The 124383-nt window shown below is 47.3% G+C and overlaps 3 protein-coding genes and 1 long non-coding RNA gene across 16 annotated transcripts; 2 read left to right on the top strand and 2 right to left on the bottom strand.

The window, feature by feature from the left end:
• Positions 1-5617: 5617 nt before the first annotated feature.
• On the bottom strand, positions 5618-41119 carry PTP4A2 (protein tyrosine phosphatase 4A2). 10 transcript variants are annotated; one of them, XM_039511695.1, is made up of 7 exons: positions 40937-41119; positions 35379-35481; positions 18990-19665; positions 16867-16959; positions 12700-12830; positions 9359-9433; positions 5618-8247 (listed from the first exon to the last, which is right to left on the bottom strand). In XM_039511695.1, exons 3-7 carry the CDS (start codon positions 19083-19085, stop codon positions 8139-8141), a joined length of 504 nt encoding a protein of 167 aa, XP_039367629.1. In that variant the 5' UTR covers positions 19086-19665; positions 35379-35481; positions 40937-41119; the 3' UTR covers positions 5618-8138. The 10 variants fall into 10 exon arrangements, with proteins under 10 accessions (XP_039367629.1, XP_039367635.1, XP_039367634.1 ...); XM_039511701.1 differs by lacking the exons at positions 35379-35481; positions 40937-41119 and adding an exon at positions 32223-32261 and having other exon boundaries at positions 18990-19072; positions 19574-19665; XM_039511700.1 differs by lacking the exons at positions 35379-35481; positions 40937-41119 and adding an exon at positions 31768-32031 and having other exon boundaries at positions 18990-19072; positions 19574-19665.
• Positions 41120-41260: 141 nt separating this feature from the next.
• KHDRBS1 (KH RNA binding domain containing, signal transduction associated 1) lies at positions 41261-68979 on the top strand. Of its 3 annotated transcripts, XR_005590843.1 has the most exons (12): positions 41261-41719; positions 50002-50126; positions 50721-50837; positions 55100-55246; positions 57151-57284; positions 58251-58455; positions 59570-59637; positions 60005-60063; positions 62781-62970; positions 65519-65574; positions 66982-67161; positions 68497-68979. XR_005590843.1 is itself a non-coding variant. In XM_039511691.1 (9 exons), the coding sequence occupies exons 1-9, from the start codon at positions 41410-41412 to the stop codon at positions 62876-62878; spliced, it is 1263 nt and encodes a 420-aa protein (XP_039367625.1). In that variant the 5' UTR covers positions 41261-41409; the 3' UTR covers positions 62879-64061. The 3 variants fall into 3 exon arrangements, 1 of the variants encoding a protein (XP_039367625.1); XR_005590842.1 differs by lacking the exon at positions 66982-67161; XM_039511691.1 differs by lacking the exons at positions 65519-65574; positions 66982-67161; positions 68497-68979 and having other exon boundaries at positions 62781-64061.
• A 1123-nt stretch (positions 68980-70102) lies between these two features.
• Positions 70103-72660, bottom strand: LOC120389259. Its single transcript, XR_005590844.1, has 4 exons — positions 72602-72660; positions 72476-72528; positions 71816-71948; positions 70103-70403 (listed from the first exon to the last, which is right to left on the bottom strand). It is a non-coding gene; the product is annotated as an uncharacterized LOC120389259 (long non-coding RNA).
• A 493-nt stretch (positions 72661-73153) lies between these two features.
• TMEM39B (transmembrane protein 39B) lies at positions 73154-86802 on the top strand. Of its 2 annotated transcripts, none has more exons than XM_039511690.1 (9): positions 73154-73291; positions 75136-75256; positions 78297-78516; positions 79549-79632; positions 80700-80854; positions 82364-82700; positions 85078-85265; positions 85784-85904; positions 86406-86802. In XM_039511690.1, exons 1-9 carry the CDS (start codon positions 73288-73290, stop codon positions 86640-86642), a joined length of 1467 nt encoding a protein of 488 aa, XP_039367624.1. In that variant the 5' UTR covers positions 73154-73287; the 3' UTR covers positions 86643-86802. The 2 variants fall into 2 exon arrangements, with proteins under 2 accessions (XP_039367624.1, XP_039367623.1); XM_039511689.1 differs by having other exon boundaries at positions 73171-73291; positions 75053-75256.
• Positions 86803-124383: the final 37581 nt, after the last annotated feature.

The following is a 124383-nucleotide window of genomic DNA, read 5'->3' as shown; positions in this document are numbered from 1 at the left end:
TTCTGGGAAGATGCAATCTTTTAATTTGTGTTTGTACAGTGCCTAACACACTCGGGGCCCTAATTTGGATTGAGACCTCCAGGTGCTATTGTAATGCAAATAATAAATCACCACCACCCCATCAAATACACATTTTACTCAGGATCTGTAGATGAAAAAGTTTTTTGTTTTTTTTTGTAAAGTAATTTACAGTTATCCAGAACTCTGATTCTGGAAACTGGATTTTTTTTTGTTTGTTCAATAGCTTTGAGTAGTGCTATAAAGAATCAGCCAAAATCCATCAGCACCAAGATTCTCAACAGATAGGACTAATCAGACATCTTTCCTACATAGAATCATAGGACTGGAGGGGACCTCAAGAGGCCATCTAGTCCAGTCCCCTGCACTCATGGTAGGACTAAGTATTATCTAGATCATCCCTAACACGTGTTTCTCTAAGCTGCTCTTAAAAATCTCCAATGATGGAGATTCCACAACCTCCCTAGGCAATTTATTCCAGTGATTAACCACCCTGACACTTAGGAAGTTTTTCCTAATGTCCAACCTAAACCTCCCTTCTACATGTAATGATAGAATTTTTGCTAGTCATATGGGAGAGAGCCAACATAGAAGATTATGCTTAAGACTCCTGCTTGCATAGGATAGGGCTTTGCTGCTGATAAACCTGGGCTGAGCCACCTGGATGAGATTAAGCATGAGAAGTTTTAATCTTTTGGCTAATATTTTAGTTAAGTCTGGGCCTGAACTGAGCAGAGAAATAGCTGCAAGAAGAGGGCATTGACATCTTACTGAAACACCTCTTATGAGAACCAGTTGCCCAAAATCAGAGGTTTTCTATTTAAGCAGGTGACTGCATCCAGCCCACGATCTCCAGGAAGGGCTGTTAAAAATGCCATTAACTGTCCAGAGCAGTAGCTTTTTGTTATGTTCTAAACAATCTTACCCTGCTGGTTGTTTTATCAAGGATGTTGGCAGCAGCTGAGAGTGTCTTTACCCACTCAGAGAAGAAAGTTTCAGGACGTTTTCTGTTTTTAAAAGCAATCATAAGATCACCTAGAATCTTTCATCCGTAGTATAGAATTTTTGGTAAATGTCAGAGGAAGAAGTGGTGATTCTCCAGCCCAAATCCCCACATTTGGTTTGATTTTAGCAACAGGTCTTGTTTGCTAGCTGCATCGCGAGATGGAAACAGAAGTTCTGCTGCATTTTCCTTGGTGGTTTTCTCTCCCACTCCATTTGTCTGCAACAGTCATCACTGTTCCAAGCAAAGGGCCATATTCCACCCTCAGTGTCCTTGTCCACAGCCGGAGTTTTCTTCCCCCGAGCCATAATTCCCAACAGGTGCAGCCCCACGAATGGAAGCTGTAGTATAGACAAGGCTCCAGCAAGGTCCAGCATTTCAACTCTTGTGTCACCTAACCTGAAGCACCTACGTTTTATCTTTGCTACGACCGACACATCTACTTTTGGCAGATTAGACAATTGATTGGACAATGCCAGAAAGTCATAACCAAAGTGTTGCTTATGTCATTTAATTCTCTCTTGGCAGAATTTTAAATGTAGTTGGAAACACATGTCCAGTAGACAGAGCAGGAAATGGGGAGGCAGGACTCTTGGGTTCCAATTCCACACACCACACACACAAAGTTGTGGGGGGACGTTGGCCAAGGCATATAATCACTGTGCCTCCATTTCCCCTTTTGTAAAATGGGGGTAAGAATATTTACCTAGTCCACAGTGCTATCATGAAAACTGGAGGAGGGCTGGGAACAAAAGCTGCTATAGACACAGATGCAAAACATTGCTAATTACTTCTCTTTCAGGGCTGAAGCATAAAGGGGGAGGAAATAAATCCAGTTCTAGAGAAGACTGCTCAGCTTTCACAAGCGTGTCAAGGGATTCCTGAATGCCATCAGTTCCACACACACAGTCAAGCCAACTTAAAGAAATCAGGCAAGGAGGCCTTTAATTGAACTCATGCTGGTGTGACATGGAGTAGCTTTGCAGAATCCTGCAAGGTGCTGAGTGCCCTCTTTCTTTATCAATTCAAGAGGGGAGGAGGGCATTAGAATGAATTAGAACTGAAGAGAAAAGAGCCTCAGACTCACATAATTTATGTCCTTAATACCCACCAAGGTGATGAGCAGCTGTCGGGAGCCCTTCACACTAACCCCATTAGCTTTCTGGGGCTAATTATCACTCCCCAGTGGCATCTGGGGTAGGTAGCTAGAAATGACATTTAAAAGATTCAAAATGGGATTTGGGAGGAAAGCAAGCAATGTATTGATGGCAGCAGAGTGCATAGCAGGCAGGATGGAAGGAAATAAAGGGCTTGAAAATGGAGATTAAGCAGTTGATTACAGCTGGTCAAACACATTCCAACCGAACACTTTTCTGTTGGAAAATGCAGTTTTGTCAAAATTGAGCCATTTCTGAATGAGTCAGAAACCTGGGGAGGGAGACCAGGACTAGGACCCAATGGCAAGGGGGATTAGGACTCAAACAGCAACAAAAAGCCGGAGACTAGGCTAGCTGGGTGAAGAGACTGGCATAAGAAGCCTGAGTATAGACAAGAATGTGGAGCCAGGGAAAGACACTACTGGGACAGGGAAAAAAAAAGAGGTCAAGCTGAGTGAAACAGACAGAAGTGTCTATGCCCACAAGAGAACACCCCCCTTCAGAGCCTGGAACAGCCTCAAGATTCTTGAGTCCGAGCATTCCTCTACTGTCAGCAAAGAGTAGCATGTGTCATGCCCCTCCCTGTGCATGTACTGCTGTCAGTCACTCCATTAGCTCAAGTGGCAGAGGTCAGGGAGTGCTGATGAAGCTTGGGGTGTCAATCAGATTGTCTTTTTAAAAAAAAAAACAAAAAAAGTAAAAGAAATTACAAACAAAAACCATGAATGTTGCAAAGTCAAGCACTCAGTTAGGAAACACACGAATTGTTTGTCTGTGTCATCTTAATTCAGCCCCCTTGTGTCTACAGCAATAGTATATAAAAGTGTTTTTCCAAGCAGACGTGGCGCTAATGATCTCAAGTAGCGTAGAGAAAAGTTGCATTCCAGTCCCCTAGGTTAGTACTCCTAGACCAGTGGTTCTCAAATTTTTTTTTTTTTTGCAGACCACTTGAAAATTGCTGAGGGTCTTGGCAGACCACTTGATCTTTCCAAATGTTGTGTGTACCATTAGCTAACTATTGTAAAGCACTTTGGATAAAAGCACTATATTAAAAGGATATATAACTTTTTTGGTTCTACAAATAAAAGCGCACAACTCATATTTTAATCTCAGTAGTCTTACCTTTCTAATGTGATGGATGAGCCCTCTCTGCCCTGCCATGGCAGCCCCCGAACTGGGGCTGGGAAGGAGGGAGGTCTCTCCCCCACCATGGCAGCCCCTGAGCTGGGGATGGGAATGAGAGACAACTCTCCCCAGCAGCAGCAGCCCTGGAGCTAGGGAAAGTCGCTTCTTTCTCTGGTTGCCGGAGCACTGCACATCCCAAATTCCCCCCACCCCTTCTCACCGCACTGCCCCCTCCCACCTACCCTCTATTCGCCCCCAAGGCCACCATCTCACCTTATATGTGTGTCTTCTCCAGGGTCCAGGCCCCTAATTAGTGGAGCCACACCTGCGCAGTTCCACTAATTAGGTGGGTGGCCTTTCATTCTCTTCTGTGCAGCCGCCCAGGTGCGCACCTTAGAGGGAACTATCCATGGACCACCTGAATGGAGCTCACAGACCACTGGTGGTCTACAAACCCATTTGAGAACTTCTGTCCTAGACTACAAAATGCAGTGACCTCTGCAGTCACTCAGGTATCACTACTTGTTTGGAAGGGAATTATGCCTAATGTAAGGAGAGTGACTAGAACAGAAACATTATGAGTTAGGAATTCTCACAACACTCCAAGCAGAAGCTTGGCAGGTCCAGGTAGTTGCTTTACAGACAGGGTGTGAGAGGACTGGTCTCTCATTTTCTTCATTTTGAGGCCAGCATTCACTCTGAGGCCATACCAGCAACAGGAAAAATTCATCCCAGGGAATGTAAATGGCAAGTAACATAGCTAGGGCGCAAACTTTTTACTAGCATGTCACAGACCCAAAGATGAGACAACTAAGCCTAAATTCTGCCAGTGCAGATGCCTCTCTACAGTGGCAGCAATCCTGATACTAGTGTACACGGGTGTGAAAAGAGCAGTATTAGATGTGAAGACCACGATTCAGGTAATAGTGTGTACTATTCAACATAAATATTTTATGTGCAGCTGGCACCTCATTGCTGTTGACTAGAATGTGCAAACCAGCCCTATTTCTAGGGTTATGTACATTTTGACAGGTTTGACAAACAATCTTACATTCAACATTTTACTTCAAATTCTGTAAGTAACAAATTAGTCAAGCGCTGTAGCTATGTATAAAGTCCTTACTGAGATCAGTCTTGGGGTTGCATGTATTAATGGTAAGTCTAATATAAAATCCTTTGACTAAAAGCATTAGAAAGTGAGACTTTCATAAAATTGTGAAGTATTTGAAATCTACTGCTTAATTAAGAATATTTACATATGCAAACTGACCTTAAACTGCATACCATCCCCATTCCAAGTGCATTACCTTAAATGGTATAAATACTCAAGCAATTAAATGTTAATCTCCAGCTAAAGAAAATATCCGTGTTTGATTTTTCAGAAATTGTTGTGTAAATATCTGGAAACAGGTTAACTTATACTGCCACAAAGAGGAAGTTCATATAACTAATTTGCAATTAAATCTATCTTTTTCTGCTGATTAAGCTTTGGTTAATGATGTGTTCCACTTTCATGCACAGTAACCAAAGGTAGAGTCCTTCAGAAACAAGTGACAGGATTTTGCATTAAAACCCATTATATAAAAAGACATTTATCTACACAGGAATAGGAGATGAACCTTCACAGACACAGCTTCCAGTATTATCATGGCTAGAGTCATTTATTATCTGATCTCCACTGGGGATTGAAACCTTGCATTAATGCACTGGTGAGAAAAATCTGATAAAAATTAGAAATCTAATACTGATTTGAGAGTAATTATCTTCTTTGATGGCAACAAAGCAAAGCTGACTAGAATTTCTATCTGTGGAGCTTTGAAAATAGCACTCTTGTTACGTAAGTAAATTATACATCTCTTCTATGGCTCTCCACTGCAAATGAAATGAAACCGATTAGGACCCAAGGCTCTAGAAATTCCCCCATGTAGCCCAAGACAATGTTTTAATTCACACACTGCCAAGTGGCACATTGTCTAGTCTTGTCCAGGAGACAAGAAGAGATTTGCAACACATCTTACAGTACTTGGAAAGGCTGAACAGAGATTTCATGTTTTTTAAAAACCAGGTGATTTAGGGGAAAAGAAACAGCTGATGTCTGCAGCAATTCTTCCTCTTTTCAGGATGGAACTGTGCCTCCCAAATACTCACTGAGCCACAAGCAAGCTCACACTGTTCACTGCTGAACTGTGGTCATCAGACCATCTACGAAGGAGTGTCTGTAGACAGATTGGTCTGAATCCGTTTAGGAACCAGGGTAAAGAACAGAATTTAACATCTATGCAATGAGTAAATTCATTGAGAACCAGAGGTAAGAGCCATTTACAGTAAGAACTTTATTGCACTATGTCCAAGTGCTGAACCAGCTATTGTGCCTATTGAGCCCCTCACACTCCATGTCTACACTGTATACGCGTCTGTGCACCCATGTGACTTTATCCTGTTTTCTCAATTCAGTTAAGGTTGCAGGGTCATAGTACAAGCTACTACAGTATATTGTTATAAATCAAAGTAAAACTAGGAGGAATGCAGTTATACACAGAGTATGTAAATAGGGTTTTTTATTGTTCTTTTAAAGGGTCTGGGCTTTGGTTTTCAATCTGGCTACAACCCTTTTCCCCTCCAGTCCAACATCTCTCTCATTTGTCAAGCCGACGTCAGCTATCAATACTTTATTCAGTTCAAAATCAAATGTTTTAATTTTGCAGAAACAAAAATCCAACTATGAGAATAATTAAAATGTTGGTTTGTTGTTTGGGGAGGGGGCAATATTAGATGCTTCCAGCCTTATGTACCCCTGCGCAGAATCAAACATTACCAATTATTTTCCTAACATGTAGGAATTAGCCTCGTGCACAAGTGTGCACCCCCTTTATCTACAACACACACACAAAAATTGAGCACATTACACATTTTAAGGCAGGAAGGAGTTTGTTACTACATTAATAGAGCTTGAGTCAAGGTACAGTATCTGAGCTTTGGGGGGGTGCAGTGTTTTATAGCTTTGAACCTACAAAGGGATCTTTTGGCATGTCCTTAAGTGGGAAGGTTTGAGTAGTACCATCATTTTTTGTTTGAACTTAAACACACTTCTAGAAATAGAATTTTAAAATCCATTATATGTTTTCTGAAAGTGTTTATGCAGTTTTGTGAGGTTACAAATTAAAACAAAACTTTGGAATAGGAAAATATTGTATAGAGGCAGTTCACATAACCAGTATCTGAGGTATTACTAAAGAGGGGGGTACCAGTCTGCACTTGCTGACACTGCTGCTGGGACAGACAAATGAAAGCCTTTGGTGCTGCACAGCAAGAGACCACAGGACAAGACGATCCTAAACCTGTGTTCAAAGTCCTCAGTGGCTGACCAATATTACGAACACAATGTTGAGTTGAAAGCACACAAGATCACTAATGTGGCAGAACACTAAGCTGGCATTACAATTAATTTGGTAAAACCAGTTTTACTGAAACTACCTCTCAGAGGCAGTGCAAATGACTAGTTTTGATCAGTGCACTGAACCCAGCAATGACTCTGCAAGGAAAATACTGCACTGGTCCACAAACAATACATCCTTGCCCCCCCAAAATCAGCATTTTCCCCACCCCGTAAGTTATGGCCTGCTGACAGTGTATGAATATTAGGCATTGTTGGTGTGTAACCAGTGATTCTCTCTCAGAAAGAGCCTGGTAAAGAAAAAAAGAACAAGGCAATCAGTGGTTAAACTGAACTGTACATGAGGACCAGTCCGGGAAAATACCCATAACCAGGCATTTATTCAGAGACCAAACTGCATATACACTACCTGAGCCTCACATGCAGTACCAATGAGACCCTTCCAGTCCTGGTTTATGTTCAAAGAGGCAGAGATAATCTGGACAATGACCACAACAGCCTTTGTTTCTTAGGACAGAGGAGTTAAAAACTCCCTGCCTGGAATCTCCTTTAGTTGACTAGGACACTTTTGCATTATGGATGTCTGAATCTTCCTCCACCAGGATATAATTTTTCTACCCAAGTAGCAGAAAGTTAACTTCTCAGCCAAGTTTTTTGGAGATGTACGATTTAGTCAAGCGTGCGCGCGCACACACACACGTGCCCACACGCACACAGAGCATTATTTGTAAAAATACTACCTCTACCAATTAGAAAAGGCCTTTAGCAGGTTCACCAAGTGTATTAGAGAGTCTTCAGTTAAAGAAAACTACCAAAAACATCCCATCATTTGCAAAGTCTAAATACCACATAGAGACACAACACAACCACCACTATATTTCTAGAAGAGTGCCCAGTTGGACTTAAGGCTATCACACTGCTCACCTACAGCAACAAAGGCTCATCCTTATTTCTGTCTGCCAGCTCCCAGCAAGGAAAGAGGCAGGGGTGGGAGGGACTATTAAAAAATAATAATAATAATAATAATTAAAAAAGGAAGTCCCAAAGGAAATTCCACATGCCAGGACCTAACTATGAAGCACTGTCCCCGAACCAAGAAAATGGTTTCTGCAAAACCCAATGCTCTGCTGGTTTTCCTTAGACATAAACTTCACTTTATTTTATTTTTTTAAAAAAAGTTAAAAATACAGAAGGTTCAGAAACTGATTTTCTCCTGGCAGATATTCAAACTGCACCTTGAGGAGAAAACAATCCTTCACTGAAATGTTGCTTTTTTTAATTTTATTATTTTTTTAAATCATCACCACCATTAGGACAGAGGCTGAGGAGCACTAACTCCACCACTAATTTGATGACATAGTTTGATTCCAGATTCACATTTCCAGGTGACAAGAGTCCAGAAAACAGCCATGATAACTTCAGCCTTCGTTTAAGGTTTCTTTTACTGAACACAGCAGTGACCATTGGTATCTTTGAAGCGTAATCGCATCTTAGGTCGGTATTTCTCAAGGTAAAGCAGCTGTTTGGAATTGAAAGCTCCCCTCCTTTTCCTAAAATAAACAGAATGAAGGCGTCATATCAATTGCAAAAGTACGGCTTCAGTTATTGTGTATATTTCAAAATAGATAGCCGCTCGCCGCACTGCAAGGTTTTTCCAACCCCACAGAACTGCCATCTGGCTCGCTTCATTATCCACTGCCTCCTCTAGGAAAGGAGATCTCAACGGGGACCTGAAACTCGGGATCTGTAGAGCTGAATTAGTCAAATCTATGGATTATAAAACGCTTCCATCCCTCATCTTACTGAGCAGACTACAGCATGCCTTTGGGCTGGGAGATTTAGTTTCCCTGGAGTCCACTGCCTCTCCTACAAGCAGAAGTGGTTGCTGAATGACATAAGGGGCATTCCACCCTCCCCTTAAAGATTAATGTGATGTCTACATGTGTAGTATTAGCTAAGTGAAGACATGACAACCAAATACAAATATTTGAAGGGAGTTAAAGAGGATTATTTAACTTAAGAAAGAGGTAAAGCTAGGAGTAGTGAGAGGAAAAATCAAGGAATGAAAATTTAGGACCAAGGACGTCCTCTTGACAGTGAGATGGGTTAGGGAGGCAGCTGAAGACCCTGGAGCTCCAATAGCAACACAAAACATGTTTTTGGCACGTGGTTGTATAGGATCTTCCTACCTGGTGGGCTTCAGTTAAAGATCTGGTGCTATTACAAAACCCCCAGAACTTTATGCTCTCTCTCATTCAAGCACCACTTTTGCTGTTTTCCATGTTGGATGGCTGCCACCAGTTCCTGAGTAGACTATGTCCCTTCCACACATGACACAGTCAGGATTCCTGATCTTTGGGCTCCTGCTGTAGATTGATCATGCTGCTTGACCCAAGAGCTATAGAACGTCATGCTGCTATGGTACCTGGCCAGGCTACATTTGTTTTCGGTTCTTTAGTAATTTGTCAGTGTCCACCTCAAGCAGGAATTTTATTAACTGCTTCTGTAAGTTCTTTTGTTAGCATTTTACTTTCACTCTAAATGCACTGCGGCACAAACCAGTGCCTTCATTCTACATTGCTCTTAAAACACAAAGATAAAATTGCATAGCCAGCCATAGGAGAGGGGAAGCATGCTGGAGAGCTAGCTACTTTTACTTACTGCCTTATGAACTGAACTGCATCCTCGTACTTCATTCCACATTCAATGAGAGCCAGTGCAACTAGGACAGGAGCCCTGCGAAGAGAAATCAGTATTTATTTTAACAGTCTAGAGAATCAATGTATTGAACCCCTCAAAATAGATCATATTAGTCTATAAACAAACAGCTTAAGTATCCTGTCTTTAAATATTTTTCCTACAGCAAGCCATTTGCCTGCAGCATCTAATGTAAAATTCTCTTCAGCAGACAGCTCTGCTTCCAGCACCAAAATCAATAGCTCCTTCAGTGTCTGCCATGAAATAGTAATAATGGATTTTTATTCTTTACTTTTTTACTATAAAATAATTTTGTACTTTGCTGGCCATAAATAAATTTGAGGTTAATCTTTGGTACATTTAACTTCTTGTTACAACACAGCTTTAATCCCATACAGACTAAAGAGATGAACTGCTTTTGAAATGACAACATTGACATTTATTCCTTTTGCTAGGTTATATGTGGGACTTAAGGGGCAATGAAATAAGATTTTTGCCTGCAGGTTGCTGTTCTGAAACCAGCCCAGCTGAGTAGGGAGTATATGTGGATGGCTGGTTCAGGGGTGTTTTGTGAATGGAGATGATGCTCTGAGTCCACTTCCTAGTGCTCAGTTTATATTATCACTAGCACACAATTTACACTAGCACCTTGCTGGCAAAGGAGAGGTCAAGGATTGAACAGAGGTTGTAAACTGAACGACTTGACTTTACAGTTAATCAGGAACAAAACTGAGCAACTCTGGCAGGGCAGCTTGCACCGTCACTGCTGTGCAGTACCTGGATAAACACAACTTCAGTTTTCACTGCTGTCAGTCTGAAACCCCACAAGCACTAAATGCAAGTAGTAGAACAGACAACATTTGAGGTTCGATTCCCCAGCAGCATAAATTCCCAGGGCCTAAACAAAACTTGAGAAGTTCTTCCTTTTCTTTCTACAAAAAAGGGAACCCAAGAGGAAAACCAGAAAGGTCATTCTGAATGAATAAATCTAAAAACTCGTGTCTGTAATAACAGTAGATGTCAAACTGTCAGCCCACTTTGACTTAATGCTGGGCAAGAAACAGGAGGGTTTTAAATCATTTAATTGAGCTACAATATATGGTCATCTTCTACCCTGCTCCCCCTCCCAAAAAAATCCTCATAGAAACAAGACAAAGAACGGAGTAGCAAATCATGTTAATTGCCATGTTTTTGCATTGCTCAGGTTTTTCCCTGCTTTAGCATTTCACCTCTCCCCCAGAGGAAGAAATGGATTTAAGAACCAAGTTAAGACCAGCCAACCCAACTTACATGCCTCTTCTTGATTTTTCTTTATCCCACCTTTCTGGGTTTTCATTATACCTATTTAAGGATTTACAGGTCACCCACTCCCTATCACAAAAGCATCTCAAGTATTTATCTCTTCGTTCCCAGCATGTTGGACAAGTAGCCATTTGTTTACAGAACTTATTTGTTTACATTTGTGAGACTGGATGTTCTATTATTTAGCTTTCTCAATTAACTGAAGAATTGAATTTTCTTTTTAGTCGCAATCATGGTGACTCCTTCCTGGAGAAGGAGAAAATTGCATTTCAGACCCACAAAGAAATCATATGCGAGAGAGATCTCTCTTTACCCACCACTTGGGTGAAACAGATCAACTTTTAAATAGCACATAGCACTAATGTACAACAGTTTAGAGGAGGTGGTGAACAGCATAATAGGTTGAAAACAAAGGAGGAAATTTAGGACACAATATATGATTACTAAAATTGGATTATGTCCAGGAAGACACCTGGATTGAATACTCCACCAGGAAGTACTGGGGGGCCTCAGGCACAATGGACCTTGGTTTTGGGTCTTTATCAAAAAATGGAAACTCCTACAGAACAGTGCCCCTAGAATTATGCTGGGATGGTAGCCAATACTAACACAGGAGTTACACCCATTGAATTAGTTATATTCCACTGCATCTCAGAGTTCCCTCATGCAAGTACTGAACTAGCCTGATCCTAATTACCTTATGAAATCTAATTAAATGATTCAAAAGACTAATTTTAAATGACAGTCCAATCTATCCAAAACCACCTTCCACAAGTTTATTCTACATAATCAACTGGAGCTTTTACATTTTGAAAGAGGTCATTAATAACCTTGTCAGCTGTCCTAGTAATTAGATGCTGTAGAAATCCACAAATCAGGAACAATCTTGGGGCACTCCCTTCCCAGGCTGGGAGGGAAGGAGATGTGATTTGTACAGGTTGTGGAGTAATGGGAGGTAGGAAAATAGAGGGGGAAATGGCACACACATGACAATTTGCTTAGCTTTCAGTAACAAAACAACACTACAATCTCAAACAATACCTGTCCTAGTCTTAGGATGAATATGAAATCTGTGGCTCCTGTGGAAATAGATGTATGAATTGTATATTGGGGGTAGGCAATACAGCCAAGAATTAAGGGATTTAAAAAGAGAGACAGAACCAATATTCTGAGTTACCAATTTGAGGAAAGGCAGTTTAGGGCTGATGGAGCAAATTACAATTCACTGGGTCCCCTAACCACCAAAAAGGCTATTTAACCTGCTGTTTATTAATGTATTATTATTCCAGCATTCACACTGCTGCAGGAATGTGAACCTCTTTTTTTAGGTGCTTATAAATGAAAAAAAATTGCTCTGGTCTGCTTTCAAATGTCTCAACCTCAAAACTAAAGTTTAAAAACTAGTTTGGGACTTTCATACATTAATAGATACAAGATAGTTGTTTTTTTTTAAATTAAATTTTGCATGCCAATTGTTCGTAACATTATTCAATGGCTTTGAATATTTGGAAGGCAACAAAAAAGAATCCAACCATATAAGGTGCTTATAGAATCTCAAACTCCCACTGAAGTCAATGGAATAGAAGGCATTCAGAACCTTGTTTGCTCTGGGCTTAAGCTACAATGTATTTGGCTTATACTACATATATACATTAGGTTTGTCAAAAAGCACAAGAGATTTTTAGCAGAAAGATGCAATGCATTTTTCATTGAGTAGATTCTCTAATTCTTCTGGCACCATTATGACCTGTCAGATCAACTATTGTGAACAAACAATCCAAAACGAAACGAGAGCTTTGAGATACAGTTGCCACCTACCATTTTAAAATTGTAGTAAGCTTCTTTGATTGTGATGGTGTGAAGTTGTTGATGTTACTTAAACATGGTGTGTTTGGTTTTTTGTAACTGAATAAATGCAGCTATCTTCCAGAATGAAATCTTCAACTAGTTAATGTATGTGCTAAAGTGAATCCCTTACAAAACCAAAACAGCAGAACACTTACCTTCCCAATCCTGCAACACAATGCACAGCAACACAGCATCCAGGCTCTTCACGAAATTTGGTTTTCAACAGGTTTAGCCAGTCATCAACTATTTGATTTGGGGGTGGCGCTCCATCATCAAATGGCCAGTCCTTTGGGGGAAGAAAAGATTAGCTATAATTTTTGTGCAGGAATTACACATTGATAGAGAATGCAATCCACAATCAATAGTAGGGCTAGCGGGAGAGGAGCAAGGGGCGGCACAAGCTTTTATTCAGTCAACATCCAAACTCTACACTGTAGCTATTAAACATGTAATTTCCTAGGATTCCAGATATGGATTCAATTATACCATAATATAATACTCAACAAAATTAAAGTGTCCTTAAACATTTTAAATTAAAAGCTAATTCACTAAAAATCAGCTAATTCGGTCTAGTGGAAATTGCTGACTAACAACTCAGTTGTCAAATAGACTTTGTGGAAAAACTAAACAACTGTCTTTGAAATATCACTGACACTTTGTAATTAAACAAATCTGAATAAATTGTAATTCAATTTAATACTTAAAGAAGGAGGAAGCAAGTTCGATATAATGCGGTTTCACCTATAATGCAGTAAGATTTTTTGGCTCCCAAGGACAGCATAATATCGGGGTAGAGGTGTACTTGATTCTCCCTGATGAACCGGAACATTTCAAAGAACAGAATTCAGCCTTAACTCTTGATGTTCTTGCTTTGGATTTCCCTCATGTTACTTACACATAACTATTTAAAACCACATTAACTTACAGTTTAAAGAATTGACATAAGAACTTAAGAACGGCCATACTGGGACAGACCAATGGTCCATCTAGCCCAGTATCCTGTCTTCCAACAGTGGCCAACGTCAGATGCTTCAGAGGGAATGAACAAAGCAAGTAATCAAGCGAGCCATCCCGTTGCCCCATTCTCAGCTTTTGGAAAACTGAGGCTAGGTACACTTCAGAGCTTGGTTTTGCATCCCTACCCATCCTGGCTAATAGCTATTGATGGACCTATCCTCCATGAACTTATCTAGTTCTTTATTTAACCCTGTTCTCGTCTTGGCCTTCACAATACCATCTGGCAAAGAGTTCTCAGGTTGACTGTGCATTGTGTAAAGAAATACGTCCTTTTGTTTGTTTTAAACCTGCTAGCTATTAATTTCATTTGGTGACCCCTAGTTCTTGTGTTATGAAGAGTAAATAACACCCTTTATTCACTTTCTCTACACCAGTCATGATTTTACAGACCTCTATCATATCCTCCTTAATCTCTTTTCTAAGCTGAAAGGTCCAAGTAATATGAAAGCTGTTCCAGACGCCTTATAATTTTTGTTGCCCTTTTCTGTACCTTTTCCAATTCCAATATATCTTTTTTGATATGGTGCAAACCGATCTGCATGCAATATTCAAGATGTGAACATACCATGGATTTATATAGAGGTAATATGATAATTTCTATCTTATCTATCCCTTTCGTAAGGCTTCCCAACATTTTGTTAGCTTTTTTGACCGCCACTGCACATTGAGTGGATGTTTTCAGAGAACTATCCACCATTACTCCAAGATCTCTTTCTTGAGTGGTAACAGCTAATTTAGGCCCCATCATTTTATATGTATAGCTGGGATTTTGTTTTCCAATGTGCATTACTTTGAATTTATCAACATTGAATTTCATCTGCCATTTTCTTGCCCAGTCACCCAGGTTTGAGAGATCCATTTGTAATTCTTTGCAGTCTGCTTTGGACTTAACTATCTTGAGTAGTTTTGCATCATCTGCAAGTTTTGCCACCTCACTGTTTACCTCTTTTTCCAGATCATTTATGAATATGTTGAATAGCACTGGTCCCAGTACAGACCCATGGGGGACCCACTATTTACCTCTCTCCATTCAGAAAACTGACCATTCATTCCTACCCTTTGTTTCGTACCTTTTAACCAGCTACTGATGCATGAGAGGACCTGTCCTCTTATCCCATGACAACTTACTTTGCTTAGAAAGCTTTTGACAAGGTCCCTCACCAAAGGCTTCTGAAAATCTACTTACACTATATCCACTGGATCATCCTTGTTGACCCCTTCAAAAAATTCTAGTAGATTGGTCAGGTATGATTACCCTTAATGAAAACCATGCAGACTTCTTCCCCAACAATCATGTTTGTCTCTGTGTCTGATAATTCTATTCTTTACTATAGTTTCAGTAAATTTGCCTGGTATTGAAGTTAGGCTTACCGGTCTGCTATTGTCAGGATTGCCTCTGGAGCCTTTTTTAAAAATTGGCATCACATTAGCTATCCTCTGGTCATCTGGTACATTAATCCCAAAGATACTATTATCCATTCCAGCCTCCTATTTCCCTAGCTTAATCTCTTTATTGCATACTCTTGTTTACCAACACGTATAGTTCAAACAGGCTACATCTAATTCTCCAATTCCCTGCTTTCTCACTATGCCATCTGTCAAAGCAGGCTCACTAGCTGCCACATTCCACCATCTTTGTCTTTCTTACTAGTATATCACATATCATGGCGAGAACTCAAGATTTGCTAAAATGCTGTTTCAAGAGTTTCATAAGGCTTTTGACCTCAACAGTTTTAAATAACAGATGCTAATCTCTGTCAGGCTGTGGTTTTAAACTTCATTGGTTTTGTAAACAAATGTTAGCTTTAAATAGTGGCATGTCATTTTCTCAACCAGCTGGTAATATAACACCATTTCTGAATGGTGACAGCAGCCTGTTTTGACAGAGCTGGTTTCAAGAGGGACAAGTGGTTGTGGGTCATGCTGTTGAATATTCAGAGCCACTCTTAAATGCCAGAACACCACTGTGATCTATTAAGTAATGAAGATACTATCATGGCCGGAATCATCTGGCTCAAGTATGACATTAGCAGCAAATCTTCTCTGTCACCTCCTGTTTTCTGTTATCCTTGTCTGATGTCTAGAGGACTTGTTCCCTCTGCTGTTTTGCTCTCCTGCAACAAGAGTATACTAGGAGCTGTTACATACTGAATGCAGAGAGAAGGCTAGTTATCAAGGACAAGTGTGGCAAACATACCGGATCCCGTGTATATAACTTAGAATTTGTAAGGCACTCAAATATCATGGTGCTGAGGAAAATACAAGTTCCCAAATGGATATTTGGTCATCGTTGCAGAAGTAAATTGGTTCTTCTGCACCATAATTGACATTGGCCCATTTTCCAGTCAGCATGGTGTATGCACCTCACCTGTAAACAAGTCATTTTGACCAAAACACTGTCACACTCTTAAGGAATTTTATGACAGCTATACATATGTATTTCAACAGAAATGTGGAGGTAGAAGGAAAGAAACTGCATCTCTGGTAGAAATAGGATTGTTCATGAGCCTGTGCTGTTCCTGGGCAGTTTGCTTTCCTAGCAGAGCAAACTGACTGCTATAATTCATTCATTTTGATGATGCTCTGGAAACACTATGACTAATGGGTGTGCTGGAGCAGGGAAGATCATCCAGCAGAGAAACAATGCTGCAGTGAGGCAGGAGGCTCCCCACAAGCTAGTGCTGAAATCAGAGCGTGACAGTACCCATTTCTAAATAACTCTGAGCCTTTTCTCTTGAAGTCATATATAAGTTTAAGAGTAGGATCAAGCAGAACAGAACGTATTCCACAAATACAAGTTCTGCAGAGTTGTGTGGATTTTCCTCCAAATTGCCCATGGTCTCTAGCCACAAAAATGAGAGGCAATAGAAGACTACCACAACTAACTGTTAAGCGAGGTGCAGCTTCTGGGATCACAGTGGAGAGACTGATGCGTCACTTTAGCCTTTTTATTATATAGAAAAGTCACATCTGACATACTATGCAGTGCCTCAAAAGTTCATGTCTGCCTTCATCCCTAATGCCTTCATGCAGCTAACGAAAAATCTACCTAGAGACACCAAGCAATACCAGATTTCATTGTGCAAATCTAACCATAAACAGCACAGTCACAATATCTCAAATGTATTTCACCAAGTTACAAGCAGTTTACTGAACAAGCATATCAAAGTGAACTCTCAATTGTTATAGTAGTAACACAGTCCTGGGTCATTATCAGGCAGAAGCATGAATGCAAAACAGTGCTGGAACATCTGATTCATATTTAATGATTTTTCAGTTCAGAAAGAATTTTAAGAGAGACTCACTAGAACTTGGATTCCTTCTTTCTCAACAGGAGCTTTATCATACGTGGCATCACAAACTCGCACCAAGGTTGTCACTCCATACTTCTTAAGCTCCTTTAAGAACAAGAAGAAAAGCAAACACATGAAGCACACTCCCAGAATGGGGAATTAGAGCATTTTCTCAACTTTAACAAAGCCAAACAAACATGCTATGCTGAATCAATGACAGTGTACATTGCTCTACAGTTCCATGGAGGAGATTAGATAATTGCGGAGCAAGGATAGCTCCAAGAGCCTCATCCAGTTCTAAGCTGGAAGGATGTGGTCTTGACGGACATTATGATGAGGGTTAAAAGGCCGGGGGAAGAAGAGGAATAGGAAATACCTCTGTGTCAGTCTCACCTAGGGTGGAAGGTCAGAGTGGGAAAACTGCCTTATAGGTATGCATATGTAACAGCAAAATTAAAAGAGTTACTTATACCCTGCATGCAGATTATTTTTCTCTTTAAATAGAAGCATGGATCTGTCTGCCTCAGGCAATGCTGAGACATTTTGAAACAGAGAGGAACAGAACACACACACAACCATATTCTAGCTTCCTTGTAACACACTAGAAGTAGCACATCGTGCTAGATAAACAATGAGATCAAACTAAAGCTGCCCCAGTTCATTTTGAAAGATCAAACAGCAAGCAGCATTTCCTCCTGTGCCTGTACCAGGATTGGCTCTTCAAAGTTTTAGTTTTACACTTTAATACCCCACATGCACTGTCTAGCCCAGGCTCTAGGCCCCTGGACAAGGTATTAGAAATATAATCCATAACAATAAAATGAAAACATCACACCAGTGGAAAAAATTAGGGTTTCAGTCCAAATTAACCATTAGTATCTGAGCTGACTGCTGACAAAAAGAACATCTTCCTGAAAGGTGGAATCATGTTGATATGAAAGCTCAATATCGGATCACAAGATCTTACCAGAATGGAAGAGATCTATTTGATCAAATCTTCCCCCTGCAAGGGCATGATCTAGTCCCCCTAAAGGACTTAAGAAGATATACCATGGTTTGCAACAAGATGGGATCTAGTAGTAGGCTGTACCAGTATTTCTCTGGTGATGCCATCTATTACTGCAAAATTTAAGCTTCAGTTTTAAAAAGTGTTTAAGCCCTTATCATTTCAATTACAGTAATTTGGATATGACCCAATGTACAGAGGAAGTGACTCCATTCATCTCAGTTTAGTCTAAAGATGTAATTTTAAAATGTTGTCATTACTAATTCCATTACCAGAAATGGTTAACTATTCTGGGATTAGAAGGGGAGTTTGATAATGACTTTTTTTTTTTAAAATTAAAGTCTGACCTCTCTCTCTATATATATAATATTACACTTGATCTTAGTCAAAAGGCCAAACAGAGAGCGATTAATCAACCACTTATTCAAAAGTCAGAAGGTGAGACATGGCTCTCTGGGGTTAGTACATTTTATTACATCAGACAACAAAGGTAAAGACAACATGCTAAGTCACCTGGCAAGTTATGGGGATGGCAGAGTATAACGGCTTGTCTACACCTGAAATGCCACAGCTGCACAGCTGCTGCGCCATGATAGTATTTCTGCATAGACACTATCTATGCAAACGGAAGGAGTTTTTCCATTAGCATAGGTAACCGATCTCCCCGAGAGGCAGTAGTTCTGTCAATGGAAGAATTCTTCTGCCAACCTAGTGCTGTCTACATGAGAAGTTAGGGTGGCTTAACTATGTCGGTCAGGCCATAGATTTTTCACACCGTCTGATCCATGTAGCTGGGTCAACCTAACTTTTGATTGTAGACTGAGCCTAAGAGGAGTCACCTTTATGAGCTCCAAAAGGAGTCCCACCCAGCCTCTCTCAGTCAAAAGATGTAGACTTTGAAGAAAGGAAATCACCAAAAGCTTCCTTCTTACAGAGTCAGGAGAACTTTAAACAGTTTAATGAAACAAAGTACCTGATTTTTTTTTTAAATGCTTTAACTAAGTATAAAGGGTATTTCTGATGGCATCACCCATGGTAGATCTGGGAGATGTCTCTCTAGTGCTGCTTTAGAAATTTCAAAACACAAGAAATGGAAAAAAAAAACTACTACTGTATGTGGCTACCTTACCTCTGTGAACTTGTTGAGGGTTGCATTGGTTGGGTTGTGAGTGATCAGGAAACGCATACTCTCATAAGTAATCTCCACTGGGGCTGGACGGTTCATAATGGCAAACAAAAAAAAATATATGTGGGGGCAAAAACAAAAAACAAAAACAAAACAAAAATCAATAACCCTTGAAACGTTTCACAGCAGAAAACATTAAAAAGACCACTAAAATGCCTGGGCTTAATCAGAACTATCTTTATTGACTTGTTTGTTCTTTAAGATTTTTCACTTCAAGAAAACCAGGTTTGCTTTAGAATCCACTTGAATTCAATTTAGGCCTCAATAACTGCAGATGGTATCCTTCAGACTCTAAAAATTCTGACTACATGCAAGACTAGGCAGCCTGTACTACATTTAGGCACTGGTGAGGCAAAAAAAATAAGGACAGATCTTCTCTCCACTTTGTTTTCTTGATGCTTAGTTTTGCTTGAGTCAGTAAAAGGAATATGCTTCCAATATGCAGAAGATATCCCATATATTTGAGGGTGACCGCTGTGTCTGGAGTCTTCAAGGCAAAGTAATTATGGTACGTAGGACACGCTCACTTGTCAGCTAGGGTGCTGTGCTGGGCCTGGCAGAAGTCTGCCCTGATGCTCAGAATCGCCATAAATGTGTGACGTATATTCCAACAGAAAACCTAAGAAGAAGAAAAATGTCATTTAAAAGGGATTGTTGCTTCTGATTGTACAGTGCTATTGACGAAAGTGCACCCAGAAACCTCAACATAATTAAAGCATTAAGCATTAAACAAACAAACAAGCCTGCTTTTGAAAGTACTTTGATGTACACTGAACCACATCTTTTACTGTAGTACCAAGAAGCATTCCTGTCTGATGTTCTATCTTTTAGCATGATGGATGACAAATATTCTACAAAATCTCAGTTAATCAAAAATACCAGAACTAAAGATGAAACAGCATCCTCATACACTCAAGTAGCTCATAATTAAACATTTACAATAGAAAGCAGCAGACGTTCTCCACAGCAAAATTCTATGATTAATCTGTATGGAACTAGATAAGTTCATGGAGGATAAGTCCATCAATGGCTACTAGCCAAGAGGGTCCTGGATACAACCCTATTCTCTGGGTGTCCCTAAACCTCTGACTGCATGAAGCTGGGACTGGATGACAGAGGATGGACCACTAAATAATTGCCTTGTTCTGTTCATTCCCACTGAAGCATCTGGCACTGGCCTCTGTTGGAAGACAGAATACTAGGCTACGTGGACCAGTGGTGTGACCTAGTATGGTCAGTCTTATGTTCTTAATCTGTAAATCAGCCTACCTTTCGTAAGCTATTTATGTAAATTCAGTTTCAACACAAAATGGCTAGATAACAGAGTTTCACTAATCAGATCACCACTTCCCTCAAGTAAATATGAATAGCATGAAAAGGAAGCAGAACAACTGCACTGCTAACATTTTGTAAAGCAGTATTCAGAACACACAACATAATGGAATACAGCAAAATTCTAATTCTACTTTGGATCAAGGCTGATTTTACCAAAGTTACAACATTCATCAGCTAAGGCTATGTCTACACTTAAACAGCTGCAGCACTGCAACTGCGCCATTGTAGTGCTTCCAGGGTGGATAAAAATCAATGATTAAAAAAAATAATGGATTTTTTTAATTTAATTTGGATTTTTTTGATAAAATTCTTTGAGGAAAAAACCTAAAGATAGTTTTACTTAAGATACATTAAAGCTCAAAGATATCTCATCATGGAATAGGGATTAGAAATTCTAATTCTATCATATGAGACAATATATTCATGTAATGTTTAAGAAAAAAATTGTAAATGAGTTCCAATAGTTCATGGATTAGGGACCCATTCTTATGGGGTTTCACAGGCTTCTGTATAGATTATTTAGGTTAACCTTTCTATCTACCCAATGGGACTCGGGGCTCAGTCTAGAAGATACCATCAGAGATGCTTAGTTTTGCAGTTCTCAAACTGTGGATTTGTGTTTCCAGAGGTAACATGCTTGTTAACAGCAAAAATGTTTTTAAATAAACAAACAATATATAGAGGTGAGAAATAACAGACCTCAATCCTATTGTCCCTCTGCAAATTTGTGTACACAGAGTCAATCCCTTACCTCTCTAAAAGTGCACAAGTTTCAAAAAGTTCAATGAATAGAAGATTGTTGGGGGCAGTATAGATCTGGACAAGGAGAAGAAGTCTGGAGAAAAATGTGAGAAGCGAGGGACATATGCTTGTTTTGTTAACATATTATATGTTTCCTGTTGAAGAAAAAAAATCCAGAATACTTAACGTTGTTTTAGTTAAATAAAACAATTTAAATGTCTGTCTCCTAATACAGCATAGCAAGAAACTCCTCTAAATACTAATGATTAACCTGTTGAATTGGAGATAGTTCACCTCCCAATGACGTCATAAATATCTGCTTCAATTACCTTTGGTAAATGAAATAACCAAACAATCATTCATTTTCTGATATAGCTGTAAAACTAATCTGAAAAGTATTCAAAATAAATCACTGTTTAAAAATGTATCACGTGTACCTTCTAAAAATGAAACCTACATCTATCTCTGAGTTGTGAAAAATATGCATTAAGGTTATAACAATCAACAAGAATGCACTTATGTAGAAAACCATGATTAAATTGAGTCTTCCTGACTAGTGATTTAAATCAAATCCACCCTGAGTGCTTCAGTGTAGACAAATCACTACAGTGACAGGAGGGGTTCTCCTATCATTGAAGTTAATCCACCTCAGTGAGAGGCAGTATCTAGGTAGACAGAAGATTTCTTCCTTTGACCTTGCACTGTCTACACCTGGTGTTAGCCAGCCAGGGGTGAAAGTAACTTACAAGACTTACTGGTACTGTCGGAGTCCTGAGGGGGGCATGGCCTCAAGTGGAAGAGGCGGGGCCTCTCAAGATTTAAAGGCCCTGGGGCACTGGCTATGCCTGGGAGCCCCAGGGCCTTTAACTCAACCAGGGGCTCCCAGCTGCAGAGGTGGGTGGGAGCCCCCCGGGGCTCAGGGGCAAATTAAAGGGCCCAGATCTCTGGCCGCCACGGGGAACCCCAAGCTTTGCTGGGCTGGGGCTGGGATTTAAAGGGCCCGGAGCTCCTGCAGCTGCGGGGAGCCCCGAGTCCTTTAAATCCTGGCCCCAGCCCGGCCGCCGGAGCCACAGGCAGAATTTAAAGGGCTCTGGGCTGCCTGCAGCCCAGAGCCCTTTAAATCCCTGCGGCGGAAGCCGGTACGGCCAGCACAGTGTACTGGCTCTTGCCGGTATGCCGGACCAGACGGGCTTACTTTCACCTCTGTAGCCGGCTTAACTACGTCTCCCATGGGTGTGGATTTTTCAAACCCCTGAGAGACATAGCTATGGCAATGTAAGTTTTCAGTGTGGAGCAGCCTTAAAACAATGGAGTAAGAGAATGGAATTATTATAGGCTGAACTGGTAATGCCACCATTACGATTGCTCAATAGTTCTAAGACCCTGCTTTCAGTTGCTTATAACTTTGCCAAACTTCAGCCATTTGGGCTGACATTTTCCATGCTGGCCTCCTGCCTACCTCAGGCTGATTTTTTTTTTTTTTTTTTGGTGTGGGGGGAGGGAAGGTGTGAGGGAAGTTTCAGATAAAATGATTCAGTCATTTCTGAGAAAGATTAGGGGAAAATATGGTTTGTTCATGCTAGAAAAACTGTATAGCCATTTTGCTGAGAAGCTCTTGCACCTCATACTTTGGAGCAGGGTCTTGACATTTGGCAAGGAGGTTGCCTTCATGTAACGAAGATACCTTTTGCCATCCCCGTGAAAATTTACCAAAATTAGGCCAAGTTATACAACTATGAAAATTCTCAGTTCATACACACACAGCAGAGATTTTAGAGTTTGGCATCTAAATTCACTGAAGACTGTCTGCACTGATCATGATCCAGTACATGGCTGCAAGGGCAGAGAAGACTTCCCTGCAATTGCTGCTCCTCCCAGCCAGAACTACTATGGTGCCAGGCATCAGAAAGAGTGGTTTTGCTGGCAGAACTATGTTAGTTTCCATGGCAAAAGAAGATACTGGCAAAAGCACTTTTGTGCCAGTATCATCTCCATCCTCATTAGGGCTTTTGTCAGTATAGAAATGTTGTTAAAAACCTCACACCTGTAACCAACATGGATAAACCAGCAGAAGTTTCTAGCATAGATCTGACTGAAATGCAGAGGGGTAAGGAGCCAGGCCAGGCTGCAGATAGGACATAATCCAGTAGGAACTAGTCTGAAACCACAAGCTCATTTCAAAGGCAACCAAACATTTAACGGTAAGAACTTTTAGTCACTGCCAACCTTATCCAAGTTCGCAGTAATGAGGGATGTACCATCCACTCCTGCCACATAAAAGATGTTTTATACTACACCAATAAGATGTAACAAGTTTAAGTCTGCCATGAAGTATATAGACACAGACCCACCCCACTGCTGGAAGCAAACTAGATGGGCACACTTAAGGGTGAAATGCTAAACAAAAACAGGAAGTGTGCTTTTTACTGCTCTACATTAGCACTAGTGTCTTTTTTTCTGCTTGTTTTTAAGCAGAGAAAAGTCAGGTTGATGCTTCCTTTCCTGGAGAATTTTAACAAGGTCTTTGGAGGAGTGTGATGACTGTAGGCAGAAATCTGAACTGGGACAGTTACTACTCAGATTTTGGGCTTCCTGATATCACCATGACAGTCAAAGATTTTGCCAAGTTGTCTAGCACACAAAAAGTCAGTCAGTAACATATTCCTCGTGTAAAAATGACAGAAAAGAAGTTCTGAATAATAAACTTCATTAACCAATCTTTGTACAAGGAGTAAAGACAAGGAATTCAGCTTTACCTAGGCAAAGCTCACCAGCACGGTCTTATCCACTACGAATAATTTCAGATAAAATAGACCCTTAAGCTAAAGGGGAAAAGAGATACATTAAAAATAAGAGCACTTAAAGCTACAGAAATATGTGACAGGAACTTCTTTTTTAAAGAAGTAGCCTTAACCAATGGCAGAAAATATAAGAAATGCAAAACTGACATTTTATAGTCACTAGCCTAACATGAACTAAAACATCAAAATGGCCCACACAATCAATTACCCTTTCTCTGACATCAAGTCAAAAATCAACTGCAGAACAGCAATTATTTCCTTAAAGAGTTGCTTTCAAAGCCAAAAAAATACATTTTTAATTAGGATGCCAGAGGCAAGAACAGGGTTAGTCACCTTACCCAACCCTAACACAGTTTTTATTCTAAGTGATTGAAATTCAGATTTCTAGAATGAACCTTGAAATATTTATCAGTTTAATAATTACAAGATTACATTATAAGTTCTCTCCCCAGAAGGAAGAGTTCCAGCTAATATATCACAGTTAAGTCCTTGCATCTGTCAATTCATGAGAACTAGTCACAACTTTATCTTGTACACATTTCAAGAATTCAAAGCAAACAGATTAGTTGTGATGTCTTACAGTCCGCTACAGCTCTGATGTACTCAGTAAAAAAATTTACTAAAGTCATGGCATATGCATGTGTTCAGCACCTGTAAACTCTTGAGCAAGAGCAATGTGGTCCTCTTTCAGGCAGAAACAGTGTTTTCCATTTAAGCATAAACAGAGTCAACTGATTCTTCAGGCCACTGTCTAAAAAGTAAGAATAGTTATATCAAAAAGGAAAATTATAAAGTTAACTTACTCTTGAGGACCTGATAAAGCTGTTTAAATAGATAGGACAGTTCAGCAGTTTAGTGATCATGCAATACATGAGAGGAGAGTCCCTAACATCCTGACAGCACTATGGAAGCATAACAATCTCTGGTGAAGAGAATATTTTATTTTATTGTTCTAAAACTACCCGTTCTGACATTCTTCAAGCAAATGACTGCTCTGAAAGGAAGGAGCCTCCTCCAACTCTATTCAACTATACTGGGAGTTGCAGCAACATCTGGTCACAGAGGTTATACTTCTCCCATTCAACAGCAAATCAAAGAGTTACACTCTACCCAAGTTTCTTTTCCCAGGATAAGAGAAACATCCACAAAGTTTGATGTCTTTATTACAGTACACAAAGGAGACAATATGTTCTAGTGAATTAGGTGTGGGACTGAGAGTCAGAAACTCAGAGTCTTAGTAATGGCTCTACAACAGCTCACTGGGTGGCCTCCAGTGAGTCATTTAGACCATGTCTATACTACTGGCGCTTCAGCAGCAGAGGTACAGTGCTGTAGCTATGCTGCTATAGCACCATAGCATAGATGCTTCCCACAGCAATGGGAAGGGGTTTGCCTATTGCAGTAGGTAATCCACCTCTCCGAGCAGCAGTAGCTAGGCTGACAGAAGAATTCTTCCATCAACCTAGATGTGTCTACACAGATGGATTTTTCACACCTGAGCACTGTAACTATGCCAACCTAACTTTTTAGCATAGACTAGGCCCTATTTTTGGTATCAATTCATCATCTGCAAAATGGGGCTAATAATCCTATAATACTCCCATGGGGGCAGTAATTGTTTATTTAGTTAATATCTGAAGAATGATTTGAAGATGGAAAGCAGGGGTAAGTCAACTTTGTGTGTGTCAAGGTCCAAATTTCTTGTTCAAAGTATAGTCAAGGACAAGACTCCAGAGAAAATCATAAAAACTCAAACGATAATAAGATGTTGTGAGGGAAGGACTCTGTTTCCTCCTTCTCCCCAGGGGAAACCAAGTGGGGCCAGGTTTCTCCGCCCCCCCCAGGTCAGGATCGCTGGGGAGCTATGTGGGGGACAGGTCTCTCTGCTATTCCTCCCCACTGGGTCAGATTATTTGGGGGAGAAGTCTGTCTGCATCTCCTTCTCCATCAGTGTCTCTGGAGAGCCAAGGTTATGGAGCCAGAAGGTTCTCTCCCCCTCCCCCCCCCCCCCCATCTCTTCCTAATTTCTCACCATCACCTAAATTTCCTTCTCTTTTCTGGAGGGGAGGGGATAGTGCTTCAGGTTTCCTCAGTTCCTCCAAGGAGGTGAGGTAACATCTTCAGGGCTGAAGCAGCAAGCCCCAGCACACCCTGAGTCCTGGCGTGCCTGCGGTGGGGCTTCAGCCTTAAGTCCCAGTGTGCCAGGACACAGGGCTTCAGCCCCATGGGACGTGCCCCAGACTGAAGCACACCCCCCCCCAGTAAAAAAAAAGTTTGAGACCCATTGTGCTACGTGTTAAATATATGAATATTTTGAGAAACTATACTGTATGCCAAGTTAAATAAGCATCTAAAGACTATTTGGTTGTCTATATGCACATTTGCCCCCAAACTCTTAAATACCATAATGTAACAGAACAATTTATATCAGTGAAATAACCTTTTTTTAAGGAGTTAAGGAAAACCCTATTATCCGGATCAAAAAGTCCCTAAATCCAGACAGTAAATTTAAACATCTTTCACTTTGCCAGTCAAGATATCAACAGGCACTTAATCCTGGGAGCACTGACTGGCCATTATGATTGATCAGAATGAAAATATAACCAAGCTTCAACCTCAATGAATGCCACAAAATGAACAATTCTGAGGTAGTTTTGATTCCCAGTTTCTGTTCTTCAGAAAGAGGGAAGATGAACGTGAATGGCTACCAAAACATTGCAACTAGGTTGTCTTCTTATGGATAATTTCATTAAGTATTACGTGACAGAGGCAAGAAGGCATCCAACACCTCAGTACTACAGTGAGCTGTGACTGGTCTGTTACAAACCAGAGTAGGCCTTGCACTGACATGATTAATTTTGCTATTTAGACACCTTTATAATAGCCTCATAGCACTTGATATGATCTAAAAAGACATCTTTATTAGCTAAATTACATGCAAAAATACTGTACAGCTTGCAAGAGTTATGCTTAAAAACAAACAGATGGAAGAAGACCCCTATATTAGCCTCTAAAGTTTTATTTAAAAAAATGCTACATCAGTCACTTTTTTAGATGAACCAAAAACAGTCAAATATGATTTCTGACTTGACAGACAGAAGGCAATGTTAAATGTGTGAACTTTAGCAATGGCATTTAAGTTTGATTTTATACTTAGAGATTACCTACTTTACTATGGATTGATACCTAAATCAAGTCCTTCAACTGTGCAAAATCCTTGTACTTCTGTATTTATCCTGCACAAGATTAGCAGAACAGTCCTCCTGACAAGCAAGTATCAACAATCATAAGTTTCAGAGTAGCAACCGTGTTAGTCTGTATCCACAAAAAGAACAGGAGTACTTGTGGCACTAAGGTGCTCCCTAGCTTCACCACCCCTTCCAAAACCTACATTTACAAGTGTTTCCCTTGCTACATCAAGGCAGTTAAACAGATTGCAACAGCTGCAGCTTCCCAGGATTGCAAGATACAGATACTTTGGGAAAGGTTAGTTGTATCACCTTTCAAAATAACCTAGTGCACAGGATGCAAAGCAAAACCTGCTAATTTGCAGTCTATATTAAAAAAATACCTTCAGTATTTGTGAGAACAGCATCTTGCAATCCAGTTTATGTTAACTCATTTTGTTCTCAGTTGAATACTACATTTGATATTCTTTTAATGAGATTACTTAATAGTCATGAACTGCTGAACTTGCTTTCTTTCCTTCCCTCTCATAAAAATCTTAATTCCTGTGTTTTATACCTACATACCTGCAATAAGTGACATGGAGTTTTGTTCTGGGTTTATTGGGGGGGGGGGGGGAGGAAGAGTGCTACAAGACTTGTGTCCTAGAAAAAATCCAATTCTCTTTATATTATGGCCTAACTAGACTTTCCTTGTAATTTAACTTGACTGCATTACACTCCACTTCCTGTTCCGATGTAGGGCTGCTACATTCTACCTCGTATGTGGTGGAAGTGAGAAATGTTACTACTACACAGTTTGCATGCAATGTAGTTGTAGCCATGTTGGACCCAGGAAGAAGAGCTCTGTCTGGCTTGAAAGCTTGTCTCTCTCACCAACAGAAGTTGGTCCAATAAAAAAAAAAAAAAAAATTACCTCATCTACCTTGTCTCCCTAATACCACAGGTACATTCAGAAGTGCCTTGAGGGTTCTGCTGGATTCAAAAGGTGCTTTGTAAGCAAAAGATTTTATCAGGATTCTAAGAGTTCTCCAATCTAGTCAAGTTTAGCAAAATGGACAAACATGCAACACTGAAGCGTCAGGAACTCAATTCAATGACAATTCTTTTCTAGAATACACTGTCTAACTGTATAGAGAACAAAATGCTAGTTCTATAGTTTCTTGGAAACAATTCTTAAACTTAATCTCTAAAGGCAGCTTGTTCGTAATGACACATGCCTGGAGAGGGGAGAAGTCAAGAAATTCTACAGTTCCTTATTACCCACCCCTGTGAGTTCCCTACCAATTTGCTGACAAGCTCTGCTGATGACTCACTCATTTCCTTTTGCTTGAGCCAAGTCACTCTGTTCTCTGCCCTAAAACAAGGCAGGTTTACCTCAATTTTCTGCTTGATAAGACAGACAAATATCAAATATTCAGTCTGAGGAATCAATTTAGCAAGAGAAAATAAAAGCAGTCAGGTGTTTTTCACAAGACAACTCTCTTTCCAATCTGGCACTGACCCTGCATCAAAACTTCAATGAAGATGGGAGAAAACACTTGCCTTTTCCAAACGTGAGAGAGCTCAAACAACTAATATAACCAACAGCATAGGCACTGTTTAACACAAGAAAGCAAAAACATCTCTATGCCTAGATCAGCAGTGGGAAATGAGCAGATACTCCATTTGGATTTCCAAAGATAATCTACTGGGTATGTGCTTTATACCAAAGAAGTTTCTGTTTGCTGAGAGGCAGAAGCAGCTGTGAACCTGGAAATATTTTTTAATTTTTTGTTTTTAACAATCCTCATGTTTAAAACCAGCTCAGAGAGGAGCCATATTTGAATATTATTTAAGCATAGTTCCCAAACAACTCCATCTGGGCTCCTAAAAGTGAAAACAACTTCAAAATAATCAAAAACAATGGGCTCACCTAATGAAGCATGATGAGCTTAAAAGCTCTTTTGTTCAAAATATAGAACTGTGTTTAAATTGCAAAGAAAAAAATTAAAATGACCTTAAATGACATTTTAAATAGTCATCTTATATATAAGTAAGATTTGTGTTATGTTTTAACAGCCCATTCCAAAATAAGTTGTGTGAAATTTTTTTGCATCAAGTGCCATATTTTGGAAAACCAGGAAATTAACTTCCCTGGCAACACACAAGCCAAATATATATATATATATTTTTAAGATTCAAAATGCCAAACAACACAAATCAAAAATACTAACCCATCAAACCAGAAGCATACTGGTGTTTTCACAGCATTAAAGCAAAAGAGGGTAAAGATATTATTCAGTAAATAAAGTCAGAGTAGGAAAACTCCATTTCTTGTACCATTCATCTCACTTTAGTTTGTCTACACTTGAAACACCACTGTAGCACTTCAGCATAGACACTATCTACACTGATAGGAGGCGATCTCCTGTTAGCGTAGGTAATCCACCTCCCCTGTCTACACCTATGGGTTAGGTTGACTTAACCACATCGCTCAGGGGTGTGGATTTTCCACATCCCTGAATGACGTAGCTGGGTTGACCTAACTTTTTAGCATAGACCAGGCCTATGAGTTTACCATGTCTCTACTGGAAAATTGATAATGTATAGTGGAAAGTTAAAGGCCAATGGTGCACATACTAAGAGCCATGTTCAATCGCCACTGAAATTTGTAAGTAAATATAAAATGAGCTTTTAATAGGCAATTGTTAAAATTCAAAGAGATGAGCAACACAGTGCTTTCAGGCATAGCCAGATTTTCTGTATACAAGACCTAAAAGAATGTGTGTTCAGAGTAGAAATAATGGAAACAAGAAAACATGACAGAGGTATATAAAACAATTATCAGAGCGAAAAAGCCAGTACTCCTACTGATATACGCTCTCAAATCACAGAGACACACCAATGAAACTGAGGGGGTAACAAATTTAATACTGATAAAATGAAACTTTTTTTAAAAAACACCCAGCACAATTATCCTATGGAGCTCATTGCCAAAAGATATGATATTGACACCAGAGCTTAGTATGCTTAAAAACATTTTAAAATTAGGATATATATTAAAACAATCATGCTTCAGGCCTTAAATCATCCACTAAGATGGGGATAAGAAAAAAAAATTTCCTCTATGGTTACAATATTTTAAATTGTCTATTATGAGGTTCTTTATACCCCTGTCTGAAATATCTGCCTAGGCAGATCTCTGGTCTTACCTAGCATAGCAACTCCTATGTTCCTATGTGTTAAAAACCCTGAATCTCCAAGCCCTAAGGTGCTGCACTTTCAGTGTTCAAACAGTAATATTTACATGGAGACATTCTGCACTTACTTCAACTCTTTAACAAGTGACTAAAGTACCAGACTAATCTGATTATAATAGGGAATACATTTATACATAACAAAGAAAGCTAATTCACTAGTTAGCGTGGCTTACAACTGACAACGTGCTTCCCCCTCAAAAGCAATCAAAAAGTGCCACCCCTAAAGTTTGCAGAAACCATCAGATGCTAAAATATTATAGTACCTTATGAATCATTCTGCTCATCTACAGACTCTCTCATTTTAACCCAATAAAAAAAATTGCCTTTATATGAACAGTCTACAGTACTGGTTCTCTCTAGAAGAGGGAGTCTCCAGAATTGTACTTTAGTAAGTCCTCTCCCAAAGGCCTCACAATAGTTAACCAATGCAGCATTCCACAACAGGGCAAAGTACAGAGGCAAGAACTGAGAGACAAACTATGTTCACAGTTCTGATATAGAAAACGTAAGTTCCCACTTTCTGAATTGAAAACTGACACTTACAATTAGAGGTTATCGAGAATTATGAAGTTGACCCTCTATTTCTATTTAGAGGCACACAGAAGATTTGCAGCTAGAGCCACGTCTCATTAAAAGACATGCACGTTCATAGAAATGCATTCCAGCATAGCATTCCCAGATATTTATATTCCTACCTCAAGCTCTCAGTCTATACAACGAATAATTTCTTTCCATCAATTGGGCTTATAGAAGTCAAACATTTCTATACTTTGACTCACAGAGGGTTTTTTTTTTTACACTACTACTGCAGTTGTGAGTCAGAACCTCTGCTGTTCATTCAGGGGGTTCACAATCCACTTTCCATTTACACGGGAGCTTTTGAAAAAGGCAACCTCACCTTCCCACCCCCAACTGAAAATGCCCTGAGAGAAAAAGCAGCTTGTGACTAATCATGCTAACGAGGCACAGGAGGAGTCACCAGCACAACTCAGCAAGGCGCAACCCACCCCATAGCTTAGACACAAACCACTTCTCGCAGCACCTCAATCCCCACATCTGCCCCCCCCCTCCAGGCCAGCCTCCCCTTCCCTCCAGGGCCCATGTGGGCTGTGCAACCCTCCACCTCCCCTAGGACATACTGCCCCAGCACCCCCCCACCCCCGACACACCTGTGCAATCTGCCCCCCACGTCATCCCCCTCCCACCGGCCCATCCCCCCACCTCACACCCACCCAGGCACCTCAGCCCCACCAGCAACTGCTCAGAGCCCCCCGGCCTGGGCCCGGCTCCGGCTCCTTCCAGCCCCACAGGCGGGAGGGTGGGCAGGACACCGAGGGCCTAAGGTCCCCGGGGCCTCACCAGCCCTCACCCCCCCACACCTCACACCAGCCCGCCAATGCCCCCGGCCCCTCCTCACCTGGGTGCGCCCCCCTCCCCGCGGCCCGACCCCGGCTCCTCACCCTGGGCATTGAGCGCGGCTGTGTCCGTCGGAGCGGGCCCGGCGCCTCCCACACACCGGGCAGGGAGGGGGCGCGGCGTCGGCGGCAGCCGCTCTGCCGGCGGAGGGGGAAGGACGAACGAGCCCGGCCGGTTGGAGCCGCAGAGACCGTGAATGAGCCCGCCCCGTCCGCCGGCTCCCCCGCGGGAAACGGCTCCTCCTCACACAGACAACCCCCCCCGCGCAGCGCCGCGCGATGGCCTGGCCCGCGCACACTCCCCGTCAGCATTGGTACGGTCCACCCCCCCAAAGCCGCCATTGGTATGGCCCGCCCTCCCCCCAGTCCTGGCATTGGAATGACCTAGTCAGTCACTTCCCATCAGCGTTGGTACGGGCCTTCCCCCCAAAAAACGGCAGGATGTGGCCGCTCTTACCCCCTGATCAGCGTTGGTACGGCTCATGTCCCCCAAACTGGCAATGGTATGGCTGCCCTAGTATTGGTATAGTCCCTCCTAAATATAGCATTGGCATAACCCATCCCACATTGGAATAACCAGTTCCCGGCCAATTACCGTCTCTCACCCCCCTCTCAAGTCAGCAGTGGTTTGGTCCAGGCCCCCCACCAGAAATAAAATCAGTATTGGAATGGCCCATTTCCCCCAAAACATCATTGGCCTGGCCTGGGTGCCTTCCCCCCTCTCAGTCGCGTCAGGGTGGCCCCTTCCACTTCATAGTCACAATCGGAATGCCCCATTGCACCCCAACAATAGTGGTGGTATGGTCCACATCCCTGGTATAGATACCCCCCCACACACATCTTGGTTTGCCCTACTCTGCTCCTCACATTGCCCCTCCCTCCACCACTTCCACTTTCTTTCCCTTTCTTTGTCAGGGCCAGGTGGACCTGCACCTGCCCTCTGCTGGAAGGGGCTGGAACTGCTCAGCTGGGTATCAAAAGCCCTATACTGCTAATGGTGATTCTCCTCTAGACTCCTGGGCTAGGCTCCTGTGCTTTGGAAACAGGAGGGACCAAGTTCTATACCTGCTTGCTGTGAAAGTTGTAGTGACAGCCAGGAAATTCCTAGCTGACCATGGATTTGTTGCAATATTGATAAACAGACATTGAGAGCGGGGGCAGTGAACAAAAAGCCCTGGGTGTTGCATAGATGTTATTTCCCATGGAAAGCAAGAGGTAAATGCTGGTTGTAAAGTATAGGCCTTTGCAGAACGGTCTGAATATCTATATCCTAACATGCATCACAAATTTCCAGGAAGCATCTTTTAATCTTGATTCTGCAGCCCTCAGCCATGCACAGTGAGATTTCTCTTGTGCAAGTAATAATAATACTACTCTGCACTTGCATAGCATTTTGTACCCATAGATCTCAAAGCTTTTCACAAAGGCAGGTAAATATCAACCCCATTGTATAGAAGATGGAAGTGACTTCTCCGAGACCATGTATCAAGTCATTGGCACTGTAGAATAGGATCCTGATGTCCTGCCTCCCCAGCTGCTGATGGTATATCCCTTAGATTGTAGTCCCCTTGGGGCAGATACTTTGTCTTTCTATTCCCCTGTAAAGCGCCATACATACCTGTGGCACTATGTAAAATAATAAAAGATGCAGGATGGATGGGCATTTATGCCCAAAATGTAGCCAAAGTTGAAGGTTGCCACTGTCCAAGGATGCAGTTGTTAGACATTCCCTGCAGGTGAGGTTATCAGTATAAAAGGTGGATCACTTGGGAAGAATTGCTCCACCTCAGATGCCACAAACCCTGAAATCTTTACCATCAAATGCAGGTAACTCGCCAGGTGAGAACTGCTGCATTCCTGCCCATGAGAACAAACTAACAGGCAAAAAAATGGGGCATTCTCAGGTGAAGTGTAAACGCTGAGAATGACATGATAAGCCTAGCCCATGCCAAAGAAGGTACCGAGCAGGGTGAAGAGAATGTCATGACTAAGCAACCACTGTTGAAACTCTGCCATCGGCACTGGCCACAGATGAGAGGGGAATGATTTCAGGTTCAGGTGCCAGAAGCAGGTCACCCTAACCCTGTCTATAATACCATGTGCAGGGGTGACAGAGAGCTGGGAGATCAGCCCAAGGATTCGGTTTTGCTGGGAGAGGACAAGAAGCAGAACAAGAACTGGGTGTAAAGGGAGCTAGTGTTTGACTAGAAGTGATTCTCAAACTTTTGTACTGGTGACCCCTTTCACATAGCAAGCCTCTGAGAGCGACCCCCCTTATACATTTAAAACACTTTTTTATATCTAACACCATTTATATATGCTGGAGGCAAGCAGGGTTTGGGGTGGAGGCTGACAGCTCACGACCCTCCATGTAATAACCTTGCGACCCCCTGAAGGTTCTGACCCCCAGTTTGAGAACCCCTGGACCAGAGCAATATGCAAGGAAGCAAGCCCTTTTGGAGGGGGTATTTTCAGGAAAGATAAAGCTCTTGTAACAAGTTGTATGGTTATTTAGAGAGGAGAAAGGCCTTTGTAGGAGAGGGACTATCCTTCCCTGGGAAAAGCACTGAGTGAGGCTGGGAAATCCCCACCCTCTGGAACCTGAGTACAGTAGAGAGATTTCTGGTTCTCTAGCTCCCTTCTCCTCTATAATGAAATCACATTCATCCCACACTAACTCATCCCACTGTGTGCCACCCCGTTTCTCCTTCATAGCTCAGAGACAGTTATGCCTCTCCATCAAGGTAGCATTTCCTGGGTAGCACTAGGGATGTATTTAGGCTATTATGAACAACGAGCAAAGGGCGAGCGTTTTAGTACGTAAGTTTAGTGGTGCTGGAGTAAGACATCAGGATGACTGTCCCTGGGAACAAAGTCCCCTGCTTATTATCTACACAACAGGGATAGCACAGGCAGCAGCAAGACCATTTAAATGATTCCGCAGTTGTCTAGTAACCCACTTACTTTCACTGCGCAGGACTGCAAGTTGACTGCAGGAGAGTTCAGGACCCCTGGCTCTGAAAACACAGGGTCCAAGTTCCTGGCCAAATTCCAATTTAAGTAATTACATTCTGCCTCTCTAAATCCTCCTCGCAGTTCCAATTGAAGATGCTGCTCGTCCTCACTTCCTGTCCTAAACTGCTGGGTGATGTTACTGTGCAATTTTACCCAGCAGCCACTTTCCACCCAGGAAGGGACCACACCTAAGAGTCATGCTTTGGCATATCATGAAAAGCAGCAGAGATCATGCACTTTCTTACAATACAAGTTGTGTATTTAGTTCCATTCTGTTCAGTGATTAGGGATCTTGGCAGATCTTACTAGATAACAGGAAGTTATGTTCTTGATGGACAGTTTAAGGTCTTAAAGGCCTAGTGCCAATACCTTAAAGACTGTTTAGAACACTACATCCTTCAGTACTGATTCAAGTTATCTCATTCCTGGCCCATCTCACAGCACGTGTCCTACATAATGTTCTCTGAGATCCCATGTGCATTTCAGAGGAGATTCCATAGGGCAGGCAGGCAGGCTAGACATTCCCTACCCTGTTTTGAATCAAATATATATTGATCTTTACTCGCTAATCTAAATTATTTCTAAGAGGCATCGGTACCTGTCACAGTTGCATCTGACATGTAGGGCAGGTCAGGAAGGGACTGTCAGTTCCGTATCTTGCGATAAAAACATGAAACCACATGTTGGCCAACCCAAAACAACTGCAAGACAGAAACCAAAGATAACATAGTGGTCACTGCCCTCCGGAACTTGTGCCAGTAAGAAGGAAAAACAAATGACCATAAACCCTGGAGAAAAGTATAGTTGTGTTGTTCTCCGAGCGGAGAAGTTTGATTTGTGCTAGAAGTCAGCAGCTAGTAATTACAGAAGGTGGAAAGCACTGGAAAGAGCAGGATACAAAGAGGGCAAATAGACTTGTCATGCTGCTTCTTTCGGTTCATGAACAGAACTGTAGAGATACATTAGAAGGGATAAATGATTTGGGGTGGCACAAGGGGTCATAACACTGGCCCTCATGTATCCCACAGCTGTGGAGTTAGCCATGGAAATCCACCTCTTATGCACAATTGTGCTCCTGAATCCCAGTTTTCATCTTCAAAAAATGTGTCTAGCCCTTATGGTTGCAAAGGAAACCCTGAAGACATGACAAATGTAACCAAGCATAAGTATACAGGCAGCCTGAAATAATAACTCTGAGAAAGCCGAACAGTCTCACTTCTTCCCTTGGCATTTACCAAAGCACTGATTCAAAGAGAAAGCTTAGATGGCTGGAGTAAGGGGTTGAGATCGGGGGGACTGAGGCCTGATCCAAAGCCCACTGACATCAGTGACTCCAGCTGACTACACTGGGCTTCGGATCAGGCCCCAGATCCTGATCTCCGTTATTCTAGTGTATCTCGTTGGAATTCCACAGGGGGTTACTCCAGTGAGATGAGTGGAGCCAGACCTGGGGTGTTTACATACCTTACTGCCATTGGTGATTTATTATGATGTCAGTTCCCAATGCCAGACAAACACCCAACAAAAACAATGTACTATGTATTCTGGGAATGGAAATAGTTCTCAAGCTTCATCCTGACAAGATGAGAGCAGGGAGGTAGAAGGGAATTGGGAGAAGGCCCAAGAGCATGGGTAGAGGTGAGCAACAGGCACACAAAGGGGAGAACAGGTTGAGTAGACTGATTCATCTGGCCGGGCTCCAGGTAAGGAAGTGAAAGGTATGAATGACCCATTGATCTGCTTCCTTGTAGAAGGGGTGGAAGGAACACCGGATACAGCTGACTCAGAGCCTGGGCTCAGCAAGACCCTGCCCCTTCTTACAGCTATGACTCCACTTCTGGCTGGACTCCATCTAGAACAAGGAAGAGAAACCTGTGAGCTGGATGAGAGTTTCAGTCCTGGCCCCGTGGCTGTAACCTGCCAAAACGCGTTTGTGCGCACACACACACACACCTGTACAACAGTGCTGACTTATAGCATGCCACATGCTTTCCTTTCCTGGTGTCATGTGGGATTATTGTCCTGGGCACGACATCAAGCAGGCACACTGTCTGGGTGTGACATTTATATAATGGGAGGGTGCTGCAGGGCCGCAGTTGTGTTCGTAAGGCGCTCCAGAGGGCAAGCAGAAGGCCTATGCAGCACTTAAAACCCACGTATGTCCTAATTTGGGGGATTCAGTGGCGTATAGACCTTGTGCTGAGCCCCTGAACAGGGGTATATTTCACTCTATGAAGGCCTTGCACAGAAGGCACTGTAGACACGGAAAGTTCTGAAGAGGGCTTATGCGCCGTATGAGCTGGTGTTTTGATGTGCTTGGTTCTATTCTGAAAATTGGATTATTTTTCCTCTCCAAAGTTCCTGTTGTCTCATCTTTGCCTATTTGGGTATGTTTACACTGCAATTAGGCACCACAGTTGGCCTGTGCCAGGTGACTCGGGCTCATGGGGCTCGGGTTAAGGGGATATTTAATTGTGGTGTACATGTTCAGGCCTGGGCTGCACCTCCCATCTTGCAGGGTCCTAGAGCCTAGGCTCCAGCCCAAGCCCGAACGTCTACACCACAGTTAAACAGTCCCTTAGCCCGAGGATCCCAAGTCAGCTGGCACAGGCCAGGCACCAATATTGAATTGCAGTGTAGACACACCCACTGTGTGCAGAGTGCACACCACGTGTTGGTCTATGTCAATACCCCACACTCACCACCAGAGGGCAGCAGAGCACAGCATTCAATACACAGGGTGGGGTCTCTGAGACCAAAGGGGCTACAGACATAGACGCTATTAACCTGTAATACTAATGAACGACGATGATCTCTTTGATCTGAGCCCATGAACCAAAACTTCCTTTTTTTAGCAGAAGAGATAAAGAGAGGGTTGCAAAGGAGAGAAAGACTCAGGACTCCCCTTCCAGGCCCCCTCTCAAGAGGAGCCCCCTAGAACCGCCACTGCTGCTTAGCTAAAGCGGGCAGCTGCAGGAGGAATTACACCGACGAAAACTGGAACAAGAGTTCCTCTATTCTCCAATCCAGCACGAAAACCCTCCCCGTCCCAAGCTGCAGATGGGCATCTCTGTGGCACACATCCATTTGTGAAGTCTGCAATAGCTAGGGCCTGAAGCCCAGAGCTGTCACCCCAATTTCAGGGGATAACTCTGATAGCACAGAAGCCAGCACATCCACCCAGGCAGTCCTCTGCTTCCTTATTACACCCCTGTAGAACGGGGCAGAGGGCAGGAAGTGCAGGGAGGACCACACGCTCGGCACTGGAATTGATTGACTTCCCAATTCCATCCAGAGGAAAAGAATATCCACCCTGTAGCTTTGCCTCGGGGATGGACGGATGCTGCAGCCAGTTAAACCACCAACAATTAATGATTATTAATTTGTATTTCAGTAAACACAGAGGCCCCAACTAAGATTGGAGCCCTATTGTGCTAGGCGCTGTACATAGTAAGAGAGCATCTCATCCCCAAAGAGCAAACTCAAAAGACAAGAAAAAGGGTGAGAGAAGGGAAGTATTATCCCCACTTTACAGATGGAGAACTGAGGGTGATTAAGTGACTTGCCCAGAGTCTGTGGCAGAGCCAGGAACTGAAGCCAGATCTCTTGAGTCCCAGCACAGAACCTTAACCAGACAACCTTCCCTCCCCTAAAATGACTCCTGATGCTTAGCCTGGGTTAGCTAAAAAGGACTTATAGAGCTTGCATATCACAGCAGCTTCTGTTACTCTTTGGAACTTAAGACTCATTTGTGTATGTTTACTTGCTTTAACCTTGTAAATAACTCTCTCATTTCTTCTTCTTAGTTAATAAATCTTTAGTTGGTTTATTATAGGATTGGCTAGAAGCATTGTCTTTGGTGAAGGTTTAAAAGAGCTGGAGTAAGTGACTGGTCCTTTGAGACTGGGAGTAACCTGAATATTGTTGTGATTTTTGGTGTAAGGGACCATCTATCACAAAGGCAAGAGTATGAGGGTGGCAAGATAGATTGGAGTACCCCATGGGACTGTCTGTGACTCCATGTTAAGGCTACTGTAGTGCCTGTGGAGTTCACACTTGCTACTTAGTTGGTGAAATCTAAGTTTAGAACTCGCAACCAATTTGGGGTGTGTGCCCTGCTCCTTCCCGAGGTTGGCACTGACGCTCCTGAGTCACTCCAGACTCAAGCTGTCAAACTCAGCAACATTACTGGATTTCATGAGGATTTGCAGGGAGAGAGTTCTTTCCGCATTAGCTCAGCCTTGAGCCTCCTGTCACCACCACCTTATGTGTGGGATTTATAAACTCCGAACAGATTCATCTGCTTCCTGTAGTATCTCTTTTTCCTCCCTTGCATTCAAAATCAGCTCATCTCCAACAGCTCACTATGGTGCTCTGCAAAGCCTTTGTAGCCGGACCCTATTGGGACTGGATCAACCTCTAACAACATCTCTTCCAAGAATCTTAGATCTGCTTCCAAAACTACATTACTCCACCACCTGGAATCTACGAGAACACAAGACACTGCAGTGCCTTCTGGCAAGAGTGCCAAGGGGTCATGTTTGTACCTACCATAGTGTCCTTAGAAGGCAACATCTGGCTCAATATGTGTTACAAGTGCTTAGGCAGGACAGAACGAGTTCAGGACTAGACCACCAGCCCTCCAGCTGTGGTTTTCTTTTCTTTGGTTGGTTTGCTGTAAATGTCGTAGCCCAGGGTTTCTCCAACAGGGGTTGCCACTTCTGTAGGGAAAGCCCCTGGCGGGCCGGGCCAGTGTGTTTACCTGCCCCGTCCGCAGGCTCCCACTGGCAGCGTGGGCCGAGGGACGTACTGGGCGCCGCTTCCAGCAACTCCCATTGGCCCGGAGCAGCGATCCGCAGCCAGTGGGAGCCGCGATCAGCCGGACCTGCGGACGGGGCAGGTAAACAAGCCAGCCCGGCCCGCCAGGGGCTTTCCCTACACAAGTGGCGACCGCTGTTTGAGAAACCCTGTCATAGCCTGTGTGTGTTGTCCAGCCTTCACACTCCTGTCCCATCCTGCACTCTGCTCGCTGTGTCCCCAGAACACTTCCCATACCCACAACCCAAAGTCCACACCCACATACCTGCAACCCATGTCCCCATAATACCCCCACATCCACCACCCCAATGTCCCCATAACACCCCTCATACCTGCCGCCCCAGTATCCCCATAACACCCTGATACCCACCACCCCAATGTCCCCATAACACGCCTCATACCTGCCACCCCAGTATCCCCATAACAGCCTGATACCCACCACCCCAATGTCCCCATAACACGCCTCGTACCTGCCATCCCAGTATCCCCATAACACCCTGATACCCACCACCCCAATGTCCCCATAACACCCCTCGTACCTGCCACCCCAGTATCCCCATAACACCCTGATACCCACCACCCCAATGTCCCCATAACACGCCTCGTACCTGCCATCCCAGTATCCCCATAACACCCTGATACCCACCACCCCAATGTCCCCATAACACCCCTCATACCTGCCGCCCCAGTATCCCCATAACACCCTGATACCCACCACCCCAATGTCCCCATAACACCCCTCATACCTGTGCCCCCATCCCAGTATCCCCGATACCCACCACCCCAATGTCCCCATAACACCCCTCATACCTGCCACCCCAGTATCCCCATAACACCCCCATACCCACCACCCCAATGTCCCCATAACACCCCTCGTACCCGCAATCCCTGTGCCCCCACAACACCCCCATACCCATCACCCCAGTATCCCCACAACACCCCCATAGCCGTAACCCCCGCCGCCGGGGTCTAGGCCGGGCCCCTCCACCCCATGCCCTGGGGCTCCAGCAGTGTCTGCGGGGCTGTTTGTCTCCCACTGGCTCATCTCATGCCTTGTCCCCGCCCTGGCTCCCCTTCCCCCGACCACGTGCCGCCATCAGCCCCCTGACGCCGGACATGCGCACAGCAGCACGTTCGGAGATCGCGCAGCGACTCGCGAGCACACGCCACAGGGACGGGAGAAGGTGAAGGAAGCTGCACATGCGCACTGAGGCCACCATGCTACGCCTTGAGTTTTCGGCCATGGAGGCGGAGAGAGAATACAATACGCATGCGCGCTGAGGTGTGGCCGACGCTTTGTTCTCTGCTCAAGGCGTTGGTTGCGCACGCGCAATGTACCTTGTTATCGGGCTGCGCAGGCGCATTGAGTTCCCTTGGTACTTTGTTGTCGGCGGAGCTGTGACTTAATAAGGCGCCGCTAAGCGCCACGCGTGCGCAACGAGAGTCTCGCGCGCTTGTCTTCGCGGGCTGAAGGTTGCGCGTGCGCACGGACGGCACCGGGCGACGGTTGGGCATGCGCATCAGTTCCCTTCGGCGCTTTGTTCTCGACGGAGGAGGCAGCGCATGCTTAGTGCCTGAGCCGTCTGTGACGGGGGTGGTGTGCGAACGTCCACGCCGCACGGGAGCGGGCGGCGGCGGCGGGAGCGCAGGCGCAGTGGGCGAGGAGCTGTTGGCGGCGGCGGCGGAGGGGGTGCTGTTTCCGGCCCTTCACTTCCTGTCTTGGGAGCCCCGGCGGTCGGTGCGCGGCAACCCTGTTCGCCCTCTCGGTCCCCCCGCTCGTTCGGCCGCCCCCCCGCCCCCTCTTCCCGCGGATGCAGCGCCGCGAGGACCCCGCCCCCCCGCGGGGCCGCGCCCCCGGCCCCCCCGCCCGCCAACGGGCGCCCGGGCCTCGCCGGGCGCCCCCAGGCGGAGCCCGAGGGGCCGGGGCCCAGCCGCCGCCGCTTCTCCCGCCGGCCGCGACCGCCGCCGCCGCCTCCCAGACACCCACCGCCGAGCCCACCCCGCTCCTGCCCGGGGCCACCGTCAAGATGGAGCCCGAGAACAAGTACCTGCCTGAGCTCATGGCCGAGAAGGACAGTCTGGACCCGTCCTTCACCCACGCCATGCAGCTGCTGACGGCAGGTAGCGCCGGGGGGGAAATAGGCCCGGGCGGGGGGGGGGAGATCGGGACTCGGGGTGGGGGGCTGGGAGGAGACGGTCTTTGTTCGACGCTCAGAGCTGCGCCCCGGGGGAGCGGGCTGAGCGCAGACGGTGCCCCAGTGCCCCGCCCCTCGGAATGTGGCCCCGGGAGGTGACTGCGTTTCCCCGGTTGGCCGGAGCCTCGTGGAGCGGGGAAGCCCGGAGACTGGCTGCCATGAGGCCGTCCTGCCTGACGCTTCCCTGCCTTCGGGCCCTTCTCACAAACGATTGGTCTTCGTGCGGGGAGGAGGGGCAGAGGCCAGGGTCTGGGCAGGTTATGGAGAGAGGCTGAGCTGCGGAGGGGGGGCTGTCGCCTTTTTGTCCTGGGCTTGGTACTGTTTGCTGTGTAAACTGCCCCGTCTGCAGGGTTTAAGCAGTGCATGGGGAAGTTAAATTGCCAAGGCGGAGGGGGGCAGTTTTATAGTTCAGCTTGCCTCCTGCTGAGATGTACTTTGGACGGGCTGGTAGTTTTAAGATACACACATCTAGAATTGTTTAGACGGCATCCAGCCCCAATGGTTAATTCGTGGATTGAGAGGGATTAAACACGAACCTAGAACTAACTTCTTTAGGAAAGTGTGATTATCTTGGCCCTTTTCATCTTTGGGGGAGAGGAGACTAAAGAGAATGGTAGTAAACTGTTTGTTTGTTTGTTTTTTATGCGGTCTCTATTCGGATTCCTTTGAAACATGGGATTGTGGGTTTTTTTATTCACCACTGTGAAAATCTGTATTAGAGCTTGTTTCATGCCTCTGATGAAACTAAATGGAAATGGCACGGCGGCAGTCTTTGTTCTGTGACTAGGCTAGCACTCTCTTTCCCCTGATCATCACTATCCAATCGCCTGGCGGCTTGGATTTCTCCACATCACTACAGCGCAGCTGCACTGTAGTCACATTCAGTATCTGCATCAAGTAGACAGGGCTGTGTTGAAACACAGTTGTTGGTTTAAAAATTAGAACAAGTTAAAACACTAACAGCTTCCTGTGTGTAACAAAGCAGAGAGGCCGTGCAAGCTAACAGATAAAGGATGCCATATTTATTTTAGACAAGAAGAGTAGAATTTAGCCTCTTGTTAGGTCTATTGCATTTAAAAGTATATGTTTGATACTAATGCAATTCTTCATGAACTGCATTATTAGAAAGCAGTTATAATATGGTATTGCCAATATTAATACAGTAGATACATGACATCACTCCTTTCAACTCTTCATGTAAAACTAGGAAACTGCTATTTAAAGCCAAAACAATGAGGAGTCCTTGTGGCACCTTACCACAAGGACTTCTCGTTGTTTTCACTAATACAGACTAACACAGCTACCACTTTGAAGCCTGCTATTTAAAGCTGTAATCTTCATTGTACACGTGATTTGATGTGGCTCACTTCTGAATTTGTATCTTGGTGCCACTGGAATACGGCTTGGTTTTGATAAATTAGGTATGTATTATTCCCAAGATAATTAAGTGGTCTTCTTACAAAAAGACCATGTTTTTCTGAAAACAATATTTAAAGATGAGTCTTGTAATATTTTAGCCTATAACAATACTTCCACTAATGTGCCCTTCAACCAACTGGTGTGCTTTAACAGCAGAGGAAATATCTTTGAGTTGTATTAGTGAAGTGAAACCTTGTGGGTGCAGTACAAATTTGCAAATTCTTGTACTGAGAATGGCGTTCTCACCACGCATAACTCTTTAATTGCTGAGTGGTGCAATGAAATATTTAATATAAACCCTCAGTACATTTACAAAATATCTTTCAGTGTATTACAGCAAAGTGCCAGATCTGCTATGGGTTGAGCTTTTCTTTCTGTTTAAAGCTTAATTACCCTAAGTGCTCTAAAATCCTCATGCTTCACTCAGTTTGTCTTGACATTTGCTGTGCCTCATGGATGCAAGGTAGTGTTAGTGGTCCAAATTTGGGGTCATTTGAGCAAGGGACTCTCCTGAGTTAAGGTTGCTCTGTGTGACTTGTGCCCTTCCAGAATGTGGAGAGTGGCTAAATTTCTGAAATCCAGGAAGTGAAGAGTTAAAGTACACACTATGCAGTGACACACTGTTAATGCTGTCCTCTTTGAGCGGTGCCCCAGTTTGGCTTTATGTTTGAATGACTTTCTCAAAAATATTTACCATACAGAATTTGCAGTCCATACTCTAAAATTCTGTTCAATTCATCTAAGTATATCTGCACACTCATAACTGAAATTTAGGTATCCTACTATTCATAGTTTGGTTTGGATTACATGAGCAGATTACTAGATTGGATAATGTATAAAGGGTCTGACATTCCAGTCAGTCAAAGCTCTGAGCATAGAAACTAAATTAAATCTCATCCTGAAGCATGTCTCTTCTGATACCATCTGAAGTCACTAGGAAAATTTAAATACTGCAGCTGCGTTCTTGAAACCTAGTTAGTGAATAAACAAAGGTCTTCAGTTTCAGTGCTGTCTTGCAACTTTCACAAGATTACCCCCAGTCCTAAATATATACAGTTGTCATGCTGTTGCCAAGAGACTTGAAAAAAGAGAGCTTGTGTTCAGAGCAGTTTTTACCTTGTGAAAGGATATTTATAGTCTTAAGAGTTGTGCTTGTACAATTTCTTCAGCCAATGTAACATCTAAGGACTCATTCTCTTGTAAAGTCATCCAGTAACTTACTCTTGATGGTTTGATGGCGAAGGATCTGAATTCTTCATATGGATCGGGGAAAGCACATTTTACACTTCCAAAGCAGCAAAGAATCCTGTGGCACCTTATAGACTAACAGACGTTTTGCAGCATGAGCTTTCATGGGTGAATACCCACTTCTTCGGATGCAAGTGGTGGAAATTTCCTGGGGCAGGTATATATAAGCAAGCAAGAAGCAAGCTAGAGATAACGAGGTTAGATCAATCAGGGAGGATGAGGCCCTGTTCTAGCAGTTGAAGTGTGAAAACCAAGGGAGGAGAAACTGGTTCTGTAATTGGCAAGCCATATTGTCAAAGTTAGACTCAGGACTCACAGTTTGTCAGACCACTCTGTTTTATTAGCACAGCGCTCTCTGTTAATAACACCCAGATAATGTGAGCACCATGCAAGACACAAACTATCTTATTTATACAGATAAAAGGGTGAGAACTTAACAAGATAACAAAGGAAGCAGAATCAGAGAAGTTTACCTGGGCTAGGCATGCATATCTTATTTCCTTACTTAACTATTACCCATCTTTTGTTAATGTTTCGCCATTAGCACCATTGTTTATGCCTAGTGTTTCTTTTCCTGGCACCTGTATTTCAACATTTCTTATTTCTGCTTAAAGGTACATACAACATTTCTTGAATGGCTTGCCAATTACAGAACCAGTTTCTCCTCCCTTGGTTTTCACACTTCAACTGCTAGAACAGGGCCTCATCCTCCCTGATTGATCTAACCTCGTTATCTCTAGCTTGCTTCTTGCTTGCTTATATATACCTGCCCCAGGAAATTTCCACCACTTGCATCCGAAGAAGTGGGTATTCACCCACGAAAGCTCATGCTGCAAAACGTCTGTTAGTCTATAAGGTGCCACAGGATTCTTTGCTGCTTTTACAGAACCAGACAAACACGGCTACCCCTCTGATACTTTACACTTCCAGAGGCTGTGGAAGATTGTGTCCTAGGAGTCCTACAAAGGATAAGACATTTTAGATTTGGTCCATTTAGATCAGTCATTTCCATTGAGGCAGATATTACTCCTTTTGGCAAAGTGCCTATTGGACGTTTGATCAGTCAAATATTGTCAAAAATGATCAAATTCTAAAGCACTAATTTTTTAGAACAGTAACAAAAGAAGAGTAAGACTTTATGGTCTCCAGTTAGCTTAGCCTTAAATGCTTATGCCTTACTACAAAAAATGTTAAAATAACAGTTAAGTAACTCAGAAAAATGTGGAACAATGAACTGAAGTTCTGTGGCACCATGATGCAATCAAAAAGTTAGGCTGCCACCTACATCAGGGCATTCTTGCTAAAATACTTAACAATGTTTCACTGTGGTCAAATAATACGCAGTCGACAGGTCAGTTGAAGAGTTCAGAAGACTGAACATCAGGTGCATTTCCCAGATAACCCCCAACTATTCAGTTGGATCAGTTCCTCCATTTCTCCTTATCCTTCAGCACTGTGGGTTAGCGACTTGGTACCATAAGGCCCAGAGTTCCTCAGAATCTATGTCCAGTGCCATTTTCTTCTCAGTTTCAAGATAAGTGGGTACTATTGCATTGTAACGTCATCTCATGGAGTCTGGTTCAGACAGTGTTTGGAGTCTTTAATGTGCCCAACTCCACAGCTCTTATGTCTTACACAGCAGTTACTCAGTATGGGTCCTGTGAACTTTGACAAGAGACCCATGACTGCTGCTTCCTTTCCATCCTACATGTCTTCAAAGAAAAGCATATTTCTCTGGAGATGCCAGTTGCCTCCATCCAAGTAGCTGAGAATCAGTAGTACTACCTGATGTGGAGTCAGTCTCTTTCTCAGGAGCTGGTAGCACAGTGCTTGGAGGTGCCCCTTTTATTCTCATCCCCAGCTGATGCTGTGTTGATTATTTTATCCTCCCTCCAAGTGATGCAAGGGCCTTTCACGGTTTGATGGGCAGAATGGCCCATTCTAATGCATACCATATTGCACGCTGATTGGCCTGTATAGACCCTGCTGGCACACAGTAGGCCAGTTAGTGCACGATGTGTTGATGTGCCCCTAAGTAAACCTTTTGAGTTGCTATTTCTGCTGACAGTGTCCATTTGAAAATAATTATGGTGTTTCACCATCGCCTGATTAAATGTTTCTTTAAAGGGTACAAATTTGTATCCTCCCATTTGAAAACCTGCTGATTCTCTGGACTTTAATTTGGTGTTTCCAAAGCTTATGGAAAGACCCATTGAACCTTTGAATTCTGTTTTGTTAAGTTCTTGTACTGGGCCCATCACAGTGGTATGAGGGCCTTCCAGAATGAGATGTTAATCTTTTGTTTAGTTTCCTATTGCATGCGATTTCCTATTGAAGTGTACCCCTTGGGCGCTCTCTCTCTCTCTCTGTGACACCTTTCACTGAAAGTATCTCTGTCCACAGTTAGGAGGATGTCAGGGTTTTAGACCAGGGGTCTCAAACACGCGGCCAGCCTGCGGAGTTATTTCCTGCGACCCACCATAGTTCCTCTCACCCCCCCACCCCCCCACCCCCCCCGCTCTTCTGAGCACGCTGCGTCCCTGCTCCTTTGCCTACCTCCCAGTGCTGCCCGCTGCCAAACAGCGCTTAGGACTTTCCAGGAGGGATGGGGGAGGAGCAGGAATGTGGCATGCTCAGGGGAGGAAGATGGGCTGGGCCTGGGATTTGGGGAAGGGGTTGGGAGGGGGCAGAGTTGGGACAGAGACTTTGGGGGAAAGGGTGGGAAGGGGCAGGGCCTCATGGAAAGAGTGGAGTGGGGGCTTTCCCCACCACACTATAATTGGCTAGCTATAAAATCTACAAATTAAGACTAAAAGCTAGGGTCATGTGTTGAAAGCCAAAAAAGTTTTTCCCAGCTGTGCTGACTTGACACGATTGAAAAGCCCTGTTGACTCTTGAGGTGCAGGTTAAAGTGTTTGAAGATTTTTACTTGGCGATGTTGTAGCTCAGGCTTCCCCCCAGGGTACAACAGTCAATTAATGTGCCTACAAATGTAATGGTCTGCATTTTAACAAGTGTCAAATTGGCTTTTCAGTCCTGTTAAGACAACTCGATTGAGCTAATACAATTAAAAGTCACATATTTAGGGCTTCTGAAAGTTGCACTGGTTTAATTAAAGATGTAATTGGAAACCAATTTAATTAAACCAGTACAAACTCCTTTGTAGACACATTAATTTTGGTTTAATTAGGGATTAGTTTAGGATAGACTGAAATAAGCATCTATTAAACCAAAATAAGTTTAGCTAAATTGGATTAAAATGGTGCAACTTTGGTGCAACTTTCATGTACAGACAAGGCCTTAAACAGACTTGACCTAATTCCCAGATGGTTGCCTCCTTGAAATGGGAGTGTTCTAAGAATTAGTAAGTTTTGGGACTGGTTCGTCTGGGCAGTAGGAGGTTGCAGATGGGTGGTTTGTTTGACTCAGAGACAAAGTTTGTATTATGGCAGAGTGACAGCCCTGCTATGGTTAAGATGAGGTTTCTGTTTAAATATCTGCTCTTCAAAGGCAATGTCTAAACTTAAAACACTGCAACAGCCCAGATACAGTTGCACCTCTGTAGCGCTTTAGTGTAGACACTCATCACAGAAACGGGGGTTTTCCCATTGCTGTGGTTAATCCACCTTCCCGAGAGGCAGTAGCTAGATTGATGGAAGAATTCTTCCATTGGCCTGGTGCTTTCTACACTGGGGGTTAGGTTGGCTTAACTGTATTGCTCAGGGGTGTCAATTTTTCACACTCCTGCACAGTGTAACTTGGTTGACCTAACTTTTCATTGTAGAACAGCCTTTAGTCTTCTAAAGTTTGATTGCTCAGATTGCCTTGAGATTTGGTGTGCTTCATGAGGGTGCAGGAGTTCTGTTAGGGGTCCAAACTTAGGGCTATTTGACCAAAGGGTTCACAAGAACTTTATTTGGAAAAGATTTTGCTTCTCTAGTTTAGCATGGCACAAGCCTCTTGCTCTAAACCATTCTAGCCAGTCACTCCTGAATTATATTCCAGAGGGACACCAGCAAATTTCAAGTCCCGGGCTTGTCCGCACAAATGTGCATCTTGTACTGCCCATCACTTTCCTGGACAATACAAGCTCATATCATTTATTAATAGAAAAGTACATGCACAGTCTAAAAGGCATTACACTGAGCATGCATGTTACAGAGGAGTTACAGGATTGTTAACCTTCCAAGTTTCACACTAGCTTGATAGCTCATGGGTATAAGCAGTTGTCCTTTGAATCTGACTCACCCAGCCAGTCAGTTCAGATCCCGCCAGAAATTTGGAAAAGGTTGGAAGGCATATTGATCATATGTCAGGTTTTTTTATTTTGAGAGAATATAATCAATTTTTTTTTTAAGGATGCAAATATTTACTTGCGGGGGAGAGGGGTATTTTAGGGGATGGGGTGGTCTGAGCTCCTCTGCCTACCCCACCTCATGTGAATTGAGTTCAGAGGTTCCAGCCTCCCCCCACCCCCCCGCCACACACACTTCTTGCCTTCATGAGTATATGTTTGTATGTATCAGGTTGGGTGGGGACTTTTCCATCTATGAGGGTCTGACTCCTTCCACTTATCTGCACTTGTCCTCTGCTCAAACACTAAGACTGCTCCCCTGACAGAATACCACATTTGTCAAGTTTAACAACCACTTCATTCCTTTTTATAGCCCCTTCATACTTGAAACAGGGTACCATTTAAACCTGTATTTTCCCCTACCCTTCATTAAATCCACAAACTGCTTTCATATCCCACCTCACTACTGACAGTACCCATGGCAAGAAGATCCCACTGCTCTGCTACTGATATGACTTATGCAATTCTGTATTGAAATGATGCAGACTGGAACCTCAAGGTACATATTCACCTCTTTCCTTTGATCACACACGTGGGGACTCAGACCCTAATTTCCTCATGACAGTCAGAGCTTTTAACCTACTCTAGTTTAGTCTTCCATCATTTAATACAACTACATGTAACACAGTGAAAGCTGCTGGAATCCATGCAGATAATTCCCAGTGGCTACTGCCTGCTCCAGGGGGGCAGAGCTAAGGTTGTGTGGGCGTTTACTGTAAATCTGTATTTCCTGGTTTTCAGAGGTTTGTTTTGTGAAACTCAGCATTCTGGAAGGGCACAAACTATTACCAGGCAACCGTAGCCCTTCACTGACTAAGTTCTTTACCATATTAATTCATGAGGTTTGGAAGAAAGGTAGGGAACAGCACAGATCGCGTATTGCATTTTATGGGTTCATGTTCACTGTCAAATGAGGTGACTCGTGTCGTAATCCACCATTCCATTTGCTTATTATGAACCAACAACGTCCGTGGTCCTTCTAGAGTCCTAGATTTTGTGTAGAGAGACAGGCAAGACTAGATGGGCTGTCCTTTTTTTTACACATCCAAGTTTTGTTGCCACATAGTCATAAATGTACATATATTTACAGAGAATTTAGGGCGCTATAGCCTGTCATGATGCAACTGAATCTAAAGTGTCATTTCCATTTTGTGGAACGTAAATTATACTATTTTTATCTTGTCTAGAAATTGAAAAAATTCAGAAGGGTGAGACAAAGAAGGATGAGGAAGAGAACTACTTGGATTTGTTTTCCCACAAGAACATGAAACTGAAGGAACGTGTTCTGATACCTGTCAAACAGTATCCCAAGGTGAGGGCCAGAAAATAACTGACCAAGTTTCTCTGATCTTCCTGTAAACCTAATAAGATCTTAGATGCTATGCTTACTGAGTAGCATCTTTCTCTAAATCTCATTATGAATTATGCTAGAGTGGGGCTCTATTGCTGTGGAGTTTCTTCTATGCAAATTTGCAGTATCTTATTTCTAACGTTTTGGATTTCTAGAATGTCAGGATAAAAATGCAAGTGTCAATGAGTAATTCTGCTCTTTCATTACCAGGGTAGAGTTTCTTCTTTAGCTCTCTTTTCATGCTTAAAAATTAAGACTCCCTCTAACTCTTAAGAATTGGTGTCCATAAAATGGTTAGAGTCTAGTAATTAGAATTAAATAGACTAAGTGAGTTAATTTAGCATGAATTGCTGGCAAAATAAAACCTCTAAAAAGAGCACGCCAAACAGTTGCTAATATTTTCTACAAATATTATTTAAAGTATATCTCCGTGAGACTTTCTGGATGACTTTGGTTAAACTTCCAGTGTTACTGTGTCTGCCAGTGCAGTTTTAACAGCAATTGTTATTAACTTCATTCAGCTTCAGGACTAAATCTGTTTATCTCCCTTGTCAGTTTAATTTTGTTGGGAAGATTTTGGGACCCCAAGGCAACACCATTAAAAGACTGCAGGAAGAAACTGGGGCCAAGATCTCTGTACTTGGAAAAGGTTCAATGAGAGACAAAGCAAAGGTAAGAGCTTGAAAATCCATATATGCAGATTGCCTTTCACCTGAGGATCTCAAAGCATTTTACAAAGATGAAAATCACTAGAACTCAGGGGTGCTGACTTCTCTCTTGCTCTAACAATATTGACCTCCATGTATATGTTACCTTGTGAAAAATTATTATGGTTGAGCTAAACTCTTTGCAGAAAATATGGCCTACAGTAACGAGTCATCTTTTAAACATTCTGTGCATTTGGATGCAAAGGCTAACTATTTTTTTCTTTTGAAAGCTTAACTGCAAAATTAAAGAATTGAGTGCAATTCCAGCTTTCTTTACTCTGGCCAGGTACACACTACATGGTTAGGTTGACATAAACTGCCTTGCGTTGACCTAGTTGTGGAAGTGTCTTCACTTATATTTGACTCCTGCCGACATAAGTGCTTCTCTACACTGATTTAGTAACACTGCCTCTCTGAGCAGCACAGAGTCACAGCCAATGTAATTTGGACAACACAGTGTCAGTGTAGACGCTGCATTGCTTACTTCGACTGTTACTGGCTTTGTGGAGCCATCCCACAATGCCCCACACTGACAATACAGTCCAAACAAGCACTCCTGATGAGGAGCCAAGTGTGTACACACAAGCGATTCACATAACTGGTGACCGGATCCTGACATAAGTTAGGTCGACATAATTTTGTAGCGTAGACATGGCCTTAGTGCCTTCTTTAACCAGGCTATGGGAGGGCATTGAGACAAGGAATAATTATTTTAATCTTTTCCCCATGTGAAATCCTCTAGGCACTTACAGGTTCACTGGCAGTATCAACCTAGAATGTACCAGTCTTTATCTTCAGAGAATAGCAAAGTGCCAGGAGGATTTCTGAATGGAGAAACTACAGTAATTGATTTCTGTACTGAATGCTCCCCTCCTCCTTGCCCCTAAAGCTTGGTTAAATGGGGTAGTCAGTGCAGAGCTAGGATTTCACTCAGTTTTTACGTTAACGTTGCAAGTCACCTTTACGTTTTTAGATTTTTTTTTCCAATTTAGTAAGAATCTGTTGAATTTATTTAGACACTTAACATTAAAGCTGAACTGGCACTGTCTAAGGTGTTACCACAATTTTTCATTGCAAACCGTGCCTGGAAGGAAGGAGTGTGCCGTTGAAAGGGAATGATGTTACTTGTATCTGCCAAAAATCTTCTGAAGAAGCAGTTACAACAGTGCATTAATACAAGTACCAACACCTCTTTCACACTGATATAAAAAGGTGGAAGCTGTGGGGGAATAGGCTAACTGCTCTTGGTAAATCATTGGATAAGAATGTTGCTGCTGACATGTGACTTTAGTCCAGCTGTGCATTTGAGAGCAGGAAGCAGTTACAGGGGAAGTGATAAAAAGCACTTACACAGAAGAAATATGACTAGCTGTTAATGGCAAACCAGTTTAGTACCACTGACTTGTATACCAAACATGATAAAGTATATACTACTGAAAGCTGCAGTAAAGTTCACCCAGGCCAAATCACAGTGAAATCATTAACAGCCTCTTAAAACTTTATGGTCTGACTTTTCAGAGGTATTGTGCACACTCACAATTTCCACTGAAGTTAATGGGAGCTGCAGGTGTTCAGCAATCAGTCCATTGCTGTCTTTGGAGACCACTTCTTTTATATGTCCATCTATGACATTTCTCAAGGTACAGTCTGGACTGCTGTTCCCTGAATGCTCCTTTTACACTGCTTTGCTGTGAGCAACCATTCCTGATCTGCTCTAATATAGCTTCCAGCATGCAAATTACTCCCCGTTGTATTATGAATGCTCTAGCCCAGTGGTCTCCAACCTTTTTTCGCACAAGATCACTTTTTGAATTTTAGTGCAACCCAGGATCTGCCCCACCCCACTCACTCCATCCCTCCCCCTTCTCTCCGTCACTCACTCTCCTCCACCCTCAATCACTTTCACCGTCAGGGGTGGGGGTGGGTTGTAGGCTCTGGGCTGGGGCCGAGGGGTTTGGAGTGTGGGAGGGGGCTCCGGGCTGAGCCTGGGACAGGGGGTTAGGGTGCAGGAGGGGGTGGAGGGTGCAAGCTCTGGGAGGGAGTTTGGTTGCAGGAGAGGGTGCAGGCTCTGCGAGGGAGTTTGGGCGTAGGAGGGGGCTCCAGGCTGGGGCAGTATTGGGGTTCAGGGTGCAGGAGGGGATTATGAGGTGCTGACTTTGGGTGGGGGTTGGGGAGCGGGAGGGATACGGGCTCCCACCGGGCAGCACTTACCTTGGGCGGCTGCCAGTCAGTGGTGCAGCGGGGCTAAGGCAGGCTCCCTGCCTGCCCTGGCCCCATGCCGCTCCCAGAAGGGGCCAATGCACTGGGGGATGGGGGGCATGTGGCTCTGCATGCTGCCCTTCTTTGCAGGCACCAGCCCTGCAGCTACCTTTTGCCACAGTTCCCTGTTCCCAGCCAATGGGAGCTGCGGAGGCGGTGCTTGCAGGCAGGAGCAGCATGCGGAGACCACTTCCTTCTGCAGGGGCATGCTGGCCGCTTCTGGGAGTGGCGTGGGGCCAGGGCAGGCAGGGAGCCTGCCTTAGTGACAGCCCCGCTGCACCACTGGACTTTTAGCGGCCGGAGATCACGATCAGCTGGGAGAGTTTCCAGGATTGACCAGTCGATCGCAATCGACCAGTTGGTGACCACTGTTCTAGCTAGTCACTCCTGAATTATACTGCAGAGGGATACCAGCAAATTCCCAGTCCTGGACTTGTCCCCAGAAATGTGCATCTTGTACTGCCCATCACTTTCCTGGACAATACAAGCTCATATAAATAAAGTACATCATTTATTAATAGAAAAGTACATGCACAATCCTGTTGTCCCAAATACTTCAATCCAAACACACTGGTTTAGATAAAATAGTAAAACAAACTTATTAACTACAGAAAGATGGTTTTTAAATTATTGCAAGTAATGAGGCACAAAAGTCAGAATCAGTTACAAGGAAACAAAAGGTAAAACACCACTAATATCTAACTTAACAAGCTAAGTGAATTCAAAGCAAAGGACTCTCGCCATAAGTTCCATCATTTTTACTGCCTGAATCTTTCAGTAAGGATCTCCCCAGGGCTTGTCTACACTCACTGGAGGATCAACACTGTGGCGATCGATGCATTGGCAGCGGTCAATTTAGCGGGTCTAGTGAAGACCCGCTAAATCGACTGCTGATTGCTCTCCCTCGGCTCCTGTACTCCACCTGATCAAGAAGAGTAAGGGGAGTTGACGGGAGAGCATCTCCCATCGACGTTGCATAGTGTGGACCCCATGGTAAGTAGATCTAATCTACATCGATTTGAGTTGCACTATTCACGTAATTCAAATTGCGTAGTTTAGATCGACTTTTCCCTTTAGTGTAGACAAGGCCTCAGTCTAGTGCAGCTTCCTTTCTTCATCCAGTGTTGTTGACGCCATTGGTAGAGAGAAGAGAGATGATTTGTGCTGATTTCTTTCTCTTCTTAAAGCCCTCTCTCTCTTGTGCAAGAGTCATCTCAGCTGGTAAGAATCACCTCCAGTGTCTGGGGAGGGAGGAAGGAACTCTCAGCTGTTTTGTGAAGCCCACACCCTCTTTCCTGCCAAAGAATGGCCACTTAACTAGTTGGTGGCCCATTTGACTTTGTTGACACATAGCTTTTTGTCTGTGGGGAACTGGTTTGTCCTTGCCCCCACAGACTTGGAACCTGTCTTAGTAATATCATACAATAAAACTGTACATCGTTACATACAATGTTGCTGCACATATTTCACCAGAACAATAACGATCAGGAAATTGTGTTTACAAATTTTACTTCACAAGGCATACTTTGTACAAACTTATCATAATTCTGAAAGTGATGAACATGGGGTAGAAACTGTCACATCATCCTTACTAAATTACGGATATTTTCTGGTGGAGAATTGGCCTGTTTCTGTTTAAAGAAGTCTCTCACATTCTTACCTTACAGTACTGTCACCTGTTTCCTTTTTTCTTTCCATTTACTCTTGGTACTGGAGACTGTGCTTCCTTCCTGTGGCACAACTTAATTTTTCTATAGCCCCATTCACAAAACAATCATTACTTATGCCAGAAACCTATTTTGAAGTCTTGAGGGAGTTACCGTTTGACAGCCATGGTCAAACATGGTTGAAAATTTTAGGGTAGACAGCCTTGTCCTGCTAATCAATGCTTAGAAATATGATTAAGGATGAAAATGATTTCTTTGCACCTTGTTTGGCTTTAGGAAGTTGAATCATGCTTTATTTCAGGAGGAAGAACTGCGCAAAGGAGGAGATCCCAAATATGCTCATTTAAATATGGATCTGCATGTCTTCATTGAAGTCTTTGGACCACCTTGCGAGGCCTATGCTCTCATGGCTCATGCCATGGAAGAAGTCAAGAAGTTCCTTGTTCCGGTATGCAAATTTGTTTCTTGATGCTTTTTAGAACAGAGCCTTGGCTTTGGTACCCTTCCTTGGGGAACATACAGTAGCTGTTTATTAGTTAACTTGTGCCCTGAAGGAAGAGATTTTAGACCACTAACTGAGACAAGGTGGGTGAAGTAATACCTTTTATTGGATCAACATGCTTTCGAGCTTTCATAGAGCTCTTTTTCAGGTCTGGGTACTGGTGTCACAGCTAAATACAAGGTGGAACAAATTGATTAGCATACATAGTTAACATATTAGTTAACTGGCTGCTTCACCTTGAATGGCCTCTGACAATGTGTTAGATACTTATACTAAACAATCTGTTCCATCTTGTATTTAGCTCTGATGCTGGAGCTCTGTGTAAGCTTAAAAGCTAGTCTCTTTCACCAGCAGAAGTTGGTCCAATAAAAGATGTTACCTCACTCAGCTTGTCAAGCTTAGGAAGAAGCTTCTTCTAGAGGCACTTTACTTCATAATTGCCACTTTGGGGTTTCCTGTACCAACTAGGAAACATCTGTTACTGGCTGATATGACAGGGTATTGGACTAGGTATATGAAACTGGTCTGAGTTTGTATGGCAGCTCTTCTGTCGGGAGCAATCTTAGCTATGCCCTGTAGGGTAATAAGTTTCTTGAATGGGTTCCATTCATCACTTGAAATTGCCTTGTAGATCCCTAGCAGGAAAAAGTCCTGGTAGCTCTTAAATCAGTGTTCTCACCGCTTTTAATGGGTTTGACTTGAAGCAGCCTATTTCAGCTGATACCCGGGCATGTTATATTAACACTTAATGCCTTTTTTAAATTTGGAGATGGTTTTCATTGACTGAGCTTACAAGGCCCTTACATGCAACTTTACGGCATTGCTTTGGATGTAAAACAGTAAGTTTTGAATGCCATGTCTGATCAATTCCAATATTTCAGGGAATGTTTTTGGTGTCAGTAAGCAGAACCCTGTGGATTTTGGTGAAAACCAGAAAAATAAAAAGAAGAGAAATGGGAGACATGCAGAGCCCATGCCTTTTGGTTAGCAGAACCACAGCTTCAGCCACCTCTGTAATTCTCTATAGATAAAAGAATTGATTGAGGGAGGGGAAATAACACATTCCAGCATAACAATACCCCTTATTTGAGTTCTTCCTTTGTCCCAGTTGATCTTAAAATGTTACCACCCCAAAGGGGAGAGAGAAGAAAAGAGAATGAATGGTGTGGCTGGGGTGGGTGGGGCAGAGTGGTGAGCACACAGGGCTCCTGGCATTGGGAGGGCTGGGGTTTGCAACATGTCTCTGAAATAGAGGATGGAAGGGAGTGGTGCACGGGGAGCTTGGGGACGAGAATGGAGGTATGCCAGGAGCCCCTGGTGTGTGCAATAAGCTTAGTTTGCAGAAGCAGTGTTGCTGTGGCAGCTCTGGAATCCTGACAGGCAGGCTAGTATTGGTAACCTGATCTGTGTGCGTGTCTGGGGAGGAAGTGGGTTGGAATGGCTTCTTCTGAGTTACCAGAATCTTCTGCTGATTCCCTAAGCTATATCCCCTGGGGAGATGATAAAGCATGGAGCTGAGAGATGTGCTGTGTTCATGGGACTGTGAAAAGACGGCTTGGGTTTGCAAATGGGCATTTACTCTTCAGCAGGCTGCATCCAGCTCCTGCTGTTGTGTGGGTGCAGTGATCAGTTTCCAGTGTGCCTTTGGAGGAGAGCATGGCATTTTCTGTCAAAAGCATTTGGCTGGCAGTGAACCACGTGTTTCAAAAGGGGACTGTAGATGTTTTGTGACAGCTGCTGTAGCTTGAGGTGTGACTCATACAGATTTCAGCAACTGATGCTCTAACATGTTAATCTCTGACACCTCAGAGCACAGGGTGGCTAGCTACTAGTGTCCCTTTTCTTATCAGGATATGATGGATGACATCTGCCAGGAACAGTTTTTGGAGCTGTCTTATCTGAATGGGGTACCAGAACCAGCACGTGGCCGAGGGGTCCCTGTGCGAGGAAGAGGAGCAGCTCCCCCTCCTCCACCTGTTCCTAGGTAACTTTCAAAAGTATTGATGTTGGAAATGGAAACTCTACTACATAAACAACAAAACAGGTTAAATTAGTGTGTGTGTGTGCGTGTGCCTGAACTCCAAATATTGGAACTTCCAGTATTGCAGGGCTGCTTTTATTAAATTGGGAGTTATGGTCTTGTATGCTGTAGCAGTGTGTGTGCTAGAAAAGGGGTAATAAGACTTTTAATGGGGGTTGGTGAATGTTTTGTAATCTGAATTCCATTAGCTTTAGAAAACCACCTTGCTGAAATTGCATCTGATTTCTAGAACTACTTAAAGTTGAAACCTATAGCTCATTGGTTCATCATCTCCGGTCAGTGGGTCCTCCACTGCACTGAGAATCTGCAGCTTGTGCGTAACTTTGCTACTGTCCTGACACTGATGCTTTGCTCAGTGCATTGGACTAAATCAGTGATGAACCTATGCTACACAGTGCCAGTATAGCTAGCTAGCATTTATCCCAAATGAAGGATAAAAAGAGAAGCCTCTTGCTGGTGTCTAAATGTGTTTAGTACTCAAGGGTGGTTAGTCATCTCCTCATTGGACTTTGTAAGACCCCGACCCCAGGGTTCCCTTTCTCCTTAGCAAACCTACTCATCTGATCAGCTATGATAAATTTGTAGAAAAGGTCTGGACTACTTTTGTAGTAACCAGACAGCCTCTGCAGATCCACACCTTTAAGATGTTTAGCAGTGGTGACTACTTGGGTATTCAGCTGGTGTCTCTGCATTTTCCTTTGGTAATGTTTCGTATTTGTAGTTTTTATGCAGCATTAATCTCTTACCAGAGTTGCATTATAATCCTATTTATGCATCCAGTTATCAATTTTATAGCACCCGTAATGAATAACTGTTGATCTGTCAGTAAATTGTCTTAGATATTTAGAACGTCACTGTGGCTTTTGCAGCGTACGTATATGGTTATTTCTAATCCTTTTTCTTTTCTAGGGGGCGTGGTGTGGTGGGTCCTCCTCGTGGGGCCCTGGTGCGAGGAGCACCAGTGAGAGGTGCCATAGCTAGAGGAGCTACTGTGGCCCGTGGTGTACCCCCTCCTCCAGCAGTAAGGGGCGCTCCCGTACCAAGAGCTCGTGCAGCAGGCATTCAGAGAATACCGCTTCCTCCTCCACCCGCACCAGAAACTTATGAAGATTATGTAAGAAACTTTAATACATATTCTTTCCAAGTAGCTAGAAGCCAATTACTTACAGATCCTCAGGGCATGTCTACACTGAAATTAAAAACCTGTGACTGGCCCGTGCCAGCTGGCTCAGGCTAAGGGGCTGTTTAATTAGGTGCTCTGGCTGGAGCCCAAGCCCAAACATCTACACTGCAATTAAACATTCCTGCAAGTCCAGGTCGGCTGGCACGGACCAGCCATGGGTGTCTCATTGCAGCGTAGGCATACCCTAAATGTTGGGTATTAACAAAGCAATTGCACTAATGGCCCTTGCTTAGTAGCAAATGCTAGCACTAGGCTGAATGGTTGAACTGAGAGGTGAGGTTATTGTTTTCTGTTAATAAGTTTCCGTGTGCGCCATAATGAAACACTTTTTTGGAGGGGAATAATTACAATGCAACTGAAGTGTGGCCAAGATTATATTTTAACACGAGTACTGGTGCCCAGCAAAAAAACAATCAAAACACTTCTGTGGAAAGCTTCTTGTAGAAGCAGGGAGCACTGGAGTCTTCCGATCATGTAACCGCAGTAAGAACTTACTTTAACATGTGAATAAACTTGGTTAAAATGTTGTTGTCACTACAGACACATACCCCTGAGTGTTTTCTTTGCTAAGCTAAGAATATTTGCTCTTGCCAGCACAATGACTTACTTTAGATGAGCACCAGAGTAAATATTTGAAGAACCATCACAGTGAGATTTGTCTTATTTTCCTCTCCTCTCCCCCCCCCCACCACACACACAATGCTTCCATCTCCTGGCAAAAGTTCCTTCAGTTTTCCATTGGCTCTGATTAAAACTAGTGGGTTCTGTCTACTTGTAAATCCTATGTTGGAGAACCCACTTATGAGACTTCTGACATAGCATGGACATAATGCAGCCTTGGACACTTTACAGGACTCTGTCATGCCTTGTGAACATGATTAACATTCTCACCTTCACTGCAAGACAAAAGTTCCCCTGGGACATGCTAGGATTTATAAGTTCATCTGAAAAGGACTGCTGAGTAAATTCAGTTTTGCTCTTTCCCTTAGTCAGAATGAATGACACCTTCCACATGTATCCATCCTTATGTCATTGTCTGTTTCAGGGTTATGATGATACATATGCGGAGCAGAGTTATGAGGGATATGAAGGCTACTACAGCCAGGGCCAAGGGTAAGTGTCATTTTTCAGTCCCCTGAAAAGTTCTGCAGAATTTTCAGGTAAAATTAAACATGTTTCCATTATTTTAATAATATTTTGAGACCAGTTGTGCCTTGTTCTGTTGGCTTCTAATGTGTTTGAAACAAGCAGCATGTGTGGAATGTTCCCGCTAGTCTTTAGCTCTGCCTTTAAAAGGAATGGTCATACTTACCCAAGGTGGTAGGGAGGTTTTGGGTGTCCTAATTCAAGCACTACAAAGTAAGTCTTGAATTATTCTTGAGGGTCTTAAGACTTTGAATGCTCCAGCTCTTGGGGTTTGTGAATAAATTTTTTCACCTCTACACAACTAACTTAAATGCGTCCTGTCTTCCTCTTTCAGGGACACAGAATATTATGATTATGGACATGGGGAGGCACAAGAATCCTATGAAGCTTATGGTATGTCTGGAGACACTTCTTGTGTGATGGGAAGAGAAGGGGCTATAAGTCAGTTGGGAATTGCTTGAAGTTTCAGATTTTTTGCTTTAAATTTTCTGTCTTAAAGTAAGAAAATGCTGATGATATAGTTCCAAAAAGTGACCAAGGGGCCTTTATGGGGAAAAATATTTACATTCCACAGATAACACAGGTCTACGTGGCAGTCAAACTGAGGTCATACATCATGGCTTTGTTAGGCTCATATCTAGTTTGACTCTTGCAGAAGTGACCTTACCTAAAGACCTGCAGTAGAATGCCATGTTGGAGTTCTTGCCACTGTGTGCCCCCTACTTTTTTTCTTCAGAAGTGGGGTGTTTCTCAGCATTGGTCAGTTTTGTGCATGGAATGCTGCACAGCTGGAGGTCTGAATTCCCACCTACAGTAGTTTGGCTTGCAGAGGTTATATTTTGTTGAGTTGGATGAATGCACAACTCCAGCTGCTTCCTTGTAATCCTCAAACCCTTCCAGTTGAGACTGACTCTGCAATAAATACGTGCTTGAAAAATGGATTTTAATCTAGCATTAAATTTTCTCTTTAACTCGATAGAGCTCTGTAGCAACTGTATATATGGCCTGTGTTTGGCTAATGAAAATACTCAATTTGTAATTTCCCAAAATCTGCACTGGTCGTATAGAACAAGAAATTTGATCTAACAAATGCTGTTGTTTAAATCATATATAGGAGACAACACTTTGAGAAGCCATAGTAAAATATTGATTTATTACTATTGCATTGCATCATGAAGAATTTAGGAGGATTGAGTAAACTGAGGCAGTTCTGGCTTGCTAGTTGTGAATTCACTGCCATGTATCAAAGAGCGAGATTTCTGGTCTTCTGTTCAGACCAGCAGAAGTTGAAAGTGCTGCAAAAGCTGTGCAGTCAGCCACTTGATGTATTAGAAGCACACTTTCAGCAGCCTCTACAGTCAGTTAAGGCACAGAATTAGTTCTAGTGGGAATCCCATTACGTACTCCTGCTGAGGCATGGGACTCAAGTATGTTGAAGGGGAGAAAGGTGGCTAGCATGGGGTATATGAGATTTTCGGGGCTCAGAGAAGCAGAGGGAGGCCTCTAGCTGTCCCATGATTAAGCATATGAAATGTTAAGATGGCATTACATCTCCTGCTTTGGGAGCAAGCAGAAAGTGAGGCTTAACTTTGTGGTGGCATACTGGTCCATACTTGCGTTGTATGGAGTTTAAATTCAACTGCCTAACCGAAGATTTTCTCATCCGTCTGAGTTAAATATGAATAGACACTTGCTGTCAGTAATGCTGGATATCTTCCTTGCTTCCATTTAGAATGGCTGTTAAATGCCTTGTTTTGTTTCGTTTCCTGTATTGGTTATGAAACATAAAAGCCTCTTTGTGTTTCTACTTGGTAAGAGAGCAGTGCTGTTGTCTGAGATTTGAAGGCCAAACTGCTCGTACACTTGGCATGAAGTTACCACAGTTAATCTGTGTATCCACAGTAATTTCCTTTGGCCTCTGCTTTCATGAAAACAAAATTAGAAAAATAAATTGTGCAGCCAGTGTGGAGGCCACTTTGAGGAAAATCAAAATGCATTTCACGATGGTGGAATGGAGTGTTACGCTTGCCTCTCAGTGCTTGGTGTATATTTATTCCTCTGAAACCGGTGACGTGTGGAGAGAGTGGCAGATGTGCAAAATAAGAATATTGCAAGCGCAAGCCATAATAAAAGCTGATCTTGGATATTTGGGACTTGAGCTAGCTCTAGGAGAATGGGATTTGAACTTTGCTTGTTTCAATAGTTATTTATATGGCAAAAGGATTTTGAGAGTATTCAGCTGTCCTACTGAAAGCTTTTTACCATAATCAGTTATACATGTTGGTGCAGGTACCATGTTTAGGGAGTAGTAAAAGCCTGATCTCAGGAGACAGGCATTGAGTGCTGAGGCATCTTCTAGAATGTAATCCCTAAGTAGTCACTGTCCCACCCTTCTGCTACTAACTGGCAGAAAACACTGTTATATCTCTGAGTTCAGTATGAGACTGCCATCCCAGAGCAGTGGTCGTGATTTAGTCATTTTGGCGCAAGGAGACTTCCTTGCTTTTATTTTTAAAAAGGAGAAAAATGCTTCTTGTAGCAGTATCCTGCACAGCTGAATCAGAGTTTATGGATTATAAAATGCTGCCTGCTTACAGACTGAAAGAGCTTTAATGGCTGTGACCTTAGCTGAGGCTGACTGCCAAAGCTGCTTCAGGAATTGGAGTCCATTTCAGATCTACTGAAATTAATTGGTTGTTATTCATAGATGAAAGGTATCAGGTTTGTTCAAGTATGAGCCTAGTGGGGGTATCATATCTGCAGACTTCCAAAGGGATTCCCATACAAGTAACCTTTGTTAAATGTTTGCAAAGTTAGAGATGCTCTTGGTAGAGATTTTAATATTTGTGGAATTTGAAGCTATGTGACACTGGGATCTTGTAGATAAACAGTAGTCTTATAAAAGCTTAAAGGGTGGCCTATAAAGGCCTGTGAGCCAATAGAGTTGTAGGAATATTAATGCCATTGGTCTTCACAAAGCCGTGATATTGAAACTGGAGGCAGGTGTTCTGACTGGTGCACAGTGCAGTCATGCTGCTGCCCTTGTCTGCATGCGTCTCATGCTGTTAGTATGCTGTGCACTTTGACGTTTATTGCTCTCTCTTTTGCAGGCCAAGATGACTGGAATGGAACAAGGCCCTCCCTGAAGGCCCCACCAGCTAGGCCAGTGAAGGGGGCCTACAGAGAGCACCCTTACGGACGCTATTAAAAACATGAGGGAAAAATATCAGTTATGAGCAAACAGTTGTTACTGATTCTTGTATCTCCCAGGATTCCTGTTGCTTTACCCACATCAGACAAGTAATTGTCTAACTGTTTTTCTTCGTGGCCCCCTTTTCTCCCACTCCATCCTCACCTTGCATTCTGGCTTCTGTACGTAGTATTTTAAAATGAGTTAAATAGATTTAGAAGAACAACTTTAATTTTTTTAAGTGTGTAGATTGCTTTTCTTTGTTGTTTAGATATAAACACAACTGTACTTTTTTTAATAAAAGTTGAGTTAAAAAAAAAGTTAGTTTCAAAAGTGACATGCTTGCTTAACAGTTATGAAATTAAGGTTTTGTTAACCTTTAAGTTTGGTTTTTAAGATACCCGTAAAAGTTATAGTTGCAGAATCCCAAAAGTAGGCTACATTTCAAAATTCAGGGCTGTTTTTAAGAATTAAAATCATAATGTAACGGTAGTGGCTGCCACCGTTTAAAAGTAAGCTCAGTTGTCAAACTTTCCTTAAAAGCAGATTGCTGATGAATCTTAAGTTTAAATTTTAATACAAAGATCCTCATAACAAATTAAATAGTTTTTTTTAAAGTTAATTGATTTAAAAAAAAATTAGGTTTGTAAAATTGACTTTTATGTGGGTTTTGAAATCTAGCCCCGAACACGCGGTGTTGAGAGATGCTTGGGAAGCAGATTTTCCAGTGTAAAGGGGTTATTAACTTGGTTCTGTGCGGAGAACTTTTAAGAGAAGAACAAATTTAAACTACTACACGGCTCTGTCTAATTGCCCAAGGTTTGAAATCAGAAAGTATTAAATGGATAGTAGGTTTGCAGTCTGTAAAACTACAGATTTCTCGTTTTAGGATATTTGGGGCAGATAATACAGTGCGAGTTGAAAATTGGCAAAGGTGTCAATATTTAGCAATCCCGGTGACTTGTTCAAGTGTGTCTCAACACTAGCTTTATATAAAAAGGGACACTGCAGCTGAAAAAATGAGAAATTTCACTTTGTACATAGGTTAAAGTCCTAATTGGATTTGTACGCTGTCCTCCCACTTTGTTCTTGAAGATTAAATGCTACGTGTGTAAAGTCTGCCTAAATAGGTAGCTAAAATTTGTCAAAATGTCTGCAGCAGTTTGTCAATAAAGTTTAGTCCTTTTTTAATCAAAGTAAATGTGATGAATTGTCATTTTTTTTGTTGAACAATAAAATAGCTTTTCTCTTTCAAATAAACTTAAATTAATGCTAAAGTTAATGGTCTTTTTAAAATATGGAGACATTCTAAAAATGGTGTTTTTCTGTAACCTTTACAAAAAGCTATCAAGCTGGTGAGTGAGCTTAATTTAAAAAGGAGGGAAAAAAACTTTTTTTTTTTTTTTCACCCCCTGGAAGTTGTTGAAAGCAGTTTGAACCAGTACTAGAGTAGAAATCTGACTTCTGCAAGTGGAAGGAGTGTTTATGGGCTGGACGGAATTAGTTTAATGATTCAGATTTCAGATAGCCTCAGCTTCTGCAGACTCCAGATGGAGTCTGAAATGGCTGGTTCTAAAAGTAGAATAACAAAATGAAGATTGACAAATCCAAGACCTAGCTACCAACAGGAGGAAAAAAGAAGCTTTATTTTGTTTGTGAACACAACTAACCCTTGTCTAAAGGTGATGCCTACCTGCTTTAAGGTAGCCTGCATTTGGGAAGCCAGTTACAAACCCACAGTTGTTTTGAGAAGGGGGCAGGTGATTACTTTTAATATCCTTCTGGGAAAGCATAATAGGTTAAAGTAAAATGCTGCTTAGAGAAACTCGAGATGGTTTGTTGTATTACCCTTCTCTGCAAAATATAAATCTGACATCGTAGGGGGGAGAAATAAACTGCTCGGGGGTGAAAAATGCACTAGAACATTAGGAACCAAACTGCCTGTAGCAGTGCATGATTGAGGGGAATACTTTAAAACAAAAAGTTGTATTTGTAGATTGTTATTAAAATGTAAATAACAATTTTCAACAATGGTTTGGAGTCAGCTTTCAGGGCATAATGTCTTGCTTGATGAAAAGATCACCCTATACCCCCCTTTTAAAGGAAAATTATCGCAGGAGAATAAGGATGTGTAAAGCTAACATGCATCGCAAAAAACAAAAGGTAACCTAAATGTCTGCTTTTAATAGCACATTTCTCTTTTACATAAACTGTGACGGCAACTTGCATAAACTTTATTGAAACAATTCTTCAAATGTTAATGTAAAATTTGAAAAAAAAAATGTTTAAAAGTAGATGTTTTTAAAAAAAGACCACATGCTTTTGCATAAATTAGCAATAATTTCAATAATCGTGCACTTTGTACATGCACTGTAATGTAACCTGGGCAAAAAAAGGAATCTGAAAGCTTAAATTTCAAAAATGTAAAATGACACCGAATATAGATAGTCCTGCTACTGCCAAAAAAAATTCTACTCAGTTATTTAAAATGTAAAATGATGACCCTTATAGACCCCAACATTGATATTCACTATGAAATGTTCAGAGCTCAGCTTAAGTTGCATGTTTTCCTTCCTGTGTAATTTGCATGCAGGATCTTTTTTCTTTAAATCTCTGTTTTTCCATTAAGGAAACTCACAATCTCATCTCAATTTGCAGGAGTCAAGAACGTCGCCGCAAATCATCTGGATGAAGATGTTTTTGTCAAACACTGGGTAGGTTATTATTCAGTTTTGCATCACATGGCTAGTTGTTAACATCTTCTGTGTGGGAGGTGGAGGCGTTGCCATCTGATGTGCTAAATAGAAGCAGCTCTTCATATGCACACAGATAAATTAGATTGTTCTAAAAGGCTAATTATGTGACCGCTTTTGTAGCGGTCACTGGAGGAGGCGCGGGTTGTGTGGGTGAATGTGCACCTGCTTAAGAGCTCTCCCACAGATCAACCTGCAGAATGAAGCTGAGTGATGGGTCTGGGGAGAGGTGGAAGTGTGGCAAAGCAAGAGCAAGGCGATCTTTTCAGCTGTGATGTGGAGAGAGGATTCACTTCAAAGCCAACATAAGGCATTGTTTGGAGGTGCTACCCCACCTTCCGGCAATGGAGCAGTTATATCTAGTAACATTCTTCACATGTCCTCTGCATACTCCCACTCTTAAGGAGCACGGGCTGGTGCAGTTTGCATGGAGGCACCTTCTGGTAACAGTGCCTTTTAGTGATCGCATGCCTCTCCCCTCTCCATAGCTAGCATTTGAACACATTCTGAAGGAGGCGTAGCAAAGAGCTGCAGCCCCAGTTCCTTCCAACCACAGCCTTGAAAGGATGTGGATCACAAGGATCCATAGCTATCGATAAAATGCCTTCTATTTTGTTAGATTAGTTGATGTTAGTAGTTTTAGGATAAGTTAGTATAGCTAAGGGTATGATAATTACCTGGTAATGACTGTCATGGAGAAGCCAAACATCAAGAAGCATGGATTTTAAAGGTGTCACCCAGCAGTCTTCCTGGCCTCCAGCCTTCATGTTCGGTGCCTGAAATGCTTAGGAGAGAAGAATTCTCCTTCATGCTGTGCTATGTGCCACACACTTACTTCTTGGGCCTGTAAAAAGAGACAGACTAGCCTTTTGTTACACAGCACTTGTCAGCCAAGCCTGTGAGATTAGATGCAGCTAGAGGATCCTAGTGAAAGGATAGGAGACCTGAATCCACTCCCAGGAAGGCTTCAATAGTGAAGGCTCTGGCTTTGGCAGAGAGCTCCAGTTCCAAGTTGACTCAGCTTGTGGTTGCCAAATCCTCTGATCCAACACCACAGATATTCCCTCCATAAGAGCTGGTTCCAGATAAGGAACATAAAGCTCAAGAGAGACTACTGGAAACAAGCACTTAGATTACAAGGGAAAGGAAGGGCAAATTGGAGCATATCTTAAATGGTTCTTAGGACCATTTTGAGTTTAGTGTGGCTTCAAGATCTAAAGATAAAATGCCAGATCAGTGGGGGGGGACCCAAAAGAGACCAGTGGAACCCATATGTCGACTACTAAGGTTCCTAATTCTACAGTTGCAGTGTAGATTCATGTGGTTCCACAAGAGAGGACAGGTTGACTGCATCTCTTTTCCCCCCAGAACAAGCAACCAAGATGGGAGCTTGAATAACGTAGCTGGAGTGGACATAGCTTAGGTCAACCTTACTCTTCTCGTTCTGGTGGAGTACCAGAGTCAACTGGAGAGCACTCTGCAGTTGATTTAGCGGGTCTTCACTAGACCCACTAAATTGACCCCTGCTACATCAATAGTAGCAGCCTGGTAAGTGAAGACATGACCTTAGGCAATGTATAGAAGGGAGTTATAGAAATTCTTCACTCTCCCCTCTTATTCTTGTACCCCATTCCACTAGGATGGTTGCTGTGGCTGTAGTGTGTGCTAAACATGTCTCCTCTATTGAATTAGGTAGACGTGCCACATGCAGTTCAGTTCACACATTCATGAAATGCTGTATTAGATTTGGCAGCCAGATCTGACATTCAGTTTGGCAGGACAGTTTTTCAATTGTTGTTTAATTAGGGCTCCATTTCCCTCCCTCCCATCTTTCATGTTCTGCTTGCCAAACTATCCGAAGAGTGGGAATGTGCAGAAGTCTAAGGAGAAATGAACGTTGTTTGTATGTAAACAGACCACAAAACCTTGGTGCGTTTCTGAGGTTTAAGCTAGCTACAGGCTGTTTGTTTTTGTTTTGTTTTCTTAAAGATACAGACACAGGCTTCTCACTCTTAAGTTTTCAAGCCTGACAACAGCTTGCTTAGCTAAGAGTTTTGAAGGGCTGCACGCACCCTCCATCAGCTGATGGAACAACTTGAGCCTAGTGGGTTAGAGAGAGTCTCATGATTCCTTTGGCTGTCATTTACTTTCAACACTGACAGCTGACATGCTCCCTCTGGTGGATACTCTGATTATCATTCATTTGCTTACCCTGTGGAAGCATTTTATTGTCTCCGCCCACCTGCCCTCCTTGCAAACCTAGCGATACATTGGACAACAGCCCAACCTTCACTCAAAAGGAATTGACAGTTGAAAGCATCAGTGGACTGAACTGCTTATAAGCTGGGGTCGGAAGAGTCCACTGGGGCCCAAAGGCAGCCCTCTAAAGCTTGTAGTTTTCAGGCTTCTGATCAGTTTCTCACTGGATCTTTGAGACCCAGGAGTGAGAAACTTGAGACTTCCAAAGGAACAGAATGGCAAAGTAATAGTCCCTTATTAATTACATTGCCCGTAAAGCACTACAGCTTTGCAAAACAAACAAAAAACCCTGATATGTAGGGACTGCATAAGCACATAGAAGCAGATCTATCTTACATGGAACTGTAAGGACACAAGCAAGTATCTCTAATCGTATTCCTCTGCAATAGGAAAGGAATGTTGGGAATGACGGTGGTGTTGAAATGTTACATTACACATCACTCTCTTCGGAAGTCTCTGCTATCTAAAAGTATTAGTCCATTGGTGTAAATAGATTAGGGAAACAATTTATATATGGGTGATTTCCATGGTCCATTTATTCTATACATGTTTTTGGCAATGTAATTAGTTATAGTATCCATTTCCATTGTTATACCAATTCTTTTCCCATTTCTTTCCTACTAGGCACAACCTTTATATCCTGTGGAAAAGATGTGATAAAGATCATCCATTATGGTGCAGATTTTTATCCAGTGGAAGTGAATCTTGTGGCACTGCCATTTGGAATGTATACAGCTTGCCTCTGCATTACACTTCCTGCCTATGTTGGGTGTTTATATAAAAGATGCTAGTGTTCTGGAGGAATGTAAATCTTATTGTAAATAATTGTATTTGCCAAAACTGGTTTGAGAACATACTGCTTGAAGCATTTTCCTCTATTGGAAATAATCTGATCTTTTTTGGTCTAGTGTATGTACTGATTGTAGAATTATTAACATGAAAATCAGATTGATGATTTTCTGAAAGATGTTTTGACAAATTATGGGCTTGACTTGGGACCGAGCCAAATTTTCTGGCTTGTGTTATGCTGGAGGTCAGACTAAATGATCATAATGGTTCCTTCTGGTCTTTATCTTTTGAATCTATTAAAAGTAAATTTTCTCTTTATACCGTCACACTTTTCCATTGGGTGTGGTTCGGATCAAACAAATGCCTCTGTGTTTTACCTGTAAGTAATAGAATCCTTGAGGTCCAAAAGTCAACTGTACCAAAGGGAGCTCCTCTGAGGGGATTACAGGTTTGATATTACAATACCACCTAGAGGTCCCAGTCAAGATCACAACCCCCTTATGACGTACTAAAAGTCAGCCCCTGCTTCAAAGTTTGCTGTCGTTGTCAACGTGTAATAGATGTGGGAAACTGAGGTGGGAGGAGGAAGTGGTAACAGTAGTTAAGAGCGTGTTTTTACAAAGACTAGCAGTCTGCCTCTTTTTCCTATCTGTTGGGATTACTAAAGTGAATATCTATCTTATTTTACAACTTCACTGTGAGAGCTTTTCATATTTGTGAATGCCCCTGCATAAGAGGGGATCTAATCTTCAGTAGTGTATGTTCAGTAGGACAAAAGAGTAAATCACCTAGATAGCTAATTGTGGATTTTGGGGGGCTTTCTGGATTTTGAGGCCATCTTGGTTTTTAAGAATAAAGTTGGGCTCTTATTTGACCACAAAAGCAAATGGGGGTTCTATTTAATACAGAATGTGCCATCTGTTATACAGCAGAGCCGAGGACAGTTGATAATTACTTCTTGAACAGGAATACACTAAGCCACGCCCTTGCCTTCCAAAAGAACAAATGGGCATGGGATGATCTGCAAGGTGTCTGAGCAGGAATCTAGGAGTGACCAGCTGGGGCACCTTCCTCCCTGGGCCTCTGAACATTGAGTGCCTAGTAAGGATTGCAATACCTTGGTTGGGGAATGCAGGCAAGAAGAGGAAGTACTGATAACGAAAGACTTCTGTAGGTTGGTTGGTTTAATACCCTACTCTGTCTTGAGGGAGAACATTCAATCTCATTAACTAACCTAGCCTGTCTTTCAGAAGGGGTCTCTTTGTATGTAAAGAGAACACTGAAGTCTGCTGCTTCACTCACTCCAGAACCTGGAATGGAAGTGGTAACTGTCAGCATTGAAATGGAAAGTACGCCTCTTTCCCAGTTAAGCTGCTATTTCCTTTTCTAGCTTTAGAAGCAAACCCAGTAGTTTGCTCTAAAAATGCACAGGTTGCTACCTTAAACCTCAATGTTTGATGTGCAGTCAGTAATTGTAACGCACGATCTTTGCAATTACATATAGAACAGAACATTTCAATGAGTTAAGAAATGTGCTCTTGTGGATGTCTGAATAGTCATTTTCTGTGCATGGCCATCATAAAGGAACACTGTAGGCTGGAAAAGCGGATCCCTTTCACCATCTGGTATTGTCTTGTTTATAAACTGTGTTGCCTCCAGCCAGGACATAGCTGATCCTCTGTCGGATTGTGTAGTATCCCATCATCTGCACTGTAGCATTAGAAACACCCACAAGTTAGGAGCTGAAATTTAAAATAAAATAAAAGGGGAGGGGGCCGTTATTGGGGAAGACGGTCAAAATGGATCAAGGCAAATCTTAGTTTTATTATTGCATGGGTAGGAGCTAGGTTACTTAGCAAGCCTGCTTGGGCTAATATTTAGCAATACGTTAACCATATTAACGTAAGTTTATAGTTATTCCCTGTAGATAAAGGCCTTGACTGAATTTCCTTGCTTTCAAATGTGAGATTTTTAACATAGTTTATCCTCCTGCAATTACTACTTATCTGAAGCCATAAATCATGGAGTCTCTATCCAGTCCAGTGCTAGATGGGATGGGGATCCTGGATGTAGAGAACAGAAGCTGTGCTACAGAGAACAATCTATTTACTGCATTTCCTTCCAGGTTGTACACCTGAACATTTGACACATGGTTGAAATGCCTATAATGTAATTCCTGGTGCGATGACATCCATCACAAGTTGAATGTCAGAAATAGTCCGACTATAGAGGAATGCAACGTGACGGAGAGATTTTACGAGATCAGAAAGCTCAGGGATGAGAGACCAACGGGGTGCTGTGGAGGTGAATGGGATAAGAACCCTCAAAAATAGAGACATTTTAAGTCACTGTATCTGGAAGAGCTTTGCGGAGATTGAATGTGTTACGTAGGCAGTTGGTCTTGTTTTAATCTCATCCTAATACATTTTTAATTATACGGGTCGAATGTTAGACTGTTGGGCATTTCACACAGACAGTCCTGGAGAGGCTCCTCATTCTTCAGAAATTCATGTACCTTTTAAGGCGCAGTTTTGACAGGAGCTAGTCAAATCTGCATTGTCCTTTCCTGTTCCATAAGAATAGAAACAGTCAAAGCTTTACTGCATTTCTGTCCATTAGACAGATTTAATCAGCTGGGTAGCTTTGTTTTTTATGGCATGCTGTTAATTTAATAATTAACTACAGATTAGTGTTAGAAGTATACTGAAGAGTTTCAGGTTACTTGGATAGTCTAATAACACAGGCTCAGGTCTCCCCCACCATGTTTGTCAGAGCATCAGCATTTTCTGTTCTCCCTCTACAGTAAGTCGAGTCCTGGATCACAGACAGCTCCCTGCTAGTGTCATGAGTTATACTCAACTATGGGGATTAATCTATGTCCCATAGATTCAAGCACAGGAAAGAGTGCATGCTTAGAAGGGTAGGGACTGAGACCTCTGTTTTGGATGACAGATACTTGAAAGACCAAAATGCTATTACTGGGAGGCAGCTGACCCTGCGGTGGCACCATTAGAAGGATGATCCATTGAGAGACATCTAAGCACAAGAGTGTTGGGGGTTAGTAATGAAGAAAAAGTAAGGTAATGAGAGGGTTCTGTTGAGAATTTGTCCCAAAATTCTTTCTTGTTTATTTACACTTAAAAGTGCAGTTTACCTGTTACAAATGGCACTAAATGTACCTCATCTCCCCAATCATATGGATGTTGCTTTAGTCTGGAGCCCCTTAGCCACCACTTGCAGGTGAAAGGTTGCAGCCAGTGTTCCATTAAGTCCCATTTTCAGATTGCCTAGAAAAAAGGATTAACTTGTTTCTCTAAACATTGGAGTTCTTTCCAGCCCAGTGGACTCTTCTTCCCAGCCTGGATTGAAATTGCAGTAATTTTAGAGTTAAAGGGCCATTGAACTACACCTTTTTTGTCATTTTGACATGGGCTGTTTGGTTCCCTATAGCTCTGAAATGGCCTGTTTTTATTATTTGTAACTTTACAAAAAAGGCTACTGCCTAGCATCCCCCCCACATCCTGGCTACAGTACTTATTCACCTTTTACAACCCCTATTCCATCAATTTACAGCTGCCTTACATATATCTGATACACCTTGTCCACTACTTGGACAAATGAAACAGTTTAATATAAATCCTGCAGCAACATCTTATGGAGTTCTTCAAGCCCTGAAGGGACTTCTGCACAGAGCCTGACCACAGCTGTTTTTATAAACTATATATTAAATGTTTTTAATTTATAAGGGGGGTTGCACTCAGGCTTGCTATGTGCAAGGGGGCACTAGTACAAAAGTTTGAGAACTGCCTTATACCATTCCTGGCTGCTTTCCACTCCTGATTCTGTGCTGTACCCCTCCTCTTTCCCCTGAAATGAAAGATCCAATGAAAAAAGGGAAAGGAGGGGCCTTATAACACATTTTGCCAGCATGTGTCCTCACCTGTGCTGTGGTTATTAATATAAATGACATAGTGCAGTAGGAGACAGGCCTGCCCCATCAGAAATCCCCAGCCTCAAGGGTGGATACCACCATGGTGTAGCTGGAGGATGGCGATGCATCACCTGGCTGTCTGACACCTCACGAGTTATTTCAGATGCCACTGCCTCAGGTCCACATACAAACGGGGTTAAAATGTACGTTCCGATGACTGTGTGGCCTAGTGGTTACAGCTAAGCCGCCTGGTTCTGTTCACAAGCAGGGGTAAGGGAGCGTCTGGTGATTGTAGCAGAGGGGACGGGGACCCCAGGACTCCTAGGAGGGGAGTCGGGTGTCGTGGCTGTAGCAGGGGGCGTGGGGGACAGAGCCAGGACCGCCTGGGTTCTACCTTTTGCCGCGGCGCGTTGAGGAAGCCGCTGCCGTACCCCGTGCCTCAGTTTCCCCATCCGTGCAGCGGTGGGGGGCGAGGCGCCGCGTTCTGCGCCCGCCCCCCGACTCCGCCGCCGGGCGACGGCCCAGGGGCGGAGCCAGCTCCTCCGCCCTCCCCGGGGCCTCTGCCGCTTTAAGGGGCGGGTCCCGCTCGCGCGCGCTGAGGAAGTTTGTCCGCTCCTCGCCGCCGTCTCTCCCCTGGCGGCCCCGCCCGCCATATTGTCCCCGCCGCAGGCCGAGCTGCTGCAGCCGGAGCGGCGATGGGTGAGGGGGTGACGGGTGGGAGCGGCTCCGAGCCCCGGGCTCGCGGCACCCGCCCCTCGGTGTGATGGGGGGGGCGGTTCGCACAGGGGTCGGGCTGCAGATCCGGAGCCCCAGGGACCCCCCCCCCGCCCCGCTCTGTCCCCGGGCAGCCCCGCACATCACCCCCGTGCACGCGCCACGCCTCGGGCCCAGCCCCCCCGCGTGCCCCACGCACGCGCCTCTCCGCTGCGCCCTGCCCCCATACACCCCCCGGGGCCCGGGTGCGCCCAGCTTCAGCGGGGCCCTTCTGCTGCAGCAGCGTCGGGCCTGGGCTCTTCCTTGCTGCCGGGGGGTGGGGAAGGGGGGCGGGGAAGCGCTTTTTAATTTTATTTTTCACATCTGAGAGGCGTTTACTGCGGGTCTTGTCTGCTCTCCAGCGTAGCCTTCCCTAGTTTGCTGGAGGGTGTTTATTGGGAGCCCTGACACCTTCATTCATGAACAGGCAGCAGGGGTAAAACAAACAAAGGGAAGTGGTTCTTCTCGCAACCCACCGGCAACCTGTGGCACTCGGAGGATGTTGTGAAGGCCAAGAGCATAACAGGGTTAAAAAAAACCTAGATCAGTTCCTGGAGGACAGGTCCATCAATGGATCAGTTCCTGGAGGACAGGTCCATCAATGGATCAGTTCCTGGAGGACAGGTCCAGGACGGGCAGGGATGCAAAACAATGCTCTGAAGTGTCCTTAGAAGTGGTGCCAGAAGCTGGGAATGGGTGACACGGGATGGATCACTTGCTGATTCCCTGTTCTGTTCATTCCCCCTGGGGCACCTGGCACTGGCCTCTGTTGGAAGACAGGAGACTGGGCTGGATGGACCTTTGGTCTTACCTGCTATTGCCGTTCTTATATTCTAATTGAGGGACATGCCTGTTAATCCTTAACAAAGTTCTGTTAATTGGGAGGTTACGGGATAATTAAAGACAAATAACACAACAGAGTTTTAAGCAGTCAAGGCCCTCAAAAAACAAACAAAAACCCTCCCCTTTTAATAGTTCAATTTGTGCTCTGATGTTGCCATCTTACTACTTCTATAGGCGTTGAATAGTCTTCCGGCCAAGATAGGATTTAAACGTCCAGCATAAAAGAACAAGCAGATTTTTGTTGTTGTAAAAAAGATTCAGATTATTATTGTTTATACTGTGGTAGTATGTAGGAGCCCCAGGCACGGACAGGATGGACAGTCCTGCCCCCAAAGAGTTTACAGTCTTTGTCCATCGGAAAGAAGCAAAATGGCAGAAGCCCAACTTTTTTCTTCTGCAAGGCCTCTTTAAGAGAGGAAAAATGGATTTGTGGTTAAGGCATAAAACTGTGATTAAGGAGACCTGGACCTTCAGGCAAGCCATTTAACCTCTCTGGCCAGATTCTCAGAAGTATTTAGGCTCCTAACTTCCATTTATTTCAGTGAAATCCAAATACCTTTGAGGATCTGTTTTTTACGGAATTGTTGTAGTCACGTTGATCCCAAGATATGAGAGAGACAAGGTGGGTGCTGTAGTAATTTTTATTGAACCACCTCCTTCTCTTGGTGAAAGAGACAAGCTTTTAAGCAACATGGAGTTGTTCTTCAGGGCTTTGAGGGTCTGGGCCCCTGTACCTACATTGTCCCATCTGTAAAATAGGGATAACACTGTAGAGGTGCTGTGAAGTTAGGTGCAAGAGGTGTATGAAAGTTACCTACCTACTCTGCTCCAAATCCACGTGTGTTATAAATCTTTCCTTTTCAGTTTTAAGGATTGAAGAAATAGTCAAACAGTGAGCAGCAGTCCACCTCTCAGGGCAGTCTCCATACCCTTTGTTGTTATGGCAGGGGGAAGGCGGGGCCCTAACCGGACATCCTACTGCCGAAATCCTCTTTGTGAAACGGGGGCTACTGGGGGTTCTGGACATTCCACGAGTTCATCGGTCACTGGTGTGCGCTCACGTACCAGGTAAATATGCATCCCCTTTATTCCCTTATGTGCTGTGACAGTTCCTCCTCTGTGAAACACGTAGTTTGACAATGAGGCTGGTTCATGTTTTTCCATCCCTTACCCTGGCCGTTTTGTCAGTGATTCGGTGACTTTTTGGTTGGTATTTTGATGTCGGGTCGCAACAGTCTTGCTTATCCATGACAACTTCCCTGGAGCATGTTTTTGTCACTAAAGCAAAGAAGGGCGATTGAGAAGTGTGGGTTCCGATACACCCAGGACTGCCAAGTGCTTGGCATGTGATGCTTAGCTACCTGACGGGAGTGTTCTAAAGGACTTGGAAATTGGGGTGCTATAGACAAAGTTTTATTTTAAAAATGGCTCCAGAGTCCTGCTTGGTGGATCAACCATATCCAGCAGAGTATGGCAGTTGATGCGCTTCTGGGGCAGCGGTTGGTTAGTGCAGATGGATGCAGTCTGCTTTTCTTTCACAAATCCTAAACTGGTTGAATGGTAGCAGCTCAGCCTTGGATTATATGCTTTCACTTTCAATCTGACTTCTGTGGGGAAAGCACTGAAGTGTAGGGGAGGAGAGGGGAAGTTGTGCTGAGTGAGAAATTGAGGGAAATCAGCACTTTAGTATCCACATGATGAGCATTTCAAAAATACCTTGGATAGAACATCCTTGACGTGGCAGGTGAATATCCCTTAATATACTCCCTGCTTGTGTGGCTCTAGGCTGAGATGTTTCTTTAATATTACTCATTTATATAGCAGTTCATCCCAAGGGGTCCAGAGCACCTTATAATCCACATACATACAGCAGCCCTGATCTGCATGAGGCCTCCTTGGAGATGGAGGGCAAGCCACTGTGATGAGCAGGGAAAGGCTTGTCAGGGTGAGAATCTTACTCTATAAAAAGTGCCATTAGATCTCTAGTGTCCACACAGAGCCTGTGAGGCCTCGTGTCTCTGTCTTCTGGACACCTGTATTATAGAAGTGTTGTTTCCAGCAGGAGTTCCAAAGGTCAAAGGGTTGACTCAATCCTGTGAGTTTTGGGGCTTCTGGGATTTCAGAGCTAATGCTGCGAATGCTAAGTTATGCCTTCAGTGACACACCTGAGCCTCTGCATATGTCTACACTGCAATTAGAGGTGTGATTGCAGCATGTGTAGACATCCCTGAGCTAGCTTTGATCTAGCTAGCTCCAGTAACAATAGCAGTAAGGCCACGGCAGAACCGGTTAGCCCTGAGTACATACCCCAGGTCCTGGACGGCAGAGTACAGCCTGTGCTGCTGCCCATGTTGCTGCAATCTCCTTGCAGTTGTTGGAGCTGGTGAGATCAAAGTTAGTGTGTGTAAGACACTGTCACGTAGTCACAGACTCTGGCATGCTCTGAATGAAGTCAGTCAGGACTCTAGTGCAGTGTCTCCCCCCCCTCAGGGCACACTCTCATCAGGGCAAGCCTCCTTGGCTCCAGCACCTCCTGGGTCTGATCTGGGAGCATTCAGCACCGCTGTGCACAACATGAGCTCCCAGCGGTGAGTCCACCTGGATGGGACACCTGGGGAAACCTTCCATGCCGCCCCAAAGGAGCCATGCACCCCACCTCTGTAGTCAGCAGTGACGCTCAGCCAGCGAAGTACAACAGAAGGGTTTATTAGTCGTCGGAAACACAGTGTAGAACATACTTTGTTAGCACAATAAGCAGGAACATTCGGCAGAGTCCCTCGTAGGGGGGTCCAGAGCACATGGCCCCCAGCTGCCCCCAGTCCCAAACCAGGGACTGACCAGCATGCAGGCAACCCAGCCTCAGTCACCCCCAGCTGTCCCGCCTTCATGCTTTGTCTCTTTTCTGAGCAAACAGGTCACCTTATCTCCCCCTCTCTCTCTGTTCTCCAGCACCTTTGGCTGGCTCCTTGCAGAGGGCAGGCTCTGGCCATCGGTTGCGGGTGTCGGCCATTCTTACACCTGCCCTTTAGAGTGTGTGTGTGTGGGGAGGGGGGGCGATACACCTGTCCTCTAGGGGTCTCTGCAACAACAACGCACCTTTATCCCTAGATACTTGAGTAATACATAGGGGAAACTGAGGCGCGCACACGGTGTTGAGAGAAAACATTAAGACCATTCCCACTTCGTCAGTCACACCTCTGATAGCACTGTAGACAGACCTTCTGTTTAAGGCTTTCACAGTCTTATATTTTTAAAAAGCCCAGATTGCACCTCTTGTTTCCATTCACTTGACTGGAAGCTTTTCTGCCATCACTATAGCAGTGACTTTTATGGTTCTATGCTGGGATTTTTAATGGAAGTTTGGCATCTAATGCTCTGAAGCCCCTTTGGAAATCCAAGGCCTAATTACTGAGTGTTGTTGCTTAGGGACCATTCACTGGATGCACCTTGCTTGACTTGCATTTATACCCTTCTCTTTGAGTAAATGGTCGGTAGCCGGAGTTGCGCTTGTAAACAGGAATACAAACCTGTGACTAAACCTCATGGTTCCTCTGTGGCTTTAAATAGGCTTTGGGAGAATAAGAAATCTCATAATTTATTTTATTTACTTGAATTTTATGGCACCAAATCTTTCGTGCGTACATGTTACACAATGTAAGTAGTATGAGGCAGAAACACTTGCAACTAGCTTAAAAGGCCGCTCGGTGGCCCTGCTGGGCTGTGTGTGTACAAGCACTGCTCTCAGACCTTGCTCAAAGTAGGGGAATCTGATGTCATGGTGCTGCAGACTGGCCTGATCCCAAATCTAGTTCTTGCTATACAAACCAAATGCCATGCCTGTATCAGGCAAAAAGGTATCGGCACATCCTGAGCATGCAATGCTACTTCTGCATGTTGTCTCGCAGCTCCATGCAACAGGTGTCCTTTAAGCATTGGCTGTGCCAGTTCATTGCAGCCTCTGGGTGTAGTGTTTAGCTTGGGCTCCTCATTTAGCATAGACCCATCCAGCCTCTGCAGTCTGAGTGTTGCCTGGGGGTGGGCATTGTTGTTGTTTTTTCCTCAGCATATCTCAGGGGAGTAACTGGTGGGTTTTGGTTTATCTTGGTAGGAGCGGTTCAGGTACAGGCCTCTCCAGCCCTCCTCTGGCAACCCAGACAGTGGTTCCCCTCCGGCACTGTAAGATTCCAGAGCTGCCTGTGGAGAGGAGTGTCTTGTTTGAACTTCAGCTCTTCTTCTGTCATCTCATTGCTCTCTTTGTCCACTACATCAATATCTACAAAACTGTGTGGTGGTACCCGCCCTCCCACCCTCCATCACACACATCACTGGTAGGTACCCGGGTGTGTGCTGCTGTAGTCCCATAGATCCCTGCCCCAGTTTACCTCCAATCCCACTCCCATGTGCATGGCAGCTCTCTCCAGATTGCTGAGCACCCAAACCCATTCCCTCCCCAACAACTATCCCTGTTCCTCCTGCTCTTTGACAGCAACTGGGTAGATGCTCTGTTAGGACAGTACGTTAGTCTAAGAGCCAGCAGCCAATCTAGCCCATCTCTTGTGACAGTGGCATTTTTATAGTGCTAGGCAAAACAGCCGCCTTCCCAGCATCCTGTCACTGTAGGGAGCGCAGGGGTATGTGTTGATTCACTGAGCAGTGATATAACAAACATTGAGGGGGAAAAATGATATTTAAATTGAATGAACAAACCCCCTGGCTCCTACCAGCTCGTATGTTGAATGTATCTGTAATGTTAAGAATCATGAGATCTGGGATTCCATCCCAGCGCTGACTTTCCTTCTCGGAATAGAGTTGATCCTCTTAAATTGAATCCTTGGCGGAGTGGGGAGAAAGTGAGTAGCATACAGGAGAGGCGATGAGTAGAGGTGGGGATCCAGCATTTTAAGAGAAGCCTCTTTCATGACTGGAAGAAGCCGTGGCTCCATCTGACTGATGTTATTGTTCTGGGCTGAGCAGTAGAGCTCTCCTGTGGCTTCAAATGCATCACACAGGGAATTCTGCCTTGGACCATAACACAAAAGTATGGCTTATTGCGACTAGGTCCCAGCAGGCACTGCTCCGTCTTTGTTTGAGTAGCCTGGCCACATTGCATCCTAGGACTTAGTCTCCATAGGCTTCACTTTTTTTGTTAAAGACTAAGTGGCTATAATCAGCTCCACTTCATGGAAACTAGATGTGGCTCTGAGGCCCCAGGTAAATTGTCAAGTGACTCTAATTTGGGCAAAGTTTGGACACCCTGGCACAGTGCACACTGGCATTCTCCTGATAATCCAGGAGGAGAGAGGTAGGAGTGGCTCTGCTGCCTGGAGCAAAATAGAAGTGTTTCCTTTTTGTCATTGCAGAACTTTCATCTCATTGACTTCAACGTGCTGACGGTGACGACAATCGTCTTAGCGCGCAGGCTGATCGGTGCCATTGTGAAGGAGGTAAAGCCGCAGGCCAAACTCAGAAGTGTTCTCTCCTTCCCAACCTTCTCTGACTAGCATCTGTGTTTGCCTTTCTGTATTGTGGGTGCATTAGATAAAAGAATGCAGAGAAGTGCATTTCAACTCAATAGAGAGCCTTATCGACTCAAAACACCAGCCTCCTTAATTGTGTGCACTAGCTGTTATTGCTGAAGAGCCATCAGTAAAGCAACAGTTTCTGTAGGACCTGCATAATAGTGCTACAGAGAGATCTGCAGGTACTCTAAGCACTTAGTGCCGTGTGTTTTCAAAGGGATGTGCTGACATGAACTCAGTATAGAAGGTTCTTAGACTGGAATGATAAGTTTAAAAGCAAAAACTAGATGATAGATAGTACCTGGCAGCTTAAACATAGGGTGAAGTTTGGACCTACTGGAAGCTGAATGTAAACTCAAGTGTCCCTTTTAAACATCAGCCTTTTTCCTTCCCTGTTCTGAAGGGTTTTGAATTGACTGGAACATAAAACCTCAATGTGGTTTCCTACTGGAAAACTGATTTTACAGAGATGTCTCAATCCATTACTCATATGAGTTTCACTGTATTTATGTATATTTGATGGTTGCTGAATTCCTAGCATTTCAAACTGTAGTGAGTTTACTAAAGAATGATGTATGGCTCCTTTCACTTTCTCTTCCTCTTATTTCTTTCCACTGTGTTCAGAAAAGCAATCTGCTCCTTGCGTGAGCAGCCTTCTAGGCTGCAGACAGGTGACACACCAGGGCTAGACAAGACATCACAGGAGCTCTCCTCTCCCCCAGCGAAATGGGAAGTGTATTTGAAATCTGTGCCCAAGGTTCAGCTTCGTGATCTTGGGGGAATCCAAATGCAGATTCTGATCTAAACCAGGCCCATCTCATCTGGCTGCAGCCACATGGCACCTGGCGGTCACTCTGCCTCCATTACTGTGTGGTGCTGGTTTAGTGGGACTGAGTAGAGCTCATTCACTAGTTACGCTGCTAGTTTTTCCTGTTTGCTTTCCAGAAGGAAATAAGTTGTCTAACTCCTGCCCTGCTCTCTCCCCTCTGCAGGCTTCACAAAGCAGCAAAGTCTCCCTGCCCCGCTCCATTTTCCTTGTGATTACTCGGTTTGCGGTCCTCACTGGGACAGGCTGGAGCCTGTGCCGGTCAATAATTCACCTCTTCAGGACCTACTCGTTCCTCAATCTCTTGTTCCTGTGTTACCCGTAAGTACCTCTCTTCTCCCATCTGTGTTTAGATGAAGAATTTCTAAAGCTGCCTGTCCAATCAAATGCTGTTATTCCAATGCCATATGGGGCAAGATGTGGCTTGAAAGTAAATGATCACTTGACTTCCTTGCAACAGAACTTAACCTTTCACTCTCTTGGTAGATCATAAAGACTATATTAGGTTAGATCTCTTGGGGCAGGTATATGTCTCTTCCATTCTACTTGAATGACCTGCCCGGTGAAGGAGTTAACCACAGTTTGCAGGTTGCCCAGGGTTTCACAAAAGGACTGTCCACTTTGAGACTTCTCATGCTGTATAAATAATCCATTTCTCAAACTTGTCCTTGGCTGTTCAGTTTCCAGAACTTCCCACTTCCTTGTGTTGGTCCACAAATATCCTGTGCAAGATGGATAGAATCAAACACTTTTCCCCTGCCACTTGTTGACCAAATCTGAGGAACAAGGTTCTCTTTCTAGGCAGACAGCAGAATTATGCCCCCCTTCTGGGAAAGGTTTCTCTGCCAAGCGTGAATAGGTAAAGATTCAGTGTTGTAAGCAAATGTGGTTCGGATGTTAGAATCATTCTGCGCCAGTGAACTACGAAGCAGCTCATAAAGGTATGGGGCCATGCTCCGCCCGTCTTTAAGGTGACCAGGGTAAATGAGACGGGTACGTGGTTTCGGGTCAGCTAGCTGAGTTCCGTGACCCTGTAGGTGGGCAGATGTGAGGGTCACCATTGGTGGCGCTGGTATGGACAGTGCAGAGATGGTGTGATCTCACATGAATGACTGTGGTACAAGCGATGAGGACTGGCTCCTTGCCAGCTGTGATTAACAGAAGGAATCCTTCAAGGAGGAGAACCTAGCTGCTGGAACAGTATACAATAAAATCATGAGTAAGGCTATGATTATGTCAGGGAGGTCATGGAATCTGTGACTTCCATTGACCTCCGTGACATTTTCTGCCCTGGGGCTGGAGCTCCCAGCCAGCCCCATGCGCACAGCTCCCAGCCCCCAACCTGGTGGACGGGACCCTGCAGCTGCCCAGCAGGCAGCTGGCGGACTCTGCAGCTGCCCAATCACGGCGGGGGGCTGGCAGAACTGCATCTGCCCAGCTATGGCGGACAGCCAGTGGGACCCCACGCAGCTGTCCATGAGCTTTACTACAAATATCGGCGACAAAATTTAGCCTTAATCATGAGCAAGCTGTATTAATATTAACCGGCCACCTTCGGCAATGCACATCCAAAACCCACAGTGCATATTAGGTGGACCTAATTGTGTTGTCTCTCTAGCTTCCAGTAGGTATGTGGCCGGAGCCCTCTCACTGTCCCATTCTAGAGTGTGTGTGGGAAGTGGCTCCCATGATCCTAAACACCATTCACAAGGGGCTGTTGGGTGCTAACACTTCTTCACTGTCATGGGAATGGCAGTCAGACTCGGGAGGAATGGGGGGCGGGACTGGGGACGTTGATGTTACAGCCTTCCTGCCCATTTGCTTTTCCAGGTTCGGCATGTACATTCCTTTTCTCCAGCTGAACTGTGACTTCCGGAAGACAGCCCTCTTCTCCCAAGTGGCTAACATTGGCCCCCGAGAGACCGGGGAAGTGAACTCCAGGGGTAAAGACTATTTAACAGTTTTAAAGGAGACCTGGAAGCAGCACACCAGGCAAATGTATGGCATGGAGGCCATGCCCACCCATGCGTGCTGCCTCTCTCCAGACCTGATCCGCAACGAGGTGGAGTATTTGAAGATGAACTTTAACTGGAGGATGAAAGAGGTGCTGGTGAGCTCCATGCTCAGTGCCTATTATGTGGCCTTTGTGCCTGTCTGGTTTGTGAAGGTGAGTGCCCTGCACCCGTTCGTGCTCACTGCTCTAGCACGTGCTTCATGTCGCTCCTCCCACTAATGGGTCAAGTGAGGCAGGTTTGTTTGCGTCACTAGCAAAATCGGATGCCTGGCTGGGTATGGCTGCAGTCCGGTTAGTTCTCATCCGATGTATGGAAAGTGGGTGCAGTAAGTCTAAAGGCTGGTCTACACACACGTTCTGCAGAGACGCCCGTGTAGACAATCGTAAATCAATTTACATCTGGCTTGTTTGGGTTCGCTTAATTCTGAATTGTCCCGTGATGTGGTTAGTTTTGTGGAGTAGAAGGGGTCTGAATGTTGAGATGCTTTAAAGAAATAGATAAGTTTGAATTTAACTTATAATGCAATACAAAATCCTACTGTGTGTTTCAGCCACTGAACTCTGATTACCTTGAGTTACCCAAACTTCTGTATTCCTGTCATCCAAGGCAAAGTGTCATGTGCTTGTTCCATCCATTGGGGTGAAACTATTTTCCCCCATGGACTTACAGAATTTCTTCTTTGGTTATGGCCAAGCCAACTTTTTATGAACTGTAATGTCTTGTTGGGCCAGATTCAAGACAAGAATAAAACTGATTTTCTTTTCTATCCTACCTCTCTTTAGGGAGGGGGGTAAATTGTAATAGAGGGGACTCTCCCCCATCTATTTTATTGGATTTTCACAGTAGGTTGTACTGTGCAGCAAATGTATTTGGATGAGTATAAAACGAGACTGGAGACTTCAGGGACCTATCGTAATCTGCCATGCATCTGGCTTCATGGTTGTCACTTTTGGGACTAGAATTCAAAGCCACCTGCTCTAAAAGTGCAGGCCTCCTGCCATTTGAGCTAAAGGAGGATCATTGTTAGCGTCTATTCCTTGACTTTAGCAAAGCTTTTGTTACGGTCTCCCATAGTATTCTTGCCAACTAGTTAAAGTAGTATGGGCTGGATGAATGGACTATAAGGTGGATAGAAAGATGGCTAGATCGTTGGGCTCAATGGGTAGTGATCAATGGCTCCATGTCTAGTTGGCAGCCAGTATCAAGCCGAGTGCCCCAAGGGTCGGTCCTGGGGCCGGTTTTGTTCAGTATCTTCATTAATGATCTGGAGGATGGTGTGGACTGTACCCTCAGCAAGTTTGCAGATGACACTAAATTGGAGGAGTGGTAGATATGCTGGGAGGGTAGGGATAGGATACAGAGGGACCTAAACAAGGGCAAGTGCAAAGTCCTGCACTTAAGATGGAAGAATCCCGTGCACTGCTGCAGACTAGGGACCGAATGGCTGGGCAGCAGTTCTGCAGAAAAGGACCTAGGGGTTACAGTGGACGAGAAGCTGGATATGAGTCAAAAGTTTGCCCTTGTTCCCAAGAAGACTAATGGCATTTTGGGCTGTATAAGTAGGGGCATTTCCAGCAGATCGAGGGACGTGATCATTCCCCTCTCTTTGACATTGGTGAGGCCTCATCTGAAGTACTGTGTCCAGTTTTGGGTGCCACACTACAAGAAGGATGTGGAAAAATTGGAAAGAGTTCAGTGGAGGGCAACAAAAATGATTAAGGGGCTGGAGCACATGATTTATGAGGAGAGGCTGAGGGAACTGGGATTATTTAGTCTGCAGAAGAGAAGAATGAGAGGGGATTTGATAGCTGCTTTCAACTACCTGAAAGGGGGTTTCAAAGAGGATGGATCTAGACTGTTCTCATGGTACCAGATGACAGAACAAGGAGTAATGGTCTCAAGTTGCAGTGGGGGAGGTTTAGGTTGGATATTAGAAAAAACTTTTTCACTAGGAGGGTGTTGAAGCACTGGAATGGGTTCCCTAGGGAGATGGTGGAATCTCCTTCCTTAGAGGTTTTTAAGGCCCGGCTTGACAAAGCCCTGGCTGGGATGATTTCGTTGGGGTTGGTCCTGCTTTGAGCAGGGGTTGGACTAGATGTCCTCTTAAGGTCCCTTCCAACCCAGATAGTCTATGATTCTAGCAGTATGGGGTCTATGAGCAGTAGTGATTCTCCCAGTGGCATAGGGACAGAGTATTGCAGCATACGTGTCAGTTGTGGAATTCATGCTCAGTCACTGTGCCCCTTGTATGCAGAAGAGCGACTGTTGCCCGAATAGGACCCCTTCACCCAGCTGGTCGTAGATTTTGATTCTGAAGTGTTCAGAAGCTTAACCTTTTCTTGGTTGGCCAATTACTGCTGAGTGCAGGGCTGGTACAGCTGCTGCGCTGCTCTGCCTCTGATTTCTCAAGCAGCAATAATTGCTGCCGTGAAAAGGCGCTGGTTCGCTTGAGTGCCTCGTGGTCTGACTCTGCTTTGTTGGGTCAGGGTGTCCGAACGCATTTTTACACTGTATTCCTGCCCCCCCCAGAACACTCAGTATTACGACAAACGGTGGTCATGTGAGCTGTTCCTGCTGGTGTCCATCAGTACGTCTGTGATTCTGATGCAGCATCTCCTGCCTGCCCGCTACTGTGACCTCCTCCACAAAGCTGCGGCACACCTGGGCTGCTGGCAGAAGGTCGATCCTGCCCTATGCTCCAATGTGCTACAGCATCAGTAAGGACCTCTCCCACTGGCTAGCACTGGTTTGTTCTCTCTTGTATGCTGGGGTGGGGAGCTAATCTGCCAGGCTGCTATTCGCCCTGGGGGAGAGAGATCTCGCTCAGTTCAGCAACGGGAAACATGAAACCAGACTTGCTCCGTGTGTCTGCTAATCAGCCTAACGCTGTATGGGCACGATCTAGCCATCCCCCACCAAATGCAGCAAGCAAATCTCTGGTTTGTTGGTAAGCAGCGACACTGGCTATTAAACGCTTAGTTGTACAGCTCGACGAGCCAAATTCTGCCCTCGCAAATAACCGCAACTTGACATCTTAGCAAACAGTTACAAGAGTCCTTAGTGACAGGCTCAAGGATTAGGACTGTAGGTGGTGGCATCGGTGTAGCGCCCCCAGCTAATTGGGGGAATGCCATTGACTCCTCTGCAGAAGCTCTGTTCAGAGCCGCAGCCAGCTGCCATGTGACTGATCCTGCCATTCTGGAGGTGGGACTAAGGGAGTTGGTTTCTCTTGCAGGTGGACAGAGGAATGCATGTGGCCACAGGGGGTGCTGGTGAAACACAGCAAGAACGTGTACAAAGCCGTGGGCCATTACAATGTGGCTGTGCCATCTGATGTCTCACACTTCCGCTTTCATGTAAGCTGGCGTTGTTCCTCCTTCATTATTAGAATTATTTATAATAGTGCCTAGACAGGATCAGGGCCCCATTGTCTGGGGCACCGCACAGAGAGTCCCTGCCCCAAAGAACTTACAGTCTAAATAGACAAGAGAGACACAAAGTTGGAAGGCCAGGAGGCACCGAGAGGTGAAGTGACTTCCTCACGATCACACAGCAGGGCAGTGACCGAGCCAGGAATAGCCCCTGGTCTGAGTCTTACTCCTGGGCTTTCTTTCTCCCTATCCCAGGCCTCCTGAGCACTACCAATGGGGGAGCTTTCTGAAAAGGACCTCTGTGCGCTTGCTCTGGGGATGAGAGCACCAAAGTTCTTTTCATTTGTGAGTGAGAAGGGAATGTGCTGCTAGGTCTGAAATCTTAGTGCGTTAGCTCATGGAGCATTCATTCCTCGTGTGTTCCGTATTTTCTGTGGAGCGTCTGACTCCCATGCAGCACCTTACCCTGGGCTCTTTGTCCTCCAGTTCTTTTTCAGCAAACCGCTGAGGATCTTGAACATTTTAATTCTGCTGGAAGGAGCTGTCATCTTCTACCAGCTCTACTCACTGATCTCGTCAGAGAAGTGGCACCAGACCATCTCGCTGGCTCTCATCCTCTTCAGCAATTATTACGCCTTCTTCAAGCTGCTGCGTGACCGGCTGGTACTGGGAAAAGCTTACACATACTCTGCCAGCAGAGACTCAGAGCAGAAGTTCAATTAAATCGCACTGCTGCTCAGCTTGTATTACGGATAAAACCTTAAAAAAAAAAAAAAAAAAAACCACACAAACAACCTCAGAGCTTTGTATTTTTGTTACCACTGCTTTTTTCTTTGATAACTGATGTAATTAAAAGGAAAAAAACATATTTTTGTACTCCCAACAGCTGTTTGTGTGTTTGTTATTTAGCTGCATCAAACAATCAGCCTTCCACATCCTATCTTTACTTAGAGGGCATCTCCGCATTAACAAATGACTCTGAACCTCCGTTCTTGACAGGTGCAAATGTTGTTTATCTGTGGGGGAGGAGGATGTTGGAGGTCTGCCTGTGGAGTTGGGGAGGAATGAATAGATCAGTGTGATCACGTTTAAAAGCTGCTTGTTGGTTGGGAGCAGTCGAGCCAAAGGCCTTGTCTACAGGAGGAGGTTGTACTGACTCGGTGAAAGTGGCGTGGACACGTAGTCCGAGTGCCTTCATGTGATTTAGCTTAAATCAAAATAAACGCCCATAGAAGGGGGTCGTGCCACTTTAACTTCATCTATTTAGAACCAGATGATTCAGATCAGTGAAATTTCTTCTCTCTTAGGCCTTGACTGCACCATCTGGTTTAAAAATCGTATTTTAAAAACCAACAAAACCTGCTTCCCCTCCTTCTAACTGGCACTCCCTGAGACGATTAGAGTAAGGCTGTGTTTACCCTACAGACGTCTTCTGGCGTAGCTGTGATGGTCAGGAGCGTGACAAGACGTGATCTCTGACTGACAGAACTGCTGGCAGAAGCCCCTAGTGTAGACACAGCTATACTGGCGAAACTGCTGTTACACATATGGCTTGTTTTGCTTGGGGGTATGTGGTTTTACCACCGTGGTGCAAAGTGCAGCTTTGCTGATATTGCTGCAGCCACACTGGGAGTTCTTTGCTACTGTAGCACACCAGTAAAGCAATCCTGGTGTAGACAGCCTAACGGGGAATTAATACTTTTCCTGTCTCCCTTTGAGGCTGGGTTTACACTGCAATTCAAATAGCCTGGCCAGATTTACTCTGGGGGGTCTCAGGTACATGGCAGCCCTGTGCTCGGGGAGTTTCTGGGGCCACCGCCTTTGCAGGGGGAGGGTTGCAAACACTGCATTCTAAACCCCAAACTCTGGTATTTTACCAAATGGAAATATTTGGGGTTGTCTTTTTTTTGTCCTGTTTTATACTAAACGCCTCTGAAAGGAGAGTTGCTGGGCGGGAGGGAAAGGTTCTGTAAAGGTCCAAAGGCTTTGAACACAAAGAACCAGCTGGGTGACTGACACGTGTATTTCTAACTGGCTCATTGCTGTGAGTTTATATTGTGCGATTCACACCTCTCAACTTCCTATGTTTGCCCTGGAGCAAGGACAGCTGGTGGGGAGCTGCTTTCAGTTAATGCCTAACTATGTTTTTGCAGCAGGTTAAGTTATTGATTAAAGACATTTTGTAAGTACCCGTGATCTGGCGTATTCTGTCATTCAAGCCACTCTCCTACGTTTTGGCAATTTCTAAAAAAAAAATCTTCGTAAACAGTTGCCTTTAAAGTATTCTTTGCAAGGCAAACCATGTGGAAGTTATGACTGGGATAAACTAAGCTTTGAAACTGCTTCCCACCCCGCTCCAGTCATTTCATAGTGACCTGTACTGGAAAAATAAATTGCACGTGTGTCCTTTCTTTGTTTTGTTTTTTTTAAACCAAGTGTCTCCCTCTCCCTCCAGCTTCCTTCATTTATTTTATTCTTCTGCACTAGAAGTTCAGGTCGTGTCTAGGCTGGAATCTTCTGTGGCATTGGAGAACTAGTGTAACAAAGGACATTACAAAAGTACAGTTGGAGTAATGAGGCAGGGGACAGATTGTTGCTGGTAGCTGCTATTTGTTTAGCTGCAGTGGCCAGTACTTCAGTGAAGGGAAAACAACCCTGCCCTTTCAAGGAAGGGATTCACAAACCTTGGGAGCTAGACGCCTTTCTGAGAAGAGCAGCCTTGGCCTTTCTGCTTTGAAAATGAAAAGAAAGCAGCTGGTTTTTTTTAAATCCAAGCCTGATCCAGCATCAAGAAGCAAAAAAGGGCACAAATCTCATTTTTATCATACTCTTAGCCTCTTACCTTTAAAAAAACAGGCCTGAGGCTTGTCCCAAATGCCCAGAACCAAATGCCTTTCCCCAGCTGGGTGCAGCCACTACAGGCAAAACGTGTATAAGTGCCACGACCACCTCCAAAGCAGCTGTCTGTGGATGGTGCAGGCAGGGGCCATCTGCAATACACCCTTTGGGATCATGACTCTTCAGCGGGCACACTACACACGAGAGGCCGTTGTCAGAGGACGTGATGCAGGCTGTACATCCTGCAGAGTTCGGCCCTTCTGATTCAGGGTGGGGGAGAAGCTGGAATTGTGGCGGTTTAGCCCTGCAAATGTGTGCAAGGGCACTCTTCAGCCCAACCCCCTGTGGTGGGGAGTGCCTGGTGCTGGCACTAGTGGGCAGCAGAGAGCTGCTCCTCCCTTAGTTGTTCATCATTGAGCAATGATGGCAGGCTGGTGTCATTCTGTCAAACCCAGCCTGCTCTTCTGCTCAAGGGTTCAGCTGGCTACAGTTAGGAGCAGGGGAAAGCGACTGGGGCCATGCAAACGGCCTGGAACAAAGTGACCAGGGAGAACTGGTTTGTAAGGGGGAGGGGAGGCCTCCAGAAAGTCAAACCCGCCAGCGCTGCAGTCTGGAGGAAGGATGGGACCAGGGCTGGAACAGCCCAAGACAAGGCAGGTCCGGTTCAGACACGTCCCTGGAATGGCCGCAGCAGGAGCGGTTACCCTGACACGGCGGGAGGGAGCCACTACTGACCCAAGTAACGGCAGAGATGGCTGCAACTGAAGGCCACGACATCTACCCAGTAATGAGGGCAGGCCTCCATCCCACATCCCCTGCCAGCTGCACCCCAGCAACCCTTAGTGATGAGAGCACTGAAAACAAACGCGAAGAAGAAGGAAACGCTGCCTGCTGCCCAGCGTGAAAGCGGCCGCATTGGCTTGGCAGACAGGAAGGGAGGGGAGAGGGGTGGCGCTGCAAGGTGGCATGTCAAGTGCACAGTGACCCTGGGTTCCTCCCAGTGCTCCACCTGCCTGAGCAGCATTTGACGGCCATGTGCCCCGTAAGGCTGGGTGCATGGCAGCTGTCCCAGAACTTTTCCAGGCTAATGGCCTGGTGCCCTGCCTTGTCCCTCATCTGGGGAGGAAACGCCACCTCAGCAGGTGGCCAGGCAGACTCAGTGCTGAGACACCACCAGCCCGGCCCCCAGGGGAGCGTGTGGAGCAGGGGCTGAAGAGTTCTCGGTTGGAAAGAAACTGTAACATACTGGCTGAAAGCCCCCCACACCAACCACCTTGGAGCCCATCACTCATCTCTAGCCAGCCAGGAGTTAGAGGAACAAGCGGTGCCACCGTCTCCAATGGGCAGGGAAGAGCAGCCAGCAACTAGGGACAGAAAATGAGCTAATCAGAAAACACAGGGCTCCAGTGGCTGTAGGATGGCTGGATCGCTTCAGCATGTGCCAAGCCGCCATATTAGCTAAGAGCCGCTCAAAATGGACAAGCGCACGCCTGAGAGCCCCTCGGGGCCGGGCCTGGCTTTGGGGTCTACGTCTGCATAGACCAGGGGTCAGCAGCCTTTCAGAAGTGCTGTGCCGAGTCTTCATTTATTCACTCTCATTTAAGGTTTCGTGCGCCGGTAACACATTTTAATGTTTTTAGAAGGTCTCTTTCTATAAGTCTCTAATATAGAACTAAACTATTGTTGGATGTAAAGTAAATAAGGGTTTTTAAATGTTTAAGAAGCTTCAATTAAAGTTAAAATGCAGAGCCCCCCTGGACTTGTGGCCAGGACCCGGGCAGTGTGAGTGCCCCTGAAAATCAGCTCGTGTGCCGCCTTCGGCACGAGTGCCATAGGTGCCTACCCCCGGCATAGACCCTAGTGCAGCGTGGGCCTCGGGCCTGACTAGGGCCCTCCCTAGGTGCTACCGGCCTGCAAATAATCCTGCTTCACCACTTCCAGAGGGAAGCCCCTTGCAGGCCCGGCCTCATACCCAGGGGCAAGCAGGGACGTGACACACGTGCGTGGGAAATGCATGTCATCGTGCGCGGCTGCAATTTCTGTCCCCTGCAGTCCCGCCAAGTGCCCAGCTCCTGGCATAGCCGGGGGTCTTATTCTAGAGGCACTTGTTTAGTCTACGCCTCTTGCTTTTTTACCTGTCGGTGCTGCTTGCATACCCGACCACTAGGCGGCCCTCCTGCCATGCACTGGGCGCAGTCGCTGCAACAGATGGCATTTTGTTTTTCCAGCCTCTAGATGCAGAGGTGACACTAACCCTAAGGCTGCCCCCCCCCCTCTGCCCCCCCAATCCCCAGGATGCATGTGCTTTACTTTGGCTGCGCTGCCAAGCTCGTGCTGCAGCACCAGGCCCCTCCTGGCCTAGGGCAGAGCGGCGTGTCTGACACACACAGCTTTGGGGGTGTAGGGCGCGAGCCATGCACGGCTAAAGCGCTGGGCTCAACTTTAACTTGGGTCACAAGTGCAGCGAGCCAGGCAGGCTCAGCCCTCATCCCGAGCGCCCAGTTTCCTACACTGGGCTGTGCAGCACAGCCTGGGCGCACAGTGCTGGGTCGCCTCCCGCTTCCAGTTGCTCCACTGAGAAGACACTAAATACACCCTCAGGTAAGTACGGCCCTGCAGGCATTTCGTCACAGCAGCAATGGTTGGTGCTGCCACGGGGAGACAGCGGTGCCCCTGTCGCCCCCGCCCAGGACAATGTTTGTGGCTCCCTGCCCCAGGGCATGTTTAGCCTCAGCACGAGTTGGGAAGCCCAGACGTCTCAGCTGTCCATCCGGAGCCAGGTGCAGGGAAGGACAGTGTGGCCTTAGCGCCGTCTGGGCCCACAGGGAGCCTTGAACCACCACGTGCCTCCTGCACAGCATGCGAAGAGTTGGGGCTTGCAGAAAAGCAAGCAGCCTCTGCCGCCGGGGAGGGCCTGGGCCGCAGCTGCATGCACTCCAGCACAGCATGCACGCCAGGTCAAGGCCTCCGGGGGCGGGGGTGTCAGTGTGCCCCTTTGTACCCGCAGAAGGAACCAGGCTCAGCACCATGCACGGCTGAATGACTCCGTGAAGCACTGTGCCAGTGCCACCCTGCTAGTTAGTACCAGCCAGGCCCAGCGCATGCCCTGCTGGTGTTCCGGTGGGATCTGATGCCAGAAAAAGGGCAGCAGTGCTGAGCGGCCTCATGCAGACGTGGCAGGACACCACCACAGCCATGAGAACTGAGCATCGGCCAGCAATTTACTCACCATTTCCCCAAGGGCGGCTGCCCTAGGTGGGCGGGAAGGGCCTGGTCGCTTTACCACTGTTCCTTCCCTGCTCAGGGCCAGCTAGCTGAGACAGTGGGGTAAACCCGGTGGCCCCCGGACACGCCTGTTCCCCCTACAGGAGTTTGAGCAGTAAGCCAACGCCCAAGGCAGGTGAGGCCACAGAGCCCAGCTGGGCTTTGCAGCCACTGGCCTGGTGTGATTCCTCCCTGCCTGCTGGAACGTGACGGGGAGGGGAGGTGACGCTTTGGGCAGCCAGTGACCCACGGAGGGGGAAATGGGGGGGAGGGGTTGCAGGCGCTCCAGCCACTGGCCCCAGTATGCTTCGCTCTTGCTGCAGCTCCGAGGGCTCCCGCTGGCTATCTAGGCCACCCAAGCACCATCTGTGCCAGCAAGATTATTGCAAATGAACTAAGAAAGGTCTTAGCCCAGAGATTAAATATTTAATAGCCGTGTTTATTCCACGGAGAAGAACAGGCCTCCGTGACGGGAGCCAGCCGGGCAGGGCAGGCACCTGCAGAATTGGCTTTTCACAGCCCCCCTGCCCCAGTTCCAGCTGCAAACCCAGGGAAGCTGAGGGGTGTATCTCCAGCCCTGACCCTTTGCGGTCACTGCACTCACACTCACGGGCGCAAGCAGGTCTCGCCCTAGCCAGCTACCCCAGGCCTCATTGCTCTGGCCAGGCCTGTGCATGGAGCACGTTGCCAGTACGAGCCTGGCGGAGCCGTCCCAGCATGGCCACAGCGTGTGCTGGCAAAACGGCCCCTCCCCGCCAGAGAAACGCTCGAACAGACCAGTGTAACTGCGTCTGCCCACGGGGCTCCTGCCAGCACAGCTCTGTCCCTCAGGGCCCCCCCGCGTCACAGGGCTGGCCCCTGCCTCGCCCGCGGGTTATACAGCGGTTCCACCCAGCTCTCGCCGCTTGTTCGGCCTGCCGAGCGCTAGCCATGGGGCAGGCCCAGCCGGCATGAGTCAGTCTCCCCCCCACCCCGCCCCCGCCCCATAGGGCAGTCTCCCCCCTGCCCCATGGCAGCGCTCACATGCCCTCCCCTCTCCCAAGAGCTGCCCGTGGCTTCTGGGAGGTGAATGAAACAGAGCGGCTGAGGGATGCAGCAAAGCCAAGCCATTGGCTGTTTCCACAGCAACAGCTGAGCGCTGATTTATTTCCAGGGTAATTAAAAATGCCTAGAGCAAAGCAGCAGTGCCCCCCCCGCAACCACCCCTGCATTGGGCCACCTCCCCCACACACCCTTCAGCCCTTGGCCGTGCCACCCCAGAGTCTGCCCAGGACATGCAGGCTTGCCAGGGCCTCCCCAGAGCAGGCCTGGGCAGATGGGGGCCCACAGGGAGAGGAAATGAAGGGAGCGTGTCCCACCCGGGGGGCTCGCTCCAGTCCTGCCCCCCACCCAGCCCCCTTGGCATCCCCTTGTCTCCAAAGCGGCCTGCAATTTGCATTGGGCTGCAGGTCAGGGAACATGCAGCTGGTGGGGTGTGTGACCCCCACCTCCCTCCAACCCTCATCCCACCAGAATGGCCCCCGGGGCCCGGGAGCTGCCCTAAGCCAAGTGCTGCAAAGGGTTCTTGTCCTGGAGTCGCCCCTCCTGCAGCTAGGCCTCGAATTCAACTCCGTGCAGCTTAGGAGCCAGCCCCCCTACCTGTCTCTGTGACGGTGCCCTCGCCCGCTGGAGGGCAGCTGCCAGTCAGGGCCCAGTAGGGACAGTATGGAATTAAGGCTGGCTTGCTGAGGGAGAGCGGAGGGCATGTGAGCGCAGCCATGGGGCTGGGGGGGAGACCCAGACGGAGGGCGAGAGACACAGGCAGGGGGCCAGCAGGGCTCCACAGGCGAAACAAATGGGCCAGTGGGCAGGGACAGCCAGCAACTACCAGCACGCATGCGCCTCGCCAGCAGGCAGGTAAGATCACGTCATCGGCCCGCATGGCAGGGAACATGCAGATGTTTACCAGTGTCCGGCGACCTCCCCCTGTCCCCACCCTGCAGCCATTGGGGAAAGCAGAGGAAAGTGCGGGAGGCAGAGGGTCTCAGGCCAGGGCACACCCCATTCTGCCTGTGAGACGCGTGTTGGGATCTGTCACGACCACAAGTAGCCGGGACCTCAACTTTCCATCATCTCACAGGCCAGGCCAGAGGGCTGCTCTGAGAGCCGGAAATAAATGGCCCGTCCCCAGCCGCGTGGTCCCATCGCCAAGTACAGATGCAGCCAGATCGGCTCAATGACAGGAAGGGCTTTCGGATGCAGGCGCCACGGTAACATCCATCGCAGCTGCTCCCAGAACGGGGCTTGTGACTCCCCCAGAGCCGCCACTGGGGATCCTTGCAACGCTGTGTGCCCGGAGCTTTCAGGATTAGCTCCCAGGATCCCCCCCACCCCGAAGGAGTTAGCTCCTGGCGATCCTTTTGGGGTGTGTGAGGAAAGGCTGCCCTGCAGATGTGTGAAAGGACTCGCTGCAACCCAAATCCCTGCCAGCTGGGCGTTCCAGCTCCCGGCACTAGTGGGCAGCAGAGAGCTGCTCCTCTCCCAGCGCCAGCTCAAGCATGGGGGCTCCCTGGAGTCAGGAATGGGGACAGTGACTGGGGCCCTGAGAACCCGGCAGAGCTGGGGTGTAACGGGGAGGGGAGAAAGGTGGGGGATGGGGCGGGGACAACAAACCTGCAGAAATTCAAACCCGCCAGTGCTGCAGCCTGGAAGGATGGGACAGGGGCTGGCACAGCCTGAGACAAGGCAGGTCCAAGTCAGACACTTCTCTGGACCCACCTTGGGGGGACGGTTACATGGGGAAAGGGTCACCGCGGACCCGAGTAACTACAGAGGCGATGGCAGGCCAGGACACCTACGCCCCACAGACACTTATTAAGGAGCACCCAGAAAACAAAAGTGAAGGAGAAGGAAACAGGGTGAAGGCGGATGTGTAGGGCTGCCAGGCTCTGAAGTCCTGCAGTCCGTGGCCCCGCCTGTCCATGGCAGGATGTAAACAGACTTTGTGCAAACCAGCCTCTTCAAACAAGAGAGGGGAGACGAGCAGGGCCGCAGCTTCTTCCTCACCCCTTTAGTGCAGCCAGCGGTGACAGGCCTGTGCTATCCCCGTCTGCGCCCCAAATCCGGGATTGTCGCCTCTAGGCAGATGACTTAATTGTGTTGTTACCCACTGAGCATGGCACCTCCTGCTGGAGATGAGCTGAAGCACACGGGCCCCAGGAGACAACATGGAAAAGAACAGCAACAGGTCAAGCCCTCAAACAAAAATCAAAGGACCCTTCACAGGAGCAGAGCTAGGCCTCAGAGTGACTCTGCATCCCTCCACCTCACAGCTTCAGAGTGGTTGTGAGAACAGTCCAAGAGAAAAGCACTGTGTGTTTTCTACACCATGACAGCAACAACCTGGGATTATACTTTGGTGGAGGTTTATAACATAATCCCACCCAAGATCAGACACTGCACACCTCAAGTTTCTTGAGCAGGCTATCCTGAACAAGACAAACCTGCAGTCTAGGCAGACAGGATTCTGCAAACCACGGGAGAACTTGGTTGAGACCCCTGGATTAGCAATGTACAGTGCAAAAAAAACTGGTGGTGCCAACTCCAACCCAAATCACAAAGCACTAGAGGATCAAAAATTAATGCTAGACAAATGCACTCCCTGTTCATACAAAACAGTGCTCCTAGGCTTTCCTAGTGTCAACCTCCAGGCCAGCAGAGCAAACAGCCCCACCCAACAAGGGAACAAAGACAGAAGCCTAGCGAGACAAAACAGTCACCAGGTAAAACAATCAGCCTGGAAAAAAATCTAATCATGAGATCCAGGTTCTGTTTACAGACCTGCAAACTACCTTGCTCTACAGTAAAGTATACAAAACAGAGACAGGCCCTTGTCAAACATAGAATCCCTGATCGCCAACTGAAAATAGGAGATCAAAGCAGAGTGGGGGAACTCAGACGTTAAGGCCAGATGGGACCATCAAACTCTCAAGAGGAAAGACCAGTGTGACACAAGGCATCAGAACCAAGAGGCGTTTTTTTACTCCATCGTCCAAGGGCCCAAGGAGTGGGAGATGGTAGCGCTGAGGATCTGAGAGACTTTCCATTACAAAGTGAGGTGGAAAAAGATCTGTGTGGCCCTAGCAGAATGGCACGAGACAACTGGAAGAGCGCCTCTCGGCCCATCATCCTGCCCTCCATCCGGAAGGCTACAAAAGGCTACGAAGACTGCAACGTTGTTTAGTCCAATAGGAAGCCCTGGCCTGGCTTGACATGGGTGGTGTCCAAGCAGACTGGCCTTGGTGGAGCCAAGAATATAGGGGGTTTGGATTTGATTTTTGGAAGAAGGAAGGGGGAGGAGACAGGGGCTGGCAGGGAAGGGGAGGAGCAGAAAGTTGGATGGGAAGGAAGGAAGGGGGGGAGTGCTGTGCTTTGGCTGTATTTAGTGACAGTCCGTAGCAGGAGAGCAGATTCCATTCAAGGAGATTCAAAGCCTGCCAGTCACCCCAGTTTTTATTCCTCTCTGCTCTGGCCAATCCCCGCAAGCGCCCTCCGGGCACCCTAGTGCGTGCTGGGCGTTCTCACTTTGCTCTTGTGAAGAACACCAGAAGGGACTGACTTGGACCTTTGTGACAATGCCAAAAAGGTACCTGGTAGCCGGCCCCGGGCCAGGCATTGGTCCCCGGGTGCTGTTCCCTTCTGCAGCTAAGAGCCTGGGTAAGGAATGCTACAGCATGAATGAGGAGAGGCCCCGCTGTTTAGGACAGCCAGCAATGGACCCAAGAGTGGCAGAAGGTCCCTAAAAGTGTGTGTGTGGGGGGGGAGCACTGATGCCTTAACCATGGCCCCACCCCCCCACGCCATCCCTCCCCCCAAGGCCCCACTCCCGCACTGCCTCCACCTCTTAAGCTGGTGAAAAGTGGGAAGGCCATGGTCTCCTGCCCTCCCCCGTTCTGGTGACCCTGAATGGGCCCCATGGACCTCTGGACTCTAGAAGTCCCACAGCTCTCCTTGGTAGCAGTAGTCCGATTGGAGTGGGGAGGAGAGCTCCTGAGTTCCTCTCAAGCCCAGGGGCATGGTTAATACCCCCTGGTTTAAATGGGCTGGTCTTTGCACCCTAACACCAATGCTGTGACATGGGGAGATGATGGGCACCATTGTGACCCAGTAGGTTTTGGACTGAGGACTCCAAACCACTCACAGTTCAGTGCACCGTGGCCTTTGCCCAGGAATTGCTCAGGATGGGGAAGAAACAGGCTGAGAGCTGTATTGCAACAGAGACACTAGGAGGAGGGCCTGAGGGCTGGAATAGCCAGGGAAGCTGCAGATCAGGATTGAGCTGCCAAGCAATTGTGGTTGAATGCGTTCGAAGCCAGAGGAGCTTCTCCATCCGTGATGGTGGAACCATCTCTCAATAATGCTCTGTGCAGTGGTGCTGACAACAGGTTCTTCTGACCTTCACCAGACGTTCAGCTGTTTCCAGCAGCAGGTAGCAGAAAAATGGACAGCACTGAGAGAGTTGGCTAGAGTTGCTGGGGCTCCAGGTGTCCCCGGAGAGGAATCCAGCATCCCAGGCCATCCATGATTTTCCCGTCTAATCCAGCACGCAATGCAGCCCACAGAGGTGCTGTGTGAACCAATGGGGTGTGCTTTGCCACGGCCGGCTGGAATGGGCTTTTGATCACGGTGGTTGTACAGTCTCACTCATACTTGGCAGTGCACGAGCCCTTGCTCTGACACGCTCCCGACAACAGGGAAAACCACAGGTGATCAAAGACGCTGCCGAGTTCTTCCAGGGCTTTCACCTCTCGCGCTCGGCCGCCTTTCCCAGATGCCGGTCTTTGGATTTATAATTAAAGTTTGACCAGAATTCCTGGCACCACGCCAGCGAAAGGGGGCTGTCTCCTGTCAACTGAGAAAGCCGGCCTGTTTTTCCACTCCCCTCCTGCTCACCTGGTGTGTGTGATCCTGCTCCAGTACACACACGCACAAACACAGAGAGGAGTGGAATTCCCCCATCAGTGGGCTGTAATGTCAACCATTAAAGACAGGGAGGGACACACACACACACACACAGGAGTGGAATTCCCCCATCAGTGGGCTGTAATGTCAACCATTAAGGACAAGGAGGGACACACACACACACACACACACACACACACACACACGAGTGGAATTCCCCCATCAGCGGGCTGCAAATAGATGCAAATACATTAGCCCAGAGACACAACCTCCAATGAGCGATTCCCCCCACCACCCCCCGTTTCCTTGGCAGACACAATGCTGGCCAGCCAAGGATGCTCTGGAGCCTGATCTCAGGAAGCAGGAGAAGTGTCGGAGTAACACAGACGCCTCCTCCCCCAGGTCTGTCTGGCCTGCCCCTGCACTGAGCCAGGCGGCTGACTCTAGATCAAAAGACCTGCAATTAGCTGAGCATGGGGGTCCAATGTTAATTTTGCTCTTTAGCTGCCCGGCAAGTGAAAATCCAGGGCCACAAAGTCAGGGGCAGGCTCTGGCCCAGAGGCAGAAAAGGGGAGAGGTCAGGCCCATTTGACGATTGTATGCCAGGCTGGCTGATGAGCCCTGAGGGCATCTCTCCAGCCTGTGTATTGGAGGGGGTGGTTCTCTGGGTCCAGCCCCATTCAGCTCCCCTCAGGAGCCAGCGATGGTTGGAGGGAGCTGATTAGCCAGCTAGGCCCAATGTCTCGCCAGACTTCGCTTTCTCTTTTCCCTCTGTTTCCAAGTGATCGGCCAGTCCGGGGTTTATGGTGCGGCCAGGGAGAGGCCTAGCTGGGAGCGTCCAGAACTGGGTTTGCTGCTCATCTGCAGTGGGCTGCTCCTCCAGGCTTATTAGGCTGCTTAGCAGGGGCAAAGGGGTGGGTAGGTCATAGGGACGGGCCGTGGTGCCATGCTGCTGGAATCCAGACCCTGCCGCCTGACAGGAGCAGGGGATGCAGGATCACATATCCAGGGATGGGGGTGCATAGAAACAAACCCTGTGGCTGTTGCCGTGAGCTTCCTCAAAAACAGTGCCAGCCACATCTTCCATCCCCCCAGCGGTGCCCTGGGACTCCCGGGGCTCCAGGCTTCTTCACAGCAGTGCCCTGATACTGCGGGCAGGGACCCCCAGGCCTGCGAGCTGCCTCGCGCGGTGCCCTGTGTATGCTCTCTCCGTACAGTGCTGTAAAGGAAGAGAACGTGACGCGTTCGCGACTTAGGCCCCGGCTGGATGAGGGAAACAGGCATTTTAGCAAACGTGCTTTAAACGAGCACAGTTCTAAACAGAACGGGGCACCTGGCGCTTAACAAGGCATTAGCTGGGGGTGGTCCACCCTCGGGTTAACTGCGCCCAGGTCACAGGTCTTGACACCTCCCTGCTCCTCATCCCGCCCCGTCTGCACGGAATCCCTCTGCCGGAACTTTGCTCCGCTTCTCCAGCCGAGTGGAGGGAGGAACAATGGCCCCGGCTGGCCTTGTCCCTGCTCAGTCCCCATTTCCTGGCTATTGACACCCGACTGGGGGGGATGAGGAAACTTTCCAACCTCCTGAATGGCTGCCATGGAAACCACAGGAGAGGCTGGAACGTACCCATGGGAACAGCTGTCGTCACCCCCCCCCCCAATTTCACACAGATTGGAGGGGGCGATGGCTGGAGAACAAAATGATTCCCTCTTTAAAGGAGGGGAAAAAAGATCTGGGGCTGTAATGGGAAATTGGGGGCTTCGCTGTTCAGCATTCAGCCCCTTCGGGATGGGCTGGGGGAGATGTGACCTACTAGGAAGATGGGAGGGAGAATCCCCAGGCAGGGCACCGGGACAGCAGAGGGGAGGCTGCCAGGCTTGGAGAGGTCAGCACCACCACCACGGGCCAGGCATGTGGGGCAAAACCACACACCCCCCATGTGCCTCGTATGTCGGCCACAGGCCTCTGTGGGGAGGTGCAATGCAGAACGTATTGGACCACGCACCCCTCCCATGACACAGAGTCTAGGGACAGGCCTGGAGAGAAGGGCTGGGGTCTCTGACCAACAGTCCCTGATTCATGGTGGCCCTTCAGCTCAGGGTAACTGTGGGCTCACAACCCGTCTGTGCGTTGGCTTCCCCCAGGGATAATCGCTCCCCTGGAGTCCTGCTTCGCTGAAGACCCCATAGTGACTGGGTTCCTACTCTTAGGTTGTGACCCGCTAGCATGAGACAGGCAAGGACCCTGCCAACTCTCCAGGATTTCTAGCCCTGGGAAGGACAAGGACAGCCCAGCCCCTACCGCCACACCACCCTCATCACCGCCCTGGAGCAGTGCACCAAAGAGCCCCTCAAACTCCAAGGGTCATAGACGCCCCCAAAATACTGACAAGGTCACCAAGAAAGCCACAGAGCTTGAAATGTTCCCCCGTCACCCCACTGTGAGGGGAGGTGAGTGGGCGAGGGGGATTCCAGCCCCGTGAGCTGCGAAGCAGGATTATGGGTAGAGCAATTAGCCCAGCCTATTGGCTGGATTCCTGCTCCGTGTCACTTGGGGAGTGGCAGAGGAATCTCCACAAACCCACCAGTCCCCCGACGAAAGGAACCGGGACTGTATGAGGCAGTTTCGTGCATGATGCAGGGCAATCGCAGGGACTTCCCAGATCCTCCATCCACAACAGGAGGCGGGAACAACCGGTGCCAACAGCTGGGCAGCCACACGGCCCTCCAGGTGGGGACAAAACAAGGTTTTTACCAGGAGGGAGGATGCAGGAATGCTGAAAGAAACAGATTCCCTCCTGTTAGCACCAGTTAGAGCACCGGCTTGCATCACAAGCAATGGTTGTTAAAGGAGGGTGCTGAAAACCTCCGTTCTGTAGGACACAGACCCCCAGCCAGCCTGGATCAGGCCCCCCCATGACTCCAGCCACAGAACCTGGGTTCAGTGCACACTGCACTGAGGGAGCTGGTAACCCTGTGCCCCATGTCACACCAGTGTCACTGACCCACACGAGCCGGGGCAGCTGGAAACCCCTCACTTGCTGAGGTGTCGACAAGCCGAAGGTGACATCAGCCCCACTGCTAAAAGCATCAAGAGAAACCGGTGCTGCGAGGAGCTGCTCCAGGGGCAGAGGGGAACTCCGAGGATGTAGAAACACCGTCCAATCTGAAGTCCAGCTGGGGGCGGCTGTGACACCGCTCCACCACTGGCCCCTGGCAGAAAGCGCCGGAAGCGGAGTGTTCTAGAGGGGGGCACTGAGGTGCTGGGAGGGGGCTTGGAGAACCAGGGGGCTCCCGTCAGTTTCGCAATAGGGCGCTGAGGAGGAAATCCAGTCGGCGTGGGTTCCTCAGAGAACAATATTGACGCACCACGGTGAAGTGCTTTGAGATCCTTGGATGGAAGGCGCTCGACCTTTCGAGTGTGGCATGGGTCATTCTGAAGCCGCCCTGGCTCTAGGAGGCTGGAAAGGTGGCACCGATCAAGGACTGGAGCGGCAAGGCTGTGGCCCCTCAGCACAGGTTCCTGAATTCAAGAAGCCCACCAGTTTCCCAAGTAGAGCCAGGCTGAGCAAGGGGCTAACTTGAATCCTGTACCATGGCCCCCCTTAACTGTGGAGCACAGACAGTTCTGTCAGCCCTTCCAAGGTTCAAACCACCGAGGTGGGAGCCAGTGGTTTGAGCATTGGCCTGCTAAACCCAGGGCTGTGAGTTCAGTCCTTGAGGGGGCCATTTGGGGAACTGAGGTAAAAATCTGTCCGGGGATGGGTCCTGCTTTGAGCAGGGGGTTAGATCCCTCCTGAGGTGCCTTCCAACCCTGATATTCTCTGATTAATGGCACAATCTCATGGCTCAGACCGATGAGTGGAATTGACTGACGAGCCCCCAGACTGCCCTGGGAGAAGCAGGAACGCCAGGCCCCAGTGTCTCTCAGTAAAGGCCTGATGCTTTATCCATCCCGATGCAGAAGGGCTGGAAACCCAAAGAGCTGAACACCTTCTCCCTTTCCCGCGACCGAGTCTAGAAAGACCCTCCTGCCCATAGCCTCAGCTCCTCAGTGTCACTCCCTCCCCCTGCCCAGGGCTTCTACCTGCAACCAGAATGAGCAGCTGTGCTGGGCTGGCACCTTCCCTGCCCTGCACCCTGGCCAGTCCTGCCCACCCCTGCACAATCCTCCCTGAGTCTATTTACCGCCAGGGAGCTGGAAATCAGAGAGTCTCCAGCCGCCCTGCCCCTCCCCGACCCCTAGCCAGTGTAAAGCAGCCCCTGAACAGGCTGCTGCGAGGTTCTTTGGCAGACAGAGCTTTGTGCCGGCTCCGCTGGAGAAGACAGATTGCCTGGCCAACAACAGCCCCCTGCCACTGGCCCTTCCGCAGGTCCCGCCTGGCGAGCGTGCTGGCTAATCTGAATGTTTTGACGTCCTCGCTGGTGTGAAGCGCAGCCCAGGGGCTTCCGCTCCAGCTCAGCTCCGCATTATCCCTCAATAAACTGTGTCTCAGCTAAGCAAACGGGCGCTAAGCCGCTCATTCCTGCTCTGTCTTTTCTCCCCCAGCCGACCCACACGGTTCCCATCACCACGCGCCTCCCCCAAGACATTCACAGCCACACACACACCCGCTCTTCCCTTCCACATGCCCTGCTATTACCGTCCCCTGACCCAGAAAAGCCCTTGATCCCGGCAGTCACTGTCACTCCCAGTTAATTTTCTTTTGTTTCAGAGTCGGGACATGGGTGGATGGATGCGGCTGCCAGCTCGGTGCAGATGAGGCCATTTGGCAGCAGGAGACGCCCAGGTCTCAGTGCTCGCTCCAGGCCCTTCCACCAGGACAGAAGCTTCAAGCAAAAGGGGATCAAACCCCCTCCCCAAACACATCAGATCCTTTTGGGGGCTGCCCCTGGTGGAGGAAAGGCTGCAGCTACCCATTGGCCAGAGAGTGCAGGAATCTGCCACACCTGCCTGGAATCTTAGAACATAAGAGTGGCCAGCTTGGGTCAGACCAAAGGTCCATCTAGCCCAGTGTCCTGTCCGACAGTGGCCAAGGCCAGGTGCTTCAGAGGGAATGAACGGAACAGGTGATCACATGGGTTTCCTTGGGACCTGTGTTCCTAATGACAGGGCTGAACTGAACCAGGAGCTGGCCCCGCACCAGACTTGTTTTAGCCTTAGTGGGGTTTATTGCTGGTCATTGTAGCAGAAACACCCAGCTAATGTGCTAAGCCCACTATCCCGACTTGCCTCCCACTCCTCCCCAGGGGACCCAACTGCCCTCTACCAAAACCTCCAGCCTCCCCCAGGGCAGCTTCTGCGGTGCAATCGCCCTGTCCACACTCCCGTCTACAACATGATGTGAACTGGTGGGGCAGGGGCAGCATAAAATACATGGAACTTAACACCCACCCAACCAGCACAGGGGCTGCCGGACTTGGTGCCTTGGTCGGTCCTACCCTGAGTCAGTAAAACAAACCCTGTTTTTAAAATTCACCTGCAGCTGTGGCACATTCCCTGTGTGCTGCTGGCTCCTGGGACCTGGCCATAGGCTTTAGGGTCAACGTGCCACTGAAAATGCAAAGCCTTGACTGTGGAAGTGCCCTGTTCGGGGTAGCCAGGTCCCCTCTCTGGGTACCTTTCGCTCGTTCTCAGGAGCTATCCACTCTGATGTGAACCACAAAGCCAGTGTCAAAGCATCCAGGAGGAGGGAGAATGAAACCAGCTCCACCTCACCTGACCCCATTGGACCAGGTGATGCATCCATGGACCAAAACCAAGCTCTCTCTAAGTCTACCTGCCAGCATCAGCCCCACAGGTGATAGTCACATGGTCCAGCAGCCGTTAGGTACCTACCGATGTGAGTCACAAAGCGGAGAGACAAGCTAGTGATACCCCAGCCCTGCTCCTTTCCCAGGCACAGCTCAGGCCTTTGGAGAACAGCAGTTTTCTCTCTCTCTCTCTCATTAGGCAGCCATAGGCATCTCCCTCCTTGGATAAACCAGACACCTGGCTCCACCCTGGTGTCACCTGACCCGCTGACACTCCTGCTATTAACCTAACTGGCCAAATCGAGGCACTAACCAACCCAGTGGCAGGGTTTAAATACTGCATCAGTGGCCCATCTGTGGGATGGAGAACAGAGAGCGACGCCACCGCCCTGCGCAGCCCCCCAACAGGTGCTCCTAAGAATGCCCCATTAGCAACCCACGATCCCGCTCCTAGCCAAGTCTGGCCTTTTCGGAGAGGCACCTAGCCAGGCTCATGTTGCTACCTGTGGGATTAGCCCATCTCCCCTCACGGCTCCTACACACGCCAGGCCCGGAAACGAGGACAGGGCAGGACAGGCGATTCCCCCCAACTCGACTTATGGAAAATCTGGTGGGTTGTTTTAAGCTGCTCCCCATGTCCCACAGGGCTGGCCCCTTACTGCGATTACACCCCAGCCCCATACTGTGGACTGAGCCCCTCCCTCGCCCTGCCATTATCTATCCTCCGAATCCCGTTGCTGCAGCACCCTGTCCTGTGCTCCCTGCCTCTAGCCTCCACCCCGAACCACTCCACAACCAGAAGGCTCCAGGAGGAAGTGAAGAGCAACAGGCCATTGTGTCCAGATCCCCAAGGCTTGAGGTGAGCAGTGTTTGTGGTCAGTAACGATGCTTGCACTTATGTCTAATCTGCACTAGAAAGGGTTTGCTGGTGGAGAGAGATTGGAGATGCAGTTTATGCCGGCATACGCTGCTATTGCTTATACCAGTGCCGTGAACACAAAAGCCACAGGGTGAACATAAGGACTTTGGTGCCAGGATCACTTCAGCTGTACGAGGACATTTTCCAGTATAAAGATGTAAAATTTCACACCCGTAGCCGACACTGTGACACCAGCAAAAGTTTTAAGCGTAGGCCAGGCCTGATATGGCCGCTTCCATCGCTGCAGCTCAGAGCACTTGATAAAACAGTGGCGGAGCATTTCTTCCTTATGCAGTTAAATGACATGCCCGAGATCATCCAGTGAGTCTGTGGCAGACCCCGGAAAAGAGAAGCCCAACACCCCAGCGCTTACTGCTAATCCAGACTGCCGCCCATAAGCGTCAAGGGAGAATAAAACAAATGGGGCCCTACTGTCAGATCCATGTGGCACTGGAGCCGCAGTCAAGGGCAGGACTTGGCCTGTTATCTTATCTCCTCCTCTGGGCCGTACTGTTTATATTAAGCACCTTCTGCAAAGGGAAGGGCAGGGAAATCTGAGAGCTGGTATCACAAGCCCTGAATGGGCTAATCTTGCCTGGGTTCAGTCACCGAGCCTGTGGTGATGCATTTCCTGCCAAAGGATCCCTGAACAGGCAACTCACCATTGAGGACAAAGCCCAGGTTCTCCCCCCCCTCCCTGCACTAACACACCCTGCATTGTGTCAGGAGCCTGGTTCCAGGGACTTTGCACTGTCCTCAGACTCCACTCTCTGCAGGGCGGAGGGAGTGTGTGTGTGTGTTTAACATCCTCTCCACCTGGAGTTGCATCATGCCATCAAATGCTCCCAAGCTGGGGGCTTTTCCAGCCACGCACCTTTGCTCTTTTTGTCGCACTTGCTGTGGAGGAGGAAGGGGCACCTAACTTGCTGAAGGGTAAGAGGAAGGATCATGCCACATGCCGGTAGTATTGCCCCACTCGGGCCCGGCTCCCAGCTGAAATGCCATGTTGCCACAAGCTGGGATCCCAGCGTTGTGAGTTTCTTCATCCCCCATCCTCTGCCAGTACCAGCCAGACGCATCGGCATGTGCTCGTCACATCCCTAGCTAGGATACCAGCAGCGTGAGCTTCCTCACAGCAGTGCCCTGCCGGAGCCAGCTAAAGCTGCAAGTTTCCTTCCTAGCCATGCTTGATGACACCCGCTAGCGTTGCACCCTGGCAACCCTTCTCACAGCTGGGTCTCTTGTCTATTTCAGCACCCACAACTCCAGGGCTGTGTGCTTCCCTACAGCAGTGCCCCATCCGTGGCAGCTCAGCTTCCTGCAAGGGCAGTGAATTCACAGGTAGATTATCAGCTGGGGGAGGTCAGATGCAGGTTGTTCATGGCAGCTCCTTCCTTCCTCAGCAGGACTCCCTGATGAAACGCCAACGTTCAGTTCCCCAGGCCAGTTTATTTGAGCAAGGATCGGATGATCAGCCCTGTGACCCTGTGCAAATAGCTGCAAGTCCTGTCACAAGAGGCTTCTTTCCGCTGAAGTGATTGAAGCATCCTGTGGACACGCCTGTTGGCACATTCATCTTGTGACACCTGAAGATGAGGTAAATCTCGGCATCTGTTGGTAATCCCTGGAGACAGTCCCTGCGCCTCAGACAGATAATGTGGCCTGCGCCATCAGTGTCTAAACCCAGAGAGTCATTAGTCATTTGGGGCTGAGCAGGTCGGGGAAGGCTGGTTAGATTCCCACTCCGGCTGACCCCTGGGGTAAGGATCAGAATCTCATCCTTGGATTTCACACCTAGATACACATCATTCCAACAGGAAGGGCAGAAACGTCTGTTACCTGTCTCTATAAAAGATGGAGGTGAGCGTATATCACACGTGGTGTTGCTGTAGGCAGCTGACTTGGTCCCAGGATAGTAGAGAGACAAAGGGGGTGAGGTGATATCTTCTGTTGGTGAGAGAGAGACAAGCTTTCAAGCTCACACAGAGCTCTTCCTCAGGTCTGGGAAACTCACAGTGTCCCTGGTAATAAATACAAGAGTGTGTCATTCTAACAGAAGAGGGGAATGAACTCGTGGTAAAAGGCACAGGCCTGGGAACCAGGATACGTGGAGTCTGTTCCCAACTCTGCCAGATCCACCGTGTGACCTTGGAGGCTGCATCATCGAAATCACTCGGAGCCTCAGGTGTTCGCAGAGATGCCCTGTGAAAAGGGGGGTTGTGCCATTCCTGCATAGAGGACTGTGGGAGGTTAATTTAAAGCAAGTAAAAATGCTTTGAGAACATTTGCTGGGAGCTGCTTTGCAAGAGTGTGAATACCAAAGAGGAAAGGGAATTGCCGAGTGTCGTCCAATGGGGTGTCACTAGAATTTGACCCCGGTCTGGTGTGTTTTCAGAATGACTGCAGATGACCCCAGAGGTTGTGATGGGGGCATATGCTGCAAGCTAGGGGGAAGGGAAGGGGAGGGAATGGAGAAGAGAAAATTTAAAGCAAATCAACACCCTGACAAAGGGATCTTTTAGGGTGTGGAACAGTCTGTCCAAGGGACAAAACTGGGACTTTTAATGCTCCTCTAAGGAACAATCCGGGAGCAGCTCTGACTCATGGGATGCAATACGGCGCAAGATACCTGCTCAGTCCTCTTGGGGCTGTAAGGGGAGAGGAGGGAATCTCTAGCCTGTAGAAACAACAACGAGATTTACAGAGAGGGGCTTTTCTTTCTTAATTCAGGGATACGTGGGGGAGAATAAATCATATTGCCACAAATCAGTTCTGAATCCGATCTCTGGCTGTATTTTTAATCTTTTCCTGGAGCTGTGTGGTGTGTTAGCTCCTCTGATTACCGTCACTCTGATTTGCTGGGGAATAAAGCCATGGATGCTGCTGGAGCTGCAGTGTGTGTGTGTGAGAGAGAGACAGAAGCCTGTGGGCCTCTCTCCTTCTCAGCCCACTTCTGGAGGAAACCTGTAAATCTCCAGCTGCCTTTCCCGTGTGTTAGGATTTCCTTCCTTCCATTGAGAGAGGACCCCGAGGTTAGGTCACAGATGCTGAGCTCTCAGACCCCAGGCAGTGAGAGCACAGGCGCTGGGATGCCAGACCAAAGAGTCACTCAATCTTGCTACTTAGATCAGCTTGTGACTGGTCAATTGATTCTCCAGCGTCAGCTCTGCAGGGAAGCTGCCCGCTGGGGTGAGCTCATCCCAATAAGGGTGGGAGATACACACGGATCCTATTTCGGGCGGACGCACGCTGGGCCTGCTTTGTGTTGAAGCCGCAACGCGTGGTGACCCTAAAGTCTGAGGTGGAGGTGCCACTGGAGTGAGGAGGCAGGTCAATCACCCCCAGTCTCCCACCGGCTTTCACTCACCCCCGAGCCATCGCTCAGAGCCTCCGACGCTTCTCAGAGGGCCCAATTCAGCCCTGCTTAAGCCCACAAATGTCACGGGAGTTGCATCCACTTACACCTGGTGGGAATTTGACCCGGAAAGCCCATTTTGGCACTGGATGAGGAGACATTTCAGAGATTTTTCTGCTTCTCTCCAGATCTAATCCCTGCACTGCTGAACTCCCCCCGCCCCCGCCTCTTTCTACAAGGCAGCACGTGGTCTCGGTTGACTGGTAAGTGCTGTCATGACCCCTGGCGCTATCCTGGTCCTTGACCCTTCGAGGTCACCATGCTGCCTGCATCATATTACCACACTCATCGCCCTTCTGTTCAGCTGCTCTGAAACAAGGGGGCTCGGAGGGTCTGTCACTAGGGATGTGAAGGCAGCCAGCACCAGTGACGGCCAGGGCAGAGGATCCACGCTGCTGGGATTCTCACTAGTGTCCGACGGCCCGGTGGAGGAGGCTTGGGGACGCCACGGCCAATAGCCAGCAGGGGGTCACGCTGTATCTGTGTCTGAGTTGGGCCTGGCAAGGCTCTGAACTGCTTGTTCTGGTGCATCCGCTGGGTTTTGCAGGGTGGGTGAGGGGTGGCAGGGAATGAATTCCAAGAGAAGGGGCCTTTGTGGAGAATGCCCTGCCAGCCACCCCCTCTTTTATACTCAGGGTGCTGAGCAGCACGGCTGATCTCAGCTGCAGCACTATGGCCTGGAGGGAAGGTATCCCATTTGGGCACGTCCAACACTACTTAGGCCTTTATAGGTCGAGACCACAGGTGGTCAGAGCACGGGTGGACTATGTCCAAGCCAGGACGCTCCTCAACACATTTAGCTGGTTAAAGTCATAAGCCCAAGGCTGCTGAGTTGCCATCTCAATCCTGAGATCAGCGGCGGCTCCAGGCACCAGCGCTCCAAGCGCGTGCCTGGGGCGGCAAGCCGTGGGGGTCCCTGTGAGGGTGGCAGTCAGGGAGCCTTCGGCGGCTTGCCTGCGGGAGGTCTGCCGGTCCCGCGGATTCGGTGGCAATTCGGCGGCGGGTACACCGAATCCACGGGACCGGGAACCTCCCGCAGGCAAGCCGCTGAAGGCAGCCGGCCTGCCGTGCTTGGGGCGTCAAAAAAGCTAGAGCCGCCCCTGCCTGAGATAGATGAACATTATCCACGTGCAACCCCAGCACGTTCACAAGCGAATGGGTCACTTTGCAGGGTCCCAGGAGTTAGATCCAGGGAACTAAATGGGAAGAGGGCAAGGACACGGAACTGCAGCTACTCAAAGCCAAGCCCCGCAGTGGGCTGTGGAGGAAGGGCCGTCTGTGATGCAGCAGCTCTAATGGGGAGCTCCATCACTGACCCGGGAGTGGCATATTCCAGAGGGAGGCGCTGAGGCGCTGGTGGTTGGTATCATAATGAGATTGGCCAGCCTGGGTCTCAAAGGGCCAATGGTTTTGGAGAGCCGGGGGGCTCTGGTGAGTCTCGCTGCAGGAGTCAGGAGCGTGGAGGAATCCGGTCAGTGCGGGATCTTCAGAGAAAACTTTCAGTTTCAGCCCCTACATTGGTTTTGGGGATACTGAGCCTCTTGTTTCCGCTAATACACAGGGCAGGCAGAAAGGCACACGCCTCTGCCATTACACACACCCAAGACACAGCCACGCCAGTACATCTACCCAAGTCCTCAGGAAGGTCTGTTCCTTTCCCAAGAACCGCAGCAAGTGCTGCTGGTGCCAGCTAGTGCACACAGGGTGACCAGACAGCAAATGTGAAAAATCAGGACAGGGGATGGGGGGTAATAGGAGCCTATATAAGAAAAAGACCCAAAAATCGGGACTGTCCCTATAAAATCGGGACATCTGGTCACCCTAAGTGCACACATCAGGGCTACCTTCCCAGTGCCAAAGGACTGTTTTTCTCAGTTCATTCAGACCCAATAAAAAGGGCAATTAAAGTCTAGTAAATCTGTATCCACCACATGCCGTCCTAATGGTGAAACTGATTCACTGAGCAGAGAAATTACTGCCAGAGCCTAAATGACAGTCTGCAGCCAAAAAGAGGCAGGACAGTTTCACCAGCTCCAAGCTACTTTGCATCCAGTAAATACTTAATCCACATTCCCAGATAGCCCAACACCTCCCACCAAGATGGACACCTCTTGAATTTCGAGGGGGATCCTGGAAGGTGAAAGGAGAACAGTGTAACAGAGAATCTCACATCTGCCCATTAAAATAAACCCACAGCTCACATCCTGGCGAATGCAGGTGCACGGTCAACAACAGCTGCCGTTCAGCTTTTATAAACCATGGAAATTAAATGAAAAAAACTTATGTAAATACGGCATCAGGGCTGAAAATTGCAAAGGCTTACGTCAGGCCACTCAGCGGTAAAGCTCCTGCAGCAATGGTTACTGAGCCATATTATACACTACGGAGTCAAGAGCGCACCACATACCCCGACACAGAACCTTCCTCCCACACAAGAGAACTGAGCAACCCTTGCTTTGGGAGACAGAACTTTTCAGCAGGCAAACCTCCTGCAGCGGGGTGGTGTGAGCCTCTCAAAGCCTGAGGTCATGCGTACCCCACAAAAGTCACCCCCTGCAGTTTACACACATGCCAGATGCTGGGCCAGCCTTTGCTTTGCCCTCTCCCTTCACTTTTATCCTTGTAGAAATCCCGCAAACAAAGGCACAAGAGCAACTTTCTCGCCCCCACTCCATTTCCTCCTTGCCTGGGAAAATCCCTTCTTTCTTCTTCACCACTTAACCACAGGATTTTGACCGTAAGTGACTCCTAAGGCCTGTCTTGGCAACGGCTTGGCTGGGTCATGCAATTTACTGGTAATACAGTGGCAAGCGGGTCCCTTTAGGTCCCATCTGAGAGCTCTCCATCCCCCAATCCCCCTTCCATAGGTCACCTCTGAAGGAAGCTGCAGGCGCAGGGAAAGGGAGAGACTCAGAGCTGGAGGGTAAGGTCTTCCAGCACCCCTTGGCTTAACTAGCCATACTGCGGGGCTAGGAAGCCAGGAGAGAGATCACAAGAGAGCTGGCAGAGTATCCCCCAGACCTGGTTGCCAGCGGGCCTCCCTTGGGGCAGGGTTTTGTGCCTGCCTCATGCAGAAGCATTTCTCCCTGAGACCTTTGCACTGTGAAGTGGAGTGTGCAAGTCTGCAGGTGGGGGATGTTCCACCCCACCGTGTGAAGCCCTGCTGGGACCTCAACCTGCCTTGTTCCCCAGCAATGGGCTTGCCGCAGGAATCACGGGGGTGGGGGTTCTCTGGCCGTCACGCAGGAGGCCAGACTAGATGATCCTTCTGGTCCCTTCTGGCTTAAACATCCATGAGATGAGTTTGGCAGCTCTCAGCTGGGTTCCTGCTGGGACAGATGTCAACAACACATCACACCTGACATTAACAGCTCCCCTCAACAACAGTCTTCACAGAGGGGCGAAGGACTGAACAGGCCACGGAGAATGAATTCCACATCAGCCCTAGTGTGAGCGTGGGACAAGCCAAAAAATGCAGGTGAAACGTTGAAGAGGAACACTGGGAGAGAAATGGCTGGTGCTGGGAGAGCGGGGAGCCCCTGCCTGCCAACCCCAGGGGGAAATGGACCTGGCAGCTGCCAGCACGGATCACTGTGGCAACCCACGCTCCATCAAGGGAGGAATTCTTCTCCCGTTCTAAACAGACGTCCACACCATGGGGCAAATTCGGCCCTGGGGTAAGCGGGATAAACTCAACTGAAATCAACAGGCGCAGCACCCACTGACCCCAGGGCTGGATTGGCTCCAGTTGAACTGAGCATAAAGCACAATGGCACCTCATGGGCTCACACGCCGAGAACTCTCTCACCGTGCCCTGTTACATGACACACTGCGGTTCACAACACGCTGGCTGAGCCCCAGACAGAGAGAGCAGAGCTGTCGGTCTGAGCAGATGCCGTGGTGGTGGGGCTCTGTCACGCATGGCTTTTCCATGAGTTGGCGCGCTATGTATAGGTGCATGTGTCCTGCTCCAGCCAGGGAACGGAGCAGCCCTGGGAATGAGCAGAGCTCGCTCATCCTTTAGGAATGACAATAACAGGACTGAGCTGAAAAGAAAAGATTAGCATCAGTGAATCAGCCGTTTGTCTCTTCTCAGGGCTCGGCTGCCGACTCCCAGGGGCCCTGCCCTAGGCACACTCAGGTTAAGACAGAGAAAAAGACACCCAGAAAGGTTTCCCAGCTCTGTCACTGACTTGCTCTGTGCCTCAATTTCCCCTCCCACCTTTTGGCTGTCTTGTCTATTTAGATAAGCTCCTCAGTGCAGGCTCTTACTGTGTCCATGCTGGGTCTATCTCAATTAACATCCAAGCTCGGTTAGAGCCACTAGGAGCTACTGTAATACAAATAATAATAAGCATCAGTTTTTGTCATTAATTTTTAGATCATCTTAAAGGCGGTCGTAAAGGAAGCAGCGTATTCTAGTGGCCAGGGCACCAGAGTGGGAATAAAAAACTCTGGGTTCTGTCCCTGCCTCTGACACTAACCCTCTGCGTCACCTGAGGCAAGTCACTTTGCTGTTCTGTGCCTCAGTTTCCCCACCTGTAAAATGGAGCTCATGATGCTTGCCTTTCCTGTGAGGCACTTTGTGATCTGTGAATACACTGTCTAACAAGAGTCCCAGCAGGCTCCTTCAGCCCCCTGGCACTGGCTTCGTTGTACTCCCTTATGCACCTAGGCAAAGAGGTCATGCTGAAAGCTCCTTTTGAGTCCAAGGAAGTCATGTATCTCTCCGGCAAGCCTGGCTCCCACTAAGCAATTCCCACTTGCTAAGTCACAGTTGTTGTCACTGGTCATTCCGGGCTGTATTATTTATTGATCAGAAGAATGGTAGCGGTATAGCATAAGCAGTGGAGAAATGAAACCCGCCTTGGTTGACCTGCCTGGGACCCTTTGAGTTAAATTGCTATTGAGACAGCCCCTGCTCTCCTCCTCTCTAGCTGAACTGGAACCTCACATGTGTCCACCTTTGGTTTTCTCAAACATTGGTTTATACATCATGGCAGAGCAGCCTGGCTCAGGTCTGGGACCTCATCATAGAAGATCAGGGTTGGAAGGGACCTCAGGAGGGATCTAGTCCAACCCCCTGCTCAGAGCAGGACCAATCCCCAGACAGATTTTTGCCCCACATCTCTAAAGGGCCCCCTCAAGGATTGAACTCACAAGCCTGGGTTTAGCAGGCCAAGGCTCAAACCACGGAGCTATGGCTCTCAAACCCCAAGAGGAAAGTTTGGCTCCAGATCCCGTTTTACCCAGACCCTCAGTGCTCACGGGGGGGGAATAACGGGTTTTGCTTTGGACCTGGCTGGTCTCACTGCACTGCTCGGGCCACGGGACGCTGGGTTGCAGGGAGCAGGCAGAAGCTTTCTGGGTTAATGGCGTCCGCTGTTTCCCTCTATTCCCCTCCATCATTTTTCATGCCTGACCACGATCTATTTTTCATGGGCTGCAAAACACACGAGACAGCCGCTTCAGCCCCAGCTACGCAGATCCCGGGAGCAAGGAGGCAGGCGAGGCGAAGCCAGACAGCGAGGAGGCATCAGCTTTGATGCTCCGGGGCTTTAGCATCTCCTAGGAAGGAAGAGTTTCTGGGCTGAACGCTGCGACTGGCTCGGAGCTGCAGCGGCCGTCCGGGAGGAGGCGAGCTACCTATTTTAGGCTCCTGTGCTGATTCTAGGTCCACGCCGGGGCGGTTTGATTGTTACTGGTGCTGCCCCGCCGCCGTGATGTGATTGGACCTGGCACGGTGTGCAGGAGCCGTGCAGCCCACGCGCACTGTAGGCTATATATGGGATGCTTGTCACCAGCAGACTCCTTGTCCCATTGGTTACCTGCTCCCAGGGGGTTCTTGCATCTGTCTCCTTCCTGTTCCCACTCTGGCTCGGCAGGAATGGACACTCCCTCCCCTGGACTCATTTGTCAGGCTGAGCACATCCTCCCGTGCAATGGAGCGGACAGAGGAATGTCTGAAGCGGAGGAGATACAGGGAGCAGGCAGTGCTGAGCTAGGGCCGATGGAGATGCCTGCAGCACTCGGCCCGGCCTTGTTGATATTCTGGGCAGGCTCCACTCTAGCTGCAGAAACCATGGTTATGGGCGGCCGGGAAGCTGCGTGCGGGCACGGGTCCCCTTTTGCACGTCCCTTCAGGGCACATGCTTGCTGGGCTGGGCTTTCCTGGTGAATGCTGAGACACTTTAGGTTTTAGCCTGGGTAGCTATGGACTGGGCTTATCCCCAGCCTGAATCCTCACCAGTGAGTGGGGATCCTAACTCCCATCAGGCTAGAAAGAGCCTCAGAGGCAAGCCAGGACTGAGGCTGAATCATTGCCCATGAGATGGTTCGGGGAGGGAAGGGGTAGATTCAGAGCCCATTTCCCAGAACCACTCCCAGCTTGTGAACACACTGGAGGGTTCCCCTCACTCCTAAGGCCAAGGTACCCACCGCAGCTCAGGGGTAGAGTGGGGGACTCCCACCTAACTCCAATCCCAGCCCAGCCACAACTCAAAGGGGATGGTGCATTCTGGATGGAGCACTTGCCCTACCCTGGGCTGGCGTTAGCTGTGGCTGGAGCCTAGCAGTGTGGTGTGCATGAGGCTCTGTACAAGGGTGTGCACACAAACACACACCCACGCAACAGTCAGGCCTGCGGAGGGCTCCCTAAAAGGCAGCATCTCCACCAGGTGTAAAGACACACGGACACAGAGGGCCAAGTGGTTGATCTTTTCTGATTGCCAGGGTGCAGACCACAGCCTGGGATCGCACTCATTAACGTCAGCACCTGCAGCCAAATAACCCGGCTCTTTGCCGGCACATGCTGCGCGGCGTGGTTTGCTTTGCTCAATGCCGCTTCGTTCAGCATCGCGGCCTTTCCGTGACTGAAGTAGACCAAGGCTACCTATCATTGTGATGTACGCACCTTCCTTCCCTTTCCTCACTTGCAAGACACTCAGGTTGGGTGTGGTGGTGTTTGTTGACTGTGGGTATTTCGTTTCTGAGGTTTAATAAAATTAAACAGAGGATCAAGTCAATTAGTGCCTGACTTAAAAAAGAGTCTATGTGACACTTACCCACTAGATACACACTGGGGTATCTGTGCATTGGAGAACACGCTCTGTGCATACTATGAAGAGCAGGTACACACAGAGGAATCCACTCTTTCCATGTGGCACTCAAGCCCGGGCCACGTAAACCAGCGGGAAGCAGTGACTAAAGCATCAAGGACTGAGACAAGGATTCATTTCCTGCTAAAGTGACCTGATGCCCCATAGGCTGCTCGCTCCCTCTGGGTGAAACGGAGCCCAGCCAGCTGCTCCAGCACGGGACGGGGTCCTGGCGTCTGATTGCACCGCTCACTCCTCTGACATTCCCTCTCTCTGATGCCTCTGCCTTTTTCTGGGGTTCTGAGGGAGGCGCTGCGGTCCCTGGGGTGTGGAGGCTGCTGGGGGTGGGGAGTGAAACAGTGTACTCATGACTTTGAGTAACCCCACCCACACCAAGCAGTGAACCACTAACACAACTGGCAAGAGAACGATCATGAGAACATGAGAACTGAACATGAGAACGATCCCTGCTGGTCGCCATTGGTCTGTGCAGAGGGACCCCCGAGATGGCATTTCCTCTCCGGCTCAGCTGCCTGTGAATACATGCACGACGGACAGGAGCAGCCCGCTACGGGCTGGGAAAGTTACCTCCTTCTCAGGCCTCTCCTGGGCTCTGCCTAAGTGACGTGGTGGGGAGAATGCCGGTGGCCAGCCAACAATAACATCACTACAGGCGGGGCTGGACCACTGATAGCAGAGCAAAGGGAAGTTGAGGAGCTCAGTGAAGACAAGACTGGCTGCAAACTCCTGCCAGCATGATGTCTGGGTGAGAGTGAAGAGCAAACTCCTGTCCTTGTGGCACCGATGTGCCGCCACCCGCACATCAGAGCAGGGTTATCAGTAGAGGGGTTTTCACAGGATAACTCCCTACCCAGGTACTCTTCCTCCATGTCCCAGCACTGCCTTCCGGGGGCAGGTGGTAACAGGTGCCCGCCTACATTTCAAGATCATGAAAAGGACAATGATGAAAGATGCCAGACAAAGCCTATTGGGCAGCACGGTACAAAATAACAAAAGTGAAACCCCAGAGTCCCCGTTGGCATTGCCGCATCCAATCCCCTGCGCCGTTACTTCTAGAAACACCCACTCCCGATCCAAGCAGACAATTTGTAGTAGCTCCTTATTGGATAGTGGGGTCCCAGGACGTTAGGCACTAAATAAGGGGCCTCCTATCACAGCAGGGGGAAGGCTGCCTATCTTCACCCCGGGCACCAGATGTTACAACTAGATCCTCAAGGTTACTTTAGGCTTCTCCTCCTCACCCCCCCAAAATATCTGATTCCTGAGCCACCTCCATGTGGGGCTGATCCTCACCCAATGGTCTGAACCCCCCGCAGCATGGAAATGGCTTCCCTGCAGACAGAGTTGGGGGCAGGGGTGGAAGCACCGTCTCCCTGGAGCAGCCCTGTTTCCTGGGTCGGGCTCCGTCCTGGGGAGCAGAGCCCTTTAGGACTGTGCAGGGGGGAGGGAGCAGCTCACTGGCTTCCCAGAAGACACAGTGACTCCTTCCCTTTCTCCTGTGCTGGGAAATGTTGTTTCCATTTCCCTTAAGAGCTGCCCTCCTGCATTCCAGGGGCTTTCCCCACATGCCCTGCTGAGCTGCTGGAAAGGATCTGGGTCCTCTCCAGTGTCTGAAGATGAGGTTGGGAGATCCCAGGGTGAGGATTTCCCCTTCTCATTCATCTCGCCCTCTCTGGATAAAGCAAGTTTGGGTAGCACCAGGCACTGCATGGATGGACCAGTCGCAGGGGGATGGGCAGATGAAAAGCGTGTGGCATGGAGAGAGGGGGATATTTTACCCTATAATAACTCTCTCGGCTCTCATCTGCTCCTTGGTTCATGAGTCCCAAATTCCTCTCTCTCACACACACACGTACATTGCTAGCGCTGGTAGGGCACTGCTGGGAGGAAGCTCACTGCCAGAATGGTGCTAAGAGCGACAGCTATCTATCTAGAGATTCTGCCAGGTTCAGAGAGTAAGGAGGAGAGAAAACCTGAGGACTCGGAGGTGGGCCAGGACTTGCAGAAACATTCAGAAACCAGAGCCATGGTTTGCAGGGACAGCCTTTGACCAGAGCACAAAGGTACCTCCCAGCTGCTGCAGAGGGGTGAAGCCCCGGGAAGGTGGTGATTAATGGGTGTGGACTGGCCAGAGGGCGCTGGTTCCTGGGTGTGAACTGAACGCAGCAGAATCCCTGGCTGTGCGCCATCTGTCCGGGGCCCCAAATCTCTCTAATCCTGGGGATTAGAGACCAGATGCCAGGCACGCACCGGTTTGCAGCAGGTAAGGAGGAGGTTATGGACACCAAAGCGCCGGCAATTAAGGCTAATCCTGCACCTGTGCCTAATGAGGTTCCGAGTCTCACATCCCAGCGCAGTACCAGGAAAGCTGGGGGCCTGGGACAAGGCAGCTGTTGGCAGGAATCTGACCCAAGCCAAGCTGCCCCGATGGCAGGTATCACACCAGAGATGGACGGAGGGAGGGGTAGATAAACCTGCCCTGCTTGTGAGCTACTCTGGCTGCCATTGTAGTCAATGGGTGCTTTGCCTGAGTGAAGAAGGCAGGATTTATCCCTGGGGGGGGGCTGCAGCGCGAGATAGGGTGACACCCCTGTTTCTGCCACAGCTTCCTCAGGGGCATCTGCGCCTGCAGCGTGCAGGAAAGAAACTAGAAAACCCCTTGTGTCATCAATTTCCCCGGAGCAAAGATATGGACAATGTTTCCCCTTTTCTGTCTCTTTCACTATGAAATGAAACTGCTGCCCTGGCTCGCTGATCAGTGCCCAGCACTCAGCCTCCGGCCAGCTCAGCAGTGGGAAGGAAGCTTTTGCACCATCCTCCTCTTGGCCGGACTCAAAGACCAGAGCCCACGGTGGAAATCTCCTCCCTCGGCCTGAATGCTGCCCAGATGGGGGTGGCTGGGACCCTTCCCCTTAACGCTGGCAGCACAGCCGTGGATCTGATGGGAAGGTGTGGTGAGATCTCAGCAGTCCCCAGCCTCGGGGGGAGCTGGGATCCAAACTTCATGACTCTGACCCAATTCTAACACTCAGCAAACTAGCCAATCGCCCCTGCTGGGAGGGAGCTTGGGAGAATCGTCCCCCTAACACTGGGGGGAGGGGCGGGACGCTGAGCCACAGAGAGATTTAGAGCAACCTCTAAAGTAGCCACTGATTTTGGGTGCCCAACGGGTGCTGAGCACTTGCAGCCCCCGTCCGTTTCACGGGAAGGTGTGGGTGCTCTCTGCTTCGGCAAGTTAGGCGCTGGGTGGTGTCTCAAGCCGGGCACCCAAAATCAGCGGGCACTTTGGAAAGTGGTGGCCTGAAAAGACTTGCCCAAAGCCACAGCGTCAGGCTTGTATTAGAACCGGGGAGCGTCTGGCTCGGAGGTGCTCTGGCCTCCCGCTGAGTTGCCTTCTGGGTATATAGGAGCAGGTCGTGCTGGTGCCAACACCTGGATTTAGCCAGGCTATCAATCCATTCTAATGGGCCCATCACCATGGTATCTAGCCGGGCTATAGCACTCCCACCTTTGGCAAGGGCACTAAAGTGTCCGCATGGGCCTGGCAAAGGCAGGACTGCCAGCTGCTGCCCAGGTTCTGACTGGGCTACTGTCCCGCATAAAGAAAGGCCACACCGGGTCTGACCAATGGTCCCCCTAGCCCAGGGGTTCTCAAACTGGGGGTCAGAACCCCTCAGGGGGTCATGAGGTTATTACATGAGGGGTCACGAGCTGCCAGGCTCCAGCCCTGCTTTGCCTCCAGCATTTATAATGATGTTAAATATATAAAAAAGCGTTTTTAATTTACAAGGGGGGGTCGCACTCAGAGGCGTGCTGTGTGAAAGGGGTCACCAGGACAAACGTTTGAGAGCCACTGCTCTAGCCCAATATCCTGTCTCCGACAGAGGCCAGGGACAGATGCTTCAGAGGGAATGAACAGAACAGGGCAATTTTGAGTGACCCATCCCCTGTCATCCAGTTGCTTTCGGGACACCCCAATCATCTTGGCTAATAGCCATCGACAGACCTACCCTCCATGAGCTTATCTACTTCTATTTTGATCCTGCTTATACTTGTGGCCTTCACACCATCCCATGGCGACGAGTGCCACAGGTTGACTGTGTGTTGTGTGACAAAGTACTTCCTTAGGTTTGTTTCAAACCTGCTGCCTATTAACCTACACCACCTACAAGGTACCCTGGCCAGTAGGGAGAGTGGTCTACGCACACCCCCCACGCCATCATGGGTTACTGGCCCAGCTGGAGGGTTATTCTTACTTGGCTTTATTTAGGCCTCTCTGAATGCACCTCCTGGCCCTGGGGAAGGCCTGAGGGAGTATAACTTTCCAGAGAACAGGAGCCCTGGCAGGAGGCTGCAGTCACTCCTCACTCGTTCACTATATATAAAGATCGGTCTGCGTCGTGGGTCAGTCAGAGGCGCAGACAGGCTGCTCATACCCAGAGAGCCGCTGGCTGGACACAAGAGAGGTCGGGAGGATGTTTCCTGAGACGGCTCTGTTTGTGGCGAATTATCTCCTTTCTCGGTACGTGCGCTTGCCTTGCTTCCACAGCCACACGGGATCACGGTACTTAGACAGATGCTAGAAAAGGGGTGGTCCAAATGGCACCTCCCTCCCTCCCCTTCCCTGCCCCAGCAACAGCTGCCCCGAACGTATGGCGGGTGTCGAGCATTGCAGTGAAATTCTGCACACATCTGAGACCTGCTCTGCAAAATGGCGTCCTCTGCACGGCGGGACCTCGCAGGCACCGTATGTATGCTGCACAGAGGACGCCATTTTGCAAAGAGTGGCTTTGTGCATGGGGCCCATGGAGGTGCCCCAAAACTAGCAACCGGCCCACAGCACTGTAAAGATTGGGCCACCCTCAGTGAGCCAGACGGCCCCCCAAGAGAGGGCTGCTTTTGCCTGATATGGGCACAAGGGGCTTGCGACCCCTGTAACTCAGCCTCTCCCCACCCTGGAATTTGCGGTGACGCAATTTGACTCATCAGTGAGCACTCTTCGCCTCTCCCCCTCGGAGAACTTGGATCAGAGACCCTGCCAAGGCTTTGTTCTCCTGTCAGATTCGGTTTCTCTCACAGCGGCCACAGACTCAAAGCACGATCCATCTCTCTCAGTAGGAGGGTTTGTCAGGACATTTGTGATGGCTAACCCCCGCCCCCTGCCCTTGATAGTTTAAAAATCTTAGAGATTTGCAGCTGGAAAGGAATAATTCTAACTGAATCAATTGGAGACAGACAGATTCTATCTTCAGTGGTTATGTTTTGCCTCCCCAAACTCCCCCGCACAATTAGGCACAGACATAATTTCCAGCCCTGGACCGCTGTGCACATTAGACGTCTGCTCCAGCCCAGAAGTGGCTGCATTTCACTGCTTGATGAAGTGACCTCTCTCTCTAGTTTGCAGAGTGCTTTGGGATCCTTTGGATGAAAGGCACTAAGGAAATGCAAGATGCTAGGTGCCCTGTCCCAGTGTCAGCCTATCTGCGATTAAGGGCAAATATTGCTCAAATCCACCTTCTGCTCCCTGAAACTTCTGCCCCGGGGTGGGACTGCCGTATGGCAGGGAAATTGACAGCGTGACACCCATGGGGAGTGAGAGCACAAGAGCGGCATGTCCGCAAACCAACATGCGACTCCACTGCAGAGACTTCCCTGTATAAACCTCATGGGCTTCTCTCTCTTGATGCAGCCAGCCGAGGGCCCTGCTGCCCCGCAGAACTGAAGTGGAGATGCCATTTTATGGGGGGAGAAAGAACATTGCTCTGCGTCCTGCTTACTCCAGTCACCGGGGCCTGCAAGATTACTGGGTCAGCCCGCAGAGGCGCTATTCATCTGGCAGCACATGGGCCACGCCCAGGCGGTGGCTGCTCGTCCTCCCTGGGAACACAGGCCTTTCCGAAGTAGAGTCTGTGCACTGGCCAAGCTGCTGCGGATTGAAACACAACCTGGTGTAAGTACAGACCCCAGCAGAACCTGGGGCTGGGGACCGTTGCAAGGTGAAGAGGGAAGAGGGGCGTGGGAGCTCCCAGGGACAGAGCGAGGTGGAACACAATCCCAGTGCCTAACCCAGGGCTATTCTGAGCCTGGAGGCTGCCGCTAGCAGCTGTTCTCTGAGCGTCTGCTGGGCCAGCTCCCCGAAAGGGACACAAGGCCCAGGGCCCACTAGGAGGCTGTCACCCAGGAGACCAGTGTGGGCTCACGCTCTTGGGGCAGAGTGGATGGGACCAGACTCGGAGACAATGTGGCTAGTGGTTAAAACAGGGGACCAAGAGTCAGGACTCTTGGGATCTGTTTGGCTCTGCTCTGGATCGTGTCCTGCTCTGGGCCTTGGTTTCCCCAGCTGAGGAGTGGGAACAAGTCTCCCTTTCCTCCCAGGAGCGGAGATGAGGGATGAACTCATCTGTGTTTGAAAAGCACTTTGGATTCTGCAGATGGCCGCTGCTGTGCACAAGCTACGTGCTATCACGGGGGCGATGCTCTCCGATTCGGGACCAGGGAGGGGAACCTGCTGCTGGGATGGCTCACTCGCCTGGCCCTGGTAGCTAGCCTTGGGGGTGGCATGCTGGGGTCGCCCCCCCAGCCACAAGAGTCAGCAGAGCAGAGTCTGGTGCCAAGTGCAGGCGGCTATGGGAGACGAGAGGTGGCAGCTGGAATGAAATAGCTCTGGCCTCTGAGCAGGGTCCTGGGCCATTGACTCACATGAAGGAAGGGCGTGGGAGAGGGTCAGCCAATGGGTGAAGCCAAGGGGCCTCCCCAAAACAGACCGGGCCCCGTAATGAATGAGGATTATCCCTGCTGGAGTTAGTCACTGGCCTTTAGCTGGATGCCGGTAGCTTTAACTCTCCCTTGTTCATACTGTTAATAAAGCGAAATCCCTGATGTGGCTAATGCAGGGTTTATATACCCTCCCCAGGTCTCACGCAGAGGTAGGTTCTGCATGGTTTCACGGGGGATTGGATGGGAGCCGGAAGGTGGGTCTGTGGTTTCCTTGACTGGCTGGGCCTGTCACCCCATCATCTTCTCACCCTGTCTCCCTCCTTCTCTTTTTTAAAGCCGGCTAGGAAGGCGCACTGGCTTTGATTGGCTAAAAGAAACCAGGAGAGGAAGGGAGATTTGCCATTCACAACACACTGTCTGCGATGCCAAGGAAAGGGTTAATTAGCAATCTGTAGTTGCTGAGTAACCGTGTCCTGGCCTCCACCTATGCTCGACCAATGAATGTTTGCTCCGATGAAGTCATGCTTTTTTCTTGCATTTCATTGGCTGGGCAGGCTTGTCTCTTGATACCCTGCAGAGGAAAGTTATGGGGGTGAAGTTGGCTGAGAACTGATGCAAACTGGTTGCCTGGAGTCAGGAGCAGGTTCTTCCTTGGTGCTCATGTAGTTGAATTTAGATCCCTTCCCAACTTCTGATTCCACTGGTGCCGGTTGCTCCAGCAGGCCGAGCACCAGGGATAAGTTCCGGCAGGTCCGAAAATAAAGCCACATCTGACAGCTGATTCAAGTCTAGGAATTCAGGGAGCTCCTGGGATGGGTCAGATTTAAAGAGAGCGTGTGTGCGTGCACACACACGTGTGCGGTGGGTAGATCTTTGCACACCGAGCAACACACCCGAGTCAGCCAGAAATAGCAATAGCATCATCAACGAAGCCAAAACCTAAAGGATCTGCTTTCAGCAGGTAACACTGGTGAATGTGGACCAAAAACACAGGTTCTCAGAGTCGGGAAGCTGGGGGAAATTGTTCATTTTGATCTTGTTTCATTATGTGATCTCTAATTTGACCTGTGCAGTTGCTCTTTTTCGGACTGTGGAGCAGGTTATAGGAACATTTCTCTGGTTCCTTCTTTTTCCCGCACTCCAAAAATCATTTTGTTATTATCTGTGCTGAGGTAGCACATAGGAACCCGAGTCGTGGAGCAGGACCTCCCTGTGCTCGGTACTGTACAGACACAGAGAGAGAATCCCTGCACCGAAATACACTCAGTCTAAATATAAATCATCCCTCTCTCGCACTTTTGTTTTTCCTTTCCCCCGTGGACTCTCTCCACTTTCCCTCTTGTGTCCTACAGTTTCTAGACAGGGAAAAGAAGAAACTCACTTTGGTTCTTTGCCTTTTCTGTTTTGCTTTCAAAAACAAAGCAGCAGCATGTTCCAGTGATGGGACTGGTTGCCACGAGAACTGGATTCTAATCATAACACTTCTGCAGGCTCACTGTGTGGCTGTAAGTAACTTCTCCCCTTGGTGCCTCAGTTTCCCCATCTCTAAAATGAGGATGATTGTACTTCTTGGTAAAGCACGGTGAGAGCTTCAGATGAAAGGTGCAGAGCATTATTGTTATTCTAGTGATAATATATTACCTTTGTCCAAGAGTGACTCATTTAGCCAGAGTTTTAGTGGACTCAGATGACTAAAAAGATTTGCAAGGCCTTCCCCAGTCCCCTGGCTCACGGAACCAGCCAGGGAATGCAGCAGAATTTACTACTGTAGAGCTGTTCAACTCCCCATCTCCTTCTGAGCCTTCATCTCTTGTTGACTAATGCGTCTTACTTCTAAGCTTTCTGCCCTAGTTCCAGCTTTGCCCGCTGAGATTAATGCAGGAAGCTACAGCAGCAAAGGTCTTTTTTTCAGGATAACAGTGACTCTTTCTTTGATCGTTTGATGCTGAAAGTTCACAGTACAGCACTTTAATCGAGAGCTTCATATCCTGGGCAGAAAAGGGCCCCAACCAAACCTCCAGATGCAACACCCTCCCCAGCTTTGGGGACATCAGATCCAGAGCAGGATCCAAGCTTTGCATCTCTAGTCCTGGGCAGCGCTGGCTTTAGGCCTATTCCACCAATTCCCACGAATTGGGCCCCGCGCCTAAGAGGGCCCCGCGCCCAGTGACAATCCCTTCCCTGGCTAGAGGCACCTTTTAAATTTTTACTCACCTGGCGGCGCTCTGGGTCTTCAGCGGCGGGTCCTTCACTCTCTCCGGGTCTTCGACGGCACTTCAGCGGTGGGTCCTTGGCTTACTCTGGGTCTTTGGTGCCACTTCGGCAGCGGGTCCTTCAGTGCCGCTGAAGACCTGGAGCGAGTGAAGGACCCACCGTCAAAGTGCCGCCAAAGACTCAGAGCACCGCCCGGTGAATACAAGCCCCACGTGTTTCTTTAACATGTGGCGTTTTTTTTTGTCATCCCTGCCAGGGCCCCGTCGAAACTATTTGAATTGCGCCC

Source organism: Mauremys reevesii, linkage group 23 (genome assembly GCF_016161935.1).
Source record: "Mauremys reevesii isolate NIE-2019 linkage group 23, ASM1616193v1, whole genome shotgun sequence".
In the NCBI taxonomy this organism is placed as follows: domain Eukaryota; kingdom Metazoa; phylum Chordata; order Testudines; family Geoemydidae; genus Mauremys; species Mauremys reevesii.
Note: the sequence above shows the minus strand (reverse complement) of the source record. Positions and strands in the feature narration are given on the sequence as shown.

What these genes read in the sequence shown, in the direction of transcription:
- PTP4A2 (XM_039511695.1), bottom strand. Translation starts at nt 19,085, where the DNA reads ATGAACCGTCCAGCCCCAGTGGAGATTACTTATGAGAGTATGCGTTTC. An exon ending in CCCTCAACAAGTTCACAGAG is followed by an intron (nt 16,960 to 18,989) that starts GTAAGGTAGCCA and finishes TTGTTCTTAAAG; the next exon opens with GAGCTTAAGAAGTATGGAGT. An exon ending in AAGAAGGAATCCAAGTTCTA is followed by an intron (nt 12,831 to 16,866) that starts GTGAGTCTCTCT and finishes CTTCCCCCAAAG; the next exon opens with GACTGGCCATTTGATGATGG.
- TMEM39B (XM_039511689.1), top strand. Translation starts at nt 75,129, where the DNA reads ATGGCAGGGGGAAGGCGGGGCCCTAACCGGACATCCTACTGCCGAAAT. An exon ending in TCGGTGCCATTGTGAAGGAG is followed by an intron (nt 79,633 to 80,699) that starts GTAAAGCCGCAG and finishes TCCCCTCTGCAG; the next exon opens with GCTTCACAAAGCAGCAAAGT. An exon ending in TGCCTGTCTGGTTTGTGAAG is followed by an intron (nt 82,701 to 85,077) that starts GTGAGTGCCCTG and finishes TGCCCCCCCCAG; the next exon opens with AACACTCAGTATTACGACAA.
- KHDRBS1 (XM_039511691.1), top strand. Translation starts at nt 41,410, where the DNA reads ATGCAGCGCCGCGAGGACCCCGCCCCCCCGCGGGGCCGCGCCCCCGGC. An exon ending in CTGTCAAACAGTATCCCAAG is followed by an intron (nt 50,127 to 50,720) that starts GTGAGGGCCAGA and finishes CTCCCTTGTCAG; the next exon opens with TTTAATTTTGTTGGGAAGAT. An exon ending in TACTACAGCCAGGGCCAAGG is followed by an intron (nt 59,638 to 60,004) that starts GTAAGTGTCATT and finishes TTCCTCTTTCAG; the next exon opens with GGACACAGAATATTATGATT.